Source organism: Pararge aegeria, chromosome 14 (assembly GCF_905163445.1).
Source record: "Pararge aegeria chromosome 14, ilParAegt1.1, whole genome shotgun sequence".
Lineage (NCBI taxonomy): Eukaryota > Metazoa > Arthropoda > Insecta > Lepidoptera > Nymphalidae > Pararge > Pararge aegeria.
Window position 1 is genome coordinate 16104117 of NC_053193.1, and position 126110 is coordinate 16230226.

A 126110-nucleotide genomic window follows, 5' to 3' on the forward strand; every position below is an offset into this window, starting at 1 on the left:
TATCATAGAATGCATCAACACTTACCACCAGGTGAGGTTGCAGTCAAAGGGCTAACTTGTAGTTGAATAAAAAAAAAATCGGTGATAGTGGTTAGGATTTCGGCTTCTCTTTCGGTGGGCCGAGTTCGAACCCCGACACGCACTACTAACTTTTCTGAGTTATGTGCGTCGTGACAAATGAGTGTATTTGTCAAAACGCACGTAAATTTGAAATAAGCATAGGAAGGTGACAGAGACGTGCACTGGGCTACTTACCGGGGTATGCATACAGTGGGAGAAGTGCCAAAAACGGCAAAAGTCCTCCTTTTATACGAGTTATATATCAATTTTAGGGTAAGCAGTGCTTTTGTGAATGTACGAAGTACGCGCCACTGGCAGGTGATAGTTTTCCATAATGTTCTCAAAGGCGTCTGAAGTCGACCAACCCGCACTGAGCCAGCGTGGTGGACGGCCTTAACCCTTTTCATTCTTGTGTCTTGGGTTGTTAACTTTATTCGGTCATGACCTCCTATTTAATAACTAAATAGTCGAAATATAAGTACCTATACAACTTTTAGCGGGAAAGTAGTGGTACAAAAGTGACGGAAAAGTGTAAATTCGGTATCACTGTTGGGTGACCAAGTTAGATTCCCGACACGCACCTATAACTTTTCGGAGTTATGTGCGTTCTATCTTCTAAGCAATTAAATATCACATGATTTACCAAAAAAAATGCAACGAGAGGAAACCAGCATAGCTGACAGTTCTCCATTATGTTTTCAAAGGCGTGTGAAGTCCATCAACCCGCACTTGGTCAGCGTGGTGGGCTACGACGTAAACGCTATGCATTCTGGGAGAAGACCCGTGTTTTGTAGTGGGCCGCTAATTAGTTGTATATAATATGATAATGATGAAGGAAAAATACACTATAGGTAGGTGATACTTAGATTTTTTGTGGTTATAAGGAAATATCACGCTATTCCAAAAAATGTTAATATAATAATTTAAAGGGTTATTTCTTAGAAATATAATATAGATAAGCAGGTCGTGTACCGAATGATGAATCTATACAAAGAATTAGATAAACCATATAATTTTAGGAAATATTGAAATTATAAATTTAAAATGTGTATTATTACATACGTACATACATTTATATGTATTACTAGCGGACCCGTGCGTAGCGTATATATCACGCTACGACCGGTATATATAGCCTTAATCGGTCAACCAAACAAAATCAAAAGCTTGAAAATATTTCAACTATGCCTATTAAAAAAAACACGTCAATCTAAAACTCCGTTGCGCGGATTTTGAAAGACAAATGTGGAAAAAATAGCGAGGTTATCCTGTAGGAGCTGTTAGCTTTTCCGGGACAAAAATAAGCCTATGAGATATTCCAGGATACGCATGCATTCGATCGTTAACCCATATGCCGAGTGACGTGCTGTTATCTGTGAAGAGTTTGGTCCTTTATCTCCGACAATATTCATCAGATCTTCATTAAAATTAGACAATACATGCTTAATAGATACACACTTTCACATAAAAAAATAATGATTAAAATCGATTCAAATTTAACGGAGCTATGAAGTAAAATTCATAAAAAACTTCATCGTATTTCCCGGAGGAAACTTACTGTTTATTGGGATTAAAAGTATCCTATACCCGGATTCCGGTTGTCCCGGAATATCAGGTACAACTTTACCAAATTTTATTTAAATCTGGATCGGCGGATATTATAAATTTATTACGGAAATAAGTATACTTTCTTATAGTCTCTGGCTATATTCTAACACAGGCAAACTGGCAAGTGATATTCAAAGTCAAAGTCAAAAATATCTTTATTAAAGTAGGCAAATAGATGGCACTTAATGCGTCCATTACATAAAAATTTGTACACGGTAGTAATGGCGATAAGATAACCATACTCGTACACTTAAAACTAAAGCTACGAGGGTTCCAAACGCGTCCTGGTCTAAGAGAAAGCCCACAACAAACTTAGCCGGGTGTTTTTTTTGTTATCACCATCTCACATTGTCATTAAAAATTATTAGAAGAGCAACCTGGTTAGAGAAATAATTCACTCCCAAGCTTTTTATACCAATTATGTAGTCATTTATACTATAATAGGACTTTTCTATAAGACTTTTTTTAACATAATCTTTATATATATATTTCTTGTGTGCGTGTGTATGTCACTGAACTCCTCCTAAACGGCTGGACCGATTTGAATGAATCTTTTGGAATGCCTTTGGGGGACACTCTGGATGGTTTAGATTCACAAATCAGCCCGACAGATGGCGCTGGGGTCCGCTAGTTTCTATATATATATCATAACCTCGTTATCTAAGTTCGTGGTAAGCTAAGTCCCACCCACGGAACCCTAAAAACAGGCTTCAATGGCGTGACGTCGACTTATGCCTTCATGGAAGTAGGTATCTAGGGCATTTAGTCTAATCAGCTGATTAGTAGGTATTTGCCTAATTCGTAAATAGATAAAGTTAACCTTGCGGCTCTAAGGTAAATGTAATTCTAATAGCTTGCACAGTTACCTACGTTGCCGTATCTATTTAGGCTTAATTTCAAGGTTAAATACTTTTAAAAAATATGGATGGAAACAGACGTTACTTTGCGGAATTCCATGATATATGTATTGCAGAAATTGAGCTTAATTTTCTATAACTAGTCCACGAAAAGCAGAAGAATATCTGAGGTGTAATTTATAATTCCTTCAATCTTTATACTCAACACAAAACAGATCTTCGGCAATGTACCCTCTATGCACGTTTCGCTCCGACACCGGAGCAGCACAGCTAGCCTGGGCAGAAGATATATCTCCGGGGAATGGATAAAAAATTATCTTCTCCTACACCTTTATCAACTATCAGAGCATTGGCGCACAAGTGAAAATAATATCCAAATAATATATGTGTGATAATAAACGGGTAAACTTCTCCTATTCCATGTTACTGTGCATGTGGACACGTTAACAATAATTAATTGTTGCTGTTAATCTTAACATCTATATCAAAAAACTAGCTGACCCGAGCAACTTCGTCTGCATCAAATCGGTTATTATCGGATTAAATATTTTTTAGCATTTCTATACCCGTAGTAACGTCTAAACGATAGGTCCAATTTGAATAATTTAAAGAGAAATTATTATTTATTTGGATCTGATAGGATCGTCACCATCTTAAGATTGTACCTATGTTTTGATTGACAAATTATAACAAAAAGCGGTTATTATACCCCAACAATTAGGCATTTAGCCTCCCAGACTTTTTTGTAGGTAATAATGATTACTTTAAACATGTCAATCCATCCATCCATACATACATACATCCATCCATCCATAACTCCTTACTCACAAACTTTCGCATTTATAATATATAGGATGGTACGCATGCATTTGATCGCAGTCCCATGTGCTTTGCGACTCGCTGTTATCTGTGAATAGTTATGTCCTATATCTCTGACAAAATTTATCCGATCGTCATTAAAATTACATAATACATGCTTGATAGTATACACTTGCAAATAAAAAAAGAATTATTAAAATTGGTTCAAATTTAACGGAGCTATGAAGTAAAATTGATGAAAATTTTCATTTCATTTCCCGGGAGAAGCTTATTGTTTATCGGGATAAAAAGTGGCCTATATGTTGACTCGGAATATCAGCTACCACTATACAAAATTTTATTTGAATCCGTTCAGTAGTTTTCACGTGATGCCCGCACAGACAGACAGGCAGACAGATAGAGAGACAAATATTAAATAAAAATATGTTTTGGACTCAGTATCGATTATTAAGCACTCCCCGGTCAAAATTTTCAAAATATATTAAATGTACAGAAATCTTCCAGTTACAGTTTTATTATAAGTATAGATCATACACAGCACACGTTGTACAATAATTTATTATGTTAAAGCGCACACCGCGAGAGAGGACTTCGTCGACAGAGCAATTATAGTAGGTAATCTTTTTGAAATCAATCATTTTCTCGCACTCAGTGGCGTGCACTTCATACAAGCACAAAAGCACTGCATACCCTAAAATTTATATATAGGTCGTATAAGAGGAGGATTGTGGCCATTTTATGATTTTTTTCTGCTGTATGCATACCCTGGTAAGTAACCCAGTGCACGCCGCTGCTCGCACTAAATACTTCGAATGCCCGGTGGATGCGGGTTTCGAGGGCTTGGCAAATAGTCAGATGGGTGTATCTAAAGTCTAGTTTTTCTAACTTGTCTTATTATGTTAACAATTTTTGCAGCTTGGCTATCGTTTACGTAAACCTTTTTGGGGTATAAAGTATAGTATTTATACTTATTGTTTTTAGGGACTTTATCAAAATTAAGCTTAATTTGCTATACTCCGCGAAAAACATCTGTCAGCTCCAGATGTAAGATGTTGACTTTACAATGAATAATTGTTAAGTGAAGAGTCTTAACAATTATTCATTGTAAAGTCAACATCTCCTGATGATGCTCCGGTTTCGGAGCGAAACTTGCGTAGAGGGTGTATTGCCCAGGATCTGTTTGGTGTGGAGTATAAGGATTGAAGAAATTATAAATTACACCACACAGATTCTCCTGTTTTTCGCGGAGTATAGCAAATTAAGCTTAATTTTGATAATATATCATGGATTTCCGCAAAGTAACGCCTGTTTCTATACAATATTTTAGGGACTTTTCAACAAGCCTACGTAACGTTTCATAAATACTTTGAACGTATAAGATACATCTCCAGTCTCCATGACATCTATAATAGAAGTTTATTTTAAAAGAAACCCCATATTAATATTTTGCAACGTTTAATCGTTTTAGTATCTCTAATTACAATAACATGGCACATATAAACTCAAACATCAATCTATCTGAACTTATATTCCACTGTTAATTAACTCCAAAGAGATAACTTCTTTAATCTTCCCTTTACACTTCTGTCCCTACTCATCTGTACCTCTATTTTTCCCGCCATTTTATATGACCTTCCTTTTGGGTTCCTGTCATTTGGATTTCTACTCCAACTTATACCCACCACAGATTATGCATAATTTTGACAAATCTGAACAAAAATACCTATTTATATTTATACTAATGTACATACATACAAAGGCAGATTTGCTAACAGTTGTAAAATTGTACTTATGAATGAATATACTTTTATTGCACACCACAAAATTAGATAGAAAAAAAGAAAAGTTTAACAAAACAACGTATACAATTTGGCGGCCTTTTCGCTTCATAGCGTTTGATACTTATTTTATAAACTGCGCAGTAAAAAACCGAGCGCTTTCTTAAAGATCGAAGGCGTACTTCTTCACCTAGTATTATTTCTCTATCCTATGCCATTGTACCATGTGAGCACATGTGACAACAAAGCAATTATAGTAACCTTTTTGAAATCAATTATTTTCTCGCACTAAATACCTAACATGTTCCTTTGATGCGGGCTTGGTGGGCGTGTCACGTAGTCAGCTGACGTATATTATGACTGTTATTGTATTTGTCATATACTAGCGTTGTATGTTGATATAATCTAGTAGTAGTACAGCTTTTTGTGAAAGAGCTTGTCCGGGGAAGTACTACTTTCCACTTAGGAAGTCGTTCCTGCTACTATTGCAATGCTGTGTTCCGGTCTGAAGGACGTGGTTGTCGGTTCAATTACAGGATACAGGGTGGCATGTTGCAGGAAGAGTTCTTTGCATGCCCTACGAAGTGTTGCTCTGTGTATACTCAGGTGGTTATTTTCGACTCACTTCCAAATTTAATTTATGTCCATTCCTCTTCTTCTTCTTCTGTTCCTGCGCCTTTTCCGCACTTGGACGGGCTGGGTCCGTCCGTTGTACGTGTTGCCACTGATGCGGCTCCCCGCTGGATCATTCCAGCCAGCCGAGCTCGCTCCAGAAACTTAGAAGGCCGCCCAGGTCGCCGAGTGCTTCATGGAGTGTTGCTGAGGAGCCAAGGTGTGCTGCGCGTTGTTCTGCTACTCCATTGCATTGGAGCAATACGTGTATCGGTGTTTCGTCCGTCTCCATGCATGCTCTGCAGAAACGGCTGTCAGTTATACCTAAAATGGAGAGGTGTTTGTTTAGTGGGCAGTGCCCTGTTATAATTTATGTCCATAAAAATATAACAAAATTAAAAAAAACAATGTCCATTTTTTTTTTTAATATTTATATTGTTACAGTCCGTAACAGAAGCAAAAATAAACTCGTTGTGCATTTTACTAGGCTCCATAAAATTGCTAATTCATTCAAGGGCAATTGTATATTATTTTCTAACAAATTACCGAATGAAATCTTTGCGATGTCTCTCAATAAGTTCAAAGTTTATATAAAACGTAAGCTTACAGAAAAATCCTATTGTAATGTTAGAGATTACTTAACGATAAAAAAGTAGCTCTAATTTCATAGCTTAATATTAATTTCACCATCAAAAAAATCACCATCTCACAGTAAAATTTACCCGGCTAAGTTAGTCGTGGGCTCTTTTTAGACCAGGGCGCGTTTGAAACCCCCGTAGCTTTAGGTTTAAGTTGGGCACATAGTTCGGAGAAAGGATGGACGTTGGGGTCCCAAGGTGCTGGAATGGCAGCCCCGTACTGGTAAGCGCAGCGTTGGTCGACCCCCAACGAGGTGGACAGACGACATTAAGCGCGTCGCAGGTAGCCGTTGGATCCAAGCGGCTCAGAATCGTGGAACTTGGAACTCCCTACAAAAGACCTATGTCCAGCAGTGGACGTCTATCGGTTGATGTGATGATGATGATGATGACCTACGTACGTTGTAAAAGGATAGTTCGATTATGTGCATGAACTGCGAGGAAATACACTACACAAAAAGGAAATACCTTTGTGTGGTAAATCCGTTGCGGCGCTTATCTGTACCCGAGTCACTTAGATTGCCCCCTTGCCTTGGTAGTGCCTACCATTGAGTCTCTTTAAAAGTTCAAAGTTTAAGCAAAACGTAAGCTTATAGGTAAGTCTTATTATAGTATATAGGATAATTGCTCTATCCAGGTTGCTTTTAAAATGGTTTTCAATTATGGTAATGAGATGGTGATAACAAAAAAAATAAGTAAGCTAGTTGTGCGCTTCTTCTTAGGTCAGGAACTTTAAAGTCGTTCGGAACTTTAAAGTTTACGAATCCCTGAGTCTAAAGTTTACGAATGTAGTATATTTTTGAATGTTATACTCGCAACAGAAGGCTCGTATAATATAAAGGAATGTTTGATTTGACTTTGCTATAACTGTTTCAACCTAGGAAGCTTAGAATCCCAATCTATTGAACATGACCACGAGGCAGTTATCAAACAGAACCCATGAAAAAAGATATGGCTTTTTAACAGCAGCAACAGAATTATCATATTAAAAATTTGTTAATACGCCCCTGCTTGAGTTTATCGTTATCATTTTGCATAATATAACCTGCGCGGGCGCATCTACCGGCGATCACAATTCGTTTATATTAATTGATAAATATCAACAAGACGACAAGTCGCTCGCTGACCGTCGCGGGTGGTGGACGTCGTCGTTACAACAGACGTTCCAAAAAATAATAGATATAAGTTTTTCTTTCTTCTAAATATCGGTGATATTGACGGTGGACCTGTGCCGAATTGGAAGTTTTTACAAGGTAAATTATTCTTAATATTATATTTCATTAAATCATTAAGTATAGGTAATTTATTTCGACAAAAAACTATACTTTATATTCTCTTAAATTCTAATGTTTTTTTTTTGTTTTATTTGGTAAAGCATTTTGTGCAACCAGTTTATAGTCTTGGCGTTTGAAACTATCTTAAATCGATAAATGTTTTTTTTCTTTGCTGGCTGTCTGATAAATGATAACATCTTGATAACGCACATCTCTCTAAATATTTCTTCACGAAAAATTTACTCAAACGTTTTTTTTTTTAACTTTGTAGTTATTATCTATGAATGAGGTTTGTAGAGTAATCACCTAGCATCTGATAATGGCAATCTCTTTATCATCTACCACAAACAATAACAATAATATAATAGTTCCTTAATGTAGTTATTGTTGAATATTTCATAATCATCTGGCCGTTTACTGCAGGACATTTTAAAGTAAGAAAAGCGGTACGATATTTTGTAGAGATGAGATAGTAGTTTACGAACTGGTGGTAGAGTCACTACGAACAGACGGACTTAACTATATAATTCTTAATAAAACTGTATGGTTATTAAAGTAAATATATCGACAATACACACATCGCCATCTAGCCCCAAAGTAAGCGTAGCTTGTGTTATGAGTACTAAGATGACTGATGAATATTTTTATGAAGAATTTATATTAATAGTTAATATATACAGTGAAACACCCAGAACATGGCAGTAGTATTTTCCAGACGAGCTAGTTTCTTAATTTTATCTGGTCTGGTCTCGTGGGCTTCGGCCGTGCCTAGCGACAAAGCTGTGCCACCAAGCGAATAAACGTTCCGGTGCTAGGCCGCATAGAAACAGATTAGGGGAACGGGTGAACCATTCCTAGACCGCTGGTTTCCAGCGCCTCCCAGCGAAGTTTAATGACGTCTGCGCACTTCTTAGGGGTCGACCAACGCTGTGTTTACCGGTGCGGGGTCACCATTGCAGTACCTTGGGACCCAAACGTCCGCCGAATCCCCGAGTTATATGTCCCACCTATTGCCACTCCAGTTTAGCGACTTGTTGAGCTATGTTAGAATCTATGCCATAGGTACCGTGTTTTTTACGTGACAAAAAAAAATAGCTTAATTAATTCTTCGGCACAAAAAGTATCTCGATGTAAAAAATCAAGGCACAAAGGAGGACAACCAACAAATAATTTTGCTATTTTATAATACTAGCTGCTGCCACGTTCTTCGTCCGCGTTTACGACAGTTCTCACAAACCCCGTGGGAAGCGTTTGTTTTACTGCAATACAAAAGCCTTTGTTACTCTCCGTCCTTTTAACTAACTCTATGCCAAAAATCAAGCTGATCTGTTTCTTAGTTGTAGCGTGAAGGTATACAAACTAACAAACACAGTGTCACATGTATTCTAGTAATGATTACTAGCTGTTGCAGGCAGCTTTGTCCGCGTTCGTATCGTGTTTTTAATCCAGCGGGTATCTAAAGGTTTACCGCGCCGGAAAGTGTATCATTTACACTATCAGGAATCAGGATGCAACATTTCTTTAAGTTTGGTATTATTGGTAATCTGTTCATAGTAACAAAGATTAGTTTTTTAAGCCAACGATCAATTTTACGATAAAAGCGCATTGGGTAGGAGTTCAACTTCTCTTTCGGGGTGCCGAGTTTGAATCTCAGCACCTCTTACCTTTATAAGATATGTGCGTTTTAAGTAATTAAAATATCACTTGCTTCAACTGTGAACGAAAACATCGTGAGGAAACCTGCATGCCTGGGAGTTCTACATAATGTTCTCAAAGGTGTGTGGAGTCCACCACGCTAGCCAGGTGCGTGGTGGACTCCATTCCTTACGGCCCTAACCCCTTCTCATTGTGGGAGGAGACCCGTGCTCTGTAGTGGGCCGGTAATGGGTTGATATGATGATGATGATGATCTATTTCTGGTAGCTTATTCGGAATAAAAATCCTGCTAGATTAAAAAGAGATAGCTGACAACCTGGATATCGCCATATCCTATTGTAAAGCGCCTAGCTCACAAACTTTTTCTCAGATTATTTTAAACGTTTAGAACATCTGAGGTTAAATAATTAGTTTCTACTGCTAAATGGTATAAAGTGACTAAACGCCTAGCCAGTCCAAGAAACACTACTAAAGTGGAGTGGTTTTTGATGCTTCAGTATTAATCGTGTACACGGTTTCTGTATATTCTTAATTCTGTGGGTTAAAAATAAAAAAAAGAAACAGACACACTTTCGCATTTATAATATTAGTAAAACTTAGTGGAGATAAAACTATATGAAATAAATAACCGGTTCAATGTTCAATGTTCAATGTTTGAATTCAGTTTGACACTGCTCTCACGGTTTCTGTATATTCTTAATTCTGTGGGTTAAAAATAAAAAAAAGAAACAGACACACTTTCGCATTTATAATATTAGTAAAACTTAGTGGAGATAAAACTATATGAAATAAATAACCGGTTCAATGTTCAATGTTCAATGTTTGAATTCAGTTTGACACTGCTCTCACTTGCTCATAGCATAATTATTTAATATGGCTAATGATTACAATATTTGTTAAAAATTTATGTCAGAGTAACGTTCAAAGTTCAAACAAATTAGGTTTCGTAACATTTATTTACATTTATTCATTCAAAATTTTTTTTTTTAAGGTGTATGCGTAACTCCAACCGGATGACCATAGTTGGAAATTACTATGAACGATTTTTAAGTTCGAATTTAGGCATTATCGGATCTGATATATATATGATTTATCTATATATTATGTAGTATTACTATGTAATATTTGTAAAGTATTTGTTTTTAAAATGAATGTTGCACTATCCCGTTTTCCGTACCAAACATGTTTGATGAATCTTGGAGATAGCTTCAAACGATAATGCCGCCTTTGCGCATGTATATTTATTTACCTTTTTTTTTAATTTGGTTTTTTTTCTGTACGTGCAATAAAGACTTTCTATCTATCTATCTAGTTACACTCAATATAAATCGTAACTTTGTAGGTTTGATATACGCTTTTTACATGATTTCAAAGGTAAAACTTAACATACGAATTAATAAATATTAACAATATCTTAAAACAAATTATTTAGCGGGGTTACTCTACAATTGATGACCTTTTGGAAGACCACCTTACCGATACCAAATACCTACTCAATTACCAACCATCGTGAATTTCACTTTACCTGCAACTACCTCAAGGAATAAAGGTACATTGCACCCGTGCAAAGCCGGGGCGGGTGGCTAGTTTTGTAAATAAAAATATGTAAATAAATTCTCAGTTTCAGAATTTACCTAACACCTCTTACACGTAATGTGTTGTTTAGCAATACCAAGTAGAAAATCTAGATATTTAGGTACCAGTTGCTTGCATAATTTGATGTTTGTATTTGCTTACTCAATCAAGCATTAAATGCATTTTTTATGTCTTGTTAACTGAGCCTCTGTTAAGAAGTCGTTTGGCATCTTAGTTAGGACGTGAATGATGGGCCATGATCTTCATCATCATCCAATCGACGTCCATTGCGTGACATATATTGTATATATTGTACTCATGATAAACAACTGATGTTTAAAATTAAACGACGTGAAACCATTAATTAATTCGCAATTCCAAATCCCTACCCATCTTCAAAAGCAGATTGTTTAAGTATTACCTAGCAGATTGTGTTTATGAGTAGGTAGTATTAGTACAAAAGATTGTATTACTATGAGGTACATACATTTGTTTATTATATGTATATGTATATATATATATATGTATGTATGTTTATTTTATTAATTCTTATATGTGTATGTAGTATATATATATTTTTAATTTTTTTAAATTTTTTTTTTCTCTTTCCTGTGTATGTTTCATTGTTTGCACTGTCCCTCTTGTTTTCTATTACCAAGGGTTGTCTGTAAGAGATTGCTTTTGCAATAAGGCCGCCTTTGCACACAACTGTATTTAACATTTTTTATTATTATTTTTTTTTATTGTTTGTAATTTTACTTATTTTTTTTGTTTTCTTTGTGCAATTAAGTATTCTAAATAAATAAATAAAAAATAAATTTTTGACGATGTTTGCCAATGTCTCGCTAATGTACCTGGTACAGTGGTTTGTAACTAATAATTTTGTTTAACTGATAATTTAGCTGTTACCGAAAAAAACTAAGGGTATTCATTCACATTACTTAATGTTAAACTAGTAAATTTACAATTACCATTGTACAACTTAATAATGAGGGATTGGATACAACAATCTTTCTAGGAATAACGCTATATGCTAAACTTCAAACAATTAATGCCCACATATAAACAATTTATTGAACAGACTCAGCATACACGGTTATAAAGATTCGTCATATGACAGATACAGAAAATACTAGACTCCCTGGATCAGTGGTGATGTCAGTGGTCTTAACAAAAGCCCAGGGAATTTTTTTTATTTGAATTGCTAGTTAAAACGTTACCGACAAACATGTATCTGCAAGCGATTTAACGGTTCGGTATGATTCTACGTAGAGTCCGACTACAGGTCCCCTGACAGGTCAGCCCGCTACCATCTTAGACTGCAGTCAAGCGCTAAGTTTTAGTGGAATTAAATAAAAAAAGGCAAGAGACTGCGATCTGCCTGGTTGATGTAGTGGATTGCACTTTCGAGTAAGGATCACGAGTTACTAGGCTCGTTTCGTGACGTGCGGTGAATACGCAAGTGAACCCCGTGCTCTCACTGATAGGTCTATCGAGGGACACACAGAGTTTTTAGTGTGTGCAAGTCCCACATAATTTGCTTGGTATGCGTCAGGCATTTTCTCTGTATAAAAAAAAAAAAAGGCTCGTTCGTGACAGCGGCCATCATCAATTCATCCGATGTATGTCCACAGCTGGACATAAGTTTTTAGTTGGGAGTTCCAAAATCCACGGTCCTGGGCCGCTTTTTTCCAGCGGCTCCCAGCAACTCGCTTGGTGTCGTCTGTCCAACTCGTTGGGGGTAGACCAACGCTGCGTTTACCGGCACGAGGTTACCATTCCAGTGCCTTGTTGCCATAACGTCAACGGTTTTAATGTAATTTTGAAATTAAAATACAATGTTGAGTACTGTTATCATATACTTAATATTGATAATAATTCAGTTAATGAAGTGTTTAATTCGCTGTCATTAAATAGGATTATTAAGTTAATTGGTTTAACTTGTTAAGATATCGAAAGGCGCTCTAGAAATTTGTTTATTGATTTAGTTGAAATTTATAACAGTTTGGAAAACAACTTCAAATCAACTTCAACGCCAAATCTGTCGATACTTAAAAGATTTAATTAAGTGTTTACTAATTCGCACTGATAGCTATCTATATCTTAGATGACGTTGTAAAAACGTGTTCATAATTACATAGAAAAGCACTCTAGAAATTTGTTTACGCACTGCACTTGTATTATCATCGATTCAGTTAAAATTGATAACAGTTTGGAAAACAACTTCAAATGCTTACGCGAAATCGGTCGATACGTGATAGAGTCAATTAAGTGTTTACTAATTAACTCTGATAGTTAAAACATCTTATATGACGTTGCAAAAACGTTCTCGTACTTAATCGAAATGCACTCTTTAATTTTGTTTATGCACTGCATTTGTACTATTGGTTTAGTTAAAATTGATAACAGTTTGGAAAACTACTTCAAATGCTCACGCGAAATCGGTCGATACGTGATAGAGTCAATTAAGTGTTTACTAATTAACTCTGATAGTTAAAACATCTTATATGACGTTGCAAAAACGTTCTCGTACTTAATCGAAATGCACTCTTTAATTTTGTTTATGCACTGCATTTGTACTATTGGTTTAGTTAAAATTGATAACAGTTTGGAAAACTACTTCAAATGCTCACGCGAAATCGGTCGATACGTGATAGAGTCAATTAAGTGTTTACTAATTCACTCTGATAATTAAAACATCTTATATGACGTCTTTTCGTACTTAATCGAAGTGCACTCTAGAATTTCGTTTATGCGCTGCACTATGGATTCAGTTTAAATCGTAACAGTTTGGTAAACAATTTTAAATACTTTTATAAGACTTGGTAAAAACGTGTCCATACTTACATGGAAATACACACGAAACGTGTTCATACTTTGGTATCTAGAAATGCACTCTTTAATTTTGTTTATGCACTGTACTGGTATTATCATTGATTGAGTTAAAATCGATAATAGTTTGGAGAACTACTTTAAATGCTTACGTATAATATGTCGATACTTGATAGAGTGAATTGAAAATGTTATTAAGTATTAAGAATGGCTCATCCTTTACCATAGTCCCGTAGTCATCATCATCATCTTAACCATATTAAAAGCATATATCAACCTATTAAAAGCCCACTACAGTCTGTAGGGCACGGGTTTCCTCGGGCTTGGATTAAAACTTGCTCCTCCGAAAGTGAATATTCATTAATTCTAGCTTTATAGATGAACATTGTATAGAAGCAGGCGTTACTTTGCGGAAATCCATGATATATTATCAAAATTAAGCTTAATTTGCTATACTCCGCGAAAAGCAGGAGAACCACCAGATTATACTCCACACCAAACAGATCCTCGGCAATACACCCTCTACGCACGTTTCGCTCCGAAACCGGAGCATCATCAGGAGATGTTGACTTTACAATGAATAATTGTTAAGCAAAACGAAACGTGCGTAGAGGGTGTATTGCCGAGGATCTGTGTGGTGTGGAGTATAAGGATTGAAGAAATTATAAATTACACCACACAGATTCTCCTGCTTTTCGCGGAGTATAGCAAATTAAGCTGAATTTTGATAATATTTATAGATGAACAACAAAGTCGTTTTTTTTTGTTAAAAATTAAGGCTTATATAACAGGCACTTATGAAGCGTTCATAAATACTCGTAAATATTTACATAATTTTGAGGTGATGGTGATAACAAAGTTCACCAACCTTACCCAAAGTTACGAGGGTTCTAACCGCGACCTGGTTAAGGGGAACTCACAACCAACTTGACCGAGTATTTTTTTTGTTTTTACCATCTCACAGTTAATTAATAGTTAGCTATGAAGTTAATCATACCTTTTCATAGCCAAGCTTTTTTTTGCGAATTGTCCTTAATATTTTAATAGGATTTTTCTATAAACTTTCGTTTAATAGAGAGTCAAAGGTTTCATTCGGTAATTTTTTATAACATTATGTACAATTTCCCTTGAATGAATGTGTGGTGGTAGTAAGATGTGGATGGAACCAAAGAATAGAATAGAATAGAATATAATTTTATTTTTACACATAGAAAGGCAGTTGACAAGGCCTAGAAAAGTATTAAAACTCTTATTTTCTCAACAATTTTTCTCACATTCGAGGGCTTTTGGAAGAAATCTCTTCAAAGATAAGTTGTCCTTGTGCAAATCCTGTCCTTTTTATGTTATTTTTTTATTTTTGGTACTGATAAAATCAAAAGAAACCAAGGAGAGTCTGGTATTACTCTATTGTTATAAGGAAAACTGTATCAACGACCTTTGCCTTGTCATTCATCATACGCCAAGTTTCGGAGGTTACGGCAATGCGCTAATGCTAATGCATTCGGAATTAATTATTGGTTATTTTAAATTCTTTTTGCCAACTTAATAATGGTAACGAGCAATTATATTTGGTGTTCTCCCTGGCGGTGAGCGCTTTGGTTTTGGTGTGGGAGGTCCCAGGTTCTATCGTCAACTTCCTAACTCTGTTACAGAAAATTATTTATCATAAAATACCTTATAACATTTGGTTCCACTCGGGATTCGAACCCGGAACTCTTGCGGCAGTTGAAGCAGAAAAATACAAATTATTACCTACATTATGTAAAGTGGAGACGCTGTCATTTTAGTAGCATTTAAATCATCATCCACAGCCTAATAACGTCCCTCTGCTGGACAGGTCTCGTCTCTCACAGGAGAGACGGTTTAGAGCATAGGCCCACCACGCTGCTCTAATGCAGGTTGATGGTCTATGACTATTACCAAAATTAAGGATAATAACGGGCAGGGTGATTACGTATCTCGCGTTAGCAACAAATCTTGGAATAACTGCTGTCAAACGTCACGTTTCCATACAGTAAATATACAAAAGTGACGTTTGACAGCAGTGGTTGTAAAATTTAAGCCAGTCGCAAGCCTGTCGCGTAATACGTAATCACCCTGCGGACTTTATGTGCTCTCTCTGAGACTCGGGGGCTGACACCGCCAACTTCCTAAGTCCGGGCTGGTGCTGAAAATTCTTTATCAGAAAATACATTATAATATTTGGCTCGACCTGGGATTATAACCCAGGACTTCGAGTTCCGTAGTTGCTAACCACTAGACCTTCGCGGCAGTTGAAGCAGAATAATACAAATTATTACCTACATTATGCAAAGTGGACACACTGTCGCGTTAGTAGCATATATAAATGAAATAATATTTTTTCACGGTGGTCTGGCTACGGTGTAATTTATTGGAAAACAAACAGTGAAGTTACAGTTTCATTATAAGTGCATATTGCTGTGAACTATGAATAATTTAGTGCCTGCATAAAATTGTGAGGAAAACTGTCATTAAGAGTACTTATTCGCCGCGTCCTCTGAGTAACTGAACTAAGGTCATGTTTACGATAGACAGAGTAAAGCCCATTTTTTGTTACAAAAACATTACATTCTATTTTTACTGTAAAGCATGTTTTTAAAAAAATATAACATTCACAAAGATATCGTTAGTTTAGTACTAATTCATTTTGTGACATAGCTCGTCAAATGCCATTTGACACAGCGAGTAATGGCTATGGATGAAGGTAAAAGAGTGTCCAATGACAGAAAAACTATTTTCAAATGATTGTTAAACTCATGCGTACTTAGTTCATTTCAGTTCAGAAGTAAGTCCTAACCTTAAAACATTCAGGTATGGGTTATCGCACAGAATATGGAGTATGGTGTGGAAGAGAATTGCAAAGATGCGCGGCAAGAACACAAAAACACACAAATGACTTAACACAAAACTTACCTCTGTGATAGTTTGCCATTTACCACAAGTTCTTTCTGCTTCGTCTGTCAATTATTACCGTGACAACTTTTTTGAGTAACCCAACGATTACCCAGAAATTTGAGCCGTAGTAGAGTTTTTTGTGACAGCTCGTCCGGGGAAGTACTTTCGCGATGCTTATTTCTGCCGCTAAGCAGGATTGTTGCAATGCTGTGTTCCAGTCGAAGGGCATGGTTGCCGGTGTAATTAATGGCACACGAGGCTTAACACGTACGCCTCAAATTGAAGGACCCAGGGCGGCATGTTGTAGGACGTGCTTCTTGCATGCCCTGTGAAAAGTGCAGGTTTTTGACCAGGGTATGCAAAAAGGAGGTACATTGGATAAAATGGAAAAATTCCCCCCCAATCTCTCTGCTTATATGGACGGCTATGGTTTTCCACTTACTATCAGTTCCGTCAATAATTACTTCTTCTTCTTAGGGTGCCGTCTCCTTACGAAGGTTGGCAATCATTAGGGCTATCTCTACCTTGGACACCGCTTTTCTAAATAATGATTTGGTGCTCTTTCCAAACCATTGTCGTAGGTTTTTGAGCTTCTGTTCTTCGGCCAGGCCTTCTTCTGCCTGCCACTTTACCTTTACGATAGCTAGATACGATAGCTGAAGAAGTTCATACTTTTTGATGTTCCGCATCACATGACCAAAATGGAACCTTAAACCTCTGGAACCTTACTTATTCTCTGCAATACAGTGCTATTCCGTACACGATCTGTCCAAGATATTCTTAACATACGTCTGTACACCCACATCTCGAACGCTTCGAGTTTCCTGGACATGGTCTCTGTTAGAGTCCAAGCTTCTACGCGATATAGGAGTACAGAGAACACATTACACCGCGCTATGCGTGTTCGAAGAGCAATGCTTAGGTTTCGGTCACAGAGAACTCTTTTCAGTCTAGAAAAGGCGTTGCGTGATTGCTCTATTCTGCAGCGTACTTCTTCAATAATTACTACAAGAAAAAAATATATATGTTCGTATTTGAACCTTTAACCAATGAGGCAGTAATAAATTCGAATAGGTTTTTTTTTTTTAAGTTTATAGACGAGCGCTTGACTGCAATCACACCTGATAGTAAGCGATGATACAGCCTAAGGTGGAACGCGCTAGCCTAGAAGATGCCTATTTACTCTTGATTTGAAAGTACTCATATTGTAGGTGAATTAAAATGTAACCGTAGCTTAGCCCTGAATGGATGGACAAGCATTTTATTGCCCCTCTAAAGTGTTACATTTGCATCGAAAACAAGGTAAAGAATCGTTACATTCATGAAGAAAACTTAGTTCCAGCGCAAACAAAAGGAGGAAAATTTGCTATCATTAAACATAATTTTACTGTGGTAATAATAATATAATTGTTATGTACAATACGGTTGTTTAACGGGAAATTATAGATTTCAGGCTATATTATTTTGCAGTCGGAGATTGTATCGATAGCCTAGCCAGCCTAGAGTTCGTAATAATTGAGGTAGGTACCTTCTGAAAACAGTTTCTCTGTCCGTTTCCGGTCACGTTGGTCAATCTCTCTCCAGCTAGCATGGGCAGGAGACAATTATCTCCCCGGGAAAAGGATAAAAATATATCTTCTCCCACAGTTTTATCAACTCTCAGAGCATAGCACAAGTGAAAATAATATCCAAATAATATATGTGTAACTAGTGGTACACATATATTATTTGGATGCCACGCTTCGCTGTGGCACGTTTTTATGGAATATTTGAGAAATGACAAACAAAACAAAGAATAAATTACATATGTCAGCGAGTGTTTTTCTCGCTTTCGGCAGATGGCGCGGTCACTGGTACATCGATCGTTAAAAAAAAACTGTAGTTTCGCGGTCGCGGATATGTGACTGATGCAAAATATAAATAAAAACAATCCTTGATGCGCATTATGTATCATGCTAAAATTTCAGCTCGATCGGTGCAGTACTTTTTGAGTTTTTGAAGCGTAAACAAACCAACATAACATTTTTATCTATAAAGATAATAAATTACCCTCCTCTTCCGGGTGTCGGGAACTGCGACTAAGGAAATATAAAGCAGTACGGATCGCAGCGACCTCTATTCTACTACTACCATTTAATGAATGTCCCCTCTGCTCAGGGTGGTCATTATTTGGCAAACGTTATGAGAGTCCTTTAGTCCAGCAGTAGAATATTACAGGCTACAGATGACACCTCCCTCCGTATTTTGCAACATTTATTGATTTTATTGGAAAACCAACAGTTGCAAATACTAAATAATTAACAAAATGGTTAACTTATAACAGGTTTCCACAGATAAGTTTTATATAAACAACGGTACCTGGTAGCTAAGATGTAGCAAACTATACCTACCTAAAAATTAAGTTTACCTAGCATGCAACAGTTTATCTAATAGGTCGCGACGTACACTATTCATATTGCCATAAGATAAATCAATTTCGGGGTCATTGTAAACAGAATTAAGAAGGCGTGAGACACGGATTACAAAATAATTAAATCTGTTCTTTGTTTTAGTTAAAGGTACGTGCATAATCTTTTTCTGCGTAGGTAATCGTGAGGGAACAATAACTTAGTTATTCCGGACTATATATTGACGTTAAGTAAGAGACAAACGTCGGCAATGTTTCTACGTATATGATGGGATACAACGTGTAAGTCCGAACATGATATTACGTACGAAGTTTTAGGAAGAAGGAATCTGATAAATTTATTTTGAAAGCTTTTTATTTTATTGATATAAATGTGACACGCAGGATTCCATATTTGGCAAGCATACTCTAGTTACTAATGAAACAGTAGAGGATTTTGATGGTTTTAATTTATTTTAATGGTTTACTAACACGTATAATAAAATCTAAAGCTTTAAATGCTTTGGTCACAATAGAATCTATATGATAATCAAAAATATGTTACAACCCTCCCCATCTATATAACAGTCAAAAATTTGTTAGTGTTTAAAAATAGGAATATCTCTTAAAAACAAGGAAAATTGTTTCACGAAAATAATCTTGGGGTCGTGATATCATTCGGATAAAAAGTTCTGGCAATTCGATAAGATAAATCGAAATGAGAATTTCGTCTTAACGTTGTCAATTATTTGGAAAATGAAAACAGATAAGACAGAATAGAAATACTAGATATACCTACTGTACTATTTGAAATTTTACTACTTCGGATTCGCAGTAGAGATGAAATGGACGTAGGTATTGCCACTTACGGAAAATCTTTTACTGTACTCTGAGCAGGTACCTAAGTGAAACTACTTGAAATAATTGGATTGTAAGGAGGTAAAAAAAGGTGGCTAAACAAGCTTTTAATTATAACTGGTACTTGGATAGTCTTTTATAAGGCCCTGAGTATCAAATTAACCAATTATCGGCCCACTACAGGAAGAACGGTCTAGGCCGTAGTCCAAAACGCTGGTGAAGTTCGGATTGGTGGAACACGCTTTATGAGAACATTATGCAGGCGTGCAGGTTTCCTCGCGATGTTTTCCTTCACCGTTAAACCAAACAGAACACATATACAGAACTTAAAATATTTAGTAGTCCCACCTACTGGGCTATCACCGCTTTCATATCCTAAAACTCACCTTAAATATTAATCTCTGAGCCTCAAAGGATACATAGGTATATTATGTGCATTCATTGGTTGTACTTTAACAATAGGTACTTACGTTTTATTATGCGACAAATATGTTCAGATACTAATCAATCATTGCCTAATGGCAAACGATGACGGACGGCGGCGTTTTCCATCATGGTTTCCGTCAATCAATTTGTACAGGAAGCTGAGGTCAGTTTCGCCTAGTCTTCTAGGCTGAGCGGTAAAATCAGCCACCGTATTTATGTAACCCTGGTATCATCAGCCATAAATCATATAAAAAGTGGGTCCTCCTCAGGACGATCGCGATCGCTGTGGTCTTAAGAGGTCCCGGATTCGATCCCAGGGCTGGTCAATCAGAATTTATAATTTGGTCTGGTCTGGTAGGAGGCTTCGGCCTTGGCTAGTTACCCTACCGATAAAGACAAGACAAGTGATTTAGCATTTCGTGTCGATGTCGCGTGGAAAGCGATTAGGTTTAATATAACTGCCATACCCTTAAGTAAATAAATGAAAAAAAAAATTATAAGGAACAGCAAAACAATGAGACGGGTAAAATTTACATAGTTTTATAATATAAATAGATAAATAAAAGGCCAAAAATAGGCTCTTAACCTCGAGTCAGAGAGAACCTAATAAGAGTCAGACGAGAACCTAATAAAATACGAATAAAAAAATAGGTTAGCCCATCACAGTCTTAGACTGCAACATGACTCTAGGTGAGATTACAGTCAAGATTACCTTGCAGAAGAATAAAAAAACAAGGTATAATATAGTGTGACTTCTAAACACATGTTGATTTGTTTGATTGATTTCCGCGATAACTTTTATACCATGGTGATTAAACTTCAATCGCTGACGATGTGACCTCACGTCACAGCACACAATGTCGGTAAAATTTCAAATCAATAACAATGAATAAAAAAATCACTTGAAATAGAAATGAGTAATTAAGTTTAATTTAGTATAAAGTTATTGAAGATAAAATATATATGTACCTACTAGCGGATGCAAGCAACTTCGACTGCTAATTTCCTTACAAACCTTCGGGGATGGAACTATTAAACATTATGTAACACAAACTTCTTTACAAACAAGAAGTAATACCAATAATCGTAGATATAACTTAAAAGAACAACAATGAACTTTCTGTACGAACCTTCATATCCTATTTCACCTGGGATATAACTTGAAAAACGTCAGACTTTCATATTAAATTTTAAATTCCCTATGATTTTTTCCTAATCAAGATTGGACATACATTTTAAAAGCAATATTGCTACTTTAAGATGCATTTTCACCTAATAATACAGTCAAGTTCTAGTAAATAATATTTTAAAAAAATATATACGTAGGTATATATAAAATGGTTGAGTCACTACAAATAGACAGAATTGACGTTGCCCACATGCTTATATCTTAATATTACTTCAAACAAATGAATTTTTGAATTTGAATTTAAATAAGTAGACACTTATTTTAATATAAATATATTTATTGTAAACATTAGTTTTAGGTTGTAATTATTATTTCCCTAGAAAAATATATTTTACGTTGGTTCAGTAATAAATAAATAAAGTACTTATTTTAAGGATCCTGCGAAAGACGGCTTATTATCTTACAAGCTTCACTTTATTCTGCAAATCTTGTAAGCCTTGGATGTTTCTAATAGCGTTCGCGTTTGCTAAAACCTGCTTTATTCAATAAGTATTAATAATTCAAGTCTTAAAACTTAATTTTTTGCCATTTTTTACTCTTAAGTCGATATTTTGCGGATTACGAACTTTGATTTAGTAAGACTTTGCACATGATGCCTTGTAACGCGCGCGGTTGAAACGCGTCAGGGACCGATTTCTGCATAAATAGTAATTTCTATTTTTACTTGGGAACGGGAATTGATGTGTGTTTTCTCGGTGAATCAAAACATTCTAAATTTACAATGATTCCTAAAAATGACTTACGTAGAATATTTTTTAAACAAAAGCCTATAAAAGTCCATTGCTGGAGTAAAGACCTCTCCCAACGGGAGGATTGGTTCATAATCCCACGCTGGGCAGACGGGTTGGTGCTCTCAATATATGGCAGCTGTAGCACAGAGAATGCTGACCTAAACCGTTCTCCGTTATATTCTCTTATAAACGGGAAGAAGAGGGATGGCCAAAACTGTAGAATACTTTAGAATGTAGATGTTTTCTGTACATGTTGCCGTTATTAGCTAACGATGTATATGCTTGTTATAATAAAGTAATATTTTCATTCACCAAATGTTAAGCCTTTATTGTATGATCTGAAAGCCCCCTTGGTGGTTTCTGTAAAACGCGCGATGATTGGTCACGAAAAACGCGTGTCGTGTGCAAAGGCTCTAATGGATCCCATAAATTTTAGTGGCCATCGACCTTAACCTTTTGGATTTAAATTCGTTGATCAAGTTTTTATTTATTCTTGCTATGATATCGCGGTTTTAGCTTGTCTTGACAAGGTCATTTTAATTAAACCACAAATAGATTTCAATGTTGTTTTTGCGCTAATGTTTTATTGGAATTCATTATGGCACAAAGTTATTTAAGTTATAAATCAAAGATTACTGTAAAAACTATTAAGAATATACATTTTTACTAATTAGTTTATGATTGTGTTTTACAGTCATACTTTGAATGGTGCTTAAAAATGCTGGCTGTATTTCCGCAATGTATAGCATGCTCATGACGTAGCTTGGAATCAAATATTAGTGATATAAACCAGGACCACTGGTGTTCCGTGATTTAGCAGTAAGGCTTTTTGTGACAGAACTCGCCCGGGGAAGTACTTACGGCCTTGCTTGTTTGCAATGTTGTGTTCCGTTCTGAAGAGCGTAGTTACCGATGTTATGAGGCACATGAGGATCAACTTTTAGGTACACTTTAGGTTGATGGACTCAGGGCAGAACGTAGCAGGACGTGTTCCTAGCATGCCCTGCGGTGTTCCTCTGTTTATAGGCGATGCACGATGATTTTCCATTTACCATTAGATGTGCCACCTCGGTCAGTCAAGTATTACTTTAAAATGAAAGTGCGTACGTACGACAGATTCCTGCTTTTCGCGGACAGTTATTGTTATTTTTCTATCATTTATTCTTTTTCATTTTTTGTTTAAATTCTTAACAATGCTTAAAAATAAAATAAAAAACACTATTAAAAATTTATAAAAAAAAACATCCACCCTCCGCTTGCGGGGCTTTTGAATGCCCAGCAACCGGCGGTCAGGGCTTCAGAGTGAGGAACCTCCTCACAATACGCGCCGTTTCAAGGACTTCTGTATCCGTCCCTTGATCCAACAACCAAGCGAAAGCTTCTTAAGATGTTGGTCGAAGCTTTTCGCGAGAAGACCATTGACTGAAACGACGATCAGAACAATAACCGTCGACTGAATTTATTATTATTAAACTTTTTATTTGTATACCACAACATTAACATATAACATACAAAAAATAATAAAAACAGAAACATGTAGAAAGAAGTAGAATACAAAAGGCGGCCTTATCGCTTAATAGCGATCTCTGCCAGGCAACCTTTGAATTAGGAAAAATAAGAAGAGGAGAATAGACTGCTGGTGGTATAAATTTTAAAATACATACATGCGAATAACTACATACCAATACATAAACTAGTGTACACAAATAGATCAAAGGTACATAATTAATAAATAAATATAAAAATAAACTAATGTATATATAATAACAACACTTAGATATTTAAATATTTTAACATACAATAAATTAGTAAGTATATACATGCTTTTAATAGCAAAATTGAGTTTAAATTTCCATTGTAATTGTCCCGAGATCATTTTTTTATTGTAATAATTGTGTCACTTGACGGTCATCGAATTACCATCGCCTATAAACCGAGCACTAATTAGGGCATGCAAGGAAAACGCCCTTCGAAGCGCCGCCCTGAGTTTGTCAACCTGAGCTAAGGTACGCCTGTAATAACACCGGCGTCCGGCTGCCATGCCCTTGCAAACAATAAGAAAACCATACAGTCACAAAAGTACAGTTTGACGGCCGATTGCCGCAGTTTGCAGCGACCCTGCTTTCTGAGTCCAAAGCCGTGGGTTCGATTCCCACTACTGGAAAATGTTTGTTTGACGAGCATGAATATTTTTCAGTGTCTGGGTGTTTATGTGTATATTATAAGTATTTATGTATATTATTCATATAAATATCATCTCAGTACCCATAACACAAGCTACGCTTACTTTGGGGCTAGACGTGTGTGTGCGTTGTCGTACTATATACAATTTGTATTTATTTATTGCAGTCGCAATGAGGCTGATGCAAAAGGCATGTATTATGAAAATTAAGCTTAATTTGCTATAATCCGCGAACAGCGGGAGAATCTGTATGGTGTAATTTATAATTTTTTCAATTCGTATACTCCACACCAAACAGATCCTCGGCAATGAAACGCACGTTTCGCTCCGAAACCGGAGCATCCTAAGGAGCTGTTGACTTTACAATGTATAATAATTGTTAAGAAAACTTAACAATTATTCAACCCTTAACAATTCTCCTGCTGTTCGCGAAGTATAGCAAATTAAGCTTAATTTTCATAATATATTATGGATTTTCGCAAAGTAATGCCTGCTTCTATCCAATATGCAAAAGGCATGTACTAATTTTCGGCTTCGACGGTACGAGAGCCGTAGCTAAAGTGCTTAAAGCGCTCAGGCCGCGATTGTAAGAGAGTAGCAGTTACAAATCCTGTCGGTTCCGGAATTTTTTATTGGCTATAACTTAAAATGTTCATAAAATTAATAAGGTGGTAATTCCTCGGATGAGCTGCTTTATAGCTGCCGTATTACGGTTTTATGCAACCCCGTGAGAACATAATTTTAATTATAATAAGTCGTTTATGGCACTCTTCGTTCTTTTAACTAAACTCAGTCAGTGACAGTCAGCGGCCATCCCCCGCTGACTGTCTCTGAACCTTCTCATGAGAACCAAAGCGACTACTTTTCAATCTGTCAGTCATTACTGGCAACACGTAGGTACTATTTGGAGACTTAGGTACATTAAGATATACACAAGAAAACGAAAATAAGTCTAATGAGTGCGTGGTACCTACCTACTCCAATATTTTTTTTCTGCGAAAAACATTCGTTACCTTACATACAGTTTCGTTATTAAGTTCTCAGGGACGTTAACAATACAATTGTATGAGTTTAAACGACACGTTATGACAGGCCTTTGTCGGAGCAAATTGGTTTGTGTAAAGATTTTTTTGCTTCAGCGGCAAGAAATTGATTATCTACGCAAATAAATAATACATAATTAAGATTTGCTCGCTCGCAATGGAGGAGTCGTTTTCGAGTATTGAAATACTTGTATGAACAAAATAAAATGGATCATATTCTTATTGCATTAACGCTTAAATTATTTAGCTCGGGCTTGACTGAACGTTTGTAAAACAAAATTCAGAAGTACAGAGCGTCTCTAAAACGAGGGAAGTTAGGTCCATTTTACTTTGAAGATACACACAACTTGTACTAAGGTTACTGGAGTGGAGACCGTGGACCGGGAGGCTCCGTATAGGACGACCTCAAGCCCGTTGGACAGGTGACCATACAAAAGGTAGTATGTTTGAGAAAGGGAGGTACCGTGTGTGGTAGCGGGCGCTTTGGAAAGACCTATGTCCAGCAGTTTACGCTTGCAGGCGTATGATGATAATGTCGATTGAAAAGCACGTTAGCAAGGCATCATGCATAGAGTTTTAAAGGATACAAAATAATACAAATAATAATACAAATTCAAATACTGAACACATATAATTATACTATATAATAAGTTATAACTTCCATTCAAATAGCGCATAGGTACTAACATAGATAATACATAATAACCAATAATAATATTAATAGGTTTGGCGTGATATACTACATAAATTTTATAAGTATTAGGTAATTCGAATGAATATCATTTATGTAACACCTGTGCCAATAAAAAATAGAATCAAAAAAGACGGCCAGAATTTTGCTAATAAGTTCTTACCGGAATTCAGTAAGATAAACATTTGTCTGAATTTTGTAAGTAATGCTTCTTTCTATAGAATGCTGTATAAAATTTTTATTATTTTTATAAATTAACATTATTATCTGTGAATTAGCATTTTATTTTTCGACCTTTTTGTTTGTATTAGGTACCAGCTGAACATATAAAATCGATAATATTCTTTGCAGTGTTAAATCCATTATCCTATTGTTTTATGAAATAAATAATATTCAAATAATATAATTCGGTAGGTACCTATTTAACTTGTATTTTTCCATTCAGCTATAGTGCCTATTACTACATACAAGCGGGCACCGCCTCGTCTGAGTAGATATTCTGAATGTCCCTAGGATTTAAACAATGGTTTTTTTAATGTTAAAGTAAAACATACATTCATCATCATCACATCACCCATTACCGGCCCACTACAGAGCACGTCTCCTCCCACAATGAGAAGGGGTTAAGGCCGTAGTCCAGCACGCTGGCTCAGTGCGCATTGGTGGACATTACCATCACATAACTGGAAATTTTTAGCCGCACACCCCAAGTCACTTGACTTATAATATTTTGGCAAATTTTTCAAACCAAAAGAGTAATAAATAAGTATAATTAATTGGCTCTGTCATGTGTTATTCGGGTGTATAAGCTTTATTACTATAGTTTTCAAACCATTCAATAGTTTCTGTGTGGAAGACTACACACATATAGAAGAAGAAAGAGTAAAAGAGAAGAATAGTTATACATCCATATAATATCCTAATAAACTTTCACGTTATAATATTAGTAGGATTCTGTGATTTATATTTAAGTAAAAAAAAATCCGAATTTCCGATGAAACAAAACTTTGGAATCAAACCTACCTTATAACAACTTTTGACTATTTGAAATCTCACTTACCTGCTGTTACTAAATAAATCATTTTCTGTTGGTTTAGAATAAAATGAGTAAGTAAGAGACATCTAAAAATTATTTAATTGCGATAACGACTTTATATAAATGGTAATCAAGTAAGCAGGCCAAGGTTTTGTAGACATTGGTATGAACACGATGTTAAGTCGACGATTAGGATTTTGCAAATTTCAAACATTTTTACCGCCAAACCTCCTATTGACATGCGCAAGCGCAACGGTGAGTGCTGTGGTTGTAAGTGGGAGGTCCCGGGTCAATTCCCGGATGGGGAAATTTGGGAATTCTCTTGGTGGGAGCCCTCGGCCGTAGCTAGTTACCGACAAAGACGTAACGTCAAGCGATCCGCCATCATTGCCGTGTTCGAATTGAATTAGGTACGGAGGTCGCAAGGTGGAAAATCTCATTGATGGGAATGATCACTGTATTCTATTTTGTTTATTTCGTATTCTGCATATTTTTGAGGGTTCTTTTATTTTATTTTTTTATTTATTTCTTAATTATGTATATATAGTAGAGTATTTGTATGTTTATATGTTTGTATATATGTATGAAATATATTTTGTATTTTTGTACATATCTTTAATATGTACTATGTTTTATGTTTATTTTATGTTAATTTCGTTTAAAATCCTAATACTTCACTAATAATATAACTAAACGAACGGCTGCCGCGGCCTTTCGTTTTTCCGTCATAAAAAGTAACCTTTATCCTGCAGGATGCTAAATTACACCAAGGTCGACTTAGCTGTAAAGCGCGTCAAATAAACATTTAGAAAATATATTGTTTGTAGGTTAGGTTATACTTTATAGGTTCCTATAACTAATTCACAATTCATACATAGTAAACATTACATTAAGACTAAGTTATAGTAAATCAATGTTGTACCCCGACCGCAGGAGCCTTGTGATATATGATTTTCCTTCTTCCTAAAGTTTTCCGAGAAATTTTGTATCATGTCATTGTAGATACACTGTACATACATTTTCCGCTTTGATGAGCCCACTTGCCTACGTGAAGGAAATTTCAATACTTCAGATGAGAAAAGTTACGGAAATAGAATTCGAGGTCTTAGACTAAAATAGGGCTCAAAGACCCAGAATCAGTCATTTCTGGTTTCTTTATTTATTTAATAACAAAAATTTAAAATAAACATAAAAAGGACAGGCCGTGCCACAAGGACAACTTATCTCTAAAGAGATTTCTTTCAGAAGCCCTCGAATGTAAGAAGAATTGAAGCTGAGAAGTACATATATTAATAACTGATACGAATATATAGACGTGCACAGATATGGTTTTATAAGAGATTTCGGTCGTGCACGTCCCTTTTGCCGACATACAGTTAAATGATTCACGAAATCAAATATTACGAATAGCATTAATTATTCTCAGCATGTAGGCTAAAACGTTGGGATAATTTTTCTCCATGACAAGTTTGAAGAAATACACACTTGTTTTTTATATTGTGCCTTGACACATTTGATGCCATTATTAACCATCTTTACCTAATTACCGAAATGATTACTTCAAATTGATTAAGCAATTTAAAAACATTTTATTTCACTGAAAGTAGTTGATGGCCTCCAAATTTAAATTAATTAGTATCATTACTTATTTTAGTGAGTGGTTGACTGATAGAGACTTTAAACCCATGTACTCGTCATTATATATGCATGGCGGGAAGGGTTTTAACAACAGAGTCGCGGTTGAATTTTCCTGACTGATAAGACCAGAGACAATGAAGAAATCCTTAAAACTGTACCATCTTACTTATCTATCCACAACACGTAAGGCTCTTAACTCGCTGCCTAGGTCGTCGTAATTTTAGACAATATCTAATGTTACACATTTTTCTTCTTTCAGATGAAGCTGCTAGTACTGGTGCTAGCCTTATCGGCGGTGTACGCGGAAGAAATCCCGCCTTCCTGCGATAAGCCCGTATACTGCGACAGCAAACTTCTTCACGCCGTGCAACTATTCCGCATTTTCGAAGACTCAAAAACCTTCGTTGATCTCGAACTGAAAAACGACGCAAATACCACGCTAGCAGCGTTTGACGATCTCTTGAACAAAACTAATAACAACCCGACAAAACCCCAAATCGAAGAATTTGTTGATGAACACTTCAGTTCCGTTGGCGAGCTAGATAATTGGACGCCACCGGATTACAATGCTCACCCAGCATTCTTGGCAGGCATCCGAGATGAACGTTTTAGGGACTTTGGAAAAGCTGTTAACGACATCTGGCCGATTCTCGGTAGAAAAGTGAAGTCAATTGTCTTTGAGCAACCAGACCGATTCAGTTTGATCCCTGTCCATAATGGATTCATTATTCCGGGTGGTCGGTTCACAGAACTGTATTATTGGGATACTTATTGGATCATTGAAGGCCTCCTCGTCAGTGGGATGCACGAAACAGTCAAGGGCGTTATAAAGAATTTGCTGGAACTAGTAAAGATAGTTGGCCATGTTCCTAATGGCAGCAGATGGTATTACAAAGAGCGCAGTCAGCCACCTTTGCTATCCGCAATGATGTCCCTGTACATTCGAGCCACGAACGATATCAAATTTTTGAAAGAGAACATAGAAGTTCTTGAAGAGGAGTTAGAGTACTGGTTGGATACACAATTGATTACATTCAATATTTGCGACAGGGCTTACACTTTGTTGCGCTACAATGCACCCAGCGCAGGCCCCCGCCCTGAATCGTATTATGAGGATTACACCAACGCTCAAAATTTCGATACAAAAGAACGTCAACAAGAGTTTTACACAGACCTAAAAAGTGCAGCTGAAAGTGGCTGGGACTTCTCCACGCGTTGGTTCATTAATAAAGATGGAAATAACAACGGTACCTTTTTGACGCTGCGTGCCAGTAAAATTATTCCTGTCGACTTAAATGCCATTTTCGCTAATGCCCTTAAAAAAGTTGCACACTTCCAAGCACTGTTGCATAACCGCCGTAAAGGTGCACATTGGGCATACCTCGCTAAGCAGTGGAGAAATACTATCAAGGAGGTTTTGTGGAATAATGAGGATGGAATTTGGTACGATTGGGATTTGGAAAACAAACGCCACCGCAAATTCTTTTACCCGAGCAATGTCGCTCCTTTATGGATGGGCGCTGTTGATAAAGAGTTTGTCAAAATGAACGCTCCACGAATTCTGGATTGGCTGGTCAAATCGAAGGGTCTTGATTACCCCGGTGGTATACCGACATCCCTTATCCAATCTGGAGAGCAATGGGACTTCCCTAATGCGTGGCCACCTCTCGTCAGTTTAGTGGTAAACGCTTTAGAAGCATTGGAAACTAAGGAATCTGTTCAAAAGGCTCGTAAAGTTGCCCAAACATGGCTTCGAGCATGTCTAAAAGGATTCAGTACCAACAAACAGATGTTTGAAAAATATGACGTTGTGCAACCTGGTAAAATAGGTGGTGGAGGAGAATATAATGTTCAGACTGGGTTTGGTTGGTCGAACGGTGTAGTACTGGAGTTCCTTGCGAAGTATGGTCGTGTAGTTACATCGCAAGATTCAGCAGATTTGAGTGTTATACCAGCGAATTTATCAAATAACACATCAGCTTAGTCCCCCGTATTTATAAATCATGTAAAATCATATTTTTGTATTTTGTATCCCATTTATTTATTTTAAAGTAACCTGAATTTATGAAATTTATATTAATGTATTTTTATAATGAAAAGTGCCATTTCAGTAGTGAGAGTGTTAGAACATATAAGATACAGTAGGTGAGATTTTAAATCATAATAATAAGTAATCTGTTAACTAATTTGGGAAAGATTAAATAAGAGATATGTACTTATTAACTATTATGTAGGAATGTGCAGAGTTACCATATTTTTAGGATATTTAATTTAACTATTTACGTGAATTGTTGTTAACTGTTCTTTAAGGTCATACTAGATGAATACTAGTTGATTTTTGTGCGAAAATCTAAACACAACGGATCACACCGGCAAGGCTAGCGTGACAACGCACATTGAGCCACTTTCATAGGATTTTTTAAGAATTAAAGATTTATTCCGGTTAGTTACAACAAATATTGTTAAAAAATCGAAACAATAATTAAATCAATCCCTACTTACAAATCAATCGTTTTTGCGAGATTTCGTGAGACTCTTATGGAAATGAACTGATGATAATCCAATACCAGCTTTTAAAAAAAGAATAGACGGTATTCTTTTTTTTAAAAATCAAAATCAGTCCATTCGTTCAAGAGTACCATCCCCATTTCGATGTTCAATGTCTTTGTAAATTTAATTTATAACAATGATTAGAGAATAAGTCCTAAATACTTAAGATGAAGAATCTTAAAGGATCACTTCACAGAAAACTTTGTACTTAATTAAGGAAAAGGCATTTATTAAATTATATATTCATTTAATACTGAAAGTATTAATTATACCTATGTATATATATGGAATAGATATTGCATTTTTAATCGGTTTCGTATTTATTTATATAGCGAACCTACGTATTATAAAAATAAAACATTATTTCTGGAGAAAGCAGTAAAAACCATGTACCTAACTTTTTACATATTAAGAATTGTTGAATTGTACTTACTGGAAAATATTATATTATTTACTTAGTACTTGTGAAGTACTAACGTAATTAACATTTCTGCAAGTTACCATGAAGTATTTATTTTATCATAGTTTATATTATAATAAAGCATCAGATAGAAAAAACAAAAACATATTTTTATTTCACTTGCATTAAATGGACTATAGCTAAGTATACTTTTATAAGCTACATCGACAATATTCGTTGGTGCAGTTACCTATCTGTTCCTATGCACTTATAGTGATAATAATTGTTACCAATATTGATTTATACTTATTAATAAAACTTGGCTGTGTCTACGAATTTTTTTAAATTTATATTATGGCTTACTTCATATTTCGTTTTGTCATTGAGAAGAGTTATAATAATTGACGCAATGCTATCTAGCGCAAAGATGAATTCTATCGAAATGTTATGAAATCGAAATGTAGCATCCCGGAACAAGGGATGCTACATTTCGAGTGTTGACCAACCCCGTTCCTCGGAGAGCACGTTAAAGCGTCCCCGATTAGGGGATTTTATATATTATTATCTACGTGATCAAATCAGAAATGAAGAGATACGTAGAAGAACTAGAGTTACCGACATAGCTCAGCGAGTCGAAAAGCTGAAGTGGCAATGGGCAGGGCACATAGCTCGGAGAACCGATGGACGTTGGGGTCTTAAGTTGCTGGAATGGCGACCCCGAAACGCTAAGCGCAGCGTAGGTCGGCCCCCAACGAGGTGGACAGATGACATCAGGCGAGTAGCTGGGAGCCGCTGGAGGCAAGCGGCCTAGGACCGTGTATTGTGGAACGCCCTACAAAAGACCTATGTCCAGCAGTGGACGTCGATTGGTTGACATGATGATGATGATGATACATATATCCTATTATCGTAAACATGTGGTAGCCCGCCGACCTGCATTGGAACATCTTACACGTCTTACGTCTGTATCAAGCAGTTGGACATTAACGGGCTGAGGATTGCGATAGCTTTTTGACTGCAACTCACCTGGTGGTAAGTGTTGCAGTCTTAGATCGTAGCGGCCTAACCTGTTAGGGATTATGATAGTAATCGGTTTCTACGCGACATCGCACTGAAACCCTAAATCGCTCAGCGGCACGTCTTTGTCGGTAAGGAGGTAACTAGCCACGACCAAAGCCTCCAGACTAGAGTTTCGTATAATCATTGTTTTATGTAGACATCTGTTTTACTTACTTTTCCTGTATCCAATATTTAAGCAAAATGTTTTAGGCAAGAGACTACTCAAAAAAAACTATCAGGCGCATAAAGCCGAAAAATAAAATTTATTTTATTATTAAAGATGTATTACAGTAAACAAATAGTGTAATTAAATAGTATTTATTATAGTATATATTATGTATATTTACATAATTCCTAATTATCTGGATAGAAGCAGACATTCGCGGAATTCGATGATATGCAATTATATTTTAATTTGCTGTAATCCGCTAAAGGTAGGAAAATCTGTACAATGTAATTTATAATTTCTTTTATCAACAGTGCAGTTTAAAACTTCTTCAATATACTACACACTACACAGATCATTCAAAATGTATGACCTCTCTACGCGAACATCCTCAGGAGAAGTTCACCTTAAAATGACTTAGCAATTACTCATTCGTTTATTCGAATCAATGGTTGCTCTAATTTTATTTTCGAACTACCTTTTGAAGGCAAAAGTTGGTAAGCCTTCTACTAGGTAGCTAAGGTAGCTTCTATTTTTCTGGAATCATTTGATATCTGTTCTCTATGCTGGTCAATATTTGACAACGGCCGCAACTGTAAGCGTTTTAAGGAGGTAAGTTCAATGGAATACAACAAGTCTTTTTTTAAATAAAAATAAACACTACACAGCATTTTGATATCGCGTCGTTATCGTTGCAAACCTAGCAATAAAATTAGTGAATATCGTAGACTAATTCATGCAAATTGCGAACATATGATGCTGTTCTATATTCGTACTGAATACTTAAATAGATATCGAGCACGTGCGCTATGTTTTTGGCTCGCAGCATAGATAAGGATGTTATTTTTGCTATCACAGTTCACGCGTAATCGAAACGTCAGTGCTTGACAGTAATTTAGCGCACAAGTGTATTGAACAGTGAGATTGCATTGGTTTTGCAGATGACCCGTTGAGGTCAGGGTTGGCGCGTGCATCGGGACTATCTTAATTCGTAATCATCTGTGGTTTCCGCGTTCCTCTATTGGAATTGTAATTAGCAGTCTACTTGAGAAACCCGACATGGCAAGTTCAGTGAAAGCGGTTGCATCAGCTGTGATGGGGTGAAGGGCCGGGACACAGTGACACACATCGATCATGGGAAACGCAATTATCGCAGTGTGCTCTGTAGACCGTAGTCGCATGGCGGACGTTCGCCCGATCGGTCTTAATCGGATCAGCTGCACTGTGCACGGTACAAAGGTTATGTTTACTAAGTTGTCCGCGCTCTGGCGACGTAAAGTTTAGCATAATGTTAGTACATAATTTAAGAAGATATGTTCCACTATATCCAGTCTTGGGATTGCTCGGCGCGTGTGCTCAAGCGTTCAGTGTGGTGTCGTCCTGTAATTCCTCCATCTACTGCTCCGGAGAACTTCTGCATAAAGTGCAACTCGCCCGTATTTTCCCAGATTCAAAAACATTCGTCGACCTCAAACTCAAATATTCTGAAAATGAAACACTGGCACATTTTGCGAAACTAATGCACGACACAGATCAGAATCCGTCGCGAGAACAACTAACAAATTTTCTCGATCAACATTTCTCGGAGGGAAATGAGCTCGAAGAATGGCACCCGCCCGATTTTGACCCAGATCCGCCTATATTGCTGCAAATTTCAGATCTAAAACTAAGGGCATTTGCAAAAAGTATCATCGGAATATGGGCCAAACTGGGGCGAAAAGTTCAAGACGATGTTAAAATAAATTCCGACCGTTTTAGTTTTTTATACGTGCCAAATGGATTTATTGTACCGGGCGGAAGATTTAAGGAACTGTATTATTGGGATTCGTTTTGGATGGTACGAGGCCTTTTGATTAGTAACATGCCCCAAACGGCTAAAGGTATGATCGAAAACCTTTTGTATCTAGTCGAAAAGTATGGATATATTCCCAACGGCAGTCGAGCCTATTATCTAGGTAGAAGTCAACCGCCTCTTTTAGCTGCTATGGTAGCAAGTTATTATTCTGCTACTGGAGATCTTGCGTGGCTTGAACGTAATGTTGGCACTGTTGAAAAAGAACTGCAGTATTGGTTAGATAAAAAGAAAGTGACTGTCGAAGTTAAAGGAAATAAATATATGTTGCTTAGGTATTTTGCGGACAGGGAAAGCAGGGGTCCGCGGCCAGAATCTTACTTCGAAGATTTCAGTAATGCCCGTACCCTGCCAAACGAAGAAATGCGCGAAGACTTTTACACGGAAATGAAAAGCGCTGCTGAAAGCGGATGGGACTTTTCTTCTAGGTGGTTCGTGACCGCTCACAATGAAGTAGGAAACTTAACGGATGTACACGCGACTCGTATTCTTCCCGTAGATCTCAATGCCATATTTGCCGGTGCCCTTGAACTAGCCGGATTTTTCCGAAACAAACTGAAGGATAGAAGAGAAGCTCAGAAGTGGTGGAGCTTAGCTAAGTACTGGAGGAGTGCTATAGAGAACGTTATGTGGGATTCACAAGACGGTGTTTGGTATGATTACGACTCTCTAGCAATGGCTCCAAGAAAACATTTCTATCCTAGTTGTGTCACTCCATTATGGTCCGCTGCGGTAGAAGATTACAATGCTCCGAAATATGCGGAACGTATAGTGAAGCACTTACTTTCATCTGGTGCTCTCGACTTTCCTGGTGGCATCCCAGCGTCAGTCCTCCATTCTGGTGAGCAATGGGACTTTCCCAATGCCTGGCCTCCGTCGCAAAGTATCTTAATAGGTGGATTAGATTCAAGTGGCAACGAAGAAGCTAAGAGATTGGCGAAAGAGCAAGCGGGCTTGTGGATTCGTTCTAATTACATCGGCTATAGCACTTGGCAGAAGATGTTTGAAAAGTACAGTTCGTTGCAACCTGGACATCAGGGTGGTGGAGGGGAATATGGGGTCCAAGATGGGTTCGGTTGGACGAATGGTGTGGTGCTCGAGCTATTGCAAAGATATGGTAATGAGTTAGTCCTTCATGAGCAACCTGGAGACCTTACACCAAATATTCGACTTGTATTATAACAAAAGCAAGCAACTCAGTTGTGCTGTTCCTGTGTACTATGCGTGAGCATAATTTTAGTCTTGTGCACTTTATAAATGTATAAAATTACTGCCTATCCTGAATTTTTAACTGATTCAAAAATGGTGGTGTTTCATTTGACGCTTAGGTATTGGTATCCATCCATTTACCTACACATGCTATCCTGGTAAAATTCCAGTGCGGTGACATTTGCATAGTTTAGTATACATAAACAGTTAAAATGTAGGTTCAAATCAAATAATTGCTTTGAACTTATAACAATTGTGTACAATAGTTAGCAAGGTACATGCAATGTGTAAATAGGAGTTTGGAATTAATATAATTATCAGGGTAAAAGTGGCACAAGCAATTAATTTAAGTAGGTAACGATTGCGGTTATTTCTACGTAGTTTGTAAGAAAAATGTGTGATATAAGTATCTAATATATGTATCTGTATACATAAAATGTAAACATAGATTCGACTTATAGGTACATGGTTAATTGGAAAGGGGAAGGGACCTTGCAAAGCTATGGTCAAAGCTCTCACCCTATCGGCCATCGCTTTGAATATCCAGTGATAGTATAAAACTTTTTCTTGATATCAATACTTTAAAGAAATAATACAAAGTAAACAAAGAAAGTTTTTAGAAAAAAACATTTTGGCCTTTGGGTGACAACCATAAGATCAGTTGTGTTTACACTTCAGCTTAAAAAGGATCACGGTTAAATAGGACCTAGGCAAAAAAAAGAAAGAAGATCCTAAATTATATTAAACGAATAATTATTAACACTAGCGTTTGTACGCACACACATACACGTGTAAATATGATGGCAAGACATTTGAAATTGAGTTGTAAATTTTTTTCTTAGGTTAGGTACCTACTAATTGGGAACCTAAATTATATACGTTACTTGAAATTATAAGGGCGCTTGTACACGCTAAGAAAATTTGCCGTTCCTGCGACAGACAAGACAAATTTTTCGTGTAGACGACAAGAATTTTGTCTGTTCCACACACGAAAACTTTTCGTGTCTTCCGCAGACAAGACCAATGGAAACGTGTACACGACACGATTCTTTTCGTGCAGTCGACAGTCGGGCGTAGGGCGCGCAAGTAATAACAAGTGTAATCAGTGAGTTTCGTTTATTTATATAAATGTTAACTACAAAGCAAAAAAGAATGATAATTGCATATTATTATTATAACAAAATAAAAAAGGAAACAAAAAACAAGAGACTTTACTGGGTTCATCCAATTATACAAGAGAAAAATGGGTTTGGCGGGTTCATTACCCTTTACCGTGTCATGCGACAACATGAGGAAAAATTTGTGGATTATTTTCGCATGAAAATGTCTACGTTTGACAAGCTTTTGACAACAATAGAAAATAATATACGACATGAAAATACCAAAATGCGAGAAAGTATTCCTCCATACATTAGATTGGCCGTAACATTAAGGTAAGTAATTTTTTTAAGCATATTGATTTGAACGTTATACAATAATAAATGTCTTTGAAGTGTTACATGTTTCCAAATTCAACAGACTCCACATGTTCATATTCTTCAGAAAAGTCAAAGTGAAATTCATCTGTATGCGATGTTTCCACACTACTAATAGTTTCGGTGTCAAATTCAATGGATGTAGATTTTTGAGTACTGTAACCTGGTCGAGTCGAGTATGATGGGCCGGGTACGTTAAATGACGACGTAGAAGGCTGCGTTGTTTTGTAATACTCAGTACTCCATTGATGCTGAACATCACTTCCCTTTCGTTGTTGCGTAGAACGCACAAGTTTTAAAACTTCAAACTGGAAATCCACCATTTCCTCATCACTGAACTTATCAACACTCGGAGCTATACTTTTAAAAAATGACATGGCACGGCTCTCTTCTTCTTTGGTAACAGCCTTTATAAATTCTGCCATATTTTTGTCCACCTCGCTAACATCCTGTTTCTTTTTTTTCGCGATCGGTGTATGTTCTACGGGACTTTTTTCCACGTTTGTTGTTTCGGGTATATTTGACTCAGTGTCTCGGCGTGTTACAATTTTTGTCAAAAATAACATTTCGTCGTAAAAATCACATTTACGAATCTTCTTAGCACCCGATCCCGATTTCATTTCTTTAAGTCTTCTGTGACATTTCATCCACCTATCTCGCAAACTTGTCCATTTTTTTGCTGTAGACTTTGCTGAAACAAAAAACGAACTACCGTTAGAAAGTAGGTACCATCTATTGCAAGTAGACATAAACTTCATATAAAAAAGGAAATGACCTCATTGTAAGAGTAAGAACACACTTGCAATTAATCGCACTGCAAGTTGCAAGTGTGTTCTTGCTCTAAGACATTGTTACAATTTTTTACAGATACATGGCAACTGGAGATACCTTCGCACGTCTTCATTTCGATTTTCGAATCGGAATAAAAACAATAGCGAACATTGTACGTGAAGTTACTCATCATATTTGGTCAGAATTATCTACAGTTTATATGCGGATGCCAACACAAGAAGAATGGTTGAATATAGCACAAAGATATGAAATAAATGCCAATTTTCCACACTGTCTTGGAGCACTGGACGGGAAACATATTAGAATAATTAAACCCGAAGAAAGTGGATCAATGTTTTTAAATTATAAACATTTCTTTTCTATTGTTCTCATGGCTATTGTGGATTCCAACTACAATTACATTTTTATTGATGTAGGGTCGTATGGTAAAGAATGTGATTCAAATGTTTTCAAAGAAACACAGTTTTGGAAAAAACTTGTTGACAATACGTTAAACATACCATCCCCATGCTCTATAATAAATACTAACTATATATTACCATATGTTTTTGTAGCTGATGAAGCTTTCGCACTTCATGCTAACGTACTTCGACCCTACGGTGGTAACGAACTCACAAAAGAACAAAAGATATTTAATTATCGCTTGACAAGGGCAAGAAGATACGTCGAGTGTGCATTTGGAATAATGGCCAACAAATGGAGAATTCTGCACCGATCTTTAAACTTAAGTCTCGATTTAACAGTTGCTATTGTAAAAACTACTTGCGTTTTGCAAAATTTTATTCATACAGAAGAAGGTCACGTTGAGCCTTTAATCAATCGAGACCGATTAAATAGTCCATTGCATTTAGAAGGCAATAATCTCACAGCAGACGAAATTCGTCAAAAATATACTGAATATTTTTCCTCTGATGAAGGATCACTGCCATGGCAAGATAAATACACATAAAAAATAAGTTCTAAAACTAAAACCCGACTACTAAATTTTAATCCAAAAAGTGTGAAACAAGGAATTATTCTTACCTGCCATATTGTTTAAATAAACAATTACATGTTATATTTTTTTTCATGTTTATACGTATTTTATTATAAGTATTAGTCATTATCGTTTTTAGCAAAGCCGTGTCCGTATGCTACTTAGCGCTATTGAACTTATGATTGCTTGCAACTTAAATCTTTTATTGTAGATGTATTTAATGTGGGTAACGACAATGATTAATATTTATAATAATATATAGCTATATAGAATATATCTAGTAATCTGTATTTTTGAAAATTGTAAAAAGATAGTAATATGTTGTATGTACTTACCATATTCATTTTTTTTGACATTTGTCATTTCGTCGAAGTCTTTGTTTAAGATAGTAAATATTTCTCTCCATGCTTCGTATGTGAGTCTTTTATCTTTATATATGTCTAAAGTTTTGTCCCACAATACCGGTCGTCCTTCTACTAAAGTTATAAGTAACTCATCAGCCATTTTGTACTCTACGCTGCAATACACGTCCACACCAAACGCACAACGCACAACAAAAACTGGGCTGGCTCAACCCTACTACACCGCCCCCCCGCCGCTCCGCAACAACGTTCGCCGCGTCGTGTCTTGCGCAGACAAGATTTTTTTTCGTGCACCGCTGCGAGCAGTGTACACAGTTATTTTCTAGTTACGACACGAATTCTTAGGTACGCCCGGCGTTTTTTCTTAGCGTGTACAAGCGCCCTAACCGTTTCTTTAAATCAAAGGTAACTGACAGGTTTTTGTGGGGGGGTGGTGGCTTAGACTATCCCCTTTCCAAACAACATAGTGTATTAAAACGTATATTAATAAAACAGGTGTTTATATATGTAAAACGTTAAGCATAGAGCTTCTAAATTTCTAATACATATCTATAAAATTAGAGAGTACGTCTGTTATTTTGAAATAGCGGCCCCTTTTTTAGCTATCAACCTGTTTTCCTATCTAACGGCTGAACCAATGACACTTCCACATTCATGTAAGACTTTGGAGGGCTGGTTTTTTATCGCAGTTGAAAACTTTAACTAAAATATAGTTCAACGGGTACATACCACGATAATATTTTGGATTTGTCGATATTTCGACCCAGTTGCATGGATCGTCGTCAAGTTAGATGTCACGGGCAGAATCTGACTACCCGCTTTCGTGTTCTTTTTGTCGGTATTTCACGAACCGTTCGACAAACTACACTGATAACGTCACTTTTAAATTGAGAAGCTGTACGATGCTTTCTTGGTTTGCATAATTTTACCACTGGGTTCCACACACTTACGCTAATTTAAAACCGTCCTCACGATTGAAATGACATATAAAAGCGGTTAGAGACAATGAGACAGAATTCAGCGATTGCGGAGCACATTCTACAAGGGGGCACCCAGCACTGGATAGAGATACATGACTCTAAAGTTCTCTCCACCGACCGTCGTTATATTCCAAGACTAGTTCGAGAAGCGATTGAAATTCGGAAGCACAATAATTTGAGGACCTCCCTGGCGCAACGTGGAGCGCTGTGAATATAAGTAGGAGATCTAGGGTTCAATTCCCGACAGAGACAGTTAAGAAAATTATAATTTCTGAATTTTCTCTGGTCTGGTCTGGTCTGGTCTGGGGGGCTTTGGTCGTGGCTAGTTACCACTCTACCGATAAAGACGTGCCGCTCAGCGATTGAGGGCGATTTTGCGTACAAACCTCTTGGATTACTACCATACTCCAATCGCCCGCTACCATCTTAGACTGCATCATCACTTCCAACCAGGTGAGATTGCAGCCAAGGGCTAACTTGTAGTGGAATTAAAAAAAAATACTACTTTATACACCAAGATACGGGAAGCAAAGTTAAATATACAAACAGTGTGGACAATGTCACGGGTGACGGATAGTATTTGTTAAATTAGATTATTTACTCCAACAACAATAATCACAGGAAATGCTTTGTTAGTCATGACTTTATATACCTACACTAGCTGTTGCCCGCGACTTCGTCTGCGTTTGATTTTGTTTTTAAAGTATTCAGTATCGCTAAGCCTTAAATGAGTATAGTAGTATATATATATATAACATGTGACTGTCAATTAATTATAGCCAAAAAATTTGCAATAAAATAAAATTGCGACTATAATTAAAGATCTAAGCTACCTTATCTCTTAAGTCGGACCAGACTGCTCACGGTGTGCCAATTTAATTTAAAAAATCGGTTAAGTAGTTTAAGAGTCCATCGCGGACAAACATCGTGACAGGAGATTTATATATATTAAGATATAGTTCCAATACAATTAGGTTCACACCTCACTGACTTATTAGTTACCTACTTTATACTTTTCCAATTAGTTATTATTTTTCTTAGTGCAACTTCTAAGAAGAGATAAAGAAGTGGTGATAGCCCTGTTGTAAGGACTTCGGCTTCAGTTTCGGGGGTGTTCGAATCCTCTAACTTTTCTACGTCATGTGAAAGAAAGAAAAGAAAGAAAGAAATTTTATATTTGCCCACATAATTGCAAACAATTGTTTACAATATTATAACTAACAAAAACAAGAACAGTACCTAAGCATGTCGACAAACAGATTCTGCCTCAGCACGTACCCGCAGCGAGTTGCGGCGCGGCGCTGGTTTACAGTGGGACCCGCTGTGCTCACAGACGTGCTTGCGACTGCTTCATCCATGCCAGAACCTTAAGCCTATACATAATAAAAATAAAATACGGTACGAAGTATAAAATTTACGAAGCTAAACTAATAAGCTAACCACAAATTCAGCCAGCCTCCATGTTAACGTTAGATACGCCTGTACAATCCACCTGAAACATAGTACGGTCCTGCTACTATAGTGCTTTGCACACACAAACACACAAGGAAAAATAAATAGTACAACGAATGGCCTCATTACAAAAATATTGATTTAGGAAGCATAAATTTTTTGTTGAACTAACAAATGTACTTTGCGATTTTCTTAAAATAGCCGAACAGTTTTTTTATCACGTATGGGTGTTGGCAAGTCATTCCAATACTTAGTATCAGTGAATTTGAAACTGCCGCAAAAGGGCGGTTTTGTGTACTGGCATCGTCAAAACAATTGAGGAGCTTCTGAACCGACCAGCATAGGTACGTAGCGTTGCGTAGGTACTCTGAGACACCGTTATTTATCACATCAAATAGCAAAGTAGCGAAGTGAAGTTTTCTTGCGCGTTATGTTGTGCTTTTTGAGTAATTCAAATATCTCTTGTCGTTGAACGGTGAAAGAACTGAGAGTTCTCCATAATGTTCTCAAAGTGAAGTCCACCAATCTCCGCTGGGCTAACGTGGTGGACTACGGCCTAAACCCTTCTCAACGTAGAGACCCGTGCCCTGAAGTGAGCAGGTAATGTGTTGATATGGTGAATCATTGGAAAAATAAAACAAAAATAATAGGTACCTTCGTTTATTAATTTTTAGTTTGTAGGTAGGTATATCATATACCCACCTACCTTCTTAAATTGAACATAATAAATCTTCTATTATATAGAAAAAGAAAAATATAATTTTCTATAATTATTTGCTTTTTGATGTTAATGACTAGATTCAATGAATTAACCTTTTTTTTATAACGACAATTTCCTTAAAAACTTACAGTTAATGAATTACAAAAACCTTTAGAAAAATGTACGAAATTGTCAAAAATAAAATTATGAATTTACTTTATCATTGCAGGTGTGAAAGAAAATAATATACGAGTATTGGATAGAAGCCGGCGTTACTTTGTGAATTCCATGATATATTATAAAAATTAAGCTCAATTTACTATATCCGCGAAAAGCAGGAGAATCTGTATGGTGTAATTAATAATGTCTTCTATCCTTATACTCCAAACCAAACAAAAAAAAGTCAACATCTCCTGGGGATACTCTGGTTTCGGATGAAACGTGCGTAGAGGGTTCATTTCCGAAGATCTGTTTGGTGTGAAGTACAAGGATTAAAGAAATTATAAATTACACCGTACAGATTCTCCTGCTTTTCGTGGAGTATTATATCAAATTAAGCTTAAAAGTTAACTAATTAATTAATTAGGCAGTAGGCAGGTTTTCTGTTTGTGTTGATATGACTGTTGTTTTTTTTTGGACTAAGTTCTGTCTCGATCAACCAGCCCAATTGTTTCCTGAACGAACATAATATTACTTAGTTTGCTATTGACTGGTTTTAATTTTTTTCGTTCGACGGCAGCTTTGTGCATGTCCTTTTGTCTGTTATTTTTGCCTTAATGCAACCCGTATTAAACTCTTGTGAATGAATGAATGAACGAATGAATACATTTTTATTGTACATCACACACAGAAAATTCACAAAATACAAATATAGAGCGTTAAGCGTAGCGTTACGTTCATCTTGAGGGCCTTATCGTTACTCGTATATAGCGATCTATTCGAGGCAACCTAAGGCGTAGAAGAAAATACTATAGAAGCTTGGTAGGTGTAATATTGAACTAAAAATCATCGGTAGTTATTCGAAAACACAGATTTTTCGATTCTTATTTATTGCTTAACTTTCGGGCCAAACTCTGATGTCACAGAGTAGAACATCCTTTACTCTAGTTATGATTGTATGTGGACCTCTGTGTATGAAACCCCGCTTCGAGAGGCTGTATGAAATTTTAACAGCAATATGCACTATAGTCTTCCTTTATAATCGAATACTTTAGTGTCATATTGTATTATTTTTTTTTAAATCAACAGTCTCTTTTAGATTTTGTCGTAATGTTTACCATACGAATTTGCTTATATCACCGACCTAAACATTTATGTAATTTTATTAAAACTTAAACATCCTTAATAACCAATAACACAACAATTATAATTATACAAAAATATTAAAAAAGAAGACGAAAAAGAAAAGAAAACACATGAGCAATTAAAATCTACGTCTGTGTTGTTAATGGGTCACCTCCTGAGCAGGCCTTGAAGGACTTGAATCCATGGCCGTAAAATAAATTAAACTCCTCCTCAGCTCTGTGCTGCAGGACTATGGCAGTAGGTACCTGCCAAAGAATACTGCAGCTGATTTTAAGTAGGGACCCGTCCGTGGAAGTCCACGGACGGGTCCCTACTTAAAATCAGCAGGCAGCGACATGGACTGACGTAGTGTTTGTATACTCATTGGGAAGTTATCCAACAAAATACCAGTTTAGCTGAGCCAGCTATCCGATAGATAGCCAGATATTAGCTACACTATAACAAAAACTAGGAAATTTCCACAGCGCCATCCATATTTTCATAACCGGAATCCGGGGCTGGGCTTTCAAGTGGTTCGATCTGACTCCCAAACTCCGCTTCATACAAAACCTGCTGGATCTTTAACCTTGCTACAGCATGTTGCTTTGCGTTTAACCGTTTCAAGGTAGGCGCACAGCTTAGAAGGAATAACTCATCCGGGTCTGTTCTGTTGCAATGGCAAGGGTCCAGTTCTTCTAAGGCGTCGAGGCGCATCTTTTTAGATGATTGGGAGTCTTCTTCGTCTTCTTCTGAGCGGAAGTCTGGGAAAGAGAGGTCCGGCAGGGAGAAGTCGGGGGCGGGACGTTTCGGCGCCTCTTCGGGCTCTGAATCTGACGCTTCCCGTTTGATATTGATTTCTCTAGCACTGAAATTAACAATTGAAAATTTACAAACACCCAAAAGATTTTTTATTATTCGATGTACAGTTGTCGCTTGATGGGAAGTAACGATGCATTTTAATGGTTTAAACTGCCTGAGTATGGTGTGGCTCATACGAGATTCAGTGTTTAAAGATTCTCGTATGAGCCACACCATACTAAGCTGATGCGCATCCTAGGATTTAGGGTGATTTAGGGGGGTAAATCGCGTAACCTGAATCCCAGATGCCGCTTTAAATGGGCGACTCTACCACCGGTGCGGAAGGTAGATTGTACCAAGAAAAATCTTTTATTCATGTAGACCTTACCTTTAACCTTATCATAGGTACTAATGAAGCGTACATATATGTACTATAAATTAGTATGAATAAAATCACTGTTTATTGTAATAGTAATTAAAATCATTCAAATTCACTTGAATATGTTCTTTAATAATGTTGGAAGGTCTCGATCCCGATGTTAAAATATCGGAGAAAAAAAGCGGAGATTCGAACAACCTACTTTTTTTACGGCATCCTAGTAGCTAAACGCGCGCAAATAACCATGTTCTTTTTTTGAAATTAATACAAATGTTATTTTTTTTTTACTCATATAAATACCACACATCGAGCAGTAAGAATCTGAGTGTCTATTTAGTACCCGTTGCGCAGATGGAAATAAAAACAAAGAAGTTTTATTATTGTATTATCAAGTTTAGTATAACATTACGTACTCCGTGTGATGATGTTATGTTTATTAGGACATTGGGTGCTTTAATATTAGCAATAAGGTATCTGTTTCAGAATCTTTTATAGGGGATTTAAAGCATGGGAGTAGGTAGATAAATATATTTTATTTGCAAAGGACCTTAGGACTTTATAATACTGGTAAAGAAAACTATACAGAATGTATTTTAAACTTACGGAGTCTCAGTCTTCGTAGTTTCAATGTGAGGCAATAGGAAGCGCATGGCGGAGAGGTAGGGCCACCGTGTACGTCCGCCATGAGTTCTTTGTAGCTTAATGAAGGAATCGCGCAGGGATCGCCAACGCTTCTTGCATTCCGCCTCTGTAAAAATCGGTAATTCATACTATATTTCGATGGCCGATTGGCGCAGTGGGCAGTGACCCTGCTTTCTGTGTCCAAAGCTGTGGGTTCGATTCCCTCAACTAGAAAATGTTCATGTGCTGAACATGAGTGTCTTTAGGTGTCTGTGTGTTTATCTGCATATTATAAGTATTTATGTATATTATTCATGAAAAAAATTCGTAATTTTTCTTATTAACCATAACACAAGCTAGACTTACTTTGGGGATATATAGTGTATGTTAATTAATTTAGGGTAATAAGGTTGCCTGGAAGAGATCGCTACTAAGCGATAAGGTCGCCCTTTGTATTCTTCTTTTTAAGTTTTTTTTTGTTGTGTCCATTGTTTGTTTTTCCTATTTGTTGTGTACAAATAAAGTGTATAAATAAATAATTTTATAAATACAAAATTATGTCTGTTTGTTTATTACCTATATTCGTACGTATTCAAATATCGCTTGAAATTGTTACTTATCTATGCAATTAGTTATTAGTAAGTACCAGTCCGGAGTTAGGAAATTGGTGTCAACCTACGTGCCTGAGAGAGCACTTTAAGCCGTCGTTGCTAGTTGTTATTATCACTTGTGGTTATAGTCACTGAAGCCCATTAACCCGCATTGGAGCAGCGTGGAGGGTTTACGCTCTCAAACCGTATATCCTTTGAGAGTCGTCTCGCTTATTAGTGGGATATAGGTTCCGGGTGATAGTGATGAAAATGCAAAAAAATGTCTTTGAGGGAATACTGAATGGAGAGTGCAACTGGTTACCAACCTACCCCGAGAAAACAAAAGGTCACGAGGGATTTCGCAAACTAATTGTCTCAAATATTTCTAAAGGTAATTTGTAGCTCAATCACGAAAAAACGGCTGAACGGATTTGTATGAAATTTGGCATGCATGTAACCTTTGACATGAAAAAGAACATAGGCTACTTTTTATCCCGATCCCTTAAGTGGTTCCCGTGGGAGAATTGAAAATTGTTTATTATATATTTTGAAGCCGTGGGCAGACAGCTTTGAAATTTGGTATGCATGTCACCAGTGGCATGCACAAAGTTTTAGACCAGAGTAGGTATAATTCAAAACCTTGGCAGAAAACAGGATTTTCCTACTTTACGAGTGATATAATTTTTAGGGTAGGCACTGCTTCTTTGCATATATGAAGTGCACGCCACTGCATGTCACCTATGCTATGAAAAGGATATGTACTTTCTATACCGATCTATCAAATAGTTTCCGTGGTAAGATAAAAATTGGTAACGAGCAAAGCTTTAGACCCTATTCTAAAATCCAGGCAGACCAAGTCGCGGGCGGAAGCAAGTAAATTAATATTTTGTATTCGATTGGTATAAATGTGGTACAGAATTCAGTCAACTTCAAAGGGTATAATAGTTTAGGTCTACTTTACAAAGCGGCACGGAATCAGTTTGAAATACTTCGGTTGTTATTTTATAAGTGGTGACGATGGAAACAACTGAATCTAGCATGATAATAAATGGAGCGCCTATTTATTATCATGCTAGATTCAGTTGTCATATCGCCTAAATTTACATGTGTATGGAAGGTTGACCTATCTATATCTTGTTATTGAGTAGACGTAGAGTTACATCTCTTTGGAACCCTTGAGTTAACCTAAATAAACTTTACAAAAAATAGTTATTTAAAGTTATCAAGAGGGCAGTGGCGTACATAGAGGGTATGCACAGGGTATGCAGATGATATAAAATAAAAAAATCTCCAGTACGAGTTATAAAAAACCTACCCTTAAGTTTTTATAACTTTAACCGGAGATTTTTTTCATTTTATACCATCTGCACACCCTGCGCATACCCTCTATGTACGCCACTGTATACATGCCTAGTTGAACAAATAAACTTTTGACTTTGACTTAAACTTTGAGCGGCTGACAGACTTACCAGATACATTGAGCGTTTCTTGTACATCTTTCCACGCGTTGTCCCTCAGTCTCGTTTTATTGAATCCGCTGACGGTTTTGTCGTACAGGATCGGTCGTCTCTCCACCTCTCTTATCAAATCGATTTCGTTCATTCTGAACTACGGACGGCTACCGGACCGATCACCTAACGCACCCTAATATGGCACTCTTTAGAAGTAGCTTTGTCCAGATTCTTCCTAATTTCTTGGAACTCTTTTGAGGTTCTAACTTCTGGCAGATCTTCCGCGATCGCTCCAACCTTCGGTGACGCTGTAGCAAACCCAGGGTAGTTGCTTACCAGCTACAGTATCTAAAAGATAAGGACGTAACCCTGACTGGAACGGACTTGCAGGCTTTTCGAGCCTTTTTAATATAAATAATAAATAATGCTGTCTCACTTCTTTTGTAGAAACAGGCAACTTTTTTGCATAATATTGATAAGTTTTTCAACTCAGCTTACTATATATGCATACAGCTGAGTACATTGGCAACAAATCCATTGATTTTTCCCGAAACATATGGAAACCTTATTAACTTATCCTATTACCCGTAACTTATTGGCGGCAATGAGTTAAGTGCCGGTCGATAATAATAAAACATATACGTTTTTCTTTCGTGGAAACATGCAACTTTTTTACAGACGTAATTTATTGATTTAGAAAAACATTTTCAACTCAGCTCATTACTGAACACAATGGTCACAAATTCATTAATTAAACCCAAAACAGATAGACACCTTATTAACTTTTTCTCTTACGAATAACTTATTGGTAATTGGTGTTAGTGATGCAAAATAATACAGACTTTACGTTGTATACTAAGTTATTGTTTAATAGAATTGAACTCGCGTCGTAAATACGTGTTTTAATGTTAGTTTTGACGTGGGGTGTGTCCGCCAGGGAGCATGGGCCGAGTGCCGTGCGGGGCGCGCGGGGCGTGCGGTACGCGCGCGCCGTACGTATTGAGCGGCGCGGTGACGGTCGCGACGCAGTGCGCATTACGTAGGTAGCGTAGAGCAGTAAGTCTCAAAATTTGTAGCAGATTTTTTTCTCGCCGTAGGGTGATGACAGATCAGAATACTGTTGCCACCACCCCTCCTGTTCCCGCGGGTGTCGTACGAGGCTATTAAGGGAATATTACGGAGTCCTCTACGACTTCCATCTATTGCGATCACCAACCATGGCCATGGTATGGCCCAGCGTGGTGGATTATCGGCAAACCCTCCCATATGGAGAGGCGTTTAGACCAGCAGTGGACTTTTATAGGCTGTTGATGATGATAGCTGTGTTCTTTTTTGACGACCGATTTGCGCAGTCGGCAGCGACCCTGCTTTCTGGGTCAAAGGCCGTGGGTTCGATTCCCACTGCTGGAAAATGTTTGTGTGAACAGGAATGTTTTTCAGTGTCTGGGTGTTACATAAATACATACAGTATTTTATAAGTATTTATCTATATTGTTCATAATAAAAAAAAATATTCATCAGTCATCTTAGCACCCATAACACAAGCTACGCGTGGTGTAAAATTGTCAAACACTTTCATCTCCTCTCCCAAAGGAACCGAGCTTAATGTCGGGATAAAAAGTATCCTATATTACTTCTAACACCTCCAAGAATATGAGTACAAGGTTTCATGAGGATCGGTTAAATTAAACAAACTTACATTGACATTTATAATATTAGGAGGGATTTATTATTATTTTTTATCATTATCATCGTCGTCATAACTTCAACCGATTGACGTCCACTGCTGGACATAGGTATTTTGTAGGGAGTTCCAAAATCCACGGCACTGGGTCGCTTGTTTACAGCGGCTCTAAGTGTTTTTTTTATAGGTACTATTTATTATTGCTGTACTAAGCATATGGGCCAGCTGTTGGGAAACTATCGCCTATCGCAACACTTCGCAGGACATGCATGATGCAAGGAAGACATCCTACAAAGTGCTGCCGTAGGCGTAGGTGTTAAACCTCATGTACCTGTAGTTTTTTATTGTTTTATTAACCCTAGTAGCACCGACAACCACGCCCACAATATTGCAACAATACTGCTTAGTGGCAGAAATAAGCATGGTGGAAGTCAGTGGCGGTACTACCATAGAAGCCGAAAAGCCAAGCTTTTATTAAAAATCGAAATTTCTAATCATAACTCGCGTGTGGACCATAATCGTAGTGTTTTTTAAAGATGAGTTGTTGTTTGTTATTTGGCACATAAACAACTGCCTTATATTGCCCATGTGATGAGTCGAATTAGTCCTATATGTAACTGGGCTTGCTCTTATTCACGACCCTAGGAACGCCACTGGTGGAAGTACTATACCGGACAGAGCTCTATTACTACTATCGGTACATGATTTTTGTCATTTGCATCTTTAAGTAATTAGATATCTACATCGATAATTAGGTATGAATTATAGTGGTTGGCAGCTTGTCGGAGGTGATATCGATTTTTGGGTTGCCACTTGCAGGAAAGATCATATATTATGAGTATGGTTACAGGCCTTTAGAACCCTCGGCCTCATAGCTTTGGGTTTAGGTTAACGAACGTACGTAGTATGTGAACATATAAAAAAAACAAATGCTTCATGCCTGTGATGGCCTACGGGGATAAATAAGTTTTGAATTTTATTTTGGTACCGAAGGTACTGAAGTCGTTGTTGAAAACACTAACCCCGATGTTGGAGATAAGGGACTTTAGTTTACATTGCCACATGCAGTGAAAAATGTATGTCTATTGTCGACGTTCTTGTTTTAGAACATAAACCTTCTATGTCAAGGTATCCATTCTAATATTATGAATAGGAAAGTATGTCTGTTTGTGTGGTACCCATAATCGACTCCGACTCCGCAACGATCTTGATGAAATGTATACACACAATATCTATATTATAGCTTCCATTCTGGATATAAAATTAGATAGTTTGCGGAAAAACTATCGGTCCCCGAGGGATTATTAAAAAAACAAAAAATGCTGCCATAAAAAATTGACAAATGCTCATTTTCAGTGGTAACCAACAGCAAAGGAAGCTCCCTCAATCGACTGAACTCGGTCGACGGATCAAGAAAATACCATAATCAATGTTAGAGCAAACACTTACGTATATTTTATATAAAATCAAGACAGACAAGCTAAAGTGGAACTCACTCTCCGAGGTCACCTGTACTGACGCAAAATTGCCTATAAGGGGACCGTGTCTAACTAGACGGAACCGAGTACTACAGGATAAGGACGTGCGAAGAGCAAAATAAAATGTTGTAATACTTAGTCAGCTGGTGTTACGAAACTTGGTAAAACCAAAACAATTTAATACTTATAAGCAAGCCAGAAAGTTGTGACGCGATTTAGGCATGTAATGCTTCGAAGTGTTTTTTATTTCACTACAAGTTAGCCTTTGACTACAATCAAGGAGACAAAAATATATCCCCGGATATAATTAACGTGGCCACCTGCCAAAGCACGGGAACATGAAATAAAAGAAGTTTACCCATTACATTATTACATATTTATTATTGGGATATTATTTTCACTTGTGCGTCAAAGCTCTGAGAGTTGATAAAGCTGTGGGAGAAGAAATATCTTCTCCCACATGGGCAGGAGACAATTATCTCCCCGGGGAATACCCCGGGGAGATAATTGTCCCCATGCTAGCCGTGCTGGTGAAGTTCAGATCATATTTGTGATAGTTGAGACAAAAGAGTCCTTCCATAGACTATTTGGACGCGAATTATTCTTGTTGAATAAAAAAAAGTTCCTCATACCTATTTCGCCTACGGTAGTTAATCTATAGAGAGGATTTCCAAAAACTCGCACCTGACCTATTTCGATTTTCGGCTACGGTAGTCAATCTATAGAGAGGATTTCCAAAAACTCGCACAAGTATGTTCGCAAACACAGTGAGCTATGTCTTTTCTCTCACTCTCATTGTCTGATTGGATGCCAGCTCCGACACCTAAACCTATAATAGGTAGACATCCCATCGGCATAGTACCCTTTTACCAGCTAACCATAAGTATGTGTAATGAGTTCCCGTATGAATTCACGGTAAGAATCACAGCGCGTCGCAGATTAGAGTAAAATAATAAGCCAATAGTCAAGAACATACACTGTTTCACTCTCGCAAAAGTTCACATCTGGTCAAAGCGTTTTTCGCGGCATAAAATCAAACAAAACTCGGGAGACAAGGCTGCAAGAACACGATTGAAACTGTTCTACCTTTACACTCATAAGTGTAGAACAGTTAGACTGTAGACACACAGTAGACATTCGCACGGGTAGGGAATGTGAAAAGGCAATGTGTAAGCATGGTGTAGTGTTTGTATCCTCTTTTGTGCTGTCTTTGACAATGTGACCAGATAAAAAAAAAACGACTTCGATTTTCGCCTTTTGTGTACCTACAATCTACATACGCCGGACTTTTGTTTTACCTACGATCGCGATTTTAATGTTAGGAATATTCTTTGTTTAAAAATTTCAAAGCATTAAAGTGCTGTGTCATTTTCGATATAACAGGTATTTCCATTTAGCTACTATTTAAATAAGGTATTTTAATTCAAATGTCAGATATTGAGGCTAATTATATATTATTTATGCTCAGAAAATTCGCCGATTATAAAAATTGGTGATAAATACATTGAATTTCAATGGTTTGGTATAATCTTTAGTATCTTAGAAATAACGTAGTTCTTACTTACAACTCATTACCGATTGCTTTAGCATTTTAACTAACATTAAATACTGCTAATTAAACAAACAAAAGGTGTAATAAATTAATCAATACTAGTTGAAGCTGCAGTCATTACGAACGGTTAACATTTTTATATATAAAAGTTCACGTAATATATACAAACCTATTATAATTACTAGTGCAACCAATATATTTTTTAAATCCAATTGAAGGAATCCTTTGCTTTCCAAGGACAAAAACCTGCATTCCTTCCAGTATGCAAAATATTGTCACGATAGGTTCAACGGCTATGCCTTGTTTGTGCAATGAAAGGCTTCCCTGCTGACATGCAAGATGAATAGGCAACTTGTAATCATGAGGTGTTAGTCATACTGAACTAAACCTTCACAATTTCTCAGGCCTGGAAGCCAGGTAATTTTGTATGGTATTTAGTTTTTGTTTACTTTTCTAATATTATCAATTGTACTAACTGCACTTACAATGCAAGACTGATAAGTTAAATCTTTATGTAATTAACAGGCAAGATAGCGGTTCACATCAAGATTGCATATCTTAGCGCACTTCAAGATGGATGATATATGGAGAATGACTTCCCATGTAAGTTTGAACAACTATTCTATGGATAAGAAAGCTCAACAAATTAAAAACAAATGAGACATTATACAATGAATAACTTTTATAAATTTCTTTTGGCCCTTAAGACAATTTAAAAAAGTAAGCAAGTGGACTAAGACACCTGGAGGTATATTTTTGCATTGTTTGAGTCCATACAGGATAGAAGTGTATTAAAAAATGCACTTGTTTTTTATATCAAAATACCCACTGGCAAAATGTCATGAACATTACAATAGTATACCTATTTATTATATAGTTCTACTACCTATTTATTAAATAAATAAGAATTACCAGCATGTTTGTTAAAATGCTTATCAATTTAATAAAATATCTGGGACATATCACATTATAGTTATCAAATGTTTATTTATTTACCCACTTTGTAAAAATAACATTAATACTAAAACAAAGCAAATGAAAAAAAGTCTCATATGTTCAATCCAATCACAGAATATATATCAAGAATGCATTTTATGATTTATAAGGGGGTGGGCAATGAAATGCAGTAATAATACAATATGCAATACCCCTTTTCTATGGGCTTTGGAACCAACACAGGAATTTTTTTCACTTGATCGTGATATGATATGAAAGGTGTCCAAAGTAAATTACAAGGCTTAATACTGTATGATGAATTGTATGGTGATACAAATACAGTGATTGGATTAGACAACATGATACATAGATATGTATTGTGTGCTCAATACAATAAGTACCAAATATTGTGTCCAAGTGGACACTGCTTAGCATATTGATAGTTTAGTTAGTTCATTGTCATTATCATCATCATCTTTAAGCGCCAACAAGTTGTAATGGCATTGAGACTGCGTGCTGGACATGTTCATCTAAACAAATTTGGATATCTTATGAAAAGGGTCTGTTCACCTAAGTGTGAAATTTGTAATATAGAAGATGTCTTGCATTTTTTGCGGGAGTGTGTTCGGAATAGACCAATGAGGGACCAATTAATATGTAAATCTTTATATATATATTTCTTGTGTGCGTGTGTATGTCACTGAACTCCTCCTAAACGGCTGGACCGATTTGAATGATTTTTTTAGTATGCGTTTGGGTGGCACCCTGGATGGTTTAGATTCACAAATCAGCCCGAAAGATGGCGTTGGGGTCCGCTAGTTTAAAATGTGGGGATTTGGCAAAGTATCCTGGCGGCACCTTATTCAGAGGTAGCCAGAATGCTATTAGATTTTAAATTAAGATAAAAGAAAGGGAGTATCAATTTTCGTAAAGGGGACGATGGGGCTGACATTCTTATTGTTAAGAAAAGTCCCGAATGCATAAAGAATTAAAAAAAAAAAACATCTTCATCAACCCATTACCTTTTCACTACAGTGCACAGGTCTCCTCCTAGAGTGAGAAGGGTCATTGTCCACTATGCTGGCCCAGTCCAGATTTGTAGACTTCTCACAGGCTTAGGAACTCTTAAGCATGGAGGTTTCCTCAAAATTAATTTCTTCATTGCTAAAGCAAGTGTGAGCAAGTGAAAGTTTAATTACCTAAAAAAACTACTACTGATAATAGTTTTGTTAATTAACAATTGACGGCCGATTGGCGCAGTGGCCAGCGACCCTGCTTTTTGAGACCGAGGTTATGGGTTTGATTCCCACAACTGGCATAACACAAGCTAACGCTTACCTTGGGGCTAGATTGTGATTTGTGTATTCTCATAGTATATTTATTATTATTATTTATCTATCCTCCCACAAATATATTATTTACGTTTACATAATTTATCTTGCCTTGTTAGGCTTGCTGTCAATACTTAAATAAATTTCAAATTAACAATGCAATTTTCAGATGGATTCTGTAATAGGATCCTACAAAACCCTAACAAAAATCCCTTCTATAGTTGGGGGAAGTTTGAACAAGGCTGGCAACAGGGTAATGTCGCGATGGGATATCCGTAACTTGGATAAAGGAAAGCATACACAATACCTTATGGATTACATCTTGGATGATAATCTTGAAGTCGTTGCGCAGAGTTCATTTGCAGTTGATACTACTCATGAGTAAGTATTAAGGCGAAAACAATAAGTTTATGTCTCCCATGATTTTTCTGCAACATAGACACTTTTGTTTTATCCTCGTGCATGCATATGGCTGGAATAGCCGAATTTAGTTTTAAAATTTGATTGTTTGCAGTAAAGTTTACCTTTATAATAGGCATGCCTTTCCTTTTGTGGTGTTTTAAGTCAAGGTGTTTCTAAACACATGAAATGAATTCATAAATTTAACAACTGTCCCGTAAGTATGTACTATGACCTCTGGGTAGTTTTTGCATATGTTTATATTGCATATAAACATAGCCATATGTTTATATTGCATATAAACATATGGCTATGTTTAGTGGCGTGCACGGGGTCTTTGGCCAGGGTATGCATAAAGCAGATACATGGCAGAAAAAGGAATAATTGCCCTTCATTATAAGCTATAGAAAATAATTTTGGTAGGCAGTGCTTTCGTGAGTGTATGAAGTGCACGCCACTGGCTATGTTTGGCTATGTTAAAGGACATTGTTAAAGTTAAAGCGCAAGTATTGATCACCAGACTGAGTATAAAAAACGCTTTCGGTAGCCTTGTATCCTCCATGCATGACAAGTGCCACCATCGTCTGAGTTGACCTTCCTTTTGTCGACCACCCTGGCGCAGCGGGTATCCGTGGTTTTAAATTGGAGGGCCCGGGTTCGATTCCCGGCAGGGGAGATTTGAGAATTTATTATTTACAAATTTCCTTGGTGGATTCGGCAGTGGCTAGTTACCCTACCACCAAAGTGCAGCTAAGCGATTTAGCGTTCCGGTATGATGTCGCCTGGAAACCCATTAGGGGTATGAGTTAAACTCGCTAACAGGTTAGCCCGCTACCATCTTAGACTGCATCTGCAAGAGAGATGGCAATCAAGGGCATACTTGTAGTCTAATAAAAAAAAAATTTAAAAAACCTTCCAATATCAAAGCTGTCCACGCTTAATCTTCTCAAAAGTTTGTGTCTGTGATTTCATGTTATCTTATATTTATTTATTTATTTATTTATTCTATTACAAGTCCATTACAATGTCTTATAGATTACATAATTATTATAATTTTCAAAAAGAATGTCAATCTAATGTTTATATTTTAAATGGAACCCTGTTAGGGCGCTGTAATCAGATTGAGAGGCAGACTTATTATTGTCAATATTAAATATTCTCATTTAGGAAGTCATTTATTTTATAATAAGCTTTCTCCAGCAAGTAATGTTTTAAGGATTTTGTAAATTTTGGTGCACATGGATGGGGTTTGGGCCAGTGCTGTGGATTTTTTTATTTCGATGGCGGTAGGACCAAGTTGTGTTTGCGCATGCGCCGCAATGTATCCTGCCGGGGCATGTCTTGGAGTTTTTTAAAAATTTGGAATTCACTTTCAGATTATTGACAGCGGTGTCTCCTAAAGACACCTTCAAAGCAGTTATAAGAGAGGAGAAAGACGACAAGGATCCTACAAAGAAGAAGTTTTTCCTTGAAGTGTGGTCCAGTACTACTCTGAAACATTCCATAGATCTAACTGCTTTGGACATACACGGTGATGTCTATACAGATGGTAAGACACATCGGTCTAATTAATAAAAAAAACGTGTGTGTACACGCGTTAGAAGTTACAGTTCTTTAATAATAAATAAATATACTACGACAATACACATCGCCATCTAGCCCCAAAGCAAGCGTAGCTTGTGTTATGGTAGCTGATGAATATTTTTTTATGAATATAATACACATAAATACTTATATCATACAGATAAACACCCAGACACTGAAAAACATTCATGTTCATCACACAAACATTTTCCAGTTGTGAGAATCGAACGCACGACCTTGGACTCAGAAAGCAGGGCGCCACTCGGCCGTCTTTGGCGTAACAAGACAAATATCTTTTCAAAAATTTAATATTATTTTATATACTAAAACGCCTTCGCCTTTGTAGAAAAAACGACACTAACAATAGAAAAAAAGCTAATAATATTACATTGAAAGTTTTGATATAACTAGTGTTAGTTATCATAATTTTTATCAGTGTTTTTACCTACACTTGGAGAAATTATCAAGTTAGTTTATAAATTTAAAATGCAATGCTGATGTGAAAGGCATATACTAATTTCGGCATCGACGGTAGGAGAGCCGTAGCTTAATTGGAGAAAGCGCTCAGGCCGCGATTGCAAGAGAGTCGCAGGTTCAAATCCTGTCGGGTCCGAAATATTTTATATGCATTTTAAATTTATAAAATAGTTCTAGTTAACTCATTATCGGAGATCCAAGATTCACTCAACATTAAAATTTGAGATTTTTGGGCAATTGAATCCATCGGTGATTTACACCGAAATGAGCCCGCAGACTTTGAAAGTGTTACTGTCAAACCTTATAGCCAACTTCAGGGTGTCGGTTTTTTGTCTAAATTTACTCTCATCATTTTTCCCTAACGCGCCAAAAGAAGTATAACTTCAAAAAGGATTGTATGTTTTTATGAAACCACTAAAAGTGATACTTTTTTTCGCATTATGTCTATAATTTAACTAAAAAAATTCGAAATAATATTTCATTATCAATCTTAATTTTATACTGGGAAAATGGCAATGAACTAATATTATTTGAACTCTGTGTTTTAGAGTACTACATACATAATATTAAACAATTATTGAGATGATATGTACGCATATTAAAAACTGAAAACAATATTTTATAATTTTTAAGTCATTTTAATCCGTTTTTCAATTTTTAATCATTCTATTAACAATCCCATCTTCATCAAGAGATACACAGTTTATAAATGTTACCAATATTTTATGGAGCACTGACACAAATGAGTTATAGTCTATACACGACACGGTCAGCTGATGCCAACTAGGCTCGCAATATTGGCCTCGGCTGCTCTGACAAGCGCCTGTCATTTCATCCATACTCCGCGACCGACGTCACGCGACATGCAACACAGTTGAAATAGTCTCACATGTAATAAAAGTTTCACATACAAAGTTATACATTTTTGTCATAAGTGACATCTAACTTAAACCCAGTGCATTGTTTGGTTTAGATTATATAATAATCACAGTTTCATATGCCCAATAATGTCCCACTTCTGAGCGAAGGCTTTTACGGGGAAGAATCTTTCAGAGCGTAGACCATGCTTCTCCAAAGATTTTAAGCTTGAACGACCATTCGTTCGGGCATTCACAATGATTACCTCACATTCGTTTTAACTGTGTTGGTGCTGAGAATTTTCAATACAAAAATCTTGGACCAACCTCTTGGCAATCTGTGTATATCTGTAGTTAAACATGTTAACGATAAGACAACATAGTGCCATTCACAATGATTACCTCACATTAGTTTTAACTGTGTTGGTGCTGAGAATTTTCAATACAAAAATCTTGGACCAACCTCATGTCAATCTGTGTATATCTGTAGTTAAACATGTTAACGATAAGACAACATAGTGCCATTCACAATGATTACCTCACATTAGTTTTAACTGTGTTGGTGCTGAGAATTTTCAATACAAAAATCTTGGACCAACCTCATGTCAATCTGTGTATATCTGTAGTTAAACATGTTAACGATAAGACAACGTAGTGCTCGCTTATATGTATCTGTGTTGCTGTAACGTTAACAATTTTTTTTTCTATAATTATTTTGGCGGATAAACAAACTCCTTAAAAGCCGGCAACGCATGTGTGGCTCATCTGGTGCTGCAGATGTTTATGTGCGGCGGTGATCACTTAACATCAGGTGACCAACTAAAAAACAAGCAGTTTGCTCGCTATTAAAATTTAAAAAAAAATGTATGAATACTATTTTTTTTAAATGTACAGTACTTTTAAGGAGTTTGTTTATCCGCCCCTTGAATAACCCTAGATTGTATTTTGGAGGAAACATCAGATGGGAGATTGTTCCATAATTTCCAAGTGCGCTGTAGAAATGATTATACTCGTATCTCTGCGATGCAATCTTTCTCTTCTAAATTAGGTTAAGATTGGTTCAGCGGTTGGGACAAAAATAGGTTGTCAAACAAACGGACAGACTTTCACATTTATTTTTAACTTTTTAACTCCTCAGCAGTCTCTGATTTTATAACGTAGATATACACAACGATCTATGTAGTTTTTTAGTTTTCGATAGCTAAGGAGCGCTCGAAGCGTTGATAGCGCAGTAGGTAGGAGCTCGACAATCCGCACTGGTCCAGCGTGGTGGACTCCACCTTAACCTCTTCTCATTGTGGGAGGAGACCCGTACCCTGTAGTAGGCCGGCAGGGTTATTACGTATCTTGCGACAAGCTTGCGACAAGTTTGCGACAGGCGTAAATCTTGCTGCTCCAAACTGCTGTCAAACGTCACTTTTCCATACAATAAATAAACGGAAGTGACGTTTGACAGCAGTGATTGCAAGATTTACGCCTGTCGCAAGCCTGTCGCGAGATACGTAATACGGAACAAAAAAAAAACATAGTCTTGTTTGTTTCAGCTGAGTTCGGCAGCCTGGATTGGTCGTCTGATGAAACGAAAATTGTATATATTGCGGAGAAGAAAATGAAGAAATCCGAACCATATATTAAGAGGAAGTCTGTTGACGATATCCTTACACAACCCAATTGGAAGGCTGTGCCAGTAATATATCAATTTATTTATTAAATATACTACAACAATACACACATATCCATCTAGCCCCAAAGTAAGCGTAGCTTGTGTTATGGGTACCAAGATAACTGATGAATATTTTTATGAATATGATACACATAAATACTTATAATATACAGATAAACACCCAGTCACTGAAAAACAATCATGCTCATCACACAAACATTTTCCAGTTGTGGGAATCGAACCCACGGCCTAGGACTCAGAAAGCAGGCTCGCTGCCCACTGCGCCAGTCGGCCGTCTATTTAATCGGAAATTTCCTTAATGTTACATTTTATAATAAATATTACATAAAATATTATGAAAATTAAGCTATAATCCGCGAAAAGCAGGAGAATCTGTTGGTTATAATGAATGGTGTTATTTATAATTTCTGCAATCCTTATACTCCACACCAAACAGATCCTCGGCAATGTACCCTCTACGCACGTTTCGCTCCGAAACCGGAGCATCCTCAGGAGATGTTGACTTTACAATGGATTATTTTTCATTCACCATTCAGATTCACCTGCTTTTCACGGAGTATAGCAAATTAAGCTTAATTTTCATAATATATCATGGATTTCCGCAAAGTAACGCCTGCTTCTATCCAATAATACATAATTTACATATTGTTACATTTTAGCTAAAGGTTTTGTCGATCCGTGGCGCAGTGGTTACCGCTGTGGTTTTAAGTTGAAGACCCCGGGTTCGATTCCCGATAGGGAAAATTTTATAATTTCTGAGTTTTCTATGGTCTGATCCGGTCGTGGCTAGTTACCACCTTATCAGCAAAGACGTATAACTAAGCGATTTAGCGTTCCGGTATGATGTCGCGTACAAACGTATTAGGGGTTCAATATAACGGCCATACTCCCTAACAGGTTAGCCCGCTACCATTTTAGACCGTGTCACCACTAACCACCAGATGAGATTGCATTCAAGGGCTAACTTGTAGTGGAATAAAAAACAAACACACAATGGTGCTAACACAAATCTCTGAAGTAAATTAACAAGTCTAAACATTGTGGAATCATTCCATAATAATGACTATATAGAAGATATGATGTGAGGAGGTTTAGGTTAGGTTATAAAAAATGAGAATAAAAATTAAAATATCATTTCCACAGGGTAAAGAACATCTGTACAGAGACGACTGGGGCGAACAATTGACTGGGAAGATAGAGTCCGTAGTTGTTGTATGCAAGCTCCCCGAAGAAGCGTTTACAGTACTGGACTTTGTGCCCGGAGGGCCCGGACAGGTAATTTAAATTATCATAATTTCACTCAATTCAAATTCAAAAATGTTTTATTCATGTAGACCTTATCACAGGCACTTATGAAGCGTTCATACATTTAACATGTTAACAAAAATGTTAGGTGATGGTGATTCGTTAGCTTAAAACTTAATACTAAAGCTAGGTAGGTTCCAAACGCGCCCTGGTCTAAGAAGAATCCACAACAAACTTAGCCAGGTTTTTTTTTGTTATCACCATCTCACAGTCGAGTTTATGTTTAGCTATGAATTAAGAGCAATTATTACCCAAGCTTTTTATCATACATGTAATCCTTAATATTATAATAGGATTTTTCTATAAGCTTACTGATATTTACGTACAAAATCTAGCAGAAATAGTGTCCAATGTGGTATAGTGTAAGACTTTCTATTATCACTTGATATATTGTCACTGGATGGCGCTATTTTGATTCCATATAAATCATAGTGAACTTTAACGCACCTGTTGAGTGTTTAACAATGTATTTTTGTTTCGTAGCTTAAAATAAGTTGCATTTATTTATTTATTTAGAAAAACCAACTTTAATACTTGGTTTAGGCATCAGTGGTGTTTGACTACTAGAAATGTTGTAATTTTTATGGAATTTTTTTTATTTTTTTTATTATTTAATAATAGGCAAAGGCGGTCTTATCGCTATATCTGATTTTTTTCAGTAATAACTATGGCAGTGGCTTAGTCAAAAAATATTAGGTTTTCGGTTCCACAGATAAGTCTCAGAGACAGTACATAATATACTTCTACAACCTGTGAAGTAATATTTCGAGTTTCATTTACACACACCGGCATATTTAGCGGAACACAAAAAAAAGGTTTGATATCAGTATCATATAAAGTTGCTGGCTGATTTATACGTCATTTAATATGAAAAGAAATATTTTCAAATTAAGAAAACAACTGAACATCACATTTTATGCAATAGTTTTAATCTTATTCAAATACACCTTATCTGGAGCGAACTCCGAGTATTTCTTCCTTCTGAGTTTGATTTAAAATTTCATTGAAATACAGTTTTTTGTTAGTTTTCTTTTAATCGCGCATCTTTCTGGAGTTGAGGAATTAATTATGCCTGACAGCCCCAACGGAGATTGCCAGGGCACTCGAAATGCGAAGTCGGTCAAACCTACAGAGTGATATCATGAGATCTTCGTCGACGTCGTCCAACATAAAAGAAGAGGGGACATAATCTTTCAAACAGAAAGGCACAAAAGTAAACTTGCTGGGAGGCAGTACTACATCATTAGCTCTAGAATTTACAATAAAATCAATAGAGATATAAATATATACGCCCTAAATAAAGAGTGGCTACTGACAAAATCATATGCTGAAACTGAAAAACTTCTGGAAGTCTTAGGATCGAATTAATATGTAAAACTCTAACTCACATATATACACACACACACACACACACACACATATAAACATACTCACATATACATACATACATACATACAAATACACAAATACACCTGCAAAACAAATGTATATATGTATATATAATTTAATATAATAATTATCTTGTATAAGCAAACATTTACGCGAGTACAATTACCTACGCGACGCAAACTCACACACGCACAATCATACACTCAATCATCGGAGACAACAATTTAAGGAGAGCACTGTCGCCTGTAATACAGGTTTTTACCTAAATCAGGGACAGTAGATTTTAAATTGCACCATTACATACATTTATTTCATACACACCAATATAATTTGTGAGGTACGCATTTGTTTGTATAAATATTATAATAACTATAATAATTTCTTGAATGTTTTCAACGATCCATCGCAGTTCAGGGAGACCGGTACTTGTACGGTACGGTATGTGAGAAGATAGATATGAATTGTTGACGTTGCATTCGTTTGTAGGTACGGTTCTTAGCAGACGGAGAAAGCGTGGTAGGTGTGACATGGGAGACAAAGTCTTTAGGACGCCTGGGACTAATATACTGCACTAATCGGCCGTCGTTTGTCTTCTGTATCAGCTTTACTGGGATATTTAGTAAGTTTTTTTTTAATACACCTGTGCCCAGCGAACGAGAAAAACATAGAAGCATAACTTCTGCTCATAAATAGTCCCTAACGAAGACATAGCCTCGGTGGGAGTGGTTTAAGAAGCTTGATTTGCTAGTCACAATTCTGATAGATTAACTGCCGGCCAATCACAGCTGGTTCTGTGCTGCATGACATACAGAAGAACCAATCACGTTTTTTGCGTATTCATAGGGCGTGGGCATATAGACTGATTGGTTTTCATTTCGAATGAAAATTTCGGGGGAAAATTAAAAAGGGCGACTTCTATGTTTTTTCTCTTTAGCTGCCTGTCCCCTATCATCATCATATTAACCTATTACAGGCCCACTACAGGGCCCACAATGGACGTAGTCCACTACGCTGGCCCAGTGCGGAGTGGTGGACACAAGTCTTCGAGAACATTATGGAGAACTCTCATGCAGGTTTCCTCACGATGTTTTCCTTTACCGTTGAAGCAAGTGATATTTTAATTACTTAAAACGCACATAACTTAGAAAAGTTAGAGGTGCGTGCTGGGATTCGAACTCGGCCCCCCCTGAGTGAAACCGAAGTCTTAACCACTGGGCTTATGTACCCTATAGTATTAGATAAAAGGCTTTACGAGCTTTAACACATGTAATTTGAGACCGGCATTTCTTAGGGTAGTATAGTGCTCATTTTAAAGTCTCTTATTTTGTAACACTATTTAATATTATATAAATAAATATTTTATGTTTAAATACAATTTGTCAAGAGCAAAGTCGAAGTGTAGACGAAAATGAGCTTTAAAACAACGCACCTTGTTTTAAAGCTCAAATTTGTTTATTTTACCCTGACGTCATACAGTATAGATAGTTTAAACCTTTGCAAAGGAACATACACATCTTACTGAAGCTACAGTTCATCTGATACATTTCCCTTTCATCACGTTAAGGTGCTACTCACGAAATTTTCACTAGACTGACTGACTGACTTTTCCAGAAATATTGAGCGGGGAGAACAAAGCGGTGCGTTCGCCACGCGTCGCTCCGAACGGAGATTTGTACTGGTTGCAGAGGGAGGCGCACGGACCGCACCACACTTGCCACCAACTGGTCAGACTTGCTGCGGAGGATGTGAGTATTTGTGGACATAGATATAGTAATAATAAATATACTACGACAATACACACAGCGCCATCTAGCCCCAAAGTAAGCGTAGCTGTGTTATGGGTACTAAGATGACTGAGGAATACTTTTACGAATATAATACACATAAATAGATATTATATACAGATAAACACCCAGACACTGAAAAACATTCATGCTCATCACACAAAGATTTTCCAGTTGTGGGAATCCCACAACTGGAAGAGCCCACCGCCTTTGACGCAGAAAGCAGGGTCGCTGCCCACTGCGCTAACCGGCTGTCATATATAACCGGCTGTGATATATCAATATCATCGTTATTAACTCGTTACCGGTTAACTACAGGGCACGGGTATCCTCTCAGGCCTTTAAGAACATCGTGAGGAACTCTCCGGCATGCAGGTTTCCTCAAGACTATCTTTCACCGTTAAAGCAACTGGTATTTCAATTGTTTAAATTAAAAACGCAAATAAATAAAAAAAAAATCGTGTACAACAATAATTATATATTTGTTTACTTAGTACGGACAAATTCACCTTCACCATTCAAACCACTATAGTATTCGAATTACAGAAACTACATGCTTCATTAAAAACTTCCTACATAAGGCATGATGACAGTAACAAAGAATCGCTAAAATATTGTATTTGCCTAATTATGTGATGTTGATGTATTTTTATTTTTATTCCACGTGTGATTGGTATTTATTTTCAATTAATAAAAGTGCAAAATCAAGCGTTCCGCCATGACAGATGAAACGCCAAATTCAAAATTATGACGTCACGTCTATATAAACATAATTTTGTACCGCTTAAACTTCGAAACTATCTGCAAATATCAAGTAAATAGTGATTTTAAAATGTCAGTTTCTCAGTTTTCCGTTGTAAATAATCTTAAGCTAAGGACTTACTAAAGCTGTAATTTGCCTATGACGTCACAAGTACGGCCATGAAACCCAGCGAGCGCGCTGGGTGTCATGGCCGCGGGATTTTCGCGGGATATCATTTTTAAAATTATAATTTTCAATATATAATACTAACAATACCTTTAATTTGAATGAATAAATGAATGAATACACTTTTATTGTACACCAAAGAAAAAAAAGTAGTTACAGAGATATAAATACATGGTTAGTAATTTCTGCAAAAATAAGGTATTTTTTTAAAACAGTAAATACTTCCGAACATCATTTGGCAGTTTTTCAAAAAATTCAAATTTTCTTTATTCATGTAGGCCTATCACAGGCACTTATGAAGCGTTCATACATATTTGTTTACATAATTGTAACGGGATGGTGATAACTTCGTTCGCCAACTTAAATCTAAATCTACGAGGGTTCCAAACGCGCCCTGGTCTAAGAAGAGCCTACAACAAACTTAGCCGGGTAAATTTATTTTTTTGTTATCACCATCTTCCAGTAAATTTATATTAAGCTAGAGCAATTCACACCCAAGCTTTTTTATCGTTTAAATAATGCTTAATATTATTATAATAGGATTTTTCTAATATTAGACGTCGTGTCGTCGACGATTGCGCTTAACCTTAACCTTTCGAAATATTCATTAAATCCATTAATATGCGGGGTAAATTTACATGTTTATCGGAGAAGGTCAAATAATCACACACAAATCGTCTTAGCTCGTAAATACCTGTAGCTTGTGCTCACTTTATTACTTGGCGTCACTGATAGTTCCGCGTTTACATCTATACTAAAAATGACGACGATATAGATATTATTACTATATATTAGTCCTTTTTTTGACATGATTATGATCATTATGATATCTAGCAGTTGATGTCAATGAGAGATTGAGATTCAGAGGAAAAGTAGATTGACGGCCGATTGGCGCAGTTTGCAGCGACCCTGCTTTCTGAGCCCAAGGCCGTGGGTTCGATTCCCACTACTGGAAAATGTTTGTGTGATGAGCATATGAATGTTTTTCAGTGTCTGGGTGTTTATATGTATTTTCTAAGTATTTATGTATATAATTCGTAAAAATATTCATCAGGCGTCTTAGTACCCATAACACAAGCTACGCTTACTTTGGGGCTAGATGGCGATGTGTGTATTGTCGTACTATATTTATTTATTTATTATTTATTGCACAATGCAGTTCGTTCCTTACGCAGAATTACCTCCATAGCACCAAAAAATATTTTTCAGTACAAAAACATACTAGACTCTGAAGAGGAAGAAATCGACGAGAAGTTAGTGCAAGTGGTAGTTGATTCAGTGGAGACAGAAAAGGAAATATGTAACGGATTATTCTACGGCATCTACTGTGGGAGTTTGCCATCCAAGTGCTTCAGTTCGGACAGCAAGCGGCTGATATTCAGCACTCAACAGCAAAACGAAATTAGGAGCTACGTTGTTGATGTTGGTAAGTAATTTATATTTCGAGTATTCTGAGAAATTGTGTGTTCTATAACTGCTTAGTCTCTAAGTTCGGACACCATGCGACTTATAATAAGCACTCAATAGTAGTACGAAATTAGGAGGTACGTTGTAGATATTGGTAAGTAATTTATTTCCTGAGTATTCTAAGTAATAGAGTGTTCTATAATTGCTTAGTATCTAAGTTCGGACACCATGCCACTTATAATAAGCACTCAATAGTAGTACGAACTTCGGAGCTACGTTGTAGATATTTGTAAGTACTATTTCCTGAGTATTCTGAGCAATGAAAGGAGTTCCCGCTCAAAAAGATGCATAACATGTTTAGTTTAGCATTCAATAACATTTCATACATAATTATTATTGAAATTTTATAGATATTACATATAAATGTAATACTTAATAAAGCCTTTGTATTTATAATTTATAAAAAGGCGCTATTATTATTTTTCTTTAACATTTATTTTTTACATATATTCTTTAACAGAAATGAAATGTAGCTACATTCATAAAAAAAAATTATGTGTTTAGAATTACAAATTCTGTTGGTCGAAGCTTATCGCGAGAAGATCATTGACTGAAATTATTGCTATCATCCTAAGTAATGGATGAAATTGAAATTCATCAAAATCGGTTTATTAGCATTTGAGCTGAACATAGGTACCTAAACAAATAATTTAACAAGTCATATACACTTTCGCAATAATAAGATAAGATGTGTTGTTATTATATATATGTTTGCAGAAAGCCGAAGAATACTGGATATATCAAACAACCTTAAGACTCCAGGGTCCACCACTGTCCTATGCGTACAGTCCGATGTTATCCTTGCTACCTTCTCCAGCTTAACCACACCGGGGCAGGTAGGACATCAATATACAGCAGTACCCTTAGAACAAGATTTTCTCGCTTCGTCAACGTTAAATGGACCTAATAATACTCGATTTAGAGTAGCAAATCCTGTACTTCTGATCATTATTTTACAAAAGTTCTGTGATAAGCCCCGAGCTAAAGAATTGTAAGCAAATTTGCACTTTGGAAAAATGCACATAAGAACATAAGAGATAAAATACAATCTGATGTTCAAGTAATTTATTAGTTTGTTTGTATTTTTTCAGCTTTTTGTATCAAAACTGTCCAGCCTCGAGAGAGATTGTAATATAGAATGGGTACGGGTAAGCACGCCTAGCGAAGTTCCGAGCTCAGTGGCTAACGCGAAAGTGGAGTACATGGCCTTGAAGCAGGACACCGGGGCTAGAGTGTGTACGTATACTTCTAGCGTTATCTCCTATGATCGTTTATTATCTGTGTCGGGTCAACAATATTTGTGGAAGGCGGTCCCATTAAAGCTAATTTAATTGTTGGTCCTGCCCGCGACTTCGCCTGCGTGGACTTCAGAATTTTTTCTAAAGCTTCGTTCTTTATCAATCTTTAATCCCACCACCGGAACTATTTGAGAGATCGGTGTAAAAACTACATGTCCTTTTCCATTCAGCAGCACGATGTCGTCTGTCAACCTCGATGGTCGACGAACAAAACTGCGTTTACCGAATCGGTTCTCCAAGCTATATTTCTAGCTCGTCCAGGTCGAGCCAATGAATAGTAGAGAAAGAGAGAAAACTCCACTAACTAGTAGTGGAGTTTTTTAAACTGGCTGTGCCTCGGAGAGCACGTTGAGCTGTCGGTTCTTCGCGTGTTCTCTTTCCGGCCGTGTCGGAGCTGTCCCATCGGACTATGAGAATTAATTCAAATTCAAAATTCATTGATTTCAAGTTGGCCTAATATAAGCACTTTTGAAAAGTTAAGTATGTCTGTTTGTAGTGACTCTACCACCGGTTCGGAAGGCGGATTCTACCGAGAAGAAGCTTAGCAGTTGCTCTTTTACAACATCATTTTACAATTTAACAAACATTGTTCTATCTTGTGTAAGATGAAAGCGGATGAATGAGGGAATAGAGGAGTGCTCTTGTGTTTGCGTACACACTTGTTTATCTCCCGCGTTGCTGGAAAATCTCTCTGGAGATTGACCACTGTCGACGAAATCGGGCAAGGTAACTGTTTGTTTAATAACAAACTATATTTCAGCGACGTTCACGGCTATATACTTTGGTCCGGACGAAGGGAAAGTGTACCCGCTAGTTGTGTGGCCCCACGGCGGACCACATTCCGCTTTCTCGAATTCCTACTCATTGGAGGCTGCTTTGTTCAATATGATTGGTGAGTTTGAAGTGGACTCTATTGCATTCAAGGTCACCGAAATTCGCCTAGAGCTAGAAATTGGTGCGAATCTTTCGCATACCGCGGAATCAATGGTATCTGTAAACTTTACCTACATTATGTAACTAGTAGATAGCATGTTTAATATAGATCACCATCAGAGATCCTGGGTTCGATTCCCTGGTCGGGTTAAAAAATGTAAAGCCCTCATTAAGATGAGAATGATTGAAATAATATGTAATGTACTAACTGACAGTCTCAATGTAAATTTAAAATCCCCATCGATCCCACGCGTGCAAAGAAATTTGTTCAAGGTCATATTTGTATATATTTGGTTTTTCGCGTTTCAATGCATGCAATTATCTATAAAAAAGGTCGTTCAAGTTTTTCTCCTGCACCATAGACCATGAGATATAACGATTTAAAAACTTGTGTTCTTAATAATGAACCGTTATACATATTATTGAATTGCTGAAAAACGCAAAAAACCTGCGAACTTTGACCTTAAATCTTAATCTTGCACATGTGGGATGTAGGGACTTTTTACATTATCTTTATATTTATTATAATTTAGCTCTATGCGAATTGCTAAAAAATAGATCAGTACAAATCAGGACGCACATTGAAATTGAATCTTAATATTTACGTGTATTTTTTTACTTTATTTTGTTTTAATATTTTTTAATTAACTCCTTTACTTTTATTAACAAGTGGGGTAGGTTTAAAAATGTTTTTATGATTTAGTAATGCTAAGTGTCCATTAGTATGAGATTTTTATGAATTTCTAAATTATATGCCGAGAAACCATGCAATTTTGAATATGGTGCGAGCGTATTTACTTTACGCCCTAACAAGTGCATGGTTTTACAATATGCCAACATTATTAACATGCTTTTTGTAAGATGTATGAGAATGAATCGAATGGAGTCTATTAATACAAATTGAATAACATAATTTGGCAAACTGTCCTCTTACTTAAAACCAATGACAATATAATATTATGGATGAAAATAATTCCAAAAAAATACAAAAGAATGATATTTTGAAAGTATTTTAAATTGATTTTTCGTTTTTACTTAACTTTTATTTACTTTTAATTTTTAATTAATTCGCTTGCTCTAAGATATCGCACTAAGCTAAGAACAAAGCTAAGATTTGTTTGCCTTATTCTAAACAACTTGTGTATGCCGTGCATTGGAAACTTCTCAATATACTAACCCCCAGTTTTTAAAAAGGTTTTCAAATGCGTTTGAAAACACGTTTTACGGTTAAAAGATAATGATAATGAAAAGGCACCGGGTTATGGGTTTAATTATATATTCATAAATCACGCGATTGATTCATTATAGAGGGTGTTTCATTGGTCTATAACTTTATCAATACATTGCAAACGGGGAATCCCTGCAGGCGGTATAACTGGAGAATAAAACGCTGTTTGATACACATCTGTGCGGATTTCCACAGGTGGGCTATAACTAATGAAATTTACCAGGTGAATTTTGTCGATCTCCCTGGCAAGTTTTCTTTCGCCAAGGCTAGTTACCACCCTACCGGCAAAGATAGTCATTAGCGTTCCGGGGTATTGGTTTAAAATAACTGGCATACCTCTTTTTTCTCTTCGGGAAAATGGTTTTAATAAAACTGCAATACCTAACTCAACCTAAGTTTAGCCCACTATCATCTGAGACTGAATCGTCCCTTACCATGTCAAGAAACTAATAGATTCCATACAATAATACATCTCTAGATGTATTATTGTATGGTATACAATAATACATCTCTAGATGTATTATTGTATGGTTCGACCAATGGGAATAGTTTTCTGACTGCGGGTTCTTATAGCTTGCGTTTTATGAACCACTTAGAATATGGGGATCTCTAAGGGTGTGCCCCACACGAAAGAATCACAGGATTTTCGATTAGGGTAGGCCAGAGTGTTTTTAAATAATTGGACGGATATGTCTCCAGAACGAGTTAAAAAGTCACCGGGTTTTCTTAATATACCTTTTTATAGCTCCCTATTGGAGGTGTACTTTCAATAATACTAGTTATTAACGTACCCTCGTCAAATGTCCTGTGCGGCCATTTCCCTAAGATGAATTAAAATAAATCTGCTATAATGCTAAAATAACTTGCACCACGCTGGAGAAACTCCTTCATACTAACAGGCTTGCCAAAATTTAATTGCACGTTCTACAAAATATTATGTCGTGGCATTTTGTCAATAAAGCTAAATTTCACGTTACGTTCAAAAGCTCGATTTTGTCGTGTTTTGCATTATGAGTCCTCCAAAATCCTGCACAATCAGCGATTGGTACTTTGCACATTAATAGGCAACATTTACGATTCCAGGGTTCGCATGCCTCTTGATAAACTATCGAGGTTCAACAGGTACGGGCGATGCCTCAATATTCTACCTCCCAAGTCGCATCGGCAGCGCTGACGTCGAAGACTGTAAACTCGCCACCATAAAAGCTTTAGACCAATTCCCTGTAGATGACAAGAGACTTTTGTTGTACGGGGGCTCCCATGGAGGTTTCTTGGTGTGTCACTTGAGTGGCGTGTACCCTGATTTATATAGCGTGACAGTTACGAGGAATCCTGTGACAGATTTGGCGTCTATGGCCAACACAAGTGACATCGCTGATTGGTGAGTTTGGGCTATACTTAGAATGCTTTTTCGATCTCCTGCGCAGTGGTTGCCTTTCAATTTTGATTAGATTAGATTAGATTTAGTTACCCTAGCGTTCCAGAAAAGGATGTCGCTTAAAAAACGAATAAAGGTGATACTAAGCCATAAATGCACTGGCGGGGTGAAGGTTTATTCAATTTTTTCTTTGATTTGCATAAAATATGAAAATACTTTGTAAATATACATGTTTAGACAACAGTTCAAAATGACATGCAAATCTTAATTTATACAAATTAGTTTACATAATAATAAACAAAATTTATTACATCGTCAAATGTCGAATAACTGTACTTTATATAATGGAGAAAAAATTGCGAACAAATATGTTAAGTGAATATAAATCAACTCAATTTTCTCAGAAGAAAGTATCTTTAAGAATGTGTGAGATATTGAAATTTTTGAAGTGAAAACTACTTTTGGCGCGTAACCAGTTCCTTTTGGGTCAACAAAAATCATGGAACTCGCGTCATCGTCACCGAACGCTTTCGTGAGATTACATATATCTATATACTGTGAAGAGATTTAGTTCACTTCTATCAACGATCCCAAAAGACTTTCCTGCATGTATTCCTTTAATAAGAAAGCAAATTAAAGACAATTTTCGGAAAGCCGTCTATGGACAATCTCGTGTCACTTGTCTACAATTATGATCGAAGTCGAGCGCTAAGGAAAAAAAACGTCTTTTATTACTTTTTACGTTTCGTATGTTTATGCCCGTTTTGTTGTTTGATAAATGATGATTCGCATTTGGTCTGCTGTTTAATGTAGTTGTGGTTTTTGTATTGTGGATTGTGCATGTTTCAATGTTTTGTGTTATAACATCTGTTTCGGATCCGCTTTCTTTTAATATGACGTTCAATGCCCTCAATAATATATTATTATTATTATTCTGGCCATATTGCTAGCAGCTACAAAATCATTTTTGAGTTTCGAAACATAGTAGCTCTGTCATCTGAATTTTTTTCTAAATGGTTACGATTACATTAAAAATTCGATACAAGCAAAATATTTGGTCACTGATAATATAATTGTAGGTTTGCTTCTTTGCTGTTGAAGGTTTGCTTCAAAAATTCTATAGGATTTCTGACACACCTGAAATATAGACGCAACCTTGTGATGCATGAATAGTATCGTGACTATCTTCTCGCTCTCAAAACCTTCGAAGATCTGGATAGAGAAGTGTCAAATCGTGGGAGTTTGACATATCAATTTAGTAGACTTTTTTGATCTATCGCATAGATTTAATATGTTACTATCTATGGCTATAATTAAAACTGGTAATAATGGACACTTAGCATTCTTCGGAAGATCATATTATTAATGCTCCCGAAAATGTCCTTCAGGATTTGCCTCAGTCCGTATAAACTATCGAGGATCGACTGGCAATGGAGCTGCAAATGTACGATCTTTATTGGGTAATATAGGAAAATATGACGTGGAAGATTGCCTTCTCGTTCTAAAAACCTTGAAAGAGCAGGATAGAGTGTTAGAAGATCATTGCCTGTTGTACGGCGGGAGTTTTGGAGGTTATATTGCCGCTCATTTGGCGGGAAGATTTAGTCAACTATTTAGAGCTATGGTGTTAAGAAATCCCGTTATAGATTTAGCTACTAAATCGAATTACGCTGATAATCCAGATGGGTGAGTATGATTTGAATTGGCTTATCAAACCTTAAAACCATTTCACCACTCGAATATTCTTAGCGGTTTATGGGATGGGATGGAGGAAGATTTGGTAAATAACAGCAAAATGTTAAGGTTTTGGTATGCATGTTGTTTTAGTGACAAGTTATAAACATCAGAATATATGTATCTGCACATGTAAATAGCGTTCTATTTTTTTTATCTAAATTATTGTAGGTAAAAATAATAAAAACATATATACATATATATTTTTGTATTAACATAAAATATACCTTATAATAATACCTTTTTGCCAATCAGATTAATAAGTCCAAAACACACACACACATGTCTCTCTAGCCTTAGCAAGCAAATAATCTAATTATGCCTATTTTTTGCAATAACCTTAACGTATTTCTTTTAAAGTTCTCGTTTTATTGATATATTTATATAAATCAACTGAATAGATGGTAAATATAAAATCGGTTATTTTTTAAAGAACAAGAACCATATAAGGAGGAAAATAGATATTATGATAAAATTGGCATTCCATACATATCAGAACCTTTTACATACTTGTGACCTAAAAAATTTAACTCAGAACAGTTAAAGTTATGCAGTTTCGATAAGAGAAAATATATTTCTAGGTGTGCCGTAGAAGCTGGTTGGCCCTTCTCAGAAGAAGGTCCGTTAATAGAAGATAAGCTATTATCATTGCGAAGAATTTCACCTATCGTCCACGCACAGAATGTTCTGATCCCCACAGCTCTAATGCTTGGTTTGAAGGACAAACGCGTTCCACACTACCAGGGTTTGGAATATGCGAGGAGATTGAAGGCCAATGGAGTTAAAGTCATGTAAGTAACTACAATTACCCCCCAAGCTCTTGTGGTGGAATTATAAATGCGTGTCTCACTACTAGGCTTTGGGAATATGCGAGGAGATCGAAGGCCAATGGAGTTAAGTAAACGACATTTGGAGGTCTTATACAACGTTGAAATTATGTAAGCATAAATACTGCTAGCGATTTGATTCCCATAGCTTTGGGTTAATGGAAAGGCTAGTGGAGTTAAAGTACCCAGAATTTTCTTATACCCAAAGCTAAGACAGTTCAAGGAAAAATGCGTTCTTCAATTTAGAAGCTTAAGATATGTGAGCAGGTTGAAGGCCAGCTGTATTAAGATATGTTAATACTCAAAATGGGTAGAACCTTAAAGTTCTGATGGCCGAAGGATTATTGTAACTTTTTGGATGCCAAACAATTTTTTCTTTAATATTGAGTATGTACTCATATTACGATATAAACTACATATGGCTGCTGAATGCCAGATCCTTGCGATCTCTCGCAGTTCTATAGTAAAAATGTATGGAAAAACTAGACCAATAATTCTTGAACACACTCTTGGGACGATAATCCAAACACTGAAGTTTTTACATTTTTGTTACTTCACCGTTGAATTTTAGCATGGCGATCGTCAAAAATTACAAAAATGGCTTTATTACACTTTTGATGCACATGGTACATGGTATTGAGTTGATGGTGATAACTTCATTCGCGTACTTAAAACTAAAACTTAGTCGGGTGTTCTGTTTGTTATCACCATCTCACATGGTCATTTAAGACTATTTATAAAGCCTGGTTGGAGCATCGATACCAAAACTTTTTACTATTTAGGTAATACTATAAGATCTACCGATAATGATTGTATGAAGAAAGTTTCTGATTTTTAAATGATTTTTGCTTCTAGCGTATACATTTACGATGACAACCACTCCCTAAGCAGTCTCCCGGTGGAAATGGACAACCTACTGAACGGTGTGGATTGGCTCATCACGCACATAAAACCCTAGCGCTGCAAAGAGCAGTGGGGGGCGTATCTCAGGGAGTTCGCCTTACACCTGCTGCAAGAATCTGTTGCCGACTAGCCGGAGCGCTAAAGTCGAGCTGATTTCGTATAATTTAACTCATTATTTCTGATAGAAGATAAACTCAGAAAAATACAGTAAATGTTAAGCTTCTATACTTTCTTGCTTGCACGCAAAAAGCAGGTGAATCTGTACGGTGCAATTTACAACAGATCTTCCGAAATGTACTCTTCTGGTGTGAGATCCGGTTTAAAAAATGTGTACCCTTATAATTGATAGATAATTAACGCATTGAGATATCGCGAATAAGTTGCCTAGTGAAGTCTCGTGTGGATAATATTAATCAATATTTTTGTTTGATTGGATTTATGAAAACCTCATTAGTTATTTTAGACGGCCGGTTAGCGCAGTGGGCAGCGACCCTGCTTTCTGCATCCAAGGCCGTAGGTTCGATTGCCACACTGGAAAAATGTTTGTTTGATGAACATGAATGTTTTTCAATGGGTGTTTATCTGTGTTTTATAAGTATGTATGTGTATTATATTCATAGAATTATTTATCAGCTATTTTAGTACCCATAAAACAAGTTACGCTTACTTTGGGGCTAGATGGCGATGTGTATTGTCGTAGTATATTGATTTATTTAAAATGTAGGGTTAGTTCCCTCTACTGGTGTACGATTATTTTAAATAACTAATATTTAAAATGAGACTTATAAATAACAGATGAGGCTATACATTTCTTATGCCGGATCTCCCACTATTCAATTCTCCTGCTTTTAGCGGAGTATGGCAATTTAAACTTAATACAGATTATATACAATGGAATTCCGAAAAGTAACGCTTAAAGTAACGCTTTCTTTCCTCCAAAACCCAGAAAAAATACCCAAAAAGATTTCCCTCAATTATTGTATCTTTCTTCTCAAAGAAGATCCATATTAATCTGAGATAGAACCCAGAAAATAACTTAATGAATGCCCGAAACTTTTGACCTATCTTTTTCAAAATGATATCCAGATTGACAGCATGTCCAAAATTAATACGCGGGTTAAAATTGCCCTGAACCGCAATCAATCTGAGGCTATATTTCAATCTTGGAATACAATACGTATTTAATTTTGGATGTCTAAATAAGGGTAACTTTTACGTTCCTAACGCCCTGATTTTCTAGGATTTTAAACCCGAAAAGCGTAAGCTCTGAATAGATACTGAAATCACCTTTGAAATATCAAAACGTGACAAAACAACTTTTAGTAATTACGCACGAAATTTAATTGATTATGGATTAGGTAGATAATAAAGTTTTGTCGCCAATTGTGTTATTTCCCTGGGTTGAGTTCTGCGTTAAAACGTAGGTAAAAATTTCCGATTGAGCTAAAGATTTGATTTTACACATACGAATTCGCAAGAAAGAGATAAATGTACGAATCTCTTTCATATAGCTTAATCAGAAGTATTTAAATCGCATAGGGGTAACGTAAGAAATAGTTTAAACAGGTCTGATTAGTGGGTCCTTGGAATTGACGTAGAGAAAAATGGACTTGGGATCCACTCTCAAAATTGCCCAAACTGACACCGTATTGATCTAAACCGGTATGAATTTCGCACCAGTCTACATTTGCTCGACTACATAACCAAAATGGCGTAAATATCATGTAAACACTGATCAAATAAAGTGAGAAAAGAAGATGTGTCGTGATTCCACTTCAAAGTATATTTTGATTAAAAATTTTTATGCATTTATTTTTATCTGTGATGTCGTACCAATGATCATACGAGGAATATATTTTTCTAGGGAAATAATAATTACAAACAAAAATTATTATTTATAATAAATAGTTTTATTGAAATTTTGCATTCAATTTAAAAAAATGTTGAAACTGCGTTGAGTTATTTTATTTAGCGCGTCCCAGTCAACATTAATTCCTTAAGGTAGTAAATTGGTATATAGAGAAATTGGTCAACTCAGACCACTTTTTTCGTAAATTCTGTATTAGATCCGCCGTCCATTTCTTTCTACGCCAACAGTTCTTTGATTTAACCCATCTCATGTATGTAAATAAGTCATTTTTCTACAAACTTTTCTAGATTTATATTATATTATGTCCAGCCGGCGGTCTCTAGTTTTAAACTGGTTGGCTTGCTTGGCCAATCGACGGTTTAAAAAATCTGAAGGAATTAATTCCAATATTTTAGTAGTAGAGTAAATTACCGGTACTAAAACACCCCCGCCGCGCCGTGTCGTTCACACTTGCTATAGGGGTGTTTCGGAGTTAAACTTTGATTTAACGTATAGGAGATATTGTGTTGCCAGTTTAAGACTAACAAGTACGTGTATAAATCAAAAATATCTGTTTGTGCGGTTTTTGGGAATATTTCGTAAATGCCGACTAATGTAACAGCTTTTGGTTTTTTGATTATGAAGTTCTCAATCCTTTACCCATCTTGGGATAAAATTGGGTTATGCGTTAATGGTGGTGGTGGTGGTATGGTGATTGTAAGAAGCTAGTTTTTTTAAGCTAGTTTTCTAGATGCGAGTGTATCCGATAAAAAAATATGAATAGAGACTAGTGATTAAGGAAAAAAAAAAACAAATAATATATTTTTACTTTATAGATGGGCTATAGTCCCGAAGATGATACATATAAACAATAAGGTTGTAGTTATAGAATGCATGCAATTTTTGTAGTGGTGTTTGTGAGACGATTTTTAGTTTTTAATTTATATAAGGTTGTACTTAGCTATTTAGGGTGCGTTTCGACAGTTTCATGATTCGATCAAAATATCAAACAGATAATATAATTATATCACAGCCATGGCTGTTTGACGCAGTGGGTAGCGACCCAGCTTTCTGAGTCCAAGGCCGTGGGTTCGATTCCGACAACTGGAAAATGTTGTGTGATGAACAGTAATGTTTACCAGTGTCTGGGTGTTTAACTGTAATTAATAAGTATTTATGTATATTATTTATATAAAAAAAAGTCATCTTAGTACCCATAACACAAGCTACGCTTACTTTGACCCGCTTGATGTCGTCGGTCCACCTCGTTGGGGGTCGACCAACGCTGCGTTTACCGGTGCTGGGTCGCCATTTTAGCACCTTTGAACTCCTATTCACACTCATTTCCACTTAGGCTTTGCGAATCGTTGAGCTATCTCGGTAACTCTAGTTAAAAAAATAATTAAATACTGAAAACATTTAGGTGCAAAAGAAAACGTTTATTTTTTAAATCTTATTAACGTGCTTTTAATTTCTTTCTTGAATCATAGTTTACATTAAAAAGTAATGAAAAGATAGTGTACATTCTAAAATAGGTCAGTAAAACTATCCATACGAATTTGACGTGATACTTTTATGATCCTTCATTTACTAAACATTGTTTAACTACCTATAGTTCAAGCATGCTTAGTTTTAGTTGCAGTTGACAGTAGAAAAATGTACTATTAAATATTTCCACGACACAGGGAATTCTAGTGTGGAAATCAGAGACTTTTTTTATTTATATATTTATACTCTTTATTTGCACACAAAAAATACAGAAGCAGAATAAAAAAAACGATAAAAGCAGTATACAAAAGGCGGCCTTATCGCTTAGACTAAAACAGACTGCAGGTTGTGTGTGTAAAATAAAAAAATAAAAAATACATACTAATAACTACATACTAATACTTGAACTTGATTACACAAATAAAATTATAAATAATAAACTAATAAATACTTTAACACCATTGGATTACTTTTTATATATTTTTTTGAAATAAATAAAATAAACTTAATAACATGGCAAGGAAATAAAAAAAAAATAGTATGTTAGCTTCACCGCCTAGGTGCTGTGATGAGATCGAATCTGACAGAATTAGAATTCCACAGAGGCCTGCTTCAGTGGAAATGCACCCTAATTGCCTATAGAATCTTACGAAGTACAATAAGAAAACCTGTTTTAATTTTAGTACGAGGTTTCATAACTCGCTAGCATCTAAAGTTTTCTAGTATAGGAACACTACAGAGTAAAATAAACCTTATTAATTTAAATATTGCTCGTTTTTGTCCTGCTACACAGAACGTGAACATTAACGTAAAAGTAAAATGAACGTTGTTCCATATTTTAAAGCTCATTTTTTTTTCATATCTACAGCGATTGTGCAGTCTCGTACTAAACATCGATGCGTGTTCCAATAAGGATGTTTTAAGTACATATATTAATATATAGAAATTGCAATCCCGCAGTATTATTTTAACTATTATAAATTGACGGCCGACTGGCGCAGTCGTCAGCGACCCTGTTTTCTGAGCCCATGGCCGTGGTGTCGATGAGAACGAATTTTTTACAGTTTCTAGGTGTTTCCTTGTACCTATATTATAAGTATTTATGTATATTATTCATAAAAATATTCAACAGTCGTCTTAGTACCCATAACACAAGCTACACTTACCTTGGGGCCAGATGGCGATGTTTGTATTGTCGTAGTATATTTATTTATAACAAAAAAAAAACTATTATTAATAAATTAAACCAATCGTTTTTTTTTTAAATCAACTATCAATATGCCTACGTAACGGATTCATATCTCTTTATCAACCGTCTCGTTTTTCAGGTGTTTATCTGTATTTTATAAGTATTTCCTATGTACATTATTCATAAAATTATTCATCAGTCATCTAATACGTCACACATACACATATACATCTTAGTACATCATAACATACGTTGTATGCTATGGGTTCGCTTACTTTGGGGCTAGATTATTGTCGTAGTATATTTATTTATTTATTAATGGTAGTAGGTATAGAATTTTTTTAGTATATAATATGAAACTAATATCATTAATGAGTCATTTAAAGTAAGTCATACTTTGCAGTGCAACCATAAATGTATGTTAAAGCTATGGTAGGTTAATCCCCCTTTTAGAAGCTGACCATCGAACCAGGACCCTCGCCCAGAAATCGGCACGAATAAGCATAAATTGAATTTTAAAAAAAAGTTGTCTGGTGGGACGCTTTGGCTGTGGCTACCACCCGGCCAAGACTAGACGGACAGCTTGGCGATTTAGTGTTCCAGTGCGATGTCGCGTAGACGCCGATTAGGGGTATGACTACCATACTCCCTAACAGGTTAGCCCGTTACCATCTTAGACTACACCATCCCTTACCACCTGGTAAGATTGCAGTCAAGGGCTAACTTGTTGTGGAATAAAAATACAATATTACGTGTCTATCCTTATGCGTAACTACATGACTGCGGGGGTGGGATCCCGTTCCGATGTATACGGAAATCTTCAACCCGTACCGGAATTCGTATCTTTGCGGGATTGCAATAACCTATACCCTTACAATTAAGTTCATAATAGATTTAAGTACATAACTACTTTAATTATGAAATATTTTTATATACTTAACTGTATGATCAATAGTTCAAAAGTATTTTTTATTCATATCGGGGGCGACTAGTAAGTTTTGCGAAGAAGTGAGATTTTTAACGGGTTTCAGTGTAGTTTCAGTATTGACAGTGTCTCATATGGGTGAAAAACTACAACGTTTTATATAATTTGAATTGTATACGAAATGTTTTTTATTGACATAATTTTTGATACTCACTCAATTGACACAATAATTTCATAACAGTTTTTTACGAATATTATATTTTGGCCCAAAAGGCCGCTGGTCGTAGTCTTAAAAATACCTAGTTGTATGTAAATGTTGTACTTAATTTAATATAATAATTTCTAAATATTGTTTTTTTTTATTTACACTACCCCGTCCAAGACACTAAAGGAAGGGCTAAAAGCCTAAATAAATCCTGCCAGCTCTGTATTATTTTAGTCCTACTTACTAACGCTGGCGCAGGCAATACGCGTTGATTTCGCCTTGTAGGGTTTGTTTTAAAGGTTACTTATAAAGCAAAATAGTTCTTCCTTTATGCATAATTTGGACAAACACCATACTGTGCACACCACCGTTGAAACTCATATACGGAACATAATAAACTTGCATAAAAGACACTTGCTTTTATGTTCTTATACAAGACGTTCTGATCTTGCATAAAAAACAGTTGCTTTCTGTATACAAGACTTAACTTGCATAAACGACAATTGCGACCTTTATCTAACTTGCGTAAAAGACACTTTCTTCCTGTTTACGAGACGAATTATATCAAACTTGCGTAAACGACACTTCGTTCCTGTATACAAAATGTACCAAATTTTCATAAACAACACTTGCTTCCAGTATACGAGATTTACTATACTTGCATAAAAGACACTTGCAACCTGTTTACGAGACGAACATAACTTGCATAAAAGACAATTGCGACCTGTACACAAGACGTGCTAAAACCTGCGTAAAAGACACTTGCGACCTGTATACAAGACGTACTAAACTTGCGTAAAAGACACTTCCTTCCTGTATACGAAACATACTAAACTGGTATAAAAGACACTTGCAACCTGTTTACGAGACGAACTTAACTCGCATAAAATACACTTGCGACCTGTACACAAGACGTGCTAAACTTGCATAAAAGACACCTGCGACCTGTATGCAAGACTTACTATACTTGGGTAAAAGACACTTGCGACCTGTACACAAGACGTACTTAACTTGCGTAAACGACACTTCCTTCCTGTATACAAAACGTACTAAATTTGCATAAACAACACTCGCTTTTTGTATACGAGATGTACTTACTAAACTTGCATAAAAACACTCGTGACCTGTATACAAGATTTACTAAACTTGCGTAGAAGACACTTGCAAGCTGTTTACGAGACGATCCAAACTTGCATAAAAGACACTTGCGGTCTGTTTACAAGACTTACTAAACTGTCGTGAAAGACACTTGCTTCCTGTTTACGAGAACTAAACTTGCATACATGACACTTGCTGGAGCAGAGTGACCGTGATGCCGTGTCTGTTTTCGCTACCAAGATGTGAAAACCTGAACCGAGTAACTCGTCCAAATTCTTAGTTTGGCGACAATAAAACAGAGTAAACACGGCACTGTTACTCGGCGAAACATGTAGGGGAGGCCGGGGCTGGAAGTTCCCGGGGCACGTTGTTCCGACAGTAATAACTTTGTAAAGAAAAGAGATAGCAATACACGTGAAGTGCGTCGTTGAAGCATCAGGCGGCGCGCCACTTTGGCGCCCATCTTAGTTGCTTCGACGGCGGCGAAAGAGTGGCTGTGTGCACTGTGCTATTAGAACAACACGTGAGTAAATTTTTTCGTAATTAAACTTTTTGGTCTATTTTTCTTAATTACTGACCGATTTATGTGCATCTTTCCAATTTTAGAGTGGCATTTGTGAGGTATTTTATAGCTTGAATGTTTTTTCAATTGAATTTGTTAATTTGCTAGCATGACAGTTTTTATCGAAAAATATAATTTGGGGCTACAAGTTCCCTCCCAAAGGGGCTGGTTGTTCCCCGGAACAACTTACCCCAATCGATCCTTAAATTTTCTATACATTTTTACAGTATATTTTTCATTTTTTTAGGATGGTACGTACCTACAAACGGAAAACTGAGAGAGGGAAAATATCCGAAACGTTATTACGTCAAGCTGCCAATGCTGTCATACAAGATGGAAGAAAAGTAAAAACGGTAGCCAGAGAACTGGAAATTTGCCACATGACATTGCATCGATTTGTAAAAAAAATTAAAGCTGGTAAAGATCTAACCGTAGGTTATAAAAGCAGATCAGTGTTTACCACAGAACAGGAAAAAGAGCTAGTTAACTACATTTTAAAGTGTTCATCGATATACTTCGGTTTGCTGCCAGGAGAGGTGCGAAAACTTGCGTATGAATGTGTAGTTAAATTTTCTTTGGAAAACATTCCTCCTTCGTGGCATAAGAATCAAGAAGCTGGGGAGGATTGGTTCACTGGCTTTATAAAAAGGAACCCAATATTGTCTATACGAACACCAGAAGCGACCAGTGCAAGACGTGCATCTGCATTTAACAAACATAATGTAGATGAATTTTTCACAAAGCTCGGCGATATTCTTTACAAATATAAGTTATCACCTTCCAGAATATGGAACCTGGACGAGACAGGAGTCATGACTGTTTTAAAGCCGAAGAAGATTGTAGCTCAAAAAGGCACAAAACAGGTTGGTGCTATAGTTTCTGCTGAGCGTGGTACTTTAGTTACTGTAGAATTAGCAGCAAACGCTGCAGGAAACACGATTCCACCAATGTTTGTGTTTCCCCGATTAAAATTTAAAGACTTGTTTTTAAGAGATGGGCCTTCTGAGTCAATTGGAGCTGGTAATAAATCAGGATGGATGACTGCCACTGAATTCCTCACATACATGGATCACTTTATCAAGTTCACGAAACCTACTCCAGAAGAACCAGTGTTACTATTATTAGACAACCACTCGTCACACATAGACATCAACGTAGTTGAGAAAGCTAAATCAAATTCAATAATAATGCTGTCGTTCCCACCTCACTGCACCCACAGGCTACAGCCACTGGATGTAGGCATCAATGGGCCTTTTAAATCGTATTGTGCTAAAGCTCAAGACAACTGGCTACGGAATCACCCGGGAAAAACTATGTCAATTTATGAAATTCCCGGAATTGTTAAATCGGCATGGCCTTTAGCAGCAACACCTGTAACAATTATGAACGCTTTTAAAAAGGCTGGAATATGTCCCTTTAACCCTGGCGTTTTACAGGGGAGGATTATGCACCATCTTTCGTGACAGATCGGCCACTATTACAAGCTGCGTCGTCTCAAGCTGAATCAAATGAGGAACCCCTCCAGCCTTCTAGCAGTTCAGTTACGATTGAAATGGATGACCAGCCAGGACCATCCAATATTCAAATATTACCTCAGATTACTTTGCAGCCGGAATCTATTACCATAAACACTTCAACATCGGGTCAGATTTGTGAACCACCTCAACAATCTGCAACAGATCAGGGTGATGTATCTCAGGCTGCCTCCGAGACCATTAATAGTGCCCAAGAACTTCAATTTACACCAGTAAAGATGAATGCTTCAGCTGTGTTTAATCCTGAAATTGTAAAGCCTTTACCAAAGGCATCCCCAAGATTGCAGATGGCTACAAAACGCCGTATTAGAAAGACAGCTGTTTTGACCGACACGCCAGAAAAAAATGCATTAGCTGAAGAACAGGTAAAGAAGAAATCAAGGAAAGACGAAGCAATTAGAAACAAGGGGAAAGAAAATAACAATAATAAAGAAAAAGGTAAAGGCAAGGGAAAAGCTCAAAAAAAACCTAAACGAAGAGTATTACAAGAAAGCGAGAGTAATAGTGATGATGAGGTTCTGGAATGGTACTGCATAATTTGTTGTGATTCATATTCAAATTCACTACCAAGAGAAAAGTGGATAGAATAGCTTAGCTTGTGTAAAAATTGGGCACATGTTAAATGTATAAATGAAACTTATAACATTACTTATGTGTGTCCCAACTGTGAGTCAGATGAAGAATTTAACGATGAATAAGAATAAAAGTTACCAAAGTTGATTACGACTGATTAAAACAAGACTGATGACTTGTCTTCATTGTAATTTTATTTCACTTAATAAAAATAATTTGATAACCTCAAGGTGATAAATAATTTGACGTTATTTGTTTAGTTATTATAATTGTAAGTTTTGATCTCACTTTCCATTAAATTTATTATTGAAGCGTTTGCAAGAAGGTTACCTATTTTGTTATGTAGTTAAAATAAGTGCAGTTATGTTTGTAAGGTTTTTAACTTGATGAATCTCTATTATAGTTGAATTAAAAGAAATATTTATCTGAAGATTGCCAGTTATATTCTGTTATCTTTTTTTAAGTACAGTTATGGAAGTGTAAACATTTCAAAATGTTAATCTAGATGTAGCTAGTAATTTTTTTTTGTTGTTTTTTTAAAGTTTATACCATTTCATAACAACGTAATAAACGTAACTAGAGAAATTATTGTTTTATTTCAAAGAAACCTTATATTATCCTTTTACTTTATTTAAATTATCCAAGTGGAACAATTTGCCCCACACATGGAACAACTCGCCCCAAAGTGGGGTTAAATGTTCCTTTCCAAAATTATGCAAAAATATGCCTGTACAAAAAAAAATATTGAGAAACTAGCAGAAATGACTTCACTATTACAGAGACCGATTAAGACTTTTTAATAAAATCAAATATTAAAAATTGAAATCTTATTTTTTTATCATAAAATTACATGTTATTTGAAAATCGGAACTTTCAGCCCCGGCCTCCCCTACTTGGTACAACTCTTGACGATAGGCCAGCGCTTGACGATAATCATGCCTCTTAGAAAACAATGATGAGGTCTTGGTCGCAGCTCAAGTCCCCTAGAAAATGCCTGCCTTGCCTTGAAGGTAATCAAGTTATATACAGCAGAAAACACAGTTGCCGGGAGGGCGTTCCACGTCTTAGCGGTACGTACTACGAATTGATTGAATATCAACCACAAGGATGCCACCAGAAGAATAAGATTGTGATGTTTCTGAGCACACTCATCTGTACTATCCTCAAGTATATCCTGTAAAAGATAAACCAATAAAAAGGCATTTTTGCGTCAATGCTGTAAAATCGCCTACCTTTTTTGTCATACTATAATTCTACCGGCGCGTGCGCGGCGATCCACTGAGTCTAATGCTTCGAGTTGGTACTTGGTAGAGCCACCAGTGGTGGCTACAGTACTCTAAAGTTGTCCTAGCGTGAGGTAACACCTAACCTTATTAAGGATACCAAGTTTTTTAGCCGCCGCTTATCTTTAGAATAGCTAGAATATAGACTCTCAAAGCACTTTTTTTTTAATGTTTTCCTTACTTATTTAAAACGGTGATAGCTACTGAGCTACGGATATGAGCTCGACTTCACTTTCGGGGGGCCGAGTTAGAATCCCAGCACACTTCTAACTTTTCTCAGTTATGTGCGTTTTAAGTAATAAAAGTATCACTTTCTTCAACGGCGAAGGAACACACCGTGAGGAAACCTTAATGCCTGACTGAGAGTACTAGTAGTAGGCCCATTACAGGGCACGTGTCCACCACGCTGGCCCAGTGCGGATTGGTGGTCTCCACACACCTTTTATTACTTTATTGAGAACTCTCAGCCATGCAGGTTTCCTCACGATGTTTTGCTTCACCGATATAGCAAGTGATACATAATATTGAAAAGTTAAAGGCCTTGGCTGGGATTCAAACTCGGCCTCCGAGAAGGGAAGTCCTACCCACTGGGCTATCACCGCTTCAAAATACTTACAGGCAAAAGGTAAAAAGCAATAAAATTACAAACAACCCTAAACTAAACATGTACTTAGGGCGTTCAATACAATCAAGTAATAAAACAAAGAATCGGTCAGGTGTGAGTCAGACTCGCGCATTGTGAGGGTTCCGTAGGTAGATACAGACGGTGCATGTTGCCATATATCTACGTGTATTTTTTTTAATTCCTCTACAATGTAGCCCTAGACTGCTATCGCGCCTGGAGCCTTTGTGTTACCTACCTAAATAATGAAATGAAATGAAAATACACTTAATTGTACACCCATCAAAATGAAATTATAAAAAAAACACTAAATAAGACACACAAGTGCAATGGGTGACCTTATCGCTAAAAAGCAATCTCTGCCAGATAACCCATCTAAGGAAAAGGAAAAAAAACACTTAGACTTAGGGTGAGGTTAGGTAGGTTTTTGGGTTATGTTCTACACAAGAACAAGTTACCAAAATAAAAAAAAGGGTGTGTACTTCTGTATACCCTTTAGAAGTTATACTTCTTTGGCGTAACAAGATAAAAATCTTTTCAAAAATTTAATATTTCGCCTTATTCTACGTTTGTAGGAAAAACGACACTAACAATAGAAAAAAAGGTAGGTACTCATTGTTTGAATTATTGAATGCTAACGGTCGAACCTTTTTTTGAAAAACTAAAATGTTGACTATAGCTTATGGTATCGGGTATAACTTTATGGTATCGGGTGTTTTATGACGGTTTGCGCGCGCATCGTAAAAATTTTATCTCATAATTTTTCCCTTACGCGCCAAAAAAAGTATAACTTCAATATATATATATATATATATATATATAATGATTGATATATATATATATTTATTTATTTTATTTTATTTATTTTTTTATTTTTTTATTTTTATATATATATTAATATGTATATATATAATATATATATATATCAATCATTATACTCGTATCATACAAAGTATAAGCCCAAAACACAAAGGAAAATAAAAGTAAATAGGGTGGCATAAAATGCTTTTTAAAAAGGGTCTTGAAAATCGGTAGTGACTGCGCGCACCTAATTTGAAAGGGTTCCAGAGCCGAACAGCTTCAACTGAAAAGGATTTAGAATAGAAAGAAGTACTATGGGAAGGAATTTTTAGGATAAGGTTATCTATATAATGTTAAGTTGTCTGTATTGATATAGAACCATTTTTGAAAGACATTGTTTTTGCCATTAATAGAAAATTAAAGTTGGTTTCATTTATAACATCAGTAGCACAAAACCTTTGTCTCCTGCTTATGCTTATGTGAAAACTTAGTGTTAAAGTGAAAAGCATGGGAACTTCTGACGTGATCTTTACATTAAAGTGCACAGAAAACTATCATGGGTTTAATTATTTAAATACCACAAAGACAGGTAGGTACTGTACACCATTTCTCCCTGTGACCTTTCTGTTCTAAGGTTTGGCTCCACAATATGTCACGGGCGATATCTAGTAAGGGAGTGCGCAGCGAAGCGTAGCGTACCGTACCAGTCAGTCACCGTTACAAACGGGCCCCTACCGAATGTGCTAATTGCAGTGCATAGATATTACCCGTGCACGGTGCACCCTTGTCATGGGGGATAGTGGACTTTAAAACTCTACTAAAGTTTTACACACTATAGTTGTTTTTTTTTGTCATTTGTTTTTATATTACTTTTTATGCTTGCGCTTGACGACTATCACGACTGTCTGATGCAAAGCAATGATGAGGCGACCCGTATTTGAAGCTCTTCTTTTGTGGGCTATCCACGTGGATACCATGCATGGTAACTTCTTGCTCTATAGTGATTATGTCTCTCTAAGTATTGGATAGAAGCAGGCGTTACTTTGCGGAAATCCATGATATATTATGAAAATTAAGCTTAATTTGCTAAACAATTATTCATTGTAAAGTCAAAATCTCCTTAGGAATTAGGATGCTCCGGTTTCGAAGCGGAACGTGCGTAGAGGGTACATTTCCGAAGATCTGTTTGGTGTGGAGTATAAGGATTGAAGAAATTATAAATTACACCAAGAGAATCTGAATCTTGCTTTTCGCGGAGTATAGCAGATTAAGCTTAATTTTCAAAATATTTCATAATCTCTCTAAGTAGTTTAATATTTAGTTGGGGCGCGCTTGCCTAGAAAAGGCCAATTCCCTGTTGCCTTCAAAGCATTCCGGTCAGTGGCTTATTTTAGGATTCACTGCCATGGGCGGGTACGCTTCTGGCCTAGGGGGGGCAAGTCTGATTTTTTACACGAAGACACCTACATAAACACATTACGTATATAAAGTGTAGAATGTAGGACAAACAGCCGGAAATGATTCGGCTTTATAGGTAGTCTATACTTATAATAAAATGTAATGGGTCAAATTTTGTACATTGACGATTTACTGAAAACATTTTTAGAGGGCTCTCTATAATCGACACTGAAGCTAAAACTGTATATTTTTTCTTTTTTTCCGTCGTGTCTGACTGTCATACATGTTTTAAGAGGGTTCATAAATTTTCTGCGAGATTTGCAGCAGGGGGCAACCCCCTCTGGGAACGCATATATTCACCGCGCTGGACCAGTAAATGGTTAATTTTACATTACAAAAACTTTACAACTTCAATGTATATGTACTATTGATAAAAAATGTAAGTAGCTGGGTACCTACTCGAATATCGCTTAGTGTCGCACCGAGGCCCGAGGGGGCGATATTTCGTCAAGTGTAGACCGATTTATAAAAACACTTCACGGGAACATCGGACAGGTACTTGCCTTAATTGCTCGTTAGGGGAACGATCCTGACATTATTTGCTCGAGGCAAATAATACCGGCGCAATCGATAAAAATATATTAATATAATATATTACATTTCCTTGAACCAGGTTATTTGAATGTTTTAAGACTCTTGGTGTACTGAGCGATTTGTTGGGTGCAGCGGTGCTTGCATTTCCACAACTTACTTTTTTATTCATAATGTTACCTACATCAACTATACTGAACTAATTACTGTAAAGATCATGCACACGTGGAATGGTGCAAAGAATGCTGGCTGTATTTCCGGGCTGAACAGCCAGGCTGATTCTTTGCGCAGATTCGATTGTTGTGAAATTCGGTAAGTGGGCTTACTACCGACTGAAAACCTCGTTGTTATAAGTGAGTAAAGTCGAGTATAAGTGGGAGGTCCCGCGTTCGCTCTTCGGCAGGGGCAATTTGGAAAATAATAACTTCTGAATTTTCTTTGGTGTAATGGCTTCGCCCGTAGCTAGTTACCACCCTTCCAACAAAGACATGCCGCCAAGCGATTATTTTGACGGCCGATTGGCGCAGTGGGCAGCGACCCTGCTTTCTGAGTCCAAGGCCGTTGGTTCAAATCCCACAACTGGAAAATGTTTCTGTGAACATGAATGCTTTTCAGTGTCTGAGCGTTTATCTGTATTTTATAAGTATTTATGTATGTTATTCATAAAATATTCATCAGTCATCTTAGTACCCATAACACAGCAAGCAAAACAAACATTTTCCAGTTGTGGGAATCGAACCCACGGCCTTGGACTCAGCAAGCAGGGTCGCTGCCCACTGCGCCAAACGACCGTATGCCTGAACCTAATTAAAAAAATAATAGTAAACAACGGACTTGATAACATCTTCCTTCTTTGAAAAAAGTCGGGTAGAAATAAAAATAAACTACGTATTACTTCCTTCGATTTATACGTTCACACCATCATCAAGTTCATGAACGCGGAAGTAGCCCGCAGAGTCTCCGATAACGCCCCCGAAGTCTGCAGCCTACCGATAACCGTGTCTAATTGTCCGTGAGCCAGCTATAATATGCGGGCCGGACTTGAAGAAAACGCGGAAAAATATCGATCGCGTACGCGCCACCTGTTCACAATGGGGGACGCGCACCTGCTTGGGTTCCGCTGCCACAATAGCTCGCAACGCCGGCACGAGCGCACCACGCCACCACACGATCGAGTCACCCACAGCCGAGCTAGTGGGGGACTGACCATTTGCGACGTCAGAACGGCCGCGCGCCGCCGCATATCGATCGACCATCATCTTACCATACCACCGTTGACTCAGATAGACCCACGCGTTCGAAAAAAGAACTGTGATTCAGCAATTCAAATTCACCGGATATTCCATTAGTTCCAATGTAGTTTCACCACCATGCATATCACTTCGGGATTGTCGCCGGCGTCCGGCGAAATGCTGGACGCCTCTATCAACTTTTATGGAGATTCCGGAGAGCAGTGCGGATTTTTTTCTCTCGACCACGCGGTTCCGGAATCTTCGCACACCGTTGAAATCGAATACGTATACGAGCAACCCGATAGCTATGTCTTCAATGAACCCGCAGTATTGGAACTGCAAACAGAAGAAGCTGGGAGTACAGTTAAAGAAGATGAGCAACCAAAGAGTAGTGAAAAGAAAACTGTGAACGTAGTCGAGGAGGACCAAGAAACTGATCTCACGAATTTGACGTGGCTGCAAAATATAACTAATATTATGGCGATACCACAGTTTCCTATACCACCAATGTCGCCGAATCCTCCAGCGAAAACTCAACCGCAGAACACAAGACTCCAGAAGTTTAATCAAACTATAGCAAAGTGCCAGAAAGATTTCACGGAGAATAGAGAAGACTACCGGAGCAACAGTGAGAAGAAACCTCCTTATTCGTATAGTACCTTAATATGCATGGCAATGAGGTACAATAATGACAAAATGACTCTGTCTGCAATTTATTCATGGATAAGGGAGAACTTCAAGTATTATAGGAACGCGGACCCCACATGGCAGGTGAGCTTTAACTATTAACTAGCAGCTGATACGCTATGGTTTCGCATGGGTGCCCATAGTTATTGTAAAACATTGAGCAAAAATGTACCCTTTAGAGACACGACCTAAAGATTGATATTTTACGCTTTTAAGTCAGCCATTTGAGGTTCATAGAGAGCCAAATGTGTGTAGAAAGCAGTTCTTGCTTAAAAAAAAGACACTAGAAACTGTCACTTCCAAGATCAAGCTTAATGTAATTGCTATACGCTTTGTTGTCCAGTGGGTTACAAGTGGCAAGTGTATGAATGTAATTTTACAAGTGGACCGGGTTTGATCCCCGGGCGGGCAAATTTGGAAACAAATAAATTAAAAATTTTCTCTGCTTTGGTCTGATGGGAGGCTTTGTCCGTGGCTAGTTATCGTGCATCGACGAAGACGGGCCACCAAGCAATTTAGCGTTTCAGTACGATGACGCGTAAAATCCAAAGTATTTTTAATAAAATATTTCCCAACTTTCAAATATCAATATATTCAGCAGTGGCGTGCACTTCATACATGCACAAAAGCACTGCATACCCTAAAATTGAAATATAGCCCGTATAAGAGGAGGCCTTTTCCATTTTATGTAATTTTACTGCTGTATGCATACCCTGGTAAGAAACCCAGTGCACGCCACTGATATTCAGACCTCTGTTTTATATCCATTTAAGTAGACCATGAAAATTATATTTGACGCAACTATTCATTGTAAAGTCAACATCTCCTGAGGATGCTCCGGTTTCGGAGCGCAACGTGCGTAGAGGGTACATTGCCGAAGATCTGTTTGGTGAAGATTGAAGAAATTAGAAATTACACCATACAGATTCTCCTGCTTTTCGCGGAGTAAATTAAGCTTAATTTTCATAACATATCATGGAATTCCGAAAATAACTGCCTCTTTTAAAAGCTCTTTTGATTCATTTGAAAGAAATATTGCTTAACTCAGACAGTGCCTCATGTCTGTCTATCTTTAAATAATATAAAACAAAGTCGCTCCGTCCTCTGCAGGAAGTTTATATGTAGTATACGAGTATATGCATGTTATAGTAGAGAAACCCAAAGAAGATTAAAGATTTTTACTAAAAAAACCATTAAACCATTAAACCATTTTTGTGCACTTACATTGCAAACGCTGACTGAACCTAACGAAATAGAACAAATTAATGCACAACGGTATTGTATATCTTAAAAATACTGTTAAAAAGTATGCGATGTTCTATGTTTATTTTCTAAGGATAAACCACCAACGTTGCACCATTTTTAGCTATTACATATAACAAAAAAACATATGGGTTATTTACAAAACTATGTTGAAGAAAACCGTATCATTGTTTGTCCAATAAAATACATAAGATACTTTGTCCATTTTATAATCAAAATTGCCCTTCGCAGCATATCATTAAAATGAATATCCTAGAGGATATTAGAGATTTAAAAAGCAACCATCCCTACTAATATTATAAATGTGAATGTAAGTTTGTTTGTTACACTTTCACGCAAAGACTAATGAACCGATCATCATGAAACTTTGGAAACATATTCTTGGAGGTAATAGAAGTAATATAGGATACTTTTTATCCCGAAATTAAGCTCAGTTCCTTTGGGAGAGGTGATGAAAAAAGTTTGACGATTTTACACAAGGACTACTTATATAAAAAATGTTAGAAATATTCTTTGTTAATCTTTAGCATATAAATCAATTAACAATGCGATTTCGATTCGTCCTATAACGATTACTATTTTTTGTAAGTGATAGGGGGAGCTGAGACTGGTCAGACAGTTCTTTTCAGATATTGTTTTTGCGAAAAGATTTTTTTTTTATAACAATACACAACTTAAAAAATTTCAGTACAACTCCACCTAAATTTAATGTCCATGTGTCTTAAAAAACAAAAACAAACGCAGACGAAGTCGCGGGCAACAGCTAGTATTTATATAACTACATTGCACCCGCATATAGCCAGATTGATCATTCTAATCCAATTCTTTCTCAATGGAAGCTTTTCGATTATGGAATGCTCTCCCTGTTCATATCAGGCGTGCACAGCCTCTACCCATTTTCAAACAGCTCCTAAAAAACACTTTTTACCGCCTTAGTAGTTAGCCTTAGTATGTGTATTTATTTATCATTTCCTTTTTATTTTATTTGACTGTTTTCCTCATTTTTAAGCTTGTTTTTAAACAGTCCCTTTTATTTATTTTCTTTTTTTTTCTATTTCTATATTCTTTTCCTTTCTAGCTTCTTTATGACGTATATATGAATATTGTATATATTATACTATATTTATTGTATATTAATATTCTATTATTTTTTTTTTATATTATATGTGTACGTATATTTTATTCAATTTATTATTTATTTATTATTGTAATTTTTGTTTATAATTAAGTATTATTTTGCGTACACCCTAACCCTTCTTCTTAACTTCACCTTCGCTTTTAAGCGATAAGGCCGCGTATTGTACCTTTTCTTTTTTATTTTAATTGTGTATTTTTTTAATGCTAATTGTATTTGGTGTACAATAAAGTGTATTTGATTTGATAATTTACGAAAATAAATTAAATAAAGCTAACTCAAACAGTTTAAAAACCTTTTACCGACTGTCTGCCTGTGTTATCTTCGGAATAGTAGAAACTAGTAAATAAATAAAATAAAGCTAACTCAAGTACGTTTTAAAAACTTTGACTGACTGCCTGTCGGCTGTCAATGTTATCTTCAGAATAGTAGAACCGATTTTGAGGGGATTTTCGCAGACAGTTTATATAAGAACAAGCATAGGCTAAATACTTTCTATCGTGGGAGGGAAGATTTATCTAAGCCCGTTACATTTATGCCCGTTTTCACTAACGACCAAGGCAATGCCTATATAAGTAACGCCCAATCTAAGAAGATTCCTAGACATACATCGTGAAACGTTTTTTTCTGTAGAGACGTCTTAAATCTTTAGCTACGCCTAGTATTAGTGAAATCGGGCATTATTTTCTTAAAATTAGGTTTTTACGTATTACTCTACAAGCTAAGCCCTCAATTGCAATACCTTTTGGTGACTACGTAACGGGCTAACTTGTTAGTCTATGAGTCCCGTTTTATCAGTAGAATGGTAACTAGCCCCTGCCGAAACCTCCCACCAGATTGCAGGACGAACCCTTTTGTCTATAGGGTCCAGACTACAGTAATCCACTAAGCTTTACTATTTTATACTAGGAGCACATAGTTTTAAAGAACTCTCCTGAGTTAGAAGTATGTTGATAATAATAAGAGATTTAGCTACGCTTTATATGCTGCAGTAAATGGTTTCCTAAACAGATTCTAATAAGCGTTAAATCTGCATATCAGATAAGATAGCGTCTAATTGAATTTCGCATATTATAGATTGACATAGGGGAGGGGTAATGTATAATGGAGATAAGATAAAGTTGATTCATAATTGAAGGAGTTATCTACTTATTATCGCTGGCGTATACAGGGCTTTTGGCCAGGGAAGGCGGTATAAAATGGAAAAATTCTCCTTCTATTTCAAAAATAGTAAAGTTAAGGTATATAAAAATTTAAAGGTAGCTTGTGCTTTTGTGTACGCATGAATTACACGCGAGCTTTTTGTAAAAGAGCTTGTCCGGGGTAGTACTACCAGCACGCTTATTTGACGGCCGACTAGCGCAGTGGGTAGCAACCCTGCTTTCTGAGTCATGAGCATGTACTTGCTTTATAAATGGAGGATTCTTTAAATCGTACGGATAGTTCGCAAGATTAACGGGCGAAAATATAAAAGCACTTTATAATCTGAAGCACACATAGTAGGTAGCATGGGGTCTCCTTTCAGAATGAAGTTTCTTAGGCCGTAGGCTACCAATTAGTCCAAAGGCGGTTTTGACAGAAGCAGGTGTTACCTTGCGGAATTCCATGATATATTATGCTCTACGAAAAACAAGGAGAATCTGTATGGTGTAATTTACAATTTCTTCAATCTTTACTTATATAAAATAAATAAATATACTATCTACGACAATACACACATCGCCATCTAGCCCTAAAGTAAGCGTAGCTTGTGTTATGACTGATCATTATTTTTATGAATTATATACATAAATACTTAGAAAATACATATAAACACCCAGACACTGAAAAACATTCATGCTCATCACACAAACATTTTTCAGTAGTGGGAATCGAAACCACGGCCTTGGGCTCAGAAAGCAGGGTCGCTGCCCACTGCGCCAACTGGCTGTCAATATATATATGTATATGGATTAAGATATTTTTGGTGAGGAGTATAAAGATTGAAGAAATTATAAATTACACCATACAGATTCTCTTCCTTTTCGCATAGTAGGTATAGCAATCATTTTCATAATTTGACATTTCTCACTCTTTCAAGAACATTTATTTATTTACATATACCAACGATACACTGTATTATCATTAATCATTTTAGATTATAGTTTATTGATAACTGAGGAACTAACTTGTTACATTATGGATAACTGAGGCATGCAGATTTCCTTAACGTTGTTTTAAGTTCACTGTTAAAGCAAGTCCTTTAATCAAAAATGCACATACTCGACATACCGAACTCGGTCCCCCCGAAAGGAAATCCGAGGTTTAAACCACTAGGCTATCACCGCTCGCAATACAAATTCAAATATACTAATATAAGAATAAAATCAAATATACTAAAGGACAGTTAGGTACTTACTTTACTTTTTGTCTTTTACAGAACTCCATACGGCATAACTTATCACTCAACAAAGTCTTCGTAAAAGTGGCCCGTTCAAAACACGAACCTGGCAAAGGTGGCTTCTGGAAACTAGACCTGGCTCACCTGGAAGGCACTAAACGCATTTCGAATAGACCGCATAAGAAGAAGAAGGCCAGCGAAAGAAAAGAGCCACAAGTCTCCGAAGAGCAAACAGCAATCGCCAATATACCAATTGATATAAACGATCTGACCAATGAACTTAACCAAGCTGTTACCTGGCATTTACCTGAATTTACCCTCCAGTCGTTATCGGATATCGACATGGACGCAAATATTGGGGCAAATGTGATTGTCGAACCAGTGGCGCCCCCACCTCTAATGCCAGAAGATGACTTGTCGTCTCTACTCCTGAATCCAACGGACTGGTCGGATCTTCAGCTGGATATGTTGGACAATTATTTGGATTCGTGTTTCAAGTAAGTTTTCCTAGATTTAGATTACTCTTGTTTGTCTTAAAATATGTGTTGACACATTTCTCCCTAAAGTATTAGGGGGCGTCCATAAATTACGTGAGGTGTTTTATTAATTTTCTGTCCCTTCCCCCTGGTGAGATGTCGTGAGATTTTTTCAACCCCCTCCCCCATCCACCAATCTCCCATGAGATTTTACAAAATGTGGGTTTCTTACGTTAACGCGTTGAATTGTTATTGTAAAAAGACCAATGGACCAAAATAGTATAATTTTTTTTTGTTTCAATCAGAAAAAAAATGGCGTGATATTTACCGGGCCACCTTAAACGTCTCACGTATTTTATGACCGCCCCCCTTATATATATACCTAAATTACTAGTATTTCGGCAAGCAAATTAGGTATCAGTACAAGAATAGGGTAACAGGGTTGTCAAAGAACTAAAAATCCACAAAAGGACTTTTCTAAAGTCTTATACATATATGGAATAAAAATTGCAATATATTAAATTAAACTTTAAATCTATTCAAAGGGCTTTGTATATTCTAGTATGGAGACTGACATACCGTCCGCTTATTGTTTTCTTGTCAAAATAAAACCAGCATTTATTATGTTAGTCAAATCAGCCTATACCAAATAGTATTCGATACAAAAGCAATTAAATTGTACGGTGACATAGGAATTGCTGTAGGTAGGGAAGCCACAATATCCAAATCCCTTTGAAATAGAGAGAGAAAACTAACTGTGATTGCGCTCGCAAACCCTGAAACTTGCTTCTTTGCGTACACCTACATTAATCTAACTCGGGTTGTAGGGTAATACAACCACTATAATAAACGACTTATCACATTTCGTCGGTGTGACGTCATGCTGCGAAGCGTTTGATGACATCATTGGTATAATTTTGAGTAGGTAAAAGTGAATATGAGGAGTTTAGAAAATATGTTAGTTAAATTTAAATTCTCAAGGCATATGCGAAAGTTTAAAAGGAGGTAAATAGTAGTTTTGTGAAATGTAAAATCTTCGTTTAAAATTAATAACATTATAAAATGTAAAAGTAGTGAATTAGCAATTTTTAAAGCTTTGGAAAATTTCGATAAGTTGGCAATAATATGTACATATTTGTAAACGTAGTGTTTGTACAGAAAAGTGTTAATTTATCATGAATTAAATGATGTTATAAGACATAGTTAGTTAATTAAGTTATCGGAATATTAGAATTCTGTGAGCATAAAGAATTCTAACCATTTCAAAACCAAAGAGTTGAATTGTTAGACAAAATAATAAAACCGGCCAAGTGTGAGTAAGACTCGCGGATTGAGAGTTCCGTATAGAGAAAGGAAACGTACAACGTTTTGAGTTTAACTATTCAGGTTTCAAATTTTATCTTTTGCATTGCGTCAACGGAAAAAACCGTATAGGTTTTGATTTCGTTGCAAGTTATAAAATATACTTACAGCATAAACGGTCGTGTATATGACCAAATTATTATAGGTAGGTAGGTATTTGTATAAATGATGCAAAGAGATATACCTACATGCGTAAAGATTTACCTATATGCTTAAAGATGTACCTTCATGCATAAAGATATACCTACTTGTACATAGATGAACCTAATTGCAAAAAATTGGTTGTCTGTAACGTCGGCGTACTGACGATAGTTGAACGTGACAACGTCGTAAGAAAATACTGATGGAATGGTTGCATTTTTCAAAAGAAAATTTTAATTTTATTTGTTTGATAGATATTATCGTTTCTATAAACAATTGACACCACATTCACTTTTCACTGCACTTCATCCTTGCCGAAAACATGTAAATGTATTATTGTATAGAAGCTGTCCTCGCGGACGCATCGCTCACTCAAGTAGGAGAGATACAGATGTCGAACGCCTCAGAGCGAGGTAACGCCGCATACGTCATATTTTTTCGTGCGTGCAGCCGGCTCCATCGAATTATAAGACGTTGTCACGTCAAAAAATATATCTGCATGCAAATAGGTGTATGCATATAGCATAAAGATATACCTACATGCATAAAAATATACATTTTACATGCGTGATGTTGCTCAAAATGAAAGCTCAGTAACCATTTTAACTGATGGAAAAAATAATGTACAAGTAACATTCAAAAATATGTGCTAAAATGCACAAATTTATTTTAACAAAGCACAATATTAATTCAATAAATTATAAAAAATATAATATTATGTGTACATAAACATAAACTATTATTTTATAGGTTTGTAGTAGTTTTTTACTGTAGATACTGCGTAGTACCCAGTGAGATGTTATTACTCGTAGAGAATGTATTATTCCACAAACGTTGCGTCGTTTAAGACAAAATAATGCTTTTTAATCTATATCGTGCTATAACGCCGGCACTATAACGTAACTATAACGTAGCGTAACCGGCAAAAAAAACTAATTCTACAATTTGCAAATAAATGTCTTATTACATTGAAATTTTACGATATTATGTTAAACAATTATTAAATTGTAGTTCAAGATTTATAAAAGACTAAAATAGCTTCTACCTCTGGCCGTTATAGGTTTTAGACCACTAAAATAATGCATCAGGCACATTCGGTTTTTTGGGCGTGGTAGTACTCAGTAAAGGCCGGGTATTCGCTACTCATAAAATATTGTTTAATATAAATCAGCTGACCGTACCGGTGATATCTAGGCGCCGATAGTCTTGACGTTTCAAAAGTGCCTCGAAAATTTAAAAAGAAATAAATGATTTTATCTGCATGTGTGATAGATTCAATATGTAGGTACATTAGTTCTAAGAAAGGTCTTCGTAATGCGTTTGATCTTATTATGTCCTATATATCTCTAATGGTAATAACATCTCACTGACACTACCATGACAATTTTACCGCTCAGTATTAAAAGGTTCAAAAACCTAATAGGTATTGCTATTTGCACAATTATTAATTACATCAAAATTCTAAATTAATTAGTATTAAGTATCAATATGAAATATTCCTATGAACTAATTATTAGGTACAATTGTAAACAAAAGTGCGTTGCAATATTTTTATTGCAGATATATCAATTATAATATTAAGGCAACAAATAATCAAATACGAATTGGACGTAATAATGAAATATTTGACCGAACAAGTAAGTAGGTACAATTGTAAACACAAGTACATAGCAATATTTTGTTTATACATTTATCAAAAACAATATTTAGGCAATGATCAAAGGTCAAATTATATTAGGAATTTGACGTATTAAGTATTGCTGTGAATGAAATATTTGAACGAAAAAGTTGGTAGGTACAATTGTGAGCAAAAGTGCATAACTTTTTTTTTATATGTATCAAATACAATAATTTGGCAATAATCAAAGGGAAAATTACATGAGGAATATGAAATATTAATTTTTGTTGTAAAGAAAGCATTTGAACGAAAAAGCTACACTTGTAAACAAAAATGCCTAGCAATATTTTTTTGTACATTTATTATTACAATTATGTGTAGGGTTATTCTTGCAGTGCTCAACTTACACGAAGAATGGATTTCTTATACAGCACTTTCCATTAATAAAATGTTATTTAGCGATTAATAACTCAAACCATGTTCATAAAATGAACTCTCCAAATAAGTCGGTACAGTTATGAACAAAAGTGCCTTAACAGTGAAATCTCTGAACAATCATTTGTTATTATTGGGTAGTACAGAATGGAGATGTAAGGTGGGTACCTTACATTTTGGACTAAGTCATCACTTCCATGTGAAATTTTCGTCCAGAGCTAACTCAGCCATCGAATAATTGAACTTTTATAAAAATATCGGTAATAGTCCAATATCGTGTAACTTACGTTATTTAACAAGTGGATTTTTGTATAAAGAACCGTTTGCAATGGAAATATTAACTTTTGAATGAATGCATTAGTGGAAGGAGAAAAAATAGTCAGCATCAAGAGTTTTATCTTAATTTCAAGAGTACGTGAATCATTCGGTCTATTAGTGTTAAAGAAATACTTGTTTGGCAACCGTCTGCTAAATTCAACTTATGCAGTGTTTAATATAATTGTAATTTTATTTACGTTGTATGCTAATAATAAATAAAATATATCAACGACTATATATTTTTTTGCATAGTTTAAATTTGTTTAGTACCATCTGTAATTATATTTATATTTTATTTAAGTGTCCGAAAGCTCGGCAGTGCATCATTGGTTTATATAAAGTATAGTGAATTGTATTAAATCAATAAGCTTTATTTTGGCTTAATAGGATAAAGATAAAATAAAGATTGAAAATGTATTTATTGTAAAATGATTGACCTATTAAATCAGACAATCCGTCCAGTATTATTGTATGCAGTAACTGCAGTGTATATACGGTTTGCTCAGCACATAGTGAAGATATACAGTTTAAAGATTTTTCATATAATATAATCTCTATGGTAATTTTTATCTTTTTATTAGTCTATATTAATTAAGCATTGTAAATTATAGTACCCAGCCTAAATACAGAGCTATCAGTAAAATATATCATGTCTAAAGGTACGTGTCGTTTGGCCAGAAAAGGCATCAAAGATAATGCATTCAGATTATAGAAACTCACGTAGCGGTTTGAATGGAATGATCGTCAATGCCGGGGTCTGATTTGCGTGCATTTTATATTGGCTACTTGGTTTGACTTCAATAATATAGGTATTATATAAATTAATAAACAAATTCATTTGATGATTGTAACGAAATGAGCACAATTTATGCGTGTAATATCTACAAAATCCAAGGTTTTTTTGTGGTTTCATCAGTAATTGCTGGTTTATTGATAAGAAGGTAATTAAAATCTTGACATGAATATTGATGAAACTATGTTATCTTTGTGACATCATTCGCACACCATACAATTCTTGATCGCTCGATGCTGTTAGAGTATGCAGTGTTAAGTGAATTCGCACAAAGTTATCCAAAATCCCTGTAGTGCGTAGAATGTGGTGGCCGATGCGGCTAATCGACATGCACCTTAAATTTAGGCTAGGCTGAAAACGATTGAAAGAAACTTTTTATTTGTATAGTCGGTATAATTTTATTTGAAAAATGTTATTCTATTAGCACAAAGTAGTTCGTGGCCTTTGAACGTTATTAGATTGACTAAGTTTAGGATTATTTGTCCGTCCATCTTATTTTTTTTAATGAAAATATACTGTGCAAGTGTGTCCCATAAGGATACATTTTAGGGCCCTTATGTTTTTTTATGTATACAAGTTACCTATAATATTACTTTAATTACGTGTGTCATGATTGCTATTTTATATAAATGTAAATGAAGAAAATTTTTATTAGTTTTAAACTTAATCTAGTCATTTTAATTACTATTATTTGGTATATTGTGTATTTTTCACAATCAATTTTTATCTCATATGAATCGGGTTAATATTTAAAGCGCATTAAATAATTGCAATTTGTACAATCCAAATACATGTCTAGAAATAGTCTAAAGACTATATTTTCTATACTCAAAATGGACTTAACTAATTTAATTTTTTCTTCAAGTAAATTTAGACCTTAGGGTCCATAGTATTGGTGTAATCGTACGTAGTTTGATGTGTACTAGTTAGAATTGAATAATACATGAAAAAAATATTATTGAATCTGCAGTTTTGTAAAAAGCAATATAATTTAAGAAAATAAACGTAGATTTTTGAGAAATTGACCGTAGGCAATAATGAAATACAGCTTTATAGTGTGAGAAACTGATACGAATATAAAAAAAAATTAACGTATAAGAATATAATTGCTAATCATCAGCGGTAATATAATACGAAGTACTAGTAGCGTGTCAAATGTGGGGATAGTTTAAGTAATAAAATACTGCGGATGGAACCTGTATGGAACAGCGGTGATTGCCGCCGCCTTTTTTGTTGGCTTGTGAACGCTCTAATGGTCTAATCTGATGGCAAAACTGTACCGCCAACAAGCGTTACTGTATAGATAGGGTAGGTGTGTGTTTTAAAAACTGCAAAACCCTTCTATCTTAAGATTTTCATCCTAACTTACCATCGGTTATCGCAGTCTATTTGTTAGTCAATAAAAAGAAATACCTATATAGAATAATTTATGAATGTCATTAAAGATTTTGTGCTCGATTGTACACGTAAAGATGTTTTTTTACGTTATAAATACAGTATTATGGTTGTTTCGGAAACTCAGCTCAAATTATGTACGGAACTTTATCAGTAGACGTGACCTTAAATAAATTATTAAAAGGTATACATTTTGGTGTTTTATTGTGTTTTACGTTGAGATAAGTATACCTAATATAACTATTATAGGATAACATATCTGAAACAAGGAACCCGTCGGGCCAGCAGCGTGGTGATTATGGGCACACCCACCTGGGGCTTTAGTCATGGCATTTTTTTAAATGAGTAGCAACCTACTAACATAATTATATACTTAAAATAATATGGTAAGTGCTGTCTTTACGTGCCTAAACTAAAAGAAAATAGTTTACAGTTTTTTCAAAATAATGTGTTATTTCATTTTATCTGACTGGGCAAACATTTAAAAATAATTCTTCAAATGAAATATTTCTACTGCACATATGTTGATTTGTTTTTAAATTAAATTGGTTGATAGTATTTTCGATAAATATATTAGCCATCATCGCTATTGCCGCGTTTATGTTACCACTTGGCAATGTTGGCAACACTGAACCATCAACAACATAGAGGTTGTCTATTCCAAATACTGCAAAGGTTAAATCGACAACAGACTGTCTAGCGTCGGTACCCATAGAGCATGTACCTATAGGATGATAACTAGATAAAGTTAAATGTTTAACATAACATTCTAAATATAAATCTGAAAATAAATCGTACTCTTCACATCCAGGAAAATGGTTTTTATTTAAATGAGCTCCTATACTTTTCATAGCATCTGTTTCAAGTAGTTTTGTCAACAGTTTGATTCCATCCACTAAGGTTTTTAAGTCTTCTGGATGTGATAAATATTTTGGATCAATAAGTGGTGGTAAATTAGGATCTTGACTTTTAATTTTAACTTCACCTATGCTTTTAGGGTGAAGTATCAGTGGGAAAAATGTGGTTGTATACTTCTCAAATAGTTTACTAAAATAGTTGTCCCATACAAAATCAGCTATACCTAGAGACTTTCTTAAATGACTACCTCTGTCTGCAGTTATTCCTACTGGCAACACCATGAATTGAATATTTGGTATTGTTTCATTTTTTGTAGAAACAAATCCCACAACTTCACAACCAGGTGTAGTTAATGGTCCTACACCATTAACGAAATACTTGTATAGATTAAAGAAATTCATCATATCAAACATACCCACAGATTGTGATGTATCGAAAAGTACCAAATCTAAACCTGTACCAACATGGTCTTGCAGGTTTTTTCCTACTGGCAACTCCTTTACCACAGAAATATTTAGAGATTTCAATAGTTCTGCAGGTCCTATGCCTGATAACTGCAAAAGTTTAGGAGAGTTAAAAGTACCTGCACTAATTATAACTGCCTTTTCTGCAAACAATTTTACTTTTTTTGGATAATTTATTTGTACACCTAAACATTTATTATTTTTGATTATTAACTTTTCAACAAGCGCATTAGTTAAAACATACTTGGATGTGTCAAAGTTATCAGATGTTGTCCATCTTTTACCTTGATTTTGAGTAAGTAAAGACTTTTGAAAACCAAGACTATTTTGATGATTTAATTCATTAAAACCTAGTTGTTTTGCTGCATCTAAAACAGCATCACTTAATTGACTATCATATTGTATATTACGTAAAGGATAAATATTAGATTCTATATAATTAAAATGTTCTTCTATATACTCTTTTGTGTATTTACCGTGGAACCAATCAACATAGTGTGATACGTTGCCTCGGACATGGATCATATTGTTCAGTTTTGATGATCCTCCAAGAATTTTGCCTTGTGTTTGTTTGCATTTCTGGAATAAGTAATAAAAAGTTATTAAAAATATAATAGAAAAGTAATTTAAAAAAAAAGATAAGCATTTTAATTTTAAATCAATAAAAGGCTATATTCAGTTTTCAGAATATTGTTTATTTTATTTTTTATTCCACTACACGTAAGCCCTTAACAGCAATCTGACTACATTTTGGTAAGTTTTTATTCCACTAGCTTTTGAGTGCGATCTCACCTACTGGTATGGATGATACAGTCTATGATGGTAACAGGCTAACCTTTTAGGGGTATGGCAGTAATATTAAACCTATAACTAATCGGTTTCAACATGATATCGTACCAGAATGCTTAATTGCTTGGTGGCACAGATTTGTTGGCTGGATAGAAACTATAGAGCGCAGAATTAAGAACATACAGAACACTCATTCAGGCATTATTGCATGCATTGTGTCCAAAAATAGTGAAAACAGTTTTCACTGGTTTTTGATTGAATGTTGCTAGCTCACAAACTTTTACCCATTTTCCCCATTTTATGGTAAACGTTTAGAATATTAAAGGTAAAATAATTACTGCCAACTGCTTAATGGTATGAAGTGACTAACGCCTATTCAAGTAACACTACTAAAGTGGAGTGGTTTGTGATGCTTCAATATATTTAGTGTATTAGTTGTGTATAAGGATTTCTGTGTGTGGATTTGGTAAGAGTAAAGTAATATGGTAACTATAGCCAGCATAAAAGCCTCCCACTCGGTATGGATACAATAGAATGTTTGCTATCCCTTTGTCATGTAACATGAAATGTCAGAGTAGTTCAGTTAATTAATTTTAAGTGGAACAGTTGCAATTTCTATTATATTTATTTTTAAACCAGGATTTAAAGTAAAAATAGGGCCAGTTTTACTGGTGCTGTCTGCGCCTTGGGGGAAAGTTGAGCTTTTGCTAAAAAAACTATGGTGCTGTTTAATGCTTATGGCAGTGTCAAAATATATGCTCCACATGATACTTGGATTTAAAGTCCAAAATATATGGTCTCAATTTATTATTATAGAGCCATTAAGGTTGGCAATTTTAGAGAAACACCTCACATACAGTAAAAATAAATTGTTGGTATTATAAATAAGTCCTTATCTTATAGCAAATACAAAATAATACTCACAGAATTTTCCATAGCAAAGCAAGCATTTTCCTGCGGAACAGTTTCATAATGCCAATCAAATACTGATCTGTGCAGGAGTGGGCCAAATGCTGGTATATCATGGAAAGGGTGACCTTTTCCTCCCGCTTCAAGGACTATGAAGGTGTAATTAGTTTCCTTTAATAATCTGTCTGCTATGAGAGATCCTGCTGTGCCCGAGCCCACTGGAATATAAATAAAAAATTACTTTTATAGCTTTATAGCTGGCAATCAAGCTTCAGGGGGTTATGGGTGTATTTACACAATACAAAACAATGAAATAATATATGTACACTTACAATGATTAATTTATTTAATTATAGATTAGTATAATGCGAATACTAAAATAAAAATAGATATTAACAACTTTACTGGGTCAAAATAAAATGACATAAATGTACTAGCAGTATCCAGTATCTTTGGTTTTTTATTCATACCCATTGTATTGTGCACTATAATAAACTTAGCTTGCTATAATATACTTCTAAAGGTTTTAATGTGAAGTTAAATAGCTCCCCAATATAATAATATTCAAATATAAAAAACAAACTCTTCAGCTTCATTATGTAGTATAGGCTTCATTGTGTAGGTATAAGTAAATAAGTTTTATGTTCTCTTTACTAGTTAATAAATTCTTAGTAAAATTAATTCAGTAGTTATAGGTTTTGCCAAAATAAAAAGTTCTCCAAGTAAACTCAGATATTTTGCTTCAATCAGGAAAATAAAACATGGAGAAATAGAAATACTTTACTTTAACGGCCCACTAAAGGACATGGTCCTTCTCACAAAAAGGGTTTGAGCTGTAGTCCAGTGCAGGCCACATGCTGACTGATGAGAAGATGTTTTCCTTCACTGTGAGAGTGAGTGATTATAATTTGCTAACATCAAAAACGCAAATAACTCCGAGAATTTAGATGGGCGTTCCAGGGATCGAACTAGGTCCTTCCAAAAGGGAACCCAAAGCTTTATCAACTAAGCTATCATCGCTTTTTCGCGTCATTGAAATACATACCTATAATAAAATCATATTTCTCCTGGGCTTCATGAGAAGACGTAAACAAATCATAGTAGTACACCAGGTAAGTAAATATCGAAAACATGTGAATGCATACGCTGCACAGAAAGAATTGTAGAAGATGCAGAGGAGACATTTTTACACTCCATTTATATTGAGAGTTTCTAAATGTTTTATAATCGTAAGTTGAATTTGAAAAGCTGAGGAGTGAGGTTATGTTTACATGTTCAACTGTCAAAATGACAAATAGATTTTCGAGCCGGAATCTTGGCATTTTGGGCATGACGTATACACTTGAAACGATTATTACAATATAAATACACTTGTTTACTTAAATTTACGAGCATGAAATGGTTTAATAAAAGCACGATGTGGGAAATATTAAATAATATAATTTATATTACAATTATTAATCACATTTCCTAAAATTAGTAATTAATATAATACAAATCTTAGCTTTTATCCCAATTAACTTCGTATAAGCAACTGTACTGTATTATTATTTAAACATCTGATTTAATTCTGTCGTAATTTATACGAATAAAAGATAACATTAGATTTAACATGTGCCTATTTAAAAAATATTATTATTCTTAAATTTCTAGAATCTGTGGTTCCAATTTCAATCTATCTATGGTTTCTTGAGGCATACAGTATGTGGGATTCACCCGCTTTATAGTGGTATTGCCAAGTAAGGAAAGGCCGGCCAAGCCAAATAAAGTATGGAAGGGGTCAGTTATGTCCCCTGGTCGATCACTGAAGCCTCCTGTTTCTGCGTCTTGGCAGGCTAGAATGTATTGTTCAAGATTTTTCTTGTCCACCCAATCTATTCTGTTTAGCATTGATAGTGATGACATTACCCACCTGAAAATAAACATAATTTTTAAGGGTTTTAAATTAGCTATTTCATTTAAAATAGTGGCCACTCTATATTACTTGTATGAATTATAAGCTGACATATGTAAGTGAAATCTTCTAAAGCATCAGGTTTTGTCGACCACCTCCGCGACGCATTGATTAGCGCTCTGGTATTAAGAGTAGACGTCTCGGATTTCATCCCCGGGTAGGGGCAATTTGGGAATTAATAATTTCTGATTGTTTTCTAGTCTGTTGACTGGTCTAATGGAGGCTGTGGCTAGTTTAAATGTACAGGTACGATGCCGCGTAGAAACCGACTAGGTTAGGCCACCGTGTTAAGTAGCTGCCATATCTCCAAAAGATTCAGATTTAGATTAGAGTCAACAGGTAACTTGTAGTGGATGCATTGGTAGATTTCCTTGCCTATCTTGATGTTTAATAACTAATGTTTCAAAAATTAAAGATGGCCGCCTATCCAGATTGTTATTTTCAAAATTTGAATGTAGTTTTCAGTGCTTTAAGGGTACGTTTTATAATTCTTACACAAGTAAACGTTTAAAATCATACCATGAATAGCACAAGTCAGGTAGCTTCTCTGGTCTGCCGTTAAGCCCACCGCTGGGCAACTGTCGCTCGCATAACCACCAAGCAAGCTCATCTGCCTTAAGCGCGTCCATGCGCTTGCATATCGACAGTGTACCCACGCAGCAGTATATTAACCCTGCCAATAAAATTCATCATCATCAACATATTACCAGCTCCCTACAGGGCACAGGTCTACGCTCAGAATTATAAGGGTCATAGTCTACTATAAATAAATAAATAAATAAATAAATATAGTACGACAATACACACATCGTCATTAAGCCCCAAAGTAAGCGTAGCTTGTGTTATGGGTACTAAGATGACTGATGAATAATTTTAAGAATAATATACATAAATACTTATAAAATACAAATAAACATCCAGACACTGAAAAACATTCATGTTCATCACAGAAACATTTTCCAGTTGTGGGAATCGAACCCACGGCCTTGGACTCAGAAAGCAGGGTCACTGCCCACTGCGCCAATCGGCCGTCTTGCTATGCTTTTCAAGTGCGGATTGGTAGACTTCACACGCCTATCAGATTATAGAGAAAGCACAAACAGGTTTCCTCACAATGTTTTTCTTACTTTTGCATGAGCAGGGCCCTTGCTACCATGTATTAAAGCAGCATTATTATAATATTTTATGTTTTGTTACAGAATTACCATCTTTTTTTTTTAAGAGGTTACAGTAATATGTGAAATAAACTGTTATTTTAAGATAATACATTCTAAAGTCTAAATGCATCTCTCATATTAGACTCACAGGTTGAGAATGACCAGATGATACCTTATTTATTTTACATTACCCGCATGACTCTCAGAGCCTGGCTTGGATCCAAACCCGCCATCAAAGTTCATACAACTCAACACAAAATCAATAGCTTTGTTGACATCAATGGCATCCAGTCGATGCAGCAGAGATAAGCACATTACAGCGCAGAATGAGAACCTTGTGTCTACTTCACCCCATATGTCACCTGTAAAAAATATTTTGTATTTCTACCTAAAGATAAGACACGGGAGAGGAATCTACAAAAATGCACACAACCCTTACAGTAAATTAGGTAGGTACTGTCAATTAATATACATATAGTCTATACACATAGTTATAGTTAATATACATAACATATATCTTATAAATATATACATATCATAACTATATAATACATATAGTTAATATGTATATCATATTATATCATACCAAAATTATAAAAACGAAAGTGTTTGTTTGTTTGCCCTTACTTTGCGCCCTAACTAACCAATAAATCAACTTGATTATTGGTATAGAGTTAGTTGAAAGGATGAAGAGTAACATTGCTACTTTTTATCCAAGATGAACAAACGGTACCCGTGTGCTTTGTAAAAAACCTTAAGACAAAGAATGCAACAAATGTTATCCTTTTGTTTCCCTTATCCTAAGGTTGACTGGAAGAGATTGCTACAAAGCGATAAGGCCAGGCCACCTTTTGTATACTGCTGTTTGCTGGCATTTGCTGTCTGCGTTTTTTTTTATTCTTCTGTATGTTTTTTGTGTGCAAATAAAGAGTATAAATAAAAAAAAAAATAAGACAACAAATAGTTATTATTTACCAAAGAAGCTGCCATCTTCTTGCTGCAATGAAGATACATATCTGACCACTCCTTCAACATCTATGGCGTCCAATTTGTCATACATAGCTAGAACCTGAAAACACATTCATTGATTTATTTTGAATTACATAAACTTTTGTTTTGATTGTACAAATACAATGGTAAACAGAGGATTGATTGTTGATAGGGGATAACAGACACATCATTTCTGAACATAATCATTCAAATTGCCAAACTATAAATTTTAAATCTTATGGTCTTAAAAATGAAATTGTTATAAAATCTGTATATTGGGGGGCCCTAATTATATAATGTGTAAATGAAAACCGAAATATTATTTTAGAGGCTTTAGAGGTACATTATGTACTGTCTCTGAGACTTATTTGAGTAAACCATTGCTATAAATGTTATGGAAAGAAATCAGATAATGCCTTAACAGAACATCACACGCAGAAGTAAATTAAGGGACTCCTGTCAGTTTATTAGGTATGTGTCACGCATCGTAGGTACTATGCACGTGTCGCAAATCACGGAATTGGAGGTAAGCATGTGAGCAATCCATCAACATAAAATATTATTAGAAAGTGATATTATAATTATTGTTAAAGCTCTTAAACTTCTTTAAGAGAAGCATGGTCTTTTCAAAATTCAAAATTCAAAACTACATCACCACCCTCATGTATTAGTATTTCATCACAGGGCTCCCTCTGCCATGAAAGATATGGGTTTAAAGCACAGATCCACCATGTAGCTTCACATTTCTGGTTTTGACAATTAATATTATAATAATAATAACTGTTGGCTGGACAAAACCAATTGATACCACTTGATATACACTGGGATTGATTAATTTACCTGAACAGCACTTAGCGTATACAACATGTGGGGGTCATGGCCATTGCTTGCCGATATGCCTCCACTCTCACTGTCCTGGCAGGATGCTATGAATGATATTATATCATCTTTGGGCATTCTGAAACAATGGAACAATGAAATTATTCTATTCTTTCGAAAAATGCTGAGATGATTCATCCACAGGCAGCTCCTAGAGGTTTCTTAGAAAGCTAATCACTAGGCTTCCGAATAAAGATAAATCCATGATGCATGTAAAACCCAGAAAGAACCAGAGAATTCAATATTTAGTAGTTCTCTGGTAAAATGTGGAGTTTTTAACACTAATTGATTTACACATCAAATTGCTATAACATTTACCTTTTTATATAATAATAATTGACAGACAAAGCAGATGTTACGTAGAAAACCATCGCAAATATAAACGGAGTAACACTATGCGAGGCATGCAAGGAAAATATCCTAATAAGTGGTGGCCTGTGTCCTTCAACCTGAAGAGTAGGTAAGCCTCATTCATGTGCCTGTAATTACACTGGCAACTATGCTTTTCAGCATTGCTGCTTAGGGTCAGAATAAGTATTGCGGTTGTAGTTCCCAGGACTAGCTATTTCACAAAGTGCTACTAACTATATTACCTTGATGATTGGGCCATCAGTTCCATAGCAGTAAGACTCCAGTAAATGCCAGACATTCGCAGGTATTCCGTCATGCAGAACTCATAATCTTCTTTATTCAAACCATAACTGGCTAAGTAATCTGAATGTTTTTGCAAAAGCAACGCTTTTGGTCGGTCTTCGGAAAGAGTTACATCTTTGGTTTTAAAAGACATAGCGATTTATTGAATAGAGAATAGTATTATTTATATAAATAAGAAACTTGTTGATTTTTATTTAAACAACAAATCTTTATTATTAAACAAAATTGCACAAATTCAATTCAATCATTGCTCAAAACATTTGTTTACAAATTTCATAATGATTTGTCATTTGTCAATTGTCGTATTATTGTCACTGTCACTTTTTTTTATTCTTTCCTATAGGGAAAAGGCAAAGGTATATCTATCAACGTAATATGTCTTCAATGTTTATTCATATATTATGGAGAGTTACTAGCAATAAAAAAACAACTTTAAATAGGTATATTTGTAACAAGAATCATCATTTACAACCACAGCCGTAGCCCCTTATAATGTTCAGGCAGTTGGGTAATTGGGGTAATAGAATACAGTGGGAACTTATGCAACAATAATAGCGAGGCTTAGTAGAACCTCGCTCTGCGCCTGCGCCCTTACTAAAGCCCTTCAACCACAGATAATATAGATACTGCACTCGATAATGCACTATATTAGTATATTGTGCAACTAGTGCGACAAGTTGTCGATTGCCCACGAAAGCGAAGTTGAACGCACGAGAGAAGCGAGTGCGGTTATTCGCTTGAGTGGGTAATCGATGTCGCACTTGTTGCACATACTATTTTGTATTACTCATGTGGGGAAAGTAGTACGCTCGCTCTTGTGGTCGAAAAAGTGAGTTGAGTGTGTTAGGAAATAGGGAATTACAGCACTTTATCTATGATAAACACGATGATTATATTAAATATATCAACAAATCATAGTTTGTATACTCATTGATAATGTATTGAAAATAGAATAATGGACTTTAGTAGACTGTCAAATAAAAGTATAGGATCTATGGCGGGAGACGCGAGTTTGACAAGTTAGATTGGCGGCAAAGAAAAGTGGGGACGGATTTAAAGTAATGAATTGAGAAAAGGAGATTAAGTAAAGTATTGTGGATAGAACGTTACAAATTGGGAATAGATGATTTATAATGGAAACGATATACTTAAGGAAATATTGTTGTGACGAAACAAGAATCGTATGTATTGGTGATGGAGTTGAGATAAGTTGTTAAAAGTTGTTGGTACTATGGTTGTACCTGATGTAGCATCAGATAAGTATATCTCATCCTTTGGTTTATTTAGGTATCATATATGGAGCCCTAGCATAACTTTATACCGACAGTTTATGTAGCAGAGGTTGCTCTATACAAACAACTTGTTCCAAAAGTCCTGATGTTATAAGTGATAATAGTAGTTATGTTCGACCTGTCTTATATGTCTTGTATCAAAGGGCCTAGCGTTATTACATATGACAATGTTGTAATTGTGTTTATAAGTTGTTTTAATTGATTGAATAAAAGAGCAACGGTAGAGTTTCTTGCCAGTGGTCTTCTCTGCCGAAGACAGCATTCCGAACTGGTAGTAGAGTCATTTGAAGGTAACAAGTAATATGAATTATAGAGAAGCCTAATATACAGTATTAGAGTCAGTCTAGTTGTTTTATTTCACTCCTTGGGAAGTCAGGTTTATAGAGTACCGACCCACAACACTGCTCTAAAGCAGGTTGGTGGGCTTTAATGATGTCTTTTATAAAATGAATACTTTAATATGAGAAACTAGGTATTTAGCTTCAATAATACTGTTAATTAATGAAAGATCCAAGTGCCATCCTGAACATTGTGGGTATTATAGTGAATATCTGAATACCTGGGCCTTTCATTGTCTATATTTTTTTAGCATCAGAAGTGGGATCCTATTCATGTCCAATTTATGCCTTTGTCTAATACAGATTTACTTTTTTTAGAACCATCCCGTCAAATGTGGACATAATAAAGAATTTGATGTTTTTGATGATGCCTCAATTTTTGCTGCTATGTGCTAAAACAGAAACACTCTGGAGACAAAGCACCATGCATGTTGAAATTCTATATAAGGATATGTGGTCCGGAGAACCAATTGATGTGATATTTTTATTTTTTATTTTGTTTCTACTTTGCAAAGATAGTACTTATTATTTGAAACTGGTATGGCCTAGTGGCTCTATTTTACTTGGAGTCAAATAGATTTGATTTATATTTGTTTTGTTTGTTATAAACCAACTAGTCAAGTTAGCCAAACAGAATGTGTGATAAGTTTGATTAATTTGAATTATCAAGTTTTATATAATTAATCAGGTTAGCCAAATGGAATTTTTGCTAAGTTTTATTTTATTAGACTGTCCAGGTTAAAATAATTTAACTGGTCAGGTTAGCCGAACGGAATGTGTAATAGATTTTTCTTTTGATTCTTATTTATTACATACAAGATTTCAAGTTTATATTGAGCAACTAGTCAGGTTAGCCGAGCTGTTAACTTTTATTTAGGAACTTTTCTATGTACTTCGAGATCAAAGTACTTGTCAGGAAAGCCGAGATAGGAGAGATTATGTAAATTATTCAGAACATATAAAAGAATACACATAAAACAAAACAAAAAAAAAAACAAAAAAAAAAAAAAAAAAATTTTGTTGGTAGAATAGAATAGAATATGATTATGTATCAGAACAATACATATAGGGAAAATTACTACTGAATAGCTAAATGAAATAGTTTAGGGTCTATGTTGGATTGTGCGAAGAAAATAATTGGGAGTCAGCTTAAATGTTATGGGTTAGGTTAGTAATCTTTCAGTATGATGGTTAGAGAGGTTCTTAAAATTATCTAAGAATAAATACAAATATAAACTAAATTAATGTTGCTGCTGCAAAGGAAAATATATTAGTTGCATTATAAATAATTATATTATACTTAGGTCTAAAGTTGTTTAAATTTTCAATTTCTATTTGAAATTTTAATAGTCCTTGTATGATAAATGATTCTGTTAAACGGGTAATTTTATTGATGTTTAGATTGAAATAATTTTTGAATAATAGAAATAACAATTAAACATAAACCTTGGCTTTTTTGATGATATGATAAAAAAAAGAGGTAAACCCTCCATAATAGAAATAATTCCATCTTAGCGTTTTTATATTAATTTATTTATATTTATCTTATATATTACTTGACTTGACAGTGGAAAAAATATGAATATTACCAGTGGGTGATGATGTTATTGATATCACTTGAGAGTGATGATGTTGTTGATATCACCAGTGGGTGATGATGTTATTGATATCACTTGAGAGTGATGATGTTGTTGATATCACCAGTGGGTGTTGGTGTTTTGGTATATATTGGTTTGACTATTAGACTGTACCGATTGCATCTGTGACTAAATGAGACTAACAATGTTAATGACAGAATTGATGGGAAATACAATTACCTGTGTGGATATTTTGATAAAGTTGGACTAGAGGCAAAAGGATAAATTGTTTGAGATTTATATTGAGATGGAAATATTTGGATTGTGATTGTACATGTTAAAATGTACAAGATAAATGAAAATGAGTATTTTTGATTTACATTGTTGAAAATTAATCATTTTACTTTATTAGAAGTATTATATTGTTGTAATATGTTAAATAGTGTGGAATTTTAATGAAATTTTTTTTTTGTCTCTTTCACTTTAATTATAAAATGTTTTGATTATGCCTATCTTTTGATAGAATATTGTTTACAGTTTATTGATAAAAGTGTATACAGAATGTAACTGATTTGATGATATTTGTGCTTATATACCATTTGAACTAACGTTATAGAGGTGTACATAAGATTATGTACTTGTTAGGATATTCTATGTACCTAAGGACTCATGATACAAAACATATACCTAAAAAAGAATAACCCTATGTACTTCGAGAACGAAGTACTTGTCAGAATGGCCGTGTTAGGAAATAGGGAATTACAGCACTTTATCTATGATAAACACGATGATTATATTAAATATATCAACAAATCATAGTTTGTATACTCATTGATAATGTATTGAAAATAGAATAATGGACTTTAGTAGACTGTCAAATAAAAGTATAGGATCTATGGCGGGAGACGCGAGTTTGACAAGTTAGATTGGCGGCAAAGAAAAGTGGGGACGGATTTAAAGTAATGAATTGAGAAAAGGAGATTAAGTAAAGTATTGTGGATAGAACGTTACAAATTGGGAATAGATGATTTATAATGGAAACGATATACTTAAGGAAATATTGTTGTGACGAAACAAGAATCGTATGTATTGGTGATGGAGTTGAGATAAGTTGTTAAAAGTTGTTGGTACTATGGTTGTACCTGATGTAGCATCAGATAAGTATATCTCATCCTTTGGTTTATTTAGGTATCATATATGGAGCCCTAGCATAACTTTATACCGACAGTTTATGTAGCAGAGGTTGCTCTATACAAACAACTTGTTCCAAAAGTCCTGATGTTATAAGTGATAATAGTAGTTATGTTCGACCTGTCTTATATGTCTTGTATCAAAGGGCCTAGCGTTATTACATATGACAATGTTGTAATTGTGTTTATAAGTTGTTTTAATTGATTGAATAAAAGAGCAACGGTAGAGTTTCTTGCCAGTGGTCTTCTCTGCCGAAGACAGCATTCCGAACTGGTAGTAGAGTCATTTGAAGGTAACAAGTAATATGAATTATAGAGAAGCCTAATATACAGTATTAGAGTCAGTCTAGTTGTTTTATTTCACTCCTTGGGAAGTCAGGTTTATAGAGTACCGACCCACAACACTGCTCTAAAGCAGGTTGGTGGGCTTTAATGATGTCTTTTATAAAATGAATACTTTAATATGAGAAACTAGGTATTTAGCTTCAATAATACTGTTAATTAATGAAAGATCCAAGTGCCATCCTGAACATTGTGGGTATTATAGTGAATATCTGAATACCTGGGCCTTTCATTGTCTATATTTTTTTAGCAAGTGCGACAAGTTTACTTGTCGCACTCAAATTTTAAAATGGGCAAACGGTTCTTTTTCAACCGCAACAGCGAGCATCAAGATACTACTTTACCCGCATGAGTGATACAAAATTAATTAAGCCACTAAAATTTTAAAATTCGAATTTATCCACATCACAATATTCTTATTATAGTGACTTAGTTATAGTAAGATCACTGTTCCTACATGATTTTTTACATGCAATAATACACCTAATGTAAATGGCTTAAGATGAACAATCGGATGCATAAAAAAGTTTAATAACGTATGACCTGCGAGTTACCCTATTTTATCAAGAGGTGAAATGAATTAACTCGATATAGGTTCGTGGCCTAGTAATATAAAAACAAACATAGTGCATCTATAGTATAGGTATTAAGGAAATAAATACTTGGCAATATATTGCAAATAAAAATTGTGTTCCGGGCTTCTACGGCACACAATTTTTATTTGCAGTAGTATGTATAGTTTATAATGTATACCTACCCCTATTTCCATATTACCTATACTTATTAATATTATAGTTATTATAATATAGGTAATTATTAATATTTTGTAGCGGAAGAGTGTTTAATTGTTTGATTGAACGCACTTATCTCAGCAACTACTGGTTCGAATTAAAAAATATTATGTTGTTGGATAGTCCATTCAAACTAGACAAAGATGTCTACTGGAGTCCTATTTAAAACTAAACAAAGTAACTAAATGTTGGGGGGAGGTATCGGCCGTGTCTAGTTACTATTTTACCATGGAGAGATATATAGTTAGTAGCATAGATTTATAGTTCCGTTTCGTTAGGATGCCACGTATATACCTTTAATGCAATATATTTCTCATACCATTGTCCTAATAAATGCTAGAATCGTTGCCCAAGCAGTATAATTTAAAAAAATGTTCTTGAAAAATTTGTTGAGTATTTGTGGATTACCTAAAACAAATCAAGCTATATTGCTCTTTCAATGAGGATGAATTTCTATATTGATGGATTTTCTTAAGTTCCAGCCAATTTAAGTGCCTAATCTTTATTAGATCTAATTGAATAATGTATGCAGCACTTATGATTATTGTGAGCAGAATATTATGCTTTATAGTTTTACGGCAGATAACGAATTATCAGATACAACCAAGGGGCAATAAACAATGATGCTGACCCGCTCGATAACGTTAACTGTGTAAAGGCGCGTTCACAATAAATTCTTCGTACATGCTTCTTTTCCATCGAAGTTTATTTTTTAATATTTTAAGAGTTTCGTACCTTAATACAGTTAATTGGGCGATTTGAAAGCAGCCATTAGTTGATGCCATAAGACCCATGATTAATGGAATCATGGGTCTTATGGCATCAACTAATGGCTGCTTTCAAATTGCAATTGCAATAAAATAAAATGGGATACTAAATGAGTAATATATAATGATATATAATGATTAATAGTAGGTCGATTAATAAAGGTAGGTAGGTCTATTGGTGTATTTATACTGCTGCTGAGGCGGGACCCTATTTGTCCACGTACTTACTTTACGTACCAACCTTTTTTAAAGTAGGAAACAATTGACGGACCAAGCGATGACCTACCTGATGGAAGAATATTGCCATATTGCAACAGAGCAACACTTGTACAGGGCATGCAAGGAGCACGTCCATCGGCGTACCGCTCTGTTCCCGTTAATTTGAGGCGTAGAAGTTAAGCCTCGTGAGCCTGTAATTACACCGGAAACCACGCCCTTCAGACCGGAACACAGCGACAATGCTGCTTAGCGACAGAAAAAGCCATCGCGATAGTAAATCCCCGGCTCTAGCTCTGTCACAAAAAGTTCTTCTACTACTTAGACCTGGGGCCACTTCTCTGTGATATTGGAGTCGCGGTAGACGCGAAGTGCACACAATGTGTCTGCGACTCCGAAATCAACGTGAATGAGGACCCAGGTTACTTAAATCTTTGTCAGAGCCTATCTTTTTGTAAATCTAAGTAAGCAATTATGTAAATAAATAAACAATTTCTCTCTTTCTTTCTATTAATTTAAATACTAACTTGACTTTAAGTAGGTTGATTGGGGAGACGCCAATCTTGTTAAATTCAATGCTACCAAAACGCATGTGTGTTAATTACTGTCAAACGGAGTCATTCCGATTCCGAGTATCCAAAGTTTTCTTTACCTATTACCGACAGTGTACTAGGTGTCAATATATCGTCCAACCTCAACTTCGGACAATACATCGAATCCAAGGCAAAAACTGCTGGCTAGAATCTTGGCATCCTCAATAAAGTCAAGCGGTACTTCACGCCTGAACAGCTTCTTACCTTGTACCAAGCTCAGGTTCGATCGTGCATGGAGTACTGCTCATTAGTGGAGTATTACTCATTTATGTGATGGCTCTGCCAAGTATCAGCTTGATGCCTTGGATTCAGTGAATCGCCGTGCTAGAAGGCATGAGCCTAGTTATCGGTGATCTAGGCAATAGAAAACTTCAGATTTTGGAGCATCGTCGCAAGGTTGCCTGTCTTTCGGGATCGCTTGCGGAGAGTATGCTCAGAAACTGTTTGATCTAGTTCCCCCTCACCTTTTTACCATCGAACCGCAAGGCAATGTAAGGATCTGCATTCCTGCGTGGTTGATATACCATGGAAGCGTACAGAGCGCTTTGCATATCGAAAATCGCACACTACTGACACTGGTCTAGTGGCTATCAGTTTGGACGTTCAATTCAATTCAATTCTTTTTTTTGCATAAAACATTGTACTAAATATGTATATGTTTAGTCAAAATCTATGACATGCAAATCTTTATTTACACAAATTCATTTATATAATAACAAAAAAATCATCAAAATAAACAAAATCAAAATAATCCAAATATGTCGGCTGAATATAATAAAAATGTCATTAAGGTATTGGGTGTTACAGTTTAGAAAATTCTCGATAACAGATCGTTGACAGGACCATGCCAGGACCTCGAAGAGAGAGAAAGGAAGAACGTAAAATATCTTTATGAAGAAATTCTGCCACGTACATTATTAAGATCATACAGAATCCTCATTCAGCCATTATTGAATGCATTGCATTGTGTGCAAAAGCAGTGAAAAATCCCCGCGCACGTCTCAGTTTACAGCCGCGGAAAGTAGCAACTTTCCGCTCACAAACTTTTTCCATTTCCCCCATTTAATGGTGTTTACCATTATGGTTTAATGGTGTTTAGAACATTAGAGGTACAATAATTACTGTCAACTGCTAAATGGAATGTAAGACTGATCGACTGTTCGAAAAACACTACTAAATTCGAGTGGTTTATGCTTCAATATTAGTCCTGTACACGATTTTTGTATGTTCTTAATTATCTAGTGTCATGTGGTTTTTGTCTCTACGCATTATATTATGTATATTCCAGCGCAATCAGCCCTCCCTCTTAGTGCCTTGGATATTCTAATTCCCAATTTAATCGTGGATTTTTAAAAAGTTTAATTCCGTCTTACTAGGTAAAACATGGTATGGTTTTATCTTGTATTCATAATATAATGGCGGCGTAGATCAGAAGTGTAAATAAACAGTTCACCCGAGCTGTGGAGTCGACGGGACGCAATTGTAATTCGAATAGGTAGGTATTTACTGAAGAACGACGTAATTTTCCCGCCACTTGGCTCTGGATATCTATATTGGAAAAGGTTTAACACGTGTTACAGTAATTTTACGAAGTGGGGGAACAATCAAACTTTTGTAAAAAGCTATACCACGAAAATTATATTTTGTTTATGTATTAAGCGAACCGCTCCGACTTTGCATGGGTGGAATGCAGATACTAATGTGTGCCATCATAATCATAATATTATTAATCACTCAGCGCACAAAACTATGTTTGTTACCATCGATATAATATAATTCAAGTCGTTGTTTGGCTTTTTACTGATATAATATTATGCATGTATAATTAAATGTAACGTAATTTACTCTGTGGTGTAATGTAATGTAATTTTCTCTGTGGTGTACAATAAAAGTGTATTCATTCATTCATGTTATGGAGGGTAGAGGTAAGGAGAGTCATCTTATATGGGAGAAAAGTTGAAAAAGTGTCCAGTGTATGCGCTAAATAACAGTTCAAAAATCCTCCACAATGGCGCTGGTGGATGCACAGGGTATGGAATGAATGTAGCAATCGTAGATGAATTGAAGTATGCCGAGTTAAAAAATTTAATGTCATTATCGACTAAAGTAGTTAATTATTGAGAATTTCAACAACTTACGTTGTACAAAATATTGTGGTAAATATAACCTTACTTCCTTGTATCTCCATACTTCCTTGTTTTTTTTTTTCAAGCCTACTCTAACAATATTTATATTTGGCGCTTCTTTTAAGAGTTACCCTGATGCAAATGTGGCGCCATCCTAATTTACTGCATTTTGACGACACTTTTTCATATACACAGATGACTCTCCTTACCTCTACCCTCCATAATTCATGTATACTGCATAAGTATAAACCTTGCTTATGAATCACTCACTCCATCTATTGGTGAAAAATGCATTTAAATTTTTAGCGTAGCTTAGCCGGAGCGACTTTAAAATTACTTATTGATGTGAAACATCTATAGGCGGAGGGTAAACCTGATTTGGCGTGGCGACACAGCCCGTGGCGACGCATCGCCACGCTGTATGATAGAATATATGTACTTACTATACGTTAATGAAAATAATGGTGTAACCTTTTTAAAGAAATTTTTGAATTAAAACATTTTGTATATAAAAAAAAATAAATGTATATTAAATAAACAGTCATCATTTTCTGGAGAAAATTCGTAATATTGTATTTTTTTATCATGTCATTTAGTTACTGTCATAATCTGTACTTTTGTGCCTATTACTTGTACAAAATAATTTCGATGTTTCACATCTGCCAGGCGTCCGATGACGGTTAACAATTTTTTTTTTAATGAAATATTTTGATTAAAATTTGTGTAAAGTGATCCTTATTACCGAAGGAGCGAATAAAGCTTAGGGACCCAGTAACCGTTGATACTAATCCAAATGTTGATTCTTTTTCATTCTCAAGAGAAATATAATATTACAAAATGGTTATTTCGTTGTTTTTATTTAGTCCAATGGCAGTGATAGCCCAGTGGGTAGGAGCTCCACTTCACCTACGGGGAACCGCGTTCGAATCCCAGCACGCACCTCAAAATTTCAAAGTTATGTACGTTTTAAAATATCACTTGGTGGTGGAAAACATCGTGAGAAATGCATGCCTTAAAGTTCTACATAATGTTATGTATGTGTTGTGTCCACCAATCCACACTGGGCCAGCTTGGTGGACTACGGCCTTAACCCCTTCTCATTGTGCTACGAGACCCGTGCACTGTGTTGGGCCGGTAATGGGTCGATATGATGATGATTTAGTTGAATAGAAATAAGTTAACGTAAACTCACCTGGTGCTAAGTGATGATGTAACGGGTTTTCCTATTATATATATATGGCAGTCACATCGGTTTCTACCTGAAATCGTACCGGAACGCTAAATCGCTTGGCAGCCCGTCTTTGTCGGTGAGATGTTTGAGCTACAGCTCAAGGCTCCCACCTGACCAGAGAAAAATCAGAAATTATAAATTCCTAAATTACTCCTGCTGATGATTTAATCTGGGACCTCCCACTTATAAGAATACATCCCTCACCAATGCACCAGGGAGGTCGCAAAATCGATGGAAGGAATCGATTAATTAATTTAATCCAAAATAAAATTTTGGTTTCATAAAAATTAAAAGTTCATTTTAAATACTATATTCTTATATGAATTGCGCGTATAAATTTTGTAACGACGTAAAATCTGAATATAATACAGCTAGATACTTAATTAAATTTCTCATCATTATTCTGCTTTCATTCGATAATCAGTTTACGCATAGATATAGATGTAAAGATAGGGCCAAACATTTTGCTGATACTTTTGGTGTAGCAATAACACCATGTTCTGTACTAGAGCCGACATATATCGCAAATATAGTTTTTGCAGTAATTTTCTTGTGCAAAGGAGTGTTACTGCAACAGACAATAATAAATGTATCGGTTATCTATGTTAGTTAGTTGAATGAGATAAAAACATTCGCTTCTAAATTTTCCAATAACAACCTAGGTTAATTCTCGCCTACTTATTAACCGTATGACTAATGTTTCTTCTTATTCTTTTGATTTATGGCTTTTCGTAGTGCCAAAACAGCACAATGTACTTTGCCAGTGTCAAGTAGCTTGGAAAAGGCATGAACTGGAGTGGTCAGTAAATAAAATGACTAATGTTCAATTCAATTCAATTCAATTCAATTCAATTCTTGTTTATGGCTTTTGTCTGTGCCAACTGGGCACAAGCTACTTCGCCAATGTCTTGTAGATGAAGAAGGCACGAAGGAGATTGATCGGTTAAACTAACGCAAAAGTTAATTTTGAATATGTACCAAGAAATAGTTGTGATTATTTTTGTGTATATGTTTATAGAAACTTAAAAAACCCTGACATTGACATCTTTCATAACACTTTATTTAGCTTTAAGGCGAAATTAAACTTAGACTAATATTTTTTTTATTTTTTATAATTTGTATAATATTAATATCTTTTATTCTTACTATTCTTGCTTTCAAATATTTTTAACCGGACTAACTTCAGTGTTGGGTATACCTGTAAGGGATAACTGCACTCGGACTATAAACTACAATTTGAAATTATTAATGATAATACAGTGTATCGTTGGTATATCTAATGATAAAAAAAGAAAAAAGTGTGTGCGTGTAACCTTTACGCGCGATTGAAGTAAAACTTTTATTATTATTTATTGATGAGAGTAAAATGTTTCTGGGACTCCGCAATTTTATTTAATATTCACTATTTCATTTTTATTCTATTTAATATCCGACTAATAATAATAGACTATTTATTTAAATTTAAACACACAGATGAAATCACAACCTAGATACAAAACGATAATTATTGCTCATGTATTCCTTTATGACATGTAAACACGGCAAAGCACATATTGCATTTAAGTAAAGTACTTGAGCAACATGCGACAAACTACCCTTGAAGCTCGCGTCAATAATGATTATTTTTTGATAATATTATATTACTATGTTTTTGAAGATTCCTATTCCTAAGTTTTTAGTCTATTTTATATTATGTAGTAGGTATATGTGTATGTTCTTTGAGAGTTATTTTTCTTTCTTTTTACCAAAAGCTTACGTATTATTTGATACATTTAGGTATTAACAATGAATGTAAATGTTTTCTAAATGAATCAAAATTTACGCATACATAAAATCTTATCTCTCACTTTAAAAGTTGCATATAACTTTGGTATATCTTTACTTATAAAATCTATGGATTTGAGAAGAAATAACAATTCTCTAATTCAAACATTGAAACAATAAAACAACTTAAAATAATCGCTTTAACTGATGTTGATTTAATTCATTGTCGGACGCAAATAAAGATAGTCATTACGAGCTAAACAATGTGTCTGTTTAATAAAATTGATGATTAAAATAATCTGTATTGTTATAGTTCTAAAGCTAAATGGTTAATTGTTAGTTTGATCCTAATTTAATTTAAAAAAATACTTTAAATTTAGATTGTACGTAGATTAATAAAAATAAAAAAAAATAAGTAAAATTTATAAACATTGCAATGTACCTACGCACTTTTTTTATTTTTATACATTCACATTAAAGTTCTTAAAATAAAGAAATATTAATTAACAGAATATTTAAATGCGATATAGGTAATTATCGTCGATTCTAACACAATTTTATTTCAAGCGAGTCAACTAGAGGTAACATTTGTTTACCATTATTAAGTCTAATATTGTCAATATTTTTTACAAATATTCCAACTCTTCAATACGCGCCCCGCACATAGGCAATATTATTGTCAATAAGAATACAGAATATTGTCAGTAATGGTAATTTCCTCGATAGAGGGAATCCTAGTGAGGAAATCACTGTAGACTACTACAATTTAGAAACATTTCGTGTTAAACTAAGTAATTAACCGAAGCGGTCGAAGCCTCTCACCAGAAAAAGGAGACGCAGCGCTGGTAGACCCCCCACTAGGCGGAGAGCTGATGACATTAAACGAATTGCAGGAAGACCGTGGTCTCGGTGGTCGTGGTCCCGGAACTCCCTACAAGATACCTATGTCCAGAAGTGGAAGTCAATCTTTTGATATGATGAAGTAGTTTTATTGTGATTGTCACAATCCAATATGTATCTACTTACTAAGACATCAAAATAAATTTTTTATTAATGAAATGTACTCTCACGCCAGTGTACAATATAAAAATTTAAAATGAGTCAAAACAACATTAATATACTTAGATACATATAGATTAATACACTTAAATATACATTACATAAATACGTAAAGCCCGGAAGGGTAGACCAGCGACAGCGACAGGTTAAGATAGCGACGGACTATCCTAGCCGAGCCCAGCAACACCGCTTTCTGCATCTTGGCATCGAGCTGACTTCCACGGAACTCCAGTCGCCTGAAATTGTGTGCTAGGCTAACTGGGATTAAACCATTCGCAGATATTACGATTGGGATCGTTTCAGAGAACTCCACGTGCCACACGGTGGTAACCTCGTCAGTCAGATCAAGATACTATTACTACTATTCTCACTTAGTGTTTGCGGGGTCTTAGTATTCTACAACCCCAAACACTAAATGAGAATAGTTTACACATGTATGTGTGAGAGTATGAACGTGTGTGTAACTTTTTTGCAGTTGCCATAGTAATCCATGATCTTCTCAATTGAAGTTCTAGTGAAGTTTTGCAAATGTTTTTTTATTATCTATTCTATTTAAGGGACTTCTATAGGTTACTTATATATCAGCTTCATCGCTATACACTTAATCAAACATAAATGTATCTTAAAAGTATTACAATTTGAGTGAGATACTCAATTATGAAGCAGATATCTTCAGTATACACGTTCAGTTTGGACGACAGTGCATGATAAACTGTGTGACGTCATTGTAAATCCAACATGGCGGCACACCCAAGATGGCGGACTAGTTATTTATCAAACACTCCATCAATATGGGACTCAAATGAAAGGACTCGTTAAAGGCTTTTCATTAAGATATTTAAATAAGATATTAGAGAGGTATAACAGATACCCCATCGGCATATTACCTCCTTTCGAACTAACCTTGTATTTGACTAAACTAAATTGACAGGTTTTGCTATCCTTTATACAATGTTACCTTTATCAACCATTATATCCCGATCCCCAATTTAATCTCGGAGACCTCGCTTCATTGGGTCAATTAAGGTAAGGCCATACAACGTTTAACCGCTAACAACCGCGTTTAAAATAGATAAATAAATAAATATACTACGACAATATACACATCGCCATCTAGCCCTAAAGTAAGCGTAGCGTTGTGTTATGACTAAGATGACTGAAGAATATTTTTATGAATAATGTACATAAATACTTATAATATACATATAAACACCCATTTACTGAAAAATATTCAGGTTCATCGCATAAACATTTTCCAGTTGTGGGAATCGAACCCACTGCCTTGGACTCAGAAATCAGGGTCACTGCCCACTTCGCCAATCGGCCGTCAACCTGTCTTATTTCTACCATCAAAGTCTAATCTTTCTTTAATAAAATCCTAACTTTAACTAATGTTATAAATATTAAAGTTTGTTTGTTTGTTTTTCCTTTCTTCACGCGAATAACTTGATTTAATAACTAAGCAACCGATTAATTTGATTTTTGGCATAGAGTTAGTTGAACGGACGCAGATCAACATAGGCTTTTTATTCCAGGTAAATGCGGTCCAAGAAAGCTAGCAACAGATAGTAGACTGATATAACTAGGGTAAATGTTTCGTTTGTACTGATGATGACAAACGTACAGATTAATGCTAAACCTACGAGGCCACAGTGTTCGAAAAGCTACATCCAAAGTTCAAAGGCCCTTGTAATTAAACGTGCCATACCGTTAGAATAGTTTTTAATGTTTACCACGCTCTGACACTTGAAAGGTGCTC

At 35.8% G+C, this 126110-nt stretch overlaps 9 protein-coding genes across 12 annotated transcripts; 5 read left to right on the forward strand and 4 right to left on the reverse strand.

The window, feature by feature from the left end:
- The first annotated feature begins 7451 nt into the window (after positions 1-7451).
- LOC120629554 lies at positions 7452-36931 on the forward strand. Its single transcript, XM_039898514.1, is given in 3 exon segments — positions 7452-7625; positions 29065-30788; positions 34220-36931. Coding segments are annotated over 2 exon segments (3519 nt in total). The 5' UTR covers positions 7452-7625; the 3' UTR covers positions 36015-36931.
- Positions 36932-36943: 12 nt separating this feature from the next.
- On the forward strand, positions 36944-39570 carry LOC120629551 (protein ALP1-like). Its single transcript, XM_039898512.1, has 2 exons — positions 36944-37474; positions 38384-39570. The coding sequence occupies exons 1-2, from the start codon at positions 37170-37172 to the stop codon at positions 39255-39257; spliced, it is 1179 nt and encodes a 392-aa protein (XP_039754446.1). The 5' UTR covers positions 36944-37169; the 3' UTR covers positions 39258-39570.
- LOC120629553 lies at positions 37474-40020 on the reverse strand. Its single transcript, XM_039898513.1, has 2 exons — positions 39620-40020; positions 37474-38207 (listed from the first exon to the last, which is right to left on the reverse strand). The coding sequence occupies exons 1-2, from the start codon at positions 39786-39788 to the stop codon at positions 37537-37539; spliced, it is 840 nt and encodes a 279-aa protein (XP_039754447.1). The 5' UTR covers positions 39789-40020; the 3' UTR covers positions 37474-37536.
- Positions 40021-44385: 4365 nt separating this feature from the next.
- LOC120629649 (transcription factor Adf-1-like) lies at positions 44386-52085 on the reverse strand. The gene is made up of 4 exons (XM_039898644.1): positions 52040-52085; positions 47920-48249; positions 45843-45987; positions 44386-44927 (listed from the first exon to the last, which is right to left on the reverse strand). The coding sequence occupies exons 2-4, from the start codon at positions 48050-48052 to the stop codon at positions 44531-44533; spliced, it is 675 nt and encodes a 224-aa protein (XP_039754578.1). The 5' UTR covers positions 48053-48249; positions 52040-52085; the 3' UTR covers positions 44386-44530.
- A 249-nt stretch (positions 52086-52334) lies between these two features.
- Positions 52335-75480, forward strand: LOC120629120 (acylamino-acid-releasing enzyme-like). Of its 3 annotated transcripts, none has more exons than XM_039897901.1 (15): positions 52335-52446; positions 53141-53218; positions 55052-55263; positions 56658-56830; positions 59744-59886; positions 61027-61158; positions 63064-63196; positions 64189-64322; positions 66499-66715; positions 67474-67592; positions 67848-67992; positions 68815-68946; positions 71299-71596; positions 73909-74118; positions 75010-75480. In XM_039897901.1, exons 2-15 carry the CDS (start codon positions 53189-53191, stop codon positions 75110-75112), a joined length of 2181 nt encoding a protein of 726 aa, XP_039753835.1. In that variant the 5' UTR covers positions 52335-52446; positions 53141-53188; the 3' UTR covers positions 75113-75480. The 3 variants fall into 3 exon arrangements, with proteins under 3 accessions (XP_039753835.1, XP_039753837.1, XP_039753836.1); XM_039897903.1 differs by lacking the exon at positions 71299-71596 and adding an exon at positions 72982-73279; XM_039897902.1 differs by lacking the exon at positions 52335-52446 and adding an exon at positions 52454-52476.
- A 7680-nt stretch (positions 75481-83160) lies between these two features.
- On the forward strand, positions 83161-84498 carry LOC120629487. Its single transcript, XM_039898428.1, has 2 exons — positions 83161-83236; positions 83810-84498. Exons 1-2 carry the CDS (start codon positions 83161-83163, stop codon positions 84496-84498), a joined length of 765 nt encoding a protein of 254 aa, XP_039754362.1.
- A 6048-nt stretch (positions 84499-90546) lies between these two features.
- On the forward strand, positions 90547-96374 carry LOC120629597 (forkhead box protein J1-B-like). Its single transcript, XM_039898572.1, has 2 exons — positions 90547-91179; positions 95913-96374. Exons 1-2 carry the CDS (start codon positions 90547-90549, stop codon positions 96372-96374), a joined length of 1095 nt encoding a protein of 364 aa, XP_039754506.1.
- Positions 96375-99674: 3300 nt separating this feature from the next.
- LOC120629412 (glucose dehydrogenase [FAD, quinone]-like) lies at positions 99675-106697 on the reverse strand. 2 transcript variants are annotated; one of them, XM_039898353.1, is made up of 4 exons: positions 106477-106697; positions 105447-105649; positions 104210-104312; positions 99675-101367 (listed from the first exon to the last, which is right to left on the reverse strand). In XM_039898353.1, exons 1-4 carry the CDS (start codon positions 106613-106615, stop codon positions 101363-101365), a joined length of 450 nt encoding a protein of 149 aa, XP_039754287.1. In that variant the 5' UTR covers positions 106616-106697; the 3' UTR covers positions 99675-101362. The 2 variants fall into 2 exon arrangements, with proteins under 2 accessions (XP_039754287.1, XP_039754286.1); XM_039898352.1 differs by lacking the exon at positions 99675-101367 and having other exon boundaries at positions 101692-104312.
- A 239-nt stretch (positions 106698-106936) lies between these two features.
- Positions 106937-111251, reverse strand: LOC120629248 (geranylgeranyl transferase type-2 subunit beta). Its single transcript, XM_039898123.1, has 6 exons — positions 111005-111251; positions 110373-110490; positions 109518-109611; positions 108734-108904; positions 107905-108058; positions 106937-107343 (listed from the first exon to the last, which is right to left on the reverse strand). The coding sequence occupies exons 1-6, from the start codon at positions 111196-111198 to the stop codon at positions 107073-107075; spliced, it is 1002 nt and encodes a 333-aa protein (XP_039754057.1). The 5' UTR covers positions 111199-111251; the 3' UTR covers positions 106937-107072.
- Between the last annotated feature and the right edge of the window lie 14859 nt (positions 111252-126110).

Bases quoted from the DNA above. Each gene is read 5' to 3' on its own strand.
- LOC120629649 (XM_039898644.1), bottom strand. From the start codon at position 48,052: ATGAACGAAATCGATTTGATAAGAGAGGTGGAGAGACGACCGATCCTG. The intron at 45,988-47,919 runs GTAAGTCTGTCA...CGATTTTTACAG, and splicing joins AGAAACGCTCAATGTATCTG to AGGCGGAATGCAAGAAGCGT. The intron at 44,928-45,842 runs GTAAGTTTAAAA...TGTTAATTTCAG, and splicing joins ACTACGAAGACTGAGACTCC to TGCTAGAGAAATCAATATCA.
- LOC120629248 (XM_039898123.1), bottom strand. From the start codon at position 111,198: ATGTCTTTTAAAACCAAAGATGTAACTCTTTCCGAAGACCGACCAAAA. The intron at 110,491-111,004 runs GTAATATAGTTA...CCATTGTTTCAG, and splicing joins CTGATGGCCCAATCATCAAG to AATGCCCAAAGATGATATAA. The intron at 108,905-109,517 runs GTAAATAATAAC...TATTTTTTACAG, and splicing joins AGAAGATGGCAGCTTCTTTG to GTGACATATGGGGTGAAGTA.
- LOC120629412 (XM_039898352.1), bottom strand. From the start codon at position 106,615: ATGTCTCCTCTGCATCTTCTACAATTCTTTCTGTGCAGCGTATGCATT. The intron at 105,650-106,476 runs GTATGTATTTCA...TTTATATTCCAG, and splicing joins GAAATATGATTTTATTATAG to TGGGCTCGGGCACAGCAGGA. The intron at 104,313-105,446 runs GTGAGTATTATT...TACTTATTCCAG, and splicing joins GCTTTGCTATGGAAAATTCT to AAATGCAAACAAACACAAGG.
- LOC120629551 (XM_039898512.1), top strand. From the start codon at position 37,170: ATGTTAACTACAAAGCAAAAAAGAATGATAATTGCATATTATTATTAT. The intron at 37,475-38,383 runs GTAAGTAATTTT...AATTTTTTACAG, and splicing joins AGATTGGCCGTAACATTAAG to ATACATGGCAACTGGAGATA.
- LOC120629553 (XM_039898513.1), bottom strand. From the start codon at position 39,788: ATGGCTGATGAGTTACTTATAACTTTAGTAGAAGGACGACCGGTATTG. The intron at 38,208-39,619 runs GTAAGTACATAC...TTTTTGTTTCAG, and splicing joins TGTCAAAAAAAATGAATATG to CAAAGTCTACAGCAAAAAAA.
- LOC120629597 (XM_039898572.1), top strand. From the start codon at position 90,547: ATGCATATCACTTCGGGATTGTCGCCGGCGTCCGGCGAAATGCTGGAC. The intron at 91,180-95,912 runs GTGAGCTTTAAC...TGTCTTTTACAG, and splicing joins ACGCGGACCCCACATGGCAG to AACTCCATACGGCATAACTT.
- LOC120629487 (XM_039898428.1), top strand. From the start codon at position 83,161: ATGGAACCTGGACGAGACAGGAGTCATGACTGTTTTAAAGCCGAAGAA. The intron at 83,237-83,809 runs GTTGGTGCTATA...GGCGTTTTACAG, and splicing joins CTCAAAAAGGCACAAAACAG to GGGAGGATTATGCACCATCT.
- LOC120629120 (XM_039897901.1), top strand. From the start codon at position 53,189: ATGGATGATATATGGAGAATGACTTCCCAT. The intron at 56,831-59,743 runs GTAAGACACATC...TGTTTGTTTCAG, and splicing joins CGGTGATGTCTATACAGATG to CTGAGTTCGGCAGCCTGGAT. The intron at 67,993-68,814 runs GTACGTATACTT...ACTATATTTCAG, and splicing joins GGACACCGGGGCTAGAGTGT to CGACGTTCACGGCTATATAC.